The 136,213-nt window shown below is 57.2% G+C and overlaps 6 protein-coding genes and 1 long non-coding RNA gene across 26 annotated transcripts in view; 3 read left to right on the forward strand and 4 right to left on the reverse strand.

Annotated features, from left to right (window-relative positions):
* Nucleotides 1–1,323: 1,323 nt before the first annotated feature.
* On the forward strand, nt 1,324–18,118 carry SLC39A5 (solute carrier family 39 member 5). The gene is made up of 10 exons (XM_037884276.2): nt 1,324–1,853; nt 2,388–2,640; nt 2,968–3,142; nt 3,414–3,583; nt 3,902–4,039; nt 5,161–5,251; nt 5,532–5,756; nt 5,838–5,918; nt 5,997–6,187; nt 6,791–18,118. Exons 1-10 carry the CDS (start codon nt 1,438–1,440, stop codon nt 6,941–6,943), a joined length of 1,893 nt encoding a protein of 630 aa, XP_037740204.1. The 5' UTR covers nt 1,324–1,437; the 3' UTR covers nt 6,944–18,118.
* On the reverse strand, nt 8,094–59,330 carry ANKRD52 (ankyrin repeat domain 52). 2 transcript variants are annotated; one of them, XM_037883731.2, is made up of 28 exons: nt 59,189–59,330; nt 54,900–54,983; nt 51,852–51,930; nt 50,212–50,282; nt 45,310–45,510; nt 44,396–44,483; nt 42,694–42,836; nt 41,795–42,007; nt 41,516–41,594; nt 40,698–40,812; nt 39,788–39,870; nt 39,554–39,671; nt 38,431–38,499; nt 37,853–37,993; nt 37,106–37,183; nt 36,552–36,663; nt 35,638–35,709; nt 33,826–34,027; nt 32,036–32,123; nt 31,396–31,513; nt 30,718–30,937; nt 29,586–29,673; nt 28,970–29,053; nt 28,052–28,197; nt 27,607–27,689; nt 26,191–26,273; nt 25,189–25,280; nt 8,094–23,063 (listed from the first exon to the last, which is right to left on the reverse strand). In XM_037883731.2, exons 1-28 carry the CDS (start codon nt 59,213–59,215, stop codon nt 22,819–22,821), a joined length of 3,222 nt encoding a protein of 1,073 aa, XP_037739659.1. In that variant the 5' UTR covers nt 59,216–59,330; the 3' UTR covers nt 8,094–22,818. The 2 variants fall into 2 exon arrangements, with proteins under 2 accessions (XP_037739659.1, XP_043388522.1); XM_043532587.1 differs by having other exon boundaries at nt 22,514–23,063; nt 25,142–25,280.
* A 430-nt stretch (nt 59,331–59,760) lies between these two features.
* Nucleotides 59,761–71,401, forward strand: COQ10A (coenzyme Q10A). Of its 4 annotated transcripts, none has more exons than XM_037883719.2 (5): nt 59,761–59,900; nt 69,372–69,524; nt 69,927–70,119; nt 70,261–70,362; nt 70,959–71,401. In XM_037883719.2, exons 2-5 carry the CDS (start codon nt 69,412–69,414, stop codon nt 71,124–71,126), a joined length of 576 nt encoding a protein of 191 aa, XP_037739647.1. In that variant the 5' UTR covers nt 59,761–59,900; nt 69,372–69,411; the 3' UTR covers nt 71,127–71,401. The 4 variants fall into 4 exon arrangements, with proteins under 4 accessions (XP_037739647.1, XP_043388523.1, XP_037739646.1 ...); XM_043532588.1 differs by lacking the exon at nt 59,761–59,900 and adding an exon at nt 63,019–63,172; XM_037883718.2 differs by lacking the exon at nt 59,761–59,900 and adding an exon at nt 63,157–63,426.
* A 4,788-nt stretch (nt 71,402–76,189) lies between these two features.
* Nucleotides 76,190–93,074, reverse strand: CS (citrate synthase). Of its 3 annotated transcripts, none has more exons than XM_037883700.2 (11): nt 92,777–93,074; nt 82,211–82,261; nt 81,801–81,908; nt 80,842–80,907; nt 80,609–80,740; nt 80,239–80,427; nt 79,183–79,382; nt 78,379–78,508; nt 78,186–78,287; nt 77,863–78,072; nt 76,190–77,477 (listed from the first exon to the last, which is right to left on the reverse strand). In XM_037883700.2, the coding sequence occupies exons 1-11, from the start codon at nt 92,816–92,818 to the stop codon at nt 77,307–77,309; spliced, it is 1,401 nt and encodes a 466-aa protein (XP_037739628.1). In that variant the 5' UTR covers nt 92,819–93,074; the 3' UTR covers nt 76,190–77,306. The 3 variants fall into 3 exon arrangements, with proteins under 3 accessions (XP_037739628.1, XP_027683054.1, XP_037739627.1); XM_027827253.2 differs by lacking the exon at nt 92,777–93,074 and adding an exon at nt 91,385–91,411; XM_037883699.2 differs by lacking the exon at nt 92,777–93,074 and adding an exon at nt 83,019–83,566.
* LOC119564287 lies at nt 91,598–102,969 on the forward strand. The gene is made up of 3 exons (XR_005223082.2): nt 91,598–92,016; nt 100,822–100,949; nt 101,070–102,969. It is a non-coding gene; the product is annotated as an uncharacterized LOC119564287 (long non-coding RNA).
* On the reverse strand, nt 98,792–106,969 carry CNPY2 (canopy FGF signaling regulator 2). Of its 5 annotated transcripts, XR_006286655.1 has the most exons (7): nt 106,833–106,965; nt 105,129–105,330; nt 104,646–104,761; nt 103,759–103,956; nt 103,234–103,330; nt 99,432–99,787; nt 98,792–99,113 (listed from the first exon to the last, which is right to left on the reverse strand). XR_006286655.1 is itself a non-coding variant. In XM_037883726.2 (6 exons), exons 2-6 carry the CDS (start codon nt 105,226–105,228, stop codon nt 99,744–99,746), a joined length of 555 nt encoding a protein of 184 aa, XP_037739654.1. In that variant the 5' UTR covers nt 105,229–105,330; nt 106,833–106,965; the 3' UTR covers nt 98,792–99,743. The 5 variants fall into 5 exon arrangements, 4 of the variants coding, with proteins under 4 accessions (XP_037739654.1, XP_037739651.1, XP_043388525.1 ...); XM_037883726.2 differs by having other exon boundaries at nt 98,792–99,787; XM_037883723.2 differs by having other exon boundaries at nt 98,792–99,787; nt 105,129–105,253; nt 106,833–106,934.
* A 3,563-nt stretch (nt 106,970–110,532) lies between these two features.
* PAN2 (poly(A) specific ribonuclease subunit PAN2) overlaps nt 110,533–136,213 on the reverse strand; it is a 29,343-nt gene continuing 3,662 nt past the window's right edge. The window contains exons 2-28 of one of the 10 annotated variants that reach the window (XM_043532593.1): nt 132,028–132,142; nt 130,399–130,699; nt 127,621–127,790; nt 127,115–127,235; nt 126,500–126,577; nt 125,490–125,757; nt 124,876–125,218; nt 122,844–122,962; nt 122,563–122,564; nt 122,003–122,122; nt 121,331–121,450; nt 121,113–121,241; nt 120,629–120,828; nt 119,972–120,114; nt 119,373–119,476; nt 118,782–118,880; nt 118,017–118,093; nt 117,036–117,177; nt 116,411–116,548; nt 116,138–116,197; nt 115,056–115,146; nt 113,802–113,959; nt 113,469–113,612; nt 113,028–113,207; nt 112,632–112,725; nt 111,991–112,188; nt 110,533–111,663 (exon numbers count right to left, since the gene is read on the reverse strand). In XM_043532593.1, coding sequence (XP_043388528.1) covers nt 111,629–111,663; nt 111,991–112,188; nt 112,632–112,725; nt 113,028–113,207; nt 113,469–113,612; nt 113,802–113,959; nt 115,056–115,146; nt 116,138–116,197; nt 116,411–116,548; nt 117,036–117,177; nt 118,017–118,093; nt 118,782–118,880; nt 119,373–119,476; nt 119,972–120,114; nt 120,629–120,828; nt 121,113–121,241; nt 121,331–121,450; nt 122,003–122,122; nt 122,563–122,564; nt 122,844–122,962; nt 124,876–125,218; nt 125,490–125,757; nt 126,500–126,577; nt 127,115–127,235; nt 127,621–127,790; nt 130,399–130,680 — 3,615 coding nt within the window. In that variant the 5' untranslated portion in view covers nt 130,681–130,699; nt 132,028–132,142 and the 3' untranslated portion in view covers nt 110,533–111,628. Of the gene's footprint in view, nt 111,664–111,990; nt 112,189–112,546; nt 112,726–113,027; nt 113,208–113,468; nt 113,613–113,801; nt 113,960–115,055; nt 115,147–116,137; nt 116,198–116,410; nt 116,549–117,035; nt 117,178–118,016; nt 118,094–118,781; nt 118,881–119,372; nt 119,477–119,971; nt 120,115–120,628; nt 120,829–121,112; nt 121,242–121,330; nt 121,451–122,002; nt 122,123–122,562; nt 122,565–122,843; nt 122,963–124,875; nt 125,219–125,489; nt 125,758–126,499; nt 126,578–127,114; nt 127,236–127,620; nt 127,791–130,398; nt 130,700–132,027; nt 132,143–135,373; nt 135,380–136,213 lie in introns of those variants that run through there. The other 9 variants (XM_043532594.1, XM_037883682.2, XM_037883678.2 and 6 more) reach the window with 9 other exon arrangements.

The raw sequence follows: 136,213 nt of genomic DNA on the forward strand, positions 1-136,213 counted from the left end.
CCTGCTCTGGGGGCGGCGAGAGGCCCCGGCCCACGGTGCGAGGCGCTGTACAAACCTAGAAGGCGGGGCCGGGGGGAGCCTCGGGGAACAATGAGGTGCCAGTCGCAGCCGCGGGCGGATTGCGGGATCTGTTCGTACAGCCCTAGCGCAGTGGGGTCAGGACACACACATAATACAGCGGTGAGTTCCACAGGGCTGGCGCTGGGTTCCCTTCGGGGCAAGGGCAGCTCCCTGACTCGTTGGCCCCTCGGTCCAGCCGCGCACGGCAGAGGGGCCAGCTTTTGAGGGGCTTGAGTCCCAGCGCCGGTGGGGGCAGAGGGAGCGACCCTACGTGCTCACACACGTGTGGGGGGAGACGCACAGCTGGGCCCCTCGGATCCAGGCGCTCTGACCCGGCGTTTAACTCCGCCAGCGCGCACGCTCCTCATGCCCGCGTCAAATCCCCAGCCCAGCTGTGATCGCTCCCGCGGGCCTGTCCTCGCTGCGAGCCGGGCGAGGGAAGAGCCTGCCCCGGTAACCAGCGGCCCCGCCCCAGGGCAGACCCCGCAAGCAGCAGCTGGGTTTTGACCGACGCTGGTTCCAGGGCTGATTCCCCCTTTCCCTGGCACCGTCTCTGCTGGTTAGAGACCCCCCGGGACCCTCATCTTGGAGGGAGCGGCGGCGGCCCAGGTCTCTTCCTCAGTTTCCCCATCTGGAGCCCGGGGCTCACTCCCCGCGGGGCGGGTTCGACTCTCCCAGTCCAGTTAAAGCAGCGACCCCCCCCCCCTCCAGTGGAGCTGCCGTTCTCTCACTGGGGAGCGTAACACGCCATCCTGGTGCAAGGCCCCTTTACACGGGTACAGGCTTCTGCACGGCGGCTTCCCCGGTGGGACGCGGTAGCTCCAGAAGCGCTTCTGACCCCAGGCCTGATGTCTACAACCGCAGCCCGGGCCCGGACGCAGGGGGAGAGCGAGTCGCTGCCCCAAACAGCTCCCTAGGCAAAGCGCGGGAGGGGAAACTGAGGCATGGAACGAGGGCGGGACCTGTCCGCTGTCACCCAGCAGGCCAGAGCCCCACTCTCCTGGGTCCCGCTCCCTCAGGCAGACAAGGCGTTGACTGTCCGGCTCCCACAGTCTCTCCCCGCAGGAGCCGGGCCGTCCGGCCCCTCCACGCCCCCGGTTCTGAGCGGGGCGGCTGGAGGGACGGGGGCGTTGACGGGCGGGCGAGTGTTGCGAGCCGGGCGTTATTTGACCGTGTCTTTAACAGGCCCGAGGGCGGGCGGGCGCCTGCCTTAGGGTTCCTTTGTCTTGATTTGGTCCCTCTTCCCTCTTAGAACGGGCCAGCCCCCCCCGCCAACAGCTCTCCCGCGAGGGGGCGCCCCAGCCAGCCCACCTGGCCAGGTGCGACCCCCGCTGACGGCCCCTCCCCGGCCCGCTGGGCGCCAGGCTCACCCCGCTGATGGACCGGAGGAAGCCGCGGCTGCTGCTGGCCGGACTCTGGGTCGCCGCCCTCCTGCTGCCGGGCGGGTGCGGCCCCCCGCTGCCTGCCCCCTCGCCCGGCCTGCCCGCCTCGGCGCCGGCCCCGCTGGGGGAGGCGGAGCAGGAGCAGGGCTATTACCTGCAGCAGCTCTTCGGGCTGTACGGGGAGAACGGCACCTTGTCCTTCCACGGCCTCACCCGCCTGCTGCGGAGCCTGGGGCTGGGCCGGGTGCGGGTGGTGGAGATGGAGCACGAGGCGCTGGGCCACGGGCACGTCGCCCACCTGGACGTGCTGGAGCTGCAGGACAAGCAGCGCCGCCACTCGGCCCCGGAGCAGGCCGGCGCGGAGCCGCCCAGCCTGGGCCCCGAGCTGCAGGGAGAGAACGGCCCCTCCAGGTACCCGCCCGGCCCGCGGCCCCCTGCGCTCCCAGCCCTGGGCTCCCCCCACCCAGCCCCGCCGGCGCCCCTCACTCCCGGCCCGCGGCCCCCGGCTAGCCCAGGGCTCTGCCCCCCCAGCCCTGCCGGCGCCCCTCACTCCCGGCCCGCAGCCCCCTGCCAGACCAGCCCTGGGCTCCCCCCACCCAGCCCCGCCGGCGCCCCTCACTCCCGGCCCGCGGCCCCCGGCTAGCCCAGCCCCGGGCTCCCCCCACCCAGCCCCGCCAGTGCCCCTCACTCCCGGCCCGCGGCCCCCGGCTAGCCCAGCCCAGGGCTCTGCCCCCCCAGCCCTGCCGGTGCCCCTCACTCCCGACCCGCGGCCCCTGTCAACCCAGCCCTGGGCTCCCCCCACCCAGCCCCGCCGGTGCCCCTCACTCCCCACCCGCGGCCCCTTGACACTCCAGTCCTGCCCCTGCCCGTCATTCCCAGCCATCCCCTCCCGGCCCCCGGGCTGCAGCTGGGAACTGGGAATTCGTTTTTGTTCCTTCCTTTCAGGCCGGGATCCCCTGGAAGGAACCAGCCAGAGACTGTCCGGCCGTCCCAGGCTGACCCGACGCCCCAGCCGCCAGCTGCCTCCGAGGGCACCCGCCCGCCCTTGGACACGGAAGGGCCCAGCACCACCTGCGCCCCAGGGCACCCTGGGAGCCGAAGAGACCCTGTCCAGGCCCCCCCAGCCCTGCCCCACCTGACGCTGCTGGAGAGGGTGCTGGCCCTGGACCACTCCGTCATGGACCACCTGCACGAGGATGTGAGGGGGGGTCCGCCCTGCGGGTTCTCAGACCCTCTGGGCTCTAAAGGGGACGGGCTCTGAAGTGGGGGGCAGACATCCTCAGCCAGTGGGGTGGGGGGTCTCAGTGCTGACCAGCTCTAACCACTAGACCCCATGCCCCCCCCCCCAGCCCCGGGAACGGAACCCAGGAGTCCTGGCCCCCCAGCGCCCGGAACAGATCCCAGGGGCCCCGGCGAGTCACTCGGCAGCCCCTGCGCTCCAGCCGTCCGGGGCTTGGGAGGGCCGGTGGGTCACGCCCCTTCCCCGGGGGGGCCTCGCTCACCCGCGCTGTCCGTCCCCCCCCAGTGTCTCAACGTGACGCAGCTGCTGGTGAATTTCGGGCTGAACGCCGCCGCCAAGATCACGCCCGAGCAGTTCGCGCTGCTGTGCCCGGCCCTGCTATACCAGATCGACAGCCGGGTCTGCATCCGGCACCACGACCCGCTGGCGCCGGAGCCCCTGGGGCGGGCGCTGTGGCCAGGTACCACCCTCCCCCAGCCCAGCCCTGGGCCAGCGGGGGGCTCTGCCCTGCCCCACTATTCCCCAGAGCCTCGGGAAGGGGCCGCCCCCCCATGGGGAAACTGAGGCACAGAGCGGGGAGATGACGGGCGCGGCCCGCAGCCTCTCCTTCTGCCGAGGGATTTTCCTGCCCTCCGGCTTTGCCAACGCCCCAGGGTGTGTGGGCGGGCCGGGGGGGGGAAGGAATAGAGCCCAGGGCGCCCCCAGCCACCTCACCCTGCTTCCTCTTGCAGTTCTGGGCTGGGGCTTCCTGGCCATCACGCTGGTCAGCCTGCCCTCGGCGCTGGCCCTGCTGCTGGTGCCCTGGCTCGGCGGCGCCTGCGGCCGCCTCCTCCTGGCCTTCCTGGTGGCGCTGGCCGTGGGGACGCTGTGCGGGGACGCCCTGCTTCACCTGTGGCCGCATGTAAGTACGGGCTCGCCGGGCCCCCCAGCGCCCGAGCTGGGAGTCCCGGGGCGAGGGGGCCGCGGTCTGCTGCAGATCCATCCCGGGGCGCGTCTGCGCCGCAGCCAGGGCGCCCAGCGGGCCCCGACCCAGCCCAGCCCGGCACCTGGGCAGCGGCCCGGGCCCCCTGGCCCTCCCAGCGCCCACAGCGGGGGCCATCCCAGGCCCACCGACCCCCAGCTCGCGCCCCCATTGAATCCCCCCATTCCTCCCTGCCCCCCGCAGCGCTGGGAGCCCCCGAGGGGGACCCCCGGCTCCCCTCCCTCCTCCTGCCTTTAGGCCCAAGGGAGGCGCCAGGAGACGCCGCTGGAGCACCAGGACTCGGTGCTGAAGGGGCTGTCGGTCCTGGGGGGCATTTACCTCTTGTTCCTCATCGAGCACCTCCTGGGCACGCTGAAGCAGAGACGGAGGCAGCCGGTAAGAGCCGCCTGGGCCGGCCGGGAGCCCGCCCAGGGTAGGGGGCTGGAGGGGGGCAGGACGGCGGGGGGCACCCTTCCCGTCAGCGCCCTGGGGCAATGCCCGGGGCCCCCGGGCTGCTGGCTTCCAGACGGGCCCCGACGCCACCTGGGGCTGCGGAGTTCACCAGGGCTGGAGCGCTGGCCCCGGGGTCCTGGCCCCGGCCCCGTGGGGGTCAGGGGGCCGGGGGGTTTGGTGGCTCTGCCTGGCCGGAGTGGCTACGGGGTGACGGCACATCCTGGGTCCTGCTGCTGCAGCATCCCGGCGTCGGGTCCGTCCAGCCCCGTGTCCCGGCTGCCTGGGCCCCTGCAGGTCCCGGCGTCGGGTCCGTCCAGCCCCGTGTCCCGGCTCCCTGGGCCCCTGCAGTTCCCGGCGTCGGGTCCGTCCAGCCCCGTGTCCCGGCTCCCTGGGCCCCTGCAGGTCCCGGCGTCGGGTCCGTCCAGCCCCGTGTCCCGGCTGCCTAGGCCCGTGCAGGTCCCGGCGTCGGGTCCGTCCAGCCCCGTGTCCCGGCTCCCTGGGCCCGTGCAGGTCCCGGCGGTGGGTCTGTCCAGCCCCGTGTCCCGGCTGCCTGGGCCCCTGCAGGTCCCGGCGTCGGGTCCGTCCAGCCCCGTGTCCCGGCTGCCTGGGCCCCTGCAGTTCCCGGCGTCGGGTCCGTCCAGCCCCGTGTCCCGGCTCCCTGGGCCCCTGCAGGTCCCGGCGTCGGGTCCGTCCAGCCCCGTGTCCCGGCTGCCTGGGCCCCTGCAGTTCCCGGCGTCGGGTCCGTCCAGCCCCGTGTCCCGGCTCCCTGGGCCCCTGCAGGTCCCGGCGTCGGGTCCGTCCAGCCCCGTGTCCCGGCTGCCTGGGCCCGTGCAGGTCCCGGCGGTGGGTCTGTCCCGGCTCCCTGGCCGTTCCTACAGAGCCCATCTGTCCATATCGAAGGTGCCACCCGTCCCAGGAGCCCTTGGTTTGCACCTGTCTAGGATAATGCGGGTGGGACCCAGCCCGGGGGTTTCCCACACCCAGTGGCCGCGATGCCCCGAGCCAGCCGGGCCCCGGCCCCTCGGGTGGCTCTCAGCTCTCGCCGTTGGTTTCCCCCCCTTCAGAGCCGCGCCGCGGGAAGGAGCCCCAGGAGCCCCTCGCTGGATGCAGACGGGAGCCGCGGCTTGACCCTGCGGGCGTCGGCTCCTTCCCCAGGTGAGCCTGGCGCTGGCGCTCGCTCCTGCCCTGAGACTGGGGCTGGAGAAGCCAGAAGCTGCCCCCCCTGCCCCAGCCCGGGCGCTCCTGCCCCGCTCCCCACAGCCGCCCCTGCTGGGAGAGGCCAGCACAGAGGCAGCTGTCGGGGCCGCCCGACCTCCCCATTCCGGCCCCCTCAGCCCACGGCCCGGAGCGGGCGAGTCTTCCCGGCAGCCTGGTCCCCAGCCCCGGCCCCCCGCCGGCTCAGGGCTGCTACCAGCCTGCGGCTGCTCTTCCGAAGGCACCGAAGCCGAATTGCGGCGCCTGACGGCCCCGGGGCCGCGCAGCGACAGCCCCGGCTGGGGAGAGGAGGGGGCGAGGCAGCCCGCGCCGGGCGCGGACGGACCGACGGAGGAGCTGAGCCACCACGGACACTCGCACGGCCCGGCGGCTGGCGTAGCCGACATCGCCTGGATGGTGATCCTGGGCGACGGGATACACAACCTGACGGACGGGCTGGCCATCGGTAAGGGGGCGGGGGACAGGAGCCGCCCCGGGGCCGGGGCCCCAGTTTCCTGGGTGCCAATCGGCTTCTCTTTCCCCGCAGGGGCTGCGTTTTCCGAGGGCGTCTCCAGCGGGTTGAGCACCGCCCTGGCCGTCTTCTGCCACGAGCTGCCCCACGAGCTGGGTAAGTCCCCGGGCAGGGCGGGCCCCAGCCGCCTGGCATCCCACATGCTCTCACCTGCCGCTTCCCTCGCTCCCGCAGGTGACTTCGCCTTGCTGCTCCAGGCTGGCCTGCCAGTCAAGAGGGTGCTTCTCTCCAACCTCATGTCGGCCTCGCTGGCGTATCTGGGCATGGCGGTGGGCACGGCCCTCAGCCAGGGTGCCTCGCCCATCACCCCCTGGATCTTCTCCATCACAGCGGGCATCTTTCTCTACGTGGCGCTGGTGGACATGGTAAGGGGGGGCCTGGCTCTGGTACAGCCTCGCCAGGCCCTGTGCCGGTCACGGGCCGCTGCAGCTCGGCTGGGCTTGCCACGGATCCCGGTGCCAACCCAGCGAGGCTGCTGGAGGCTGGGCACCGCATGGCCCCTTTGCCCGGTGGTGCCTCGTCTCGCACTTACATCGGCAGCTCTTTGGCGCACGGGGTGTTTTGGCTCTGGGTTTGCCCAGCCCCTGATGCCACGGGGTCCTGTCCCTTGCCTGCCGCTCGGGGGCACAAATCATTCCTAGGAACGAGTGTGTGGCAGGCGCCGGCTGCTCCCGGTGGGAACGCTCTGAACGGGTTTTCCTGCGTCCAGAGAACAGCTCCCTCCCGGTGCAATCCTAGGGCCACCCCCCTTGCCCACGTCCAGGGCCCGTCTCTGCCTTGAACAGCCGCTTTAGGCTCCCCGGGCAGCCGGTGGCACCGGTGCCTCGACTGGCTAGCCAGCGGGCAGGCCGAGTGAGTCCGCGCCTGGCACGGGAATGCCCAGGGCTCTGGGGTTACCCCCTCCCTGTGCGGGAACGTCTGTCCTTTCCCGTATCGCCGGATCACAGGCTTCTCCGTTTCCCCTGCAGCTGCCCGAGATGCTGCGGCAAAGCTCCGGCGGGAGCCCGAAGGGGCCTGTGACGTATTTCGCCCTCCAGAACCTGGGCTTTCTCCTGGGAGCCGCCATCATGATGTGCATCGCCCTCTTCGAAGGGCAGATGAGCTTCCGTGTGGATCTGTAACCTGCGGGCACCCGCACTGCTTGCCAAACTCGGGTGGGACAGGGCCGAGGTTACGGGCACCCCCTGCTCCATGGCTGTTGGCTGCTTCGCAGAGAATTAGGACCTCTGGACGCTCTTCCTGCTGACAGCAGGTGCATGACACCCGGGGAGCCCCCCACTCTGCTCCACGTCTCCCGGGAGCAAGCACGGGTTGTAACTCGGTGGGACCCTGGGCTGACTAGTGCGGTTGAGGGGCAGCATTTTGCGTTCGGTACAGGGAGGAGAGCGTGTGGCCAGCACAGTCCCCTACCCCCGCTTTCCAAAATCCACCTTCCGTCAGGACACTTCCGTTCAGATTCTCAGCGTTTGCCCAACGTTTCGGGACGTTGAGTGCACAAGACCAGGCTGAAAACAGCCCAGCGGCCCTCAAGCCACCTGGCCTCCAAGTGACCTGAGCAAGTCTCAGCGTTTCGGAGAGGTAAACGCAGCCGATCTGTGGGCGATTTGGGGGTGGGGTACAGGAGACGTCGCTAAAGGGGCAGAACTGAGCATTTTGGAGACGGGGGAAGCGCTGGAGGCCGCTGGGAGGCCACAGCCCAGTGCCCCACGCGAAGCGTGTGTTCATCGCCGGGAGGAGACGTTCATCGGGGGAGCGGACACGGGAACTCTTACCTCCACCATCATCCGGGGACAAGCGGCAGCGCTCCTCACTCCTTCCGCTCCACTGCCTGGGAAGGAGCCTCCGAAATCCGCTGGGCAGCTAACGGTTTAACCGAATGGAACAAGAAGCCGCCCCCGCGCCTGCCCATTGAAGCTCTGGTCCTGCCCAGGTTAGATTCTGCTGAGAGTTACATTGGCAGACCAGTTTCCCCGCCTAGCCTCTGCCAACAGCTTCTGTAAGGACTAAATCCAGTGTCATTGGACTGGGGGGCAGGAGTTCTGTTCCCAGCTCTGCCACTGACTTGCTGGGTGAACCTGGGCAACTCACCCACCCTTGTGCCTCAGTTTCCCCATCTGTAAAACAGACATGATGATTCTGCCCTGCTTTGAGATCTAATCTACCGCTGAAAAGCACAGCAGGGGAGCCAGACCCCCCCCGCCCCCCCGGGCCCGATCCCGACGGCGCTAACCCCCAGGGGCAGGCGGTGGGAAAGGAGAACGGGAGAAGGAGTAGAAGCCATGGCATTTTAATAAACATAATTGATTCAAAGCCACAATATGAAGAACAGGACTTAGTTGCAGCATACACTGTATAAAATAGATCAAGTCTGAATGCTTTTATTTTTTTAGTTTTAGTCCGTCCCCCACCCCCCCAACTGATGCAGGATTTTTCAAAATACATACATGGAACATCTCAGACAAAAAGGAACCAGTCACTAGGCTCGAACGTGGGAGTGGGAACAAGGCAAACGGGTGGCATTCATGCTGTGGGGATGGATGGCTTCTTGGTTTGTTTCCTTATTTAATTTCACAGCCCCACGAGGGGGTTTAACAGCTTTGGGTTTCCCTTGAAGAATAGGATTTTTATTTTTTTTTAAATTTCCTCCACAGAGACAAGTGCTTTGTTGGTCAGGACTTGATTTTGGCACCCCCCTGGGTGCCAGGTTGTATGGGAGGGGAGAGAAACCAGCTGCTAAGATGAAACCGGCGTGGCTCAAATCTTGCCAAGCCAGGCACCTGCAGCCTCTCGCCCATGGGCTGCATATGGGGGTACCTAGGAGAGGGTTTCACACTTTTTTTCTTTTTAAATTTTAATTGCACATCAAAACTCTGCTGTGTTTCACGCCACGTCCCCGCAGGGTCCTGTGCACCTCTGCCAGGAAAGCAGAGCTGTCCTGATACTCCGCCCGCCCATCCATCAACATGAAGGGCAGGTTTTGTGCTTTAAACCAGCAGAGGAAGGAAGAATGAACTGGTTCAGGGGGCTGGGGGGAAGAAATACAGTTGGAGTCTCTTCCAAAGATTGGTCCAGGACTTGCCCATATACCTGCCCTCTGCTGATATTGCAGGGGGGAGAAGACGGCCGCAGCGTGTTTCACAGAGCGCTCCGGTGGGAATACTCTAGCGTCTCAGACATCTATAGTTCACGCACTCGCCTCTCCCCTATCTGCTGAAATTAAAAGGTGTTCCAATTAAGTTGCCCTGCAACGTGACCTCCAATTAAGGCCCCTGTCTATTAGGAACAACATCACCACCACACACTGGGTTTTGCTCGGCAGGTTCCAGATTCAGTGCTCTGAAGGGGAAAAATTCCAGGGAACAAAAAGTCCCTTTTATTTCAAACCCAAACCCAGCAGCTGTTAAATACAATAAGCAAACAGATCAATCGAGCAGAGGCCACCGCAAACCCCAGCACCGGCGGGTGTCAGTGCTTTCCAGGAAGAGTAACGTGACGCAGGGGGGCTGTGGCAAAGGAGAAAGTTCTTGGTGGAAATTTCCCCCTCAGCTCTTTGGCTGGATCTGCCCTGCCCCAGCAACGCAGCCAGCTGCTTGGCATGTCAGGAATTTGTCAGCCCTAGGATCTGGGGGGTGGGATTTCAGAGGCAAGAAAGCATTCTACACATCCGTGAGCCATTCTGTTTATTGCAAGAGGTAGGTGTGAACAGTGCAGTGAAGTCTAAAATTAAAAAGCTTTTTTGTATTTCCAACCATCTCAAACACACAATGCCCCCGCCCCCGATGACGTAAAATTCACACACAATGCAGCCACCTCACACAAACACACCCCAATCCCTCCGCAGTGACTGACCGGGTTCCCACTTGCTAAGTTCTAGCTCCAGTCCAGTTCAGACAGGTCCCAAATTTACCTGACTGAACTGAACTGAAAATGCTTGGGGGGGAAAACACATCCAAGCATCTGCCCTACGCTCACTCACGCTGGGGACACCTGTTTAAAGTGCACACACTCAGGGCAAGCCAGCTTCTGGGGGCCAGGTAGGGAGCCCCTCCTGGTACTCTCCATTTGGGAGGAGTGCTGAGCTAACTCCTCTGGGGGGGAGGGTTAAAGGGGAGCTGTAAGCCCCCCCTCACAATGAATAACCCTCTCCTCAGAGCTCCCCAGATGGATCTTCCAGCTGGGTCGGCCCAGCGCTCTGGCATCTGTGCAGCCGGAAATGGAAACCACAAGAACACGAGTGTGAAAGAGGCCAGGAAAAACACTCCCAAGCCTGAAATCTCAAAGCGCTGAGCCCCCCAAACCCCACCGCAGCCAACAAGCCCCGAAACTGGAATGGAACACACATGCTGCTAGAAATCACAGGGCTGCTTTCAGCCTATTGCCAGTAGGTCCCGTGGGTGCTGGCTCCCCTGGCCTCCTTCAGACTGCAGAGGGGAGCTTAGCGTCTGAGGTGACACCCCCCTGCCTGCTCAGCCAGCCCAGTACGAAATGGATTTGCCCCTGCCTGTAAACACAACAAGCCTGCACCATGCTGCTGCAACACCGCAAAGCCACGCCGATCTACTGACCTGGGCTGAGACACCTGCTCCCGCCTCCCCGCTTCTGCCTCGTCCGCACACGCTGCGGCAACCCTTGGCGCCTCGTCTCCCGCATGCGGCACTTATGGGTCAAGAAGTCGGCAAGTCAATTTCAGTCAGCGCCGTCTTTGTCCCCGCTGGGGGCTGGATCCGCCACTTGCCCTCTAGGTGAATTTGCTCCCTGAAGCTCAGAACAACTTCGGGTCTGGAACACGCATCTTCAAACAGCACGCAAGATCACCTGCCGGCGAACGGGCTCCTGAACGGCTGCCCCGGAGCACGACTTGCTGACTTCGGGGCCACGACAGGAGAAGCGGAGGCAAAGAAAGTCCGGGGTCCAGGGTGTAAGGATGAGTTCTCTCCCAGCTGCACTAAGCCAGTCAAAGTCAGGACGTGTTAAAAGCACCATCCTCCATGTTACCCGACCCCCTAAAGACAGAAACTCAATCGACGCAGGATGCACCTCTCGCGTTAAAGGCAACCATGGCGATGCTGCCTGTGGGCAAAATTTGGGGAAAAAAAATCCCCCGGCTGCCCATATTAATCAAACTGTATTGACTAGAAACTCACCGAGCACGGGTCTAAACATCCACGGACAACAACTACCAGGGAAGGGGAGAGGAATGAGAAATGGCTCTAGGGAGATGCCACGTTTCTGCTCTAGGACGTGAGGTGTGTCGGCAGAGAGAGAGGGGCCTGGGGAGTGCAGATCCACCCCTGGCGATGGACAGGCAAGTCATGCATCTCACACGACAGCACGTTCTAGGAAACGGATGCACACGACGCGTTTGTTACGGGACATAAACAACACACCTAAACACTGTGCATGCGGTCACAAACCACACGGGGTATTGTCGGGGGGCATCCGGAGAGTGATGCGTATTGTATTTATCTTGGTTTCAGCACGCCCTGAAGGGGCTGGTAAGAGACAGGAGACTCCAGCAGTGAAGGCTGAGGGAATTGGGACTGAAATTATCCGAGTTCTACAATGAACGTTACAGTTCCGACCGCAATTCCAACCGGGAGGCAGGCAGGCTCTTCCTTCCCAGCCTGCCTTCCTCTCCACCCAAATCCCCAGCCAGCACCTGCACTTTCAGAGAGAACTTTCATGAATCCCGCACTGCTGCCCCAATTAGAGCGCGGATCGAAGAACCCGCAAGGCTCATCCGATGTCTATTGCTTTAGCGAGAGAGACGCAGGAGGGGACAGTTCCGGCAGGCCGCCCCCTCCCCTCCCCAGTTTGGCACATCTGCGACAAACAGAACATAAGGAAATAAAGTTACTCCCATTTCTCTCCCCTGTTTTCAGATTCACTTATTTAGCAGGAGTAACTACAGCAACCAAGCTTGGAGAATTCCTTAAAAATCCAGTTCCTAACAGGCCTGCAACAGAGCAGCTACAGTGCAGCAAGCAGGGAAAGGGGCCAGGGGCTGGCCAGAGGGTTATTTAACTAATACTGAGGCTACAAGGCAAGATTTTTGGGTCGGGGCGGGGGAGGGACACACGGGACAGGAAAATACACAGAGATTGTCAAGACTGAACAGGTCCAAAAGGAGGAATTCTGAAGGTAGGTCGCTAGAAATCAACAAACCCAACGGGAGACGGGGTGTAATTCATTTTTCCTAAGCAGACAGACAATGATCGTAAACTTTAAAACTCTCCTCTCCAAGCAGGTACAAAAGGAAGAAAAGGATAACAAAAAACTAACTGCTTGATTTAAAGAGAGGTCTTGAAAGTGCTTTGATTTGGAATATTACTTTATACCTAAGCAAGTTACTGGCAAGATGCGCATGGGGCATGGATTCCAATCTTCAAGCAGATGGATTGGAGGATCCAGGGAATTCGGTTACCCCTGCTAAATAGCAAAGTTGGAGTCTTGTAAACAAAACACACCCCTCAACTCTCTGCCCTTTCCCCAGTCACACAGCAAAGCCTGGTGTCAAACCCAGTGCTAGCCATGTTAGAGGTTTCTCAGGCAAGTTTACAGGAACAGCTTTGCAGAGCGGTGTTAATCTTGCTAGAGGTCACTCATAAGAGCATGATTCTCTGACAAAATCCCCTTCTCTGCAGGCATGTCAGGGAAATGGTACCGTTAACAAGGAGCGGACTACAAATCTAGTCAATCTCAAACCAAAAATGTCAAGGAGTTTCACATCCCACAGCTGCCCCTGAGCTCCCACGGCAGGTTTTGTGGTCTGACCACCATATTTTCTCTCTTTAAAGAATGCTTTTCTCTCCTCCACACAAACAGAAGAAACCGACCAGACTCAACCAACTGGAACCAAAGAGAGAAATACAGTCTTCTTCTAATCTGCCTTCTAGTCATCATGGGTGAAATTGACTGAAGCAGCACAAAGACCTCCTACCGACTTTTGGCACAGGGTGAAACTCTGGAACAGAGCAAGCAAAGACAGCAGGTTAAGGACAGAAGCATGCTTTTTAAGTGGGCGCTGCCCCTCTAAACACTGGGTTCTGATTCCATGTGGACAGCAAATAGATAGATGCCCATCTATCTCCTACCAGCTCTTCTTGAGAGAGGAATTTAGTGGCATGGCTAAAGACGTCTCTAAGAGAGAACGCAGCTTGGGAGGAAACAAGATTCCTGCTACATATTGCTGGCTTTCATCTTTGATTTTTAAATACCTCCTTAAAGAAGGAAGCAGGAGAAAGCTATAAGGATCCCTAAGGCCAAAAATAAAATAGAAACTTGATAGATCTGTAGGGATGAGACAAACCCTAACATCCAGAACAGTTCTGGTAATCAGAAGTTTTCCTAGCATGCTGAGCGTGGGGTGGGGGTGGGGGGTGATGGAGAAGGTGCTGATCTGACGGAGTGGGAAGCTAAGCTGACGTAGGACAGAGAGACAGAGCACTTGACACATCCTCCAGGGACAGAGGAGCCTTTTAATTTTTGGTTTTAAGAGGAGGGAGGATACAGACTTAGAAAAAATCCACACCCAAATAAAAAACATTCTCAAAGGAGGGGAGATAGAAGCTGGCACATCGCTATTTTCAGTGCAATTTTCAATCTTGTATTTACACGATACAACTATTCTAATGCGTGACAACAAAAAGCAGCTACAGACTCCTAACACACTATGCTTCAATTAAGCCCACCTGCACACAGTCGCTTTCTGTAAGCAGCGACGGCCCTGCGTTCCAGTGCAAGCTGCCGATGCTGCACTGAATAAGGGGCAAACCCTGCCGAGCATGCATCGGCTTCGCCATTTAATCCAGGGCTGACAAGGTTTGACTCGATGCACCGCCTTGGATGGCAAAGCAGCGTGTTTGGAAACACAGCATGACTACAGACCACTTACACTACTGCAGCCCCTGCAAAAAAGCACGGTGGGGGAGAAGGGGCCCTTCAGGTTGGGGGTACGGACCTTCTCAGGGACATTTGCCCCTCAGAAGCATCCCAAAGTTGTGGGTTGGTTTTGGTTTTTTGCAGCGTCTAAATTCAGATGCAATCATGTCGCAAAGCCAGTTGTGCAGCCGATCTGTTAGCAATGCACCCCAAATCCCTGATGTTAAGGAGCCCTACGTTTCCTCAGGCCAATGACTTGGGGGAGCTGAGAGGCAATGCTAGGACCCCAAAGGGGTGAACACTGGTTGATCAGGCTGCAAAATCTGTTCCCTCTATCTTGTGTGTGTGTTGGGGGGACCATCTCACTATTCAACCCAATCTGCCAGAAACCCCTTTACATCCAGGTGGGGTTTTTGGTCTATCTTTGGCGCCTGCTTTTATTTGTGGGAGGCTAAAAGAGAAGGAAAGTCATTGTAGATTTCCACTCTCCATTTTTCCATATACCCTCCAAAACCTTCCACCTCCTCCAGGGGGAAGGGCTTTCCCACCCCCTTCCCCACCCCCATCCATTTATTTTACATCTACAGTGAACCATAATGAACCAAAAAAAAAAAAAAAAAAAAGCAAGAGTTCAAAGCGACCTTGGACTGTTGGGGCCAGAGACGGGGTTCTGCCCCCTCTATCGATAGAAGACTGACCTGGCTGTCCTTCCCTACCCTCGCCCGTGCTGCAAGGCATGTGGTGGCAAAAAGGTTTTGCAGGTTCTAGATCCCTGGAACTTTCGGGCTGCCGGATGCGGTTTTAAGAAAAGACCTTTGGGCCAAGCGGGGGCTTGCAGCGTAACATCGCCTGCTGTCTCCGAACTGCAGAAAGAAACAATGAGAGCGGGGAGAGGAGCGCGAGGGAGAATCCTACAGAGCAAGGAGGGGGCAAGTCGTCAGATTCAAATGCCGGCAGGCCCCTGTTCGGGGCCCACTGTGCTTCGGGCCATGGTTCTCCCCGAAAAGCCGAACCCCCCCTCACCTCCACCCCATCCACACACCAAGGGAATTGACAGTTCCAAACAACTTCCAAATACTCCCCCGCCCCCAGCAAAAAACTAAAAATGAAAAGAGCAGCCGTTTTGGTTAGTACCTTCAAGTAGATCAACAAGAAAAAGACTTTTCGAAATGTAGACAGATTTTGAAACAGAAATCCGGTTCCATTAGAATGCCTTCTTGCCCACCAGAACTGCAACGCTCACGTGGGGACGGGGTGAGGGGGCAGTTCCAAGGGACCCAGACCCCCCACTTCCTTCCCCCAAATATTGGATAAGGCGCACGGTATCACTCCAGAGGGATGCTCGAACTGAAGAACTGGGCTTTTTCTTTTGGTCATCTCCTAACGTTCCTTGCATGCATCACCGTAGGTCGCGTATTGCTTTTATGGGACACTTCTCTTCCGAACAAGCCGGATTTCACAGTAGTGCAAATTCAGACACAGGACACAAAAGGCAAAGCTACCGAAACTTCTACAGTGGTTTGGGGCACGTGGCTAACTCCCTTCTCCACTGCTGTGGGTTGTGCCTCTGGTGGGAGGGAGAGATGGGTGCTGGGATGGTACGTGGGAGTTTTCTCCAGCACTTTGCCCCAGTGACAGGGCTTGAAAATCCAAAAGCTAGTGGTGTATCCAGAGACTCCGTCTAGCAAAGAAACAGAGCCAGGTACGGCCGGGCTGACCACAATGCCTCAGAAACCGAGAACCCACTGGCACCCAGGAGATGCAGCCGCTTTCTCCTCTAACATTCAAAGGATGATAGGGAAACTGGTCAAACGTCCACACTCGGGTCCCGCAGTGCAAGAGAAGAAGGGCTGGGGTGGTTTCTGGACCCATTCCGTTCTCAGGGAGAAGTTCAACCCAGCTCCTAAGGAAGAGCTGCTCTCGGCTCCATGCAGAACACAAAGGTCTGCAGGGGCCACAAGCCCTTTGGTTGCCAGACTCCCCCCGACACCTTTACGCCAGGGTGCCCAGCTTTGCCAATCTGGTTTACTTTCCTGGCTGTTTGGCAGAGGACTCCAATGGGACCTTTCCTCTGAAAGGTCCACCTGCCTCCCAGGAGCTAAGGCACCAGAACACAACAGCCTCTCTCCTGGGAAGGGGAGAGGAGACATCTCTGCCAGGGAAGGTAAGCTGGATTTAAAGGTACCTCTCCTTTGTAAGCAGGCCAAGAAACCGCTTGTTCTCTCCCACTTTAAGCAGCTTCACTCTCTTGGCAGCATTTTTGCTACCTTGGCTCAATGAACAACCCACACCAGAGATTTCATCCTTGAGCTAGAATAGTCTTGTAGCACCTCACGGGAAGAGAAAGGAGCCCGAGGCACAAGAAGACAAGAAACACTACAGCCCACCCCTTTACAGCGTCCGGACGAGTACCGGGGGCCTCTGCCAACCACCGCTAACCACACCCAGACGGCCTACGCAGGCAGTGTGCCAGGAAAGCCCCCCATCCACCGAATGTGGATTCCAGAAACGCTGTGGCCCCACAGAGACCGAGTGCAGAGCACCAAAGAAACTGCAATTTGATCTACCCGTGCAGAGTGAGTGGTGTCCTCTGCTCTTTGAGAGCATAGATTGGAAGCAAGCTGGCATGGTAGCCTTAAACCAGCTCCTCCTGCTCCTGTCTGTACCCATATAACAGACAGAGCGTTACAGTTTGGTTCTGATCAAGTGCTTTATAAATGCCCAGCACAGGTGAAATTGCATACTGATTCTTAAAACCACTGTGGCCACTGGGGCTCATTTGCTTTCAAGCTGATGAACAATATTTAAGATTGGATTTAGTAAGGCTATTTCCCCCCCGCCCTTCTCCTTTGCATCGGAAGTGAACTGGAAAAGATGCACACGCACGCACAACACACACACACACGCACGCACCCAGACACACACACATGCGCTGGAAAACCAAGACACAGAAGAGGAAGAGTTGTTTATACCTGACTGGTGATGAGGTCTGTCCTATCTTATTCAAAGAAATGCTTTATGTGCATAATATACAGAGGTGCAGCATTTACACATAGGATATTGTAAAGACACTGAGAGCTTGCTACAGATGCCTTAAAAGTGTATTCCCCCAACCCGCTCCCTTTGGATTCTAGTTGGTTTGTTTCACATTGTATCTTTAAGGACTTTAAGTTTGACTAAATATTCATGATCCAAATGGAGCCATCACTCTAAATTTCAAAGAGTTCCTTTCCTCCCTGTTGTCTCCCCCTCTTGCTTCAGCTGAAAAGTTTTACATCACACACCCCCCCCCCACACCGCCACATATGCCCAGTTTTTATGTTCCTGCTGGCGGTTTCTGATTTTCAACACACCCCCAGTGGTGCTGAACCCAGACGAGTTCAGCCAGGAGAAGAGGTTCAAACAGCTTTTTGCGGCTGCAAACCCCCGAACCCGAACGGTCCACTTTTTCACGACCGTGATCTCAAATGGAGGGTTGGGTTTTTTCCTTTGGTTTCTTATTGAAGGCAAAGGTGAGAGCAGGGCTTACAGTGTGAATGGAACAGAAAAGACCACTGACATTCACAACTGGGGGTGTGTGTGGGGGGGAATCACACAAATTCCGCCCCCCCTTTCTGGTCCCTGTGGCATGGAGCCTTTTGGTGAGGAGGAAACACTCCTCCTAATTAGGGTTGAAGTGCAAGAGGAAATCTTGAGATGGAAGTTGATTTTTTTTTTTTTTGGATGTGGTGGGACAAGAGACTGGGATGATCTCAGCGCTGTTCCCCCACCCCCGCTGCTCCCACCTAACCAAAAAAAAAAAAAAAAAAAGAGGGTTGCTTTTTATTTTTTTAACGAATACTTATCATCTTATACGCTCAGAAAACGGACAAAGATCCGTTGTCCATACAGAAGTCACTTAAGCGCTTGAAACGCCCTGGGAAATAAAGCTTACTTGTTCCCTTTCTGAGCCATGTTTCTGCTTTTAGTGCTACTTTGATTAGCTCCAGATCTCAAAGCCGCTGGGATGTGCCAGCTCAGTTGGAATTCATCTCCGCCTTAGATCTGGGACTGAGTGCCCACTCTCCCTCCTTGTAGGACAAGGGGGAGAAAATCAGACCGTTACCGGGAGGGGGAAAAAACAACAACAACGGAGAAGCCTCTAATCTGCTGTGACTCAGAAACCAAAAGAAAACTGACGACGGCATCATCATCAGGTTATTTCTGAATTCATGGAAGTGCCCATCGAGAATAAAGCCAATTCCTAGCTTCCCAGGACTGCCCGGTTCAAGGCCGTTACATTCAGTGTTTGTCCGCAGTTATATGGCTCAGCTGAACTGCCGGTCGGGCAGCGTGTCTAACAATGGCAGTGCAAACACATCTATTGAGTTGAAATGCATTTGTGCTGTTTTTTTTTTTTTTTTTTTTTTTTAAAACACAACTTCCCTTTGTTCATTCATTCCCTAGAAACGGAAACTTTCAACGTTAAAATATAACCCCCCAGACACTCATCTCTCGCTCCCCCTCCCCCCGCTGCTCTCTATCCCCTGGGTCGCTAAAGAGAAACCAGACGCTCAGGTTTTAACAAAAGTGCTTGAAGCAAGTGCTGTGAAGCAAGGGCATGGAGAGAAACTTCCTTTTCTGGGAGGGGCAGGGGACAATCCCACACCCGTTTAGTTTTCAAAAATTAAGTGGCACTGGGGGAGCTGAAAAGGGTCACTCTACACCAAATCTATGCACGGAGCTGAACAGAACGATAAGCTGGAATGGTCTGACTTTGGCATAAAGATCTGTGCAGAGGAAGTTTTTAGATAAGGCCCCCCCACCGCCATACACAAAACACTTAACGTGCTTACGCCGATGCAAATGAGGTGTCGAGAGACACAAAGTTTTGGGGGGGGGAGGGGGCCCATGAGCGGAAGTTTCCCTCCGACCCTCTTTACAATGCACTAGGGAAACCATCACAAATCTCGTTTAGCAAAATAATGCATTATTACCAAACACTTTGATTATTACTTAAATTGTCAAGCTGTGCTGTCAAATGTATACATTACAGCGTTAAAGGAGAACAAGACTGGCGCCTGCGATAGAAACGGCCCCTGTCCCATCCCTGTCCCCAAACCCGCCCTTCCACCCCCCCAAAATGCCCAGCCCACGGATGCACTGCTGGAATTGTTTTCCACTCTGTTATTATTATTATTACTTTCATTATTTTTAAAGAAGACACAAGGGGAGGAGTAAAAATAATCCCAAAAAACTTACTAAGAGCAAATAAAATTAAATTAAAAAGTACAATGCAGCTGAGAGAAGAAATGCTGAAGCCCTTAGAGAGATCACATTGATTGTCTTGTCAGAGTTTAGTCTTTACCACGTCACGTGAAGAGGTAACGCATGACAGCATGAAAACAAGGCAAACCAAAGGCCATTTTTTTCCTCTTAATTACAAAAAAAAAAAAGAGCTTAATCCCACTATACTAAAAAAAAAGCACACCCCAAACACTATGCTAAAATATTCCCTTGCCCTTGTTTGAAATGATTTTGAAATCCTCCCCCTGCGATATTTAATTAAAATTAAAGCAAGATGGCATTAAAATTATCTTAGTGCCTGCAGGTACGGGCATCTTGCCCTCTGACGCACATACGCACAAGAGGCTGAAACCCTAGCCTTGGAGTCAATGGGCACTTTCCCATTTATTTCGACAGGGCGAGGATTTCACTCAAAAGTACTGAGCTGTTAAAGGAATTCTGCCCCTACCCCGGAATTCTCCCGTGTCCTAAATGTGCCACTGTCACTCACCCCAGGAATTCTGTCATTGTTCCTTCAAACCCCCAGGAAAAGGACAAAGATAAGGGAAGCCAGGGCTTCCAGACCTGCACAGATTTCTCAGTGTAGTGCTCTTGTATGCTTCTGAATGCTCAGGCCTGCTGTCGCACAGCAGGAGAAGGACATTTGCCCTTGAAGGGAAGGGGAAAAAAAAAAAAAAAAAAAAGACGACAAATCTTGACTTTGGACCCATACTCCTGCCCCGTAGGGGGCTTATTTGAAGGCTGAGAAATAGGCAGTGCCTGAATTCAGTATTTTAAAAATGAAAAGAGAAAGCGTTGCAAGAGGCAAGTACCCGAACTCAACAATAATGTAAACAAGTCTTTTTCCAGTTCTCCCTCTGCAGAATACTGAAAACGATCTTTCAAGAGGATCTTTCATTCAAGTTTTGTGTGGTTTGATTCCGAACTGAGGTATTCGGTGTAGAAAGGTAACACTTGCTATCAAGGTAGAGAACTTTAGCGTGGAGGGTGGAGGCGAGGAGAGACTTGATCTTGAGGCAACGTACCTAAGAACGGAGCCTTTCGTAACACGTTTCAGAAGGGGAAGGAAGGACTGGTTCAAACAGGCCAGGAGGCTACTTGGCCAAGAGCATCTTATACCGTGGCCTAAAACCCAAGTTGTTTATGCATCACAGAATGGGCCAGCATCCAGTGCGTGGAGAGAAATCCTCACTCTGCTTTTGTGCATTGGATTCCTAGACTATCAGACACACCAGCAAGGAAGGTTTGATTGAAGTGCCTTGAGGGAAACAGGCTGGCTTTCTGCCTTTTCTTCCTTCCCCATCTGGGGATTCTAGGCCTCTCTGAAGATTAGAACTGGCTACTTGGCTACACACTGAGTGTTCCCTTGGCAGCCCGTGTTTCAAGGGTTTTGCTGAGCTGGAGCGTCAGATGGTAACACTAAGGGAGACCAAGCTCAGCTGGTTGCAGTGAGGATAAAGAAGAGGAGGGAAAACAAACAGAAATGCCACCCAAGTCTTTGCTACTCTCCGGGTGAAACCCTTCCGTGAAATGAAAAGCAGCAGCACTGACCACCCGAAGGCCAAGGCTTTTGGTTCTAAGAGTTAAACTTTGGTAAAAGAAACTAACGGTGCAAAGGAGCTTCTCGCTATTCCACGCTCTGCTCCTGCCCGGATAAAGCACCTCTCTCTGCCGGCTGCCAGCACGCTAGCTCCAGCCAGCAGCCCAGCTCTCTGCTCCCTATTTGGCGCTCTTTTGGAAAAGGGGCGGGCTGTCATCACCTGAGGGAAACAGCAATTCGTTGCAATGCCCATTTCACATCATGTAAACGTCTGGCCAAAAAACAAAAAGAAAACCAGAATTCACCTTCCTTTAAAAATACACTATTTTGATCCAAGAAATGCTGACTTTTGTAATAGACGTAACTTTAGGCAGGGCAGCCAAAGCTTATGGCTCGTCCATTTCCTGTAACAGTCTTACTGACCAAAAAGAGAAAGTGACTAGCACCCATGGTCTGCAGATTGGAAAGGAGAGAGACCCTTTCCTGGATGTCCCCCCGGCCCCAACCCAAGGCTTGGTTCTCAAAATATTTCATTCAGTGAGCGCACACGTCACTGACTATCGTCTGAGAACCAGGATGTTACCCCACCTCCCAAGGCTGCAAAAGGAAAGAGAATCAGTGGAAAAGATCGTACATCGAATGTTTTTGCCCTGTCGACCCGCTCTGATCGCTACATCCCAGTCTTTGGCTTCGAACAGACTTGCGATATGGTGAAAGGTTTTTTGTGGGTTTTTGTTTTGTTTTTTTCACGATACTGTTACAGTAATTTTTTTTAAAAAAAAAGTAGTGCACATTCTTGAATGTTTAAAACATGCATTATAAATAGGATTTTTAAAATAAAAAAAAAACCAACACTGAAATGAACACACCAATCCCACATACACACACGCTAATAAAACCTGCCAAGATGCCACGTTAGAAAAATAAATACAGACTTAGGGTTGTGAATAAGGACTTTGAAGTGCATTTTTTTCCTTAAAAGGTTAAAACTTTCAGAAAATTATTATTTTTTTTTTTTAAAGGTAAAAGCTCATTTCATTATAAATAAATGTTTAAAAAGCAACAGACTGACTGACTCTCACATGGGAATGGCGCGCAATACGGAGAGGAACAAAACTTAAGAAGGAATCACCTCTCAGGATCCAACATTTTGCCAAAAGAAGAAAAAAATTCAAATCCCTAAAGTGCCTGGTGTGGGGAGGGAATATTCCAGCAGTGCAAATGCGGGGTTCAGAGCAGACCGCGGCAGATGGACAGTAGCACCCGTTTTGCATATGAAGGAGTGAGAGCTGCCAAAGGTTATCTCAATATCCTGGGTACAGTAGTTCGGGATTCAAGTGTTCTTATTGGAATCGAAGGATGAGCACGAAAACAAAACGATTCAGATGAAGGAGCAGTTACAGTGGCACTTGCCCAGGTGCTAATGCCCACCACTCAGCGGTCGCTCACTTGTCGAATTCCTGACCCCCCCTCCCCGCCTCCAAAGTTCAAGTTTCTGCTTTCTGGCTAGACTGTGCAACTGTGGAATGAACAGAGTCGGCATGCTGCCGCGTCGGGGGCACAGGAGGGGAACTGAAAGGAAAGCGGAGGGTTAGACAGGCAGGAAGGGAAGTTCCAGGTGGAGGATTTGAAACAAAACTGGCTCCAAAGTCAGTCCAACCTCAGGGCTGGGAGGGACCAAACGTTCTTCCCAGCTACTGGGTGAAAGAAATTTGCAATCCAATTCCTAATGGCGGAGCAGCCCTCTTATCAATGAGCAGCCCTGTAAGGCTGATTGATCACTGCCCCCTCAGAGCTGAGTGGTCACCAAGAGACTAAGCAAAGCGGCAGCCCTGGCCCTTGCGGGTGCGGTAGCGGGAGGAGTGCGTCGCAGAAGAACCAAGCAGGGCTGCCCTGCTGCTGTCCTAAGGAGCTTCCCAACGGGGAGAGGTTAGCTCTTGAAACAGGAAGTTAGAAATCAGAAAGTCCCTTTTTCAGAAAACCCAAAACATTCCCTGGCCCCTGCCTGGGACCAGCTGTACTAATGCAATGGGGCCGCTTTCCCCAGCCCTCGCTCCAGGAGGGGTTCGCCCGCACTGAACATGGGAAGGGGAAAGGCTCTTTGCCAACTGCTCGTTAAGTCAATTAGCTGCTGGCATATGAGTGAGGGCCTAGGCAGAAGAGGAAGCTCTAACGTCGGTTGCCAAGCCCTGTGTGAAGGCCTGTTCAGTCTTGTTCTCCTTTAAAGTGCCCTATATTTATAGAATTTCTAAATAAATAGAATAAGATATTAGATACCCATAGTTTAAGCTACTCCGAGTAACAGCCGTCTAAGCCGATAGCATTGTGCCGGTCCTTGGTGTACGGGCACGTGCTGCCGTTGGGCAGGGCCCCGCAAGCCGCTGTCTTGGCCGCGATGCCGCAGTTCTTGAGGAGGTTGAAGCTGAAAGGGCTGATGGCGTCTTTAGGTGGAAAAGGCTTCATGGTGGAGAGGATAAGTGCCAGGCAGTCTGCAACGTCCTTGTTGGGGGCACAAGCCAAGGCTGGGGTGTGACCTGGAACGAAGTCAAGAGGCACCGCTAGTGAAGCTGTCAAGCCAGCTGCATGCGTCAAAGGGGCCCTGGTACCTCGCCGCATTAAGCGGCAGGACAAGGCTCGCTGCTCACCCAACTTCACCACAGTGCAGAGGGGAAGTATTGTCCAGCGATAGGGCATTAGCCTGGGACTTGGGGGTCAATGCCGTGCTCCGCCACAGAATCCCTGGGAGACACCGCAGGCAAGTCACTTAACTTCTCTGTGCCACAGCTCCCCAGTGGGGATCCCTGCCCGGCCTCACAGGAGTGCACTCAGAGAAAGGCATTAAAAACTCTGGGGCGCTTAGATACCATGCGATGGGGCCCACGACATGCAGGTAAACGGACAGCACCTGATGCTGGAGCACTGCATGGGTGGCACCTTTTTACTCTCCCCATCCCAGACTAGGCAACCGGGACCAGTGCAGGGGTCGAACTGGACCCTGCTGGTTTAGAAAAGGGGTCTTTGCTCACTGGGTTTCACTCCCGCCCCTTGGCAGGAGCCTTCAGACCTTGTGCAAAACCCGTCACCTGTTTTCCTGGGCAGGGCCGCAGCTGGGCTAGTCATTTGTGGTCTCGGAGAAAGGCAACTGGCTCAACAGGTTTTTGACTGTTTTTTAAACATGTCCAGAACTGTGGATTCAATTTTTTCAACCAGGGCAATTTTTATTCTCTGAGCAGAGGAGCTAGGACTGGAGTGTGGGGCTTTAACGGAAAAATGGGATCCTAGAAATTCACGTTATTGCTCTGGGGCTCTGGCTGTTCTTGAGGCTTTTAGAATCATAGACTATCAGGGTTGGAAGGGACCTCAGGTGGTCATCTAGTCCAACCCCCTGCTCAAAGCAGGACCAATCCCCAGCTAAATCATCCCAGCCAGGGCTTTGTCAAGCCTGACCTTAAAAACCTCAAAGGAAGGAGATTCCACCACTGCCCTAGGTAACCCATTCCAGTGCTTCACCACCCTCCTAGTGAAAAAGTTTTTCCTAATATCCAACCTAAACCTCCCGCACTGCAACTTGAGACCATTACTCCTCGTTCTGTCATCTGCTACCACTGAGAACAGTCTAGATCCATCCTCTTTGGAACCCCTTTCAGGTAGTTGAAAGCAGCTATCAAATCCTCTCTCATTCTTCTCTTCTGTAGACTAAACAATCCCAGTTCCCTCAGCCTTTCCTCATAAGTCATGTGTTCCAGTCCCCTAATCATTTTTGTTGCCCTCCGCTGGACGCTTTCCAATTTTTCCACATCATTCTTGTAGTGTGGGGCCCAAAACTGGACACAGTACTCCAGATGAGGCCTCACCAGTGCTGAATAGAGGGGAATGATCACGTCCCTCGATCTGCTGGCAATGCTCCTACTTACACAGCCCAAAATTCTGTTCGCCTTCTGGCAACAAGGGCACACTGTTGACTCATATCCAGCTTCTCGTCCACTGTAACCCCTAGGTCCTTTTCTGCAGAACTGCTGCCTAGCCACTCAGTCCCTAGTCTGTAGCCGTGCATGGGATTCTTCCATCCTAAGTGCAGGACTCAGGCCTGCTAAAACCAGGCCAGAATTTAAGTGGGGGGAAAACAAAAGCAACTGGGTCCTATTTGCCAGGTCCAGAAACCCTTGCTCTGGTAGCAGGAAGGGCATGCTGTGAATATTTTCAGGATCAGACTTATCCAAGCAGAGAGAAAACTCACTGATCCCCCAATACACAGATTCTACGGAACATGAGAATGAGGAAATAGCTTCTTTATCCTTATCCCAGCTCTGGGCTTGCATGCATGGCCCCAGGTGACCCAGAGGATGACCCACGGGGCGAAAGCCACGTCAATAACACCTGTTGCCCCACTGGGATGTGGAGCTTGGATGTGTCTTCTCCAGGCTACAGGGATCATGGCATTACCACCACAAGGGCTGCTCCCGCGTCGCCGACAGCAAACTCAGTACACGAGCATAACAATGTTCAGTATAGGGGGTGAGGACATAATCCAAGTCAAGGTCCAGGTGGCTGTCTGAGAACCCCAACCAGCCACCCCTGCCCAAAAAGATGCCACGTAGAGACTACGTTGTACCTGACCCCGCCCATCCGCCAGAGATCCCAGCTGTGAGGCATACGCACCTTCTTCATCCACTGCAAGTACAGTGGCACCTCTGCTGAGCAAGGCCTGGACAACAGAGGCCAGCCCGTTCCGAGCTGCAATATGGAGCGGCCTGCAGGCAACAGAGAAAGGGAACACATTACTGAGCCCTGCCAGGGCAGACAACTCTGCTGCCTTTTCCACCTGGAGCTGTCTCCCTGACGCACTTCCAATCCAGCCAACCCGCATGCAGCTGCTGACACACAGACCCCTCAGCAGTAGCATGCGGCTTCCGCTCGGCACTGGCATGCCCCGGGAGAGCTTTCTGATCGGCTGGGGAGAAGGTGAACTAGCTCTGGACTGGAGAGCAACACAAACTCAACACACAAAAGGTATCACAACTGAAGCTAGGACCTAGGGAAGGCTGACCCCCAGGAGGATGCATTGAGACAAAGGCATTCTGCAGAAGTGTGGCCCATGGAGATTCCAAGTCCCAGCAGGCACTGCTCTGACCTTGCTGAGAGCAGTCCGGGCACAGCACATGCTGGGAATGGTCTCGGCGCGTCACACCTCTGTATGAAAGAGGCAGGTGGCTGTGATCTGTGCAACTTAGTGAAAGCCCTTGGACAGTTTCAAGACAGAGCAGCAGTTTACGGCCTAATCTACCTCCCTTGAACTACCAGGAAGCGAGAGGTTATTGCAAAGGACTGCAGGCTATGCAGATTGACAAAACCTAGGATATTCTCCCTTTGGACTGAGATTCTCCAGGGCTAAGAGAAGGTCAGAGGCTGCTTTGGGGGGAAAACATCCATATCCCAAAGGGCTCTTTATTGTGTGTGAACGTGTGATTCTTCCACCTAGAACTGCGGCCCAGGGATTGCCCCTCCTCCTGGGCTCACCCACAACCTCCTGGCTTCCCCTTTCCCTCACTCCTCCAAACGTTTACAGCCACCCAGAAAAAAAACAAAAACAAAAAAACCCAAATCAAAGCAAAACCCCCAATGTCCTTTTCCCCCATTCACACCAGCTGTTCACATACTCACATCTGCAGAGCACTGTTAGTTGCATTGATAAGGCCAAGGTCTTGGGTTTCCCCCAGGATCAACAAGGCACACTTTTCATGACCCTGGAAATAAAAAAAAATAGTTTAAGATTAAGGAGCATAAGGCGGGGAGGGAGAACCCAGGTGTCTCTGCAAATGGCGTTCTCACACCACCCGGGCATTGCAGAACGGTCCTGTTTCAATACGCTGCCATGCTGACTCATGTTTGCATGGAGAAATACACAGACTAGCGGGCTTTCCATTCTCTACTCCCTCCTCCTACCCAATTTCGCTGTTCAGGGGTCTGAAAATAACCACCCTGCTGTGTTACAAACTGTTCCCCTCTTTTGGTTTGTTTGCGTTCGACACACTGATTTGGAACCTCCTGTCCCCCCCAGGTTTCAAATCCAGCTGATGCTGATGGAACTCTCTAACTCCTCTTTCGCTCATGTGCCAGTATCACCCCGGTGGGAAGGACCCAAAGCCCATCCAAGAGGGGGTTTAACAGAACAATAAAGAACATCTGCGGCCCTATCCATCTTTTTGCTGACTCCACACATCCCCCATCCCCCCGGCGTAGGCAAGCATGATCCCTGTTTTAAAGCTAAGGAGATTGAGGCAGAGAGGGTAAGGCCGGGCACCCACGTCTCTTTAAAATTCCATGCAATTTGGGCACCTAACTCCTTCGGCTCCTCTGAAAATCCCAGCTGAAATGACCTGTCCAAGATTTCCCAGGCTCAGAGCCAGAGCGACAACTCAGGTGGGTTCAGTCTTGCAGTCTGGCACTCAGTTTCCCTAGACTCTGGCTCTCTCCTGCAGATCAAGGCAGACTTTGGCCCAACTATTCATGTAAACTCTGATTTTAAATTGATTTAGTTAAACCGGTGCCACAAAAGACTGGGTGGATGCTTATTTGGGTTTAAACTGGGTTTAGGGCTTGTCTACACATGAAATTTATTCTGAAATAAGGTAAAGTGTGAATTTAAAACAGATTAACTATTCCTGATTATCCGGATGTGTGGATGCTCTTATTCCGAAATAAAGTGCCTTATTCCAAATTAGCTTAATCCACTACCAAAGTGGATTAAACCTAATTTGTAATAAGGTACATTCATTCCAGAATAAGAGCGTCCCCACCTGGAGTTAATCAGTAATAACTCCCACTGTAGACAACCTTATTTCTGTTTAGGTTAAGTTGATTAAAAACAGATTTAAGATCAACCAAAATAAGCCACTGACATTCACACCAGAGCGTCCACACTGGGTTGACACTGGCTTAATTCAACCTGTGCAAATGCCTAGGGGTGCAATCTCTTCTCACCAGCAGGGCACAGATAAGCACATGCTGACGTTTTGAGGCTCCTGGACTGAAGGCCATGGTGGACATGACTGTTTAAGAGAAGGGTCCGTCCCGTACCTTGCTGCAGGCCAGGTGAAGAGCTGTGTTCTTGTTGACGTCCAGCACAGTTAAATCTGCTTTCGCTCTGTACAACAGGAACTCTACAACCAAGAGAGGCAAATGGGGTCAGGCCCACGCAGCCCAGACTCCCTTAGTTCAGGGATAAGGCAGCAGGAACCGCATGCCCAGCTGTGGAACGGCACAGTACCCAACTGGGTGTGTGTGAACACTCAGAACACTTCGGGTTTCTGGTTATAACACCCCAGCCTGCAACTGAGCAACTGCCAGGCCAGAGCCTCCCACCCGACTGTCAATTCCATCCCGTCACCATGGCCCAGCCTTGGATCTTAAAATTCCCTTGGAATTAAATGTCAGTCTGAGTGGGTGGAAAGGATCTACCAGGGTGACTCAAGGGGAGGAGCCAGACGCAGGGCGAGGAAGCAAGCGCTGGGTTGCTACGCACCGACTGCTGCGGTCTGCCCGTTCTCAGCAGCCATCATGAGAGGGGTCCTTCCCAGCTGGTCAGTCGTGTCTACCTCAGCGTGGTGGCGCAGCAGCAGCTGTAAACCGTGGATGTTGTCTGCAAAGGCAGCAGCGTGAAGGGGTGTCCTGGAAGGAGAGGGGAGGGCGTGAGGGGAGACACCACTGCATCCGCACTAGCAAAATTCTGCCAGGACTCCAGGGGGATGCTCCAACTAAAGAAGCCTGGTTGAGGACCCCGGTCAGATACTTACAGTGATGGGCAACGCTGGTGCCTTTCATTCCCAAGGACCCAGAAACACGTCAAAAACCTATGCCCTAGTACTGAATGGTGATCAATTGCTCTCCATGACCACCCAGGGTAGGACAATTTCCAGCCAGGGAGTCTGCCGCTGACTCGACGGTGCGGCCTTGGCGGGGAGGGGTGGGGGGAGGAGAAGAGAAGGAAGACACCGCGGCTGTTTTGCAGGCGCGCACTGCCACTCTGTGACCGGTTAGGACAGGAAGTAAAAACAAACATCGTATGCAGCTGAGATCACAGGGAATTAGATGTAGTTACCCAAGATGGAATTTGGGGTGAGTCTGACCCATACAGGGTGCCAGGGGACCCTTCTCTGATCACCCCAAGCTGCCAGGACCTTGCTGTCACATCTGCTCCAACCCACAGCTCCGGCAATGGCCCTACATCGGGGTCAGGAGTAACTCGCAGGGCACAGTGTCGTCACCACTGCGTGGGTGCCCCTGGGAGGTTTCCCAGTATGCACCTGGCTCAGCTAGTGAGAGCCAATGGGATTGGAGCTCAAAAGCGACCGAGCGGGAGCCTACATTGGCCTTTGGCTTCCCCCAGGCTCCACTGAACCCTGGGAGAGACTGAGCCACGAGATTAAAAGACGCCGCTCACCTTCCTTTGGCATCTCTGCTATTAACAATCTTGGCACCCAATGCTTCCACCAGCATTTCAGCAGTGCCTTCCTGGCTGTTAATTCTGCAGGGGCGACAAGAAGGAAAATGAAAACCAAGGCTGGGCTGAGCGGTCAATGCGCCAGGCAATGGCTTAGCTCAGTCCAAAGAGCCGCAGGCAGGGGAAGGAAGACCCCATGCCGTGGTGCAGCACGCCCCGCTGGCCAGCTGAATGGGCTCCAGGGTGATGCCTGCTTAGTCCAGCTGGCTACGAAGCGACAATCGCTGAACCACCCCCATGCTGATGGCAGGACCGTGGCTGCCTGGCTCCAATGCACCCTCCAGTGGTTCACACTGACCACAAAGCCCCTGAAGGGACCCGGAGGGGAAGAGTCCGGTTACTGGATTCCGAGGCCACCCCAGAACGGAGGGCGTGGTAGAACGGTCAATCTCTGCAGCCCCGTGGGGTTGAGAGCCCTTGGAATAACAAGGAGCTGGAGCCCAGCCTGTCATTCCAAGAGCACCCGTCCGTTCCTGCCCTGCTCTGCACGCGCTCCCGCACACTCTTCCAAACCAGGATGCAGAAGAAGCCGGCTCCGGGGCTGATGGCGACTTACACTGCACAGTGCAATGGAGTAAAGGGGTTTCCTTCTAGGTACACAAATGGATTGTGTTCAAGTAACAATTCAAGACAATCTTCATGTCCTGCAAAGAGGGAGAAAGGACAGTGGAGCGGTGAGCTGGACAGCATCCTGGCAATCATCTCTCACCCCTGGGAGACTGACACCGGAGGCGAGGAGACTTGCATGGAACTAACACCCGCCACCAGCCCTTCGATTCTTCCAAGGCCCAGGGAACCCATCAGGGGTGCAAGCAGGAAGAAGTTTCTTGCAGTCTCCCGTGGGGTGAGATCAAGCCGGCCAGGTTCCTTATTTAAAGGAGGGGAAGGCAAGCAAGCGCCATTCATCTGAAATGTGAAGTCTTGGCTGCTGGCAGTGGGATACCCGACTGGACACGAACAGCCTGGTGCAGTATGACAAGAGATGATACCAGTCCGGCTAGCAAGGCAAACTCTTGGCTTCTCCTCTCGGCCAGAGAGAGATTGGTCCCCTTTCTTGTTTAACGGTAAAACCCTGCTGCATTTTCAGACATTTCGAAGGCCTGGTCTATACTAGGTCAATCCAGCAATGTTGCTGCAGAGTGCGAGAAATTCACACCCCTGAGCAATGTAGGTAAGCTGACCTGGCCCTGGTGTAGACAGCCCCGTGTCTTCCGTCGGCCTCGCTACCACCTGTCGGGGAGGTGGGTTAACTACCCTCCTGGGGGCATAGGTAGGGTCTGCGCCGAAGCGCTACCACGGTGGCACTGTAGCATTTCAAGTGTAGACAAGCCCTAATTCTGCCCCAGTCATTGGCCTCCTGGGTGAGTTTGCCAACGCACAGGGGCCGGGGGACTCCACAAGGGGGTGGCCTGCATGTAGCAGATACTTGGCTGCTGACATCCAGGATTTCATCTCAAACCCTGAACAGCCAGATGGCAACGACATTCTGTCACTCCCAACCCAGAGGGGGGAGGCTCTGTGAGCCTCAGCATCTTATTTACAGTAGGGCCCCCAGAACAATACAGTCTTCTATCCATGGTGTCGTGAGTGCTGAATGAGGAAGGGCTGTTTTAGCCGAGCTCCCTCTTGGTCTGCAATAGGTATAAGGCAGAGAGGACGGAGGGGCGTCCTGGCTCTTGGGTTCTTACCGCTGTATGAAGCCCAGTGCATCGGTGAGTAGCCGCTGTAATCCACCACGGAGTCCAGAGGGTCAGTAGAGAGCGCTGCCTGCAGCAAGGTCCTCAGGATTTCTGAATGCCCACACGCCGACGCAAAATGGATAGGGGTTCGACCCTTGAAATCCCGACACAATACAAAGGCATCGTGGTCCAGCAGGGCTCCCAGGCAGTCCTCACACCCAGTCACCGCCTGTGCCGGGTAAAGAACAGTCATGGCTGTGAGGCGGTGCCTCCGGCCCAGCAGGAAACCGCTCCACACGCCAGGCGCAGGCAGAGTTACAGCGAACGTGGCTGGATTTGCACAGGAACAGCAAAAGGCACTGTGCTGAATTTCAACTCCTGGCTGTGGCGCCAGGGGGCGCTAGAGTTTCCTCAAAGAAAAAGGTTGCCGGAATTTTTAAAAATATTGTCCTTTGCCTCGTTCTCAGAGGTGGCTGAACCGTTTTGGCTGAAATTTGCCCCAAAAATTCAGCCTGAGGCAGACGCCTGGCATGCGAAATTTCAGCCCAAAGGATCAAAGTTGGGCAATGTTATAAGTAACTGAACACAGGGTCTTATAATGGAGCCCTTCCTAGGACAAAGCAACTAGCAGGAAACCCAGTGAGAGAAATCCCAGGGCCCACATTGAGCTCCGTCATGCTCACTCACCCCTCGGTGCAGCGCAGTCCTGCCTCTCCTGTCTGCTGCGTCTGCTGTGGATCCCTTCTCCAGCAACAGATGGACGCAGTCGACATGGCCGTTCATGATCGCCAGCATCAGTGGGGTTCTGCGGGATGATTGGGGGAGCACAGGAGAAGGATGTTGGCTTGGGAAGGGCAGTGAACATTTGCAAGTTTAAATCCCTATTTTACAGGACTCCTGGGTTCTACCCCAGCTCTGGGAGGTCAGTGCTGTCTAGGGATGAGAGCGCAGGGGTGCTGGGAGTCAGGACTCCTGGGTTCTATATGAGCTCTGGGAGGTCAGTGCTATCTAGGGCGAGAGCAGGAAAAGTGGGGCTTAGAGCAGGAGGACTGGGAGTCAGGGAGTCCTGAGCTTTATTCCCAGCACTGCCTCTGATTTGCTGCATGACCTTGAATGAATCCTTTTTCTTGCCTCAGTTTCCCCTTCTGTAAGATAGGCTGGAGGGGTGTTGGGAGGTTTAATTCTTTGCAAAGCACTTTGGGAAGATCCTCAGGGGACCCTCACTGATCGTTCTATTGGCCATTTGGCATGCCACGCACTGCTCTGGGTCAGGAAGGATATCCTCACGCAGACAACAGATATTACGGAGAAACCAGAATGGACTCACTGGCCATGGATGTCCATAACGTCGGTGATATCCGCCCTCTCCCCGTTGTCGATCAGAAGGTGTAGGGAATCTGTGTTCCCGTAGGCAGCTGTGAGGAGGGAGGGAGGAGTTACAGAGACATACACAGTGTTACTGGCCATGGGGAAGCAGTAGACGTGATATACCTTGATTTTAGTAGGGCTTTTGACAGAGTCTTGCATGACACTCTCATAAGCAAACTAGGGAGATATGGTCTAACTGAAACGACTATAAAGTGGGTGCCCATTCGGTTGAAAGACTGTTCTTGGAAAGCAGTTATCAATGGTTCGCTGTCAAACTACAAAGGCATCTTTAGTGGGTTCCCATCGGGGTCAGTCTTGGTCTGGTACTAGACAATATTTTCATTAATGGCTTGGACAATAGAGTGGAGAATATGCTTAGAAGATTTGTGGGTGACACCCAGCTGGGAGGGGTTGGAAGCACTTTGATGGACAGGATTAGAATTCAAAACAACATAAATTGGAGAATTTGTCTGAAATCAACAAGATGAAATTCAATAAAGACAAGGGGCGAAGTATTACACTTGGGAAGGAACAATCAGTTGCACAAGTACAAAATGGGAAATGACTGCCTAGGAAGGAGTACTGTGGAAAAATATTGGAGGGTTAGAGCGTATCACAAATTGAATACGAGTCAACAATGTGATGCAACTGAGAAAAAGGACTAATCTCATTCCAGGGTGTATTAACAGGAGTGTCTTAGGTCAGACACAAGAAGTAACTGTCCTGCTCTACTCGGCACCAGTGAGGTCTCAGCTGGACTGTGTCCTGCTCTGGGCGCCCCACTCTAAGAAAGATGTGGACAAGCTAGAGAGTCCAGAGGAGAGCAGCAAAAATGATTTAAGATTTAGAAAACCAGAACAGTGAGGAAAGGTTAAAACTGGGGATGTTTAGTTCTGAGAAAACTGAGGGCAAGTCTAAGATGCACTATGCTGACAGGAGAGTGCTCTCCCATTGGCATGACCACTCCACTTCATCGAGAAGAGTAAGCTGTGTCGGTGGGAGAGCATCTCCACCAGTGTGGACAGTGCAAAACTTGCGTCGCTCGGGGGGTCTTTTTCCTGCCCCGGAGTGATGTACGTTTAGTCGAAGTAAGCAATAGTGTAGACCTGCCCTTTGGGGGGAACCTGTTAACAGTCTACAGATATGCTGAAGGCTGTTCTAACGAGGACGGTGATCAATTGTTGTCCATGTCCACTGGAGGTAGGACAAGAAGCAATGGGCTTCATCTGCAGCAAGGGAGATTTAGGTTAGACGTTAGGAAAAACTTACTAACTCTAAAGGGAGTTAAGCTCTGGAGTGGGCTTCCAGGGGAGATTGTGAAATCCACATCACTGGGGCGGTTTTAAGCACAGGTGGGTCTTGCCTCAGCGCAGGGGGCTGGACTTTATGACCCCTTGAGGTCCCTTCCAGCTCAACATTTCTATGACTATGAGTCTATAGATCAGGCCACAGCTTCCTCTTTTAGAAGGCCCAGGTACTCCTGTAAGCCCTCCGGGGCAACAGATAATTGGTCACAGGACCCCGCTCCTGCTTGAAGGGGCCAGTCACCCTGCCACATCCCCTTTCATGACCTCAATAGGAGCCATGTTAAGTCACTCTGAGCCAAGCAGGCTGTCTGTGGCCCCGTTGTGGGTAAGGCAGGGGGAGGCCTGGGCTCTGAAGGGCTGACTCCGCAGCAAAGAGTCCTGCCTGAGATTTGTGGTGCTCAATCCACTGACCAACCCAGCAGAGATGCATTTCCACTCCCACCTGCAGCATGGAGCGGCGTCCACTTCTTCTTCTTCTCCTTCACAAGGGCGGAAGCACCGTGGCTGGTGAGCACCTCCACGCACTCCGTGGAGCCCCTCTCCGTGGCAAGGTACAGCGCCGTCCGCCCTTTGTGGTCCCGCACATCAAGGTTCACGAGGGTTTCGGCAAGTGTCTTTAGGGCTTCACAGTGACCGTTATAGGCCTGCAGGCAACATAGAGCACGTCCCCTTAGGAAAGGGAGCCAGACACACGCTGTCCAGGAGGAAGGGGCAGTAAAAATTCTCTACCACCGTTATAACGAAAGCTCGATACCACGCCGACCACGCTCCCACCACCCTGGCCACCGCCTAGGGAACTGCCAAGGTGCATGCTATGGAAGGGACAGTGAAATACCCCATTGTCCTCCTGCTGCTGTCCAGATTGCTTATGCCTCCCACTCTCGCCCTAGCGGCTGGCACAGTAGCATACGACTGCCCGACAGTTGCAATATGCTAATGTGTGCCCTTGTTTCCCTTGCGTGTAACTTGTCCACTGCTGCTGTGTAAATGCCACACATTACTAATTCGAAATAAGCTATTCTCGTTCGAAAACGATCAAAACGAATTCGTCCTGACAGCATGAATTATTGGGTTCAATACAGGGGTAATGGGATTAATTTCTGTGGCCCATGAGGGGCCAGACTAGATGATCTAATGGTTTCTTCTGGCCTAAAGCCCTGAATCTTTACGAAGAAACCTTGAAAAATTAGCCAAGCTTAAAAAAATCGAGACATTGCCCAGCTGCCCACAAGACAATGGAGAAGGGGATACAACCTGCTGACATCGGTCTAGACTGCAAACTCCCCTCCTTTCGTGTCTCAGGCGGCAGAGCACAATATCGGTGCTTAACCATGGGACAGCAGCCACTGTTTCAGAGCTTGACACCCCATGATCAGGCAGGAAGTCCTTTCCAGTGTGGTTAGCCCTACTGCGCACATGGCATCACTGACAGCAAAGCCAACCTTGTTTCTTCAGGAGCGATGTCAGGACAGTGTAGCCTTTAGTTTAATTTGGGGTGCAAAATGCACTAGGAGCAGGTGCGGTCTTTGGTGGCTACTTAGAGATTAATGGAGATCCTCTCCATTGGTATGACCCACAGGGACTTTACGAGTTTTATTAACACCGCAATCCGTGTAAGCCAAAAATCACAGACTAGGAAACAAGACAAGAATACTGGCAGACGCTGCGTCACTTCCACTCACCAACTCCCGGGCCTGTGGGTTCCCCTGAAGGTGAGATGAAGTGTGAAGGTTGTCACCATCCTGCCAACCCGAGATCCTACTGAGGGGCGGGTCTGATTCTCTCTTTAGGCACCTATTCTCTACACCCACCTATGTCCGAGACCGTATTTGATTAAGTCTTGGCCTCTTGTCCGTATTTGCCATTCCTGCTCCCCAGTTTGGAGATTGTGAGCCTTTGTGGAGACAGACTTTCTCTATACAGTGCAGTTAACGAGTCTGGCTAAATAAAACCTTTACAGCACAAGATATCTTCTAACCCAAGGTTACTTACTAATGCTAGCTTCTATTAGATCTAAGGTGGCCGTATGCAAACTATTATACCACCAGGCCTCAGATCCAGGCTGCAGGCTCACTACCAAGCCTATTTTCAAATAATCTTCAAGTTTCTTTGCTTATTCCTACTCGCAAGAGAGCTTTAGTTTCATTTACGCTAATTCAGGCGGCATGTGAACTCAGTCTAAGATACAGATGTTTATTTTCCTGATCACCTGAGCTGAGGTCATGGGTCAAAGGTCAACAATAGACAAACTTACAGCTAAGTGCAAAGGGCTGACTGGAATGGTGCTTTCCACGTCCTCCAGGCAGTTAAAAGACATTTCCAGGAGCTGCAACAAAACAAGCCACGGTAAACTTTTCAGGTTGTCCTGCTCCTCCATTCTGGCCTCCACGGACAACGCCACTAGTTGCTTGTGGGGAGCATCTGGGATGTTGGAAACCAGCCCCCGACTCCACCAAAGCCACATGCTGGGAACCCGGAATGGAGAAATTCCTTTAATGGGGTAGATCTCCCCATTGATTTCACTAACGAGGTTGGGATCGAGGGCACAGATATTTGAGTCTGATTCCTTTTAGAAGGGCGCTTGCCCTGTGCATTGGTGCACCCCAAATGGATTCCTTCGTCACGGGTGTTTAAAAATGGCCTTCCACTGCCGTCTTCCAGGAGAGCATCTCTGTGTGTTTTTGAGATGCCCAGCACCACAGCAGCCCAGTGCAGTTGCTCACTGGCCTGCGGCTCCTCGGCTGAGGTTACCATCCTGTCTTTGGCAGCTGGCCTGAAATCCATGCACTTCTGTGTGCACCAGCCACCAAGTCTCCTCTCTGCTCCCATCTCATCTTTTTTGGGGGAACTGGCAAGCTGGCAAGCACGGGTTTCCCTCCTCAGCCAGATCCGAGGGAGGGGAACTAGGAGCCCAAAGGGTTTTTAAACCTACAGCATAATCCCAGTTCCTTCCTCCCTCGTCACACAGCTCTGCCCCCGGCACATTTGGCTGCTGCGCTTGCCCCCGGCCACTCCCCGGAAGCCTTCTGCCAGACTCCCAGATTCGGCTACGGAGGCTGAGCAGAAACTTCCCCCCTATTTCTCCCTGGGAGGACTCCTCATTCGAGTCTCCTGTAAGTCAAAGGGCACCAGGCGGCTTCGACTGCCCCCCACCCCCGGCCTGCTTACCAGCTCGAGGTTCTGTCTGTTGCCATAGGCAGCTGCATAGTGGACAGCGGTGTATCCCTGCTTGTCCCGGAGTGACGCGTCCGCACCGTTATCCAGTAAGAACTCTAAACAACTGCAACAAGCACGGGGAGAAGAGGTGGTCAGACACGCGCTCCCATGGACGCGCCTGCCGGGCCAGCTCTAAGCAGCCAGCACAGATTCTGTGCAAATGCCAGATCCTTGCTGCCCAGCACACGGGGCATGAAAAGGACTCAGTGCCCCCCCGAAATTCCCTTTAACGGCAACGAGAGCGCCATGCCCTGGTACCCCAGCTAGTGAGAATTGGATCTGCCTCAAGGCACTTTTGATCCAAGGGCAGATCCTTATTAAAAGTCAGTCACTCCAATGCCTGCTGGAGATGCCCCCAGCTCGCTGGCTCGGAGGGTGCCACTCAGCTGAGAGCGGGTGGGGGAAATGACAGGGTTCCACCCATGCCATGGGACGGCAGCGGAACGGTGAGATGGGACAGACGACAAATGTTATCCTCGAGCAGGGGGTTGAGATCGGCCACTCACAAGAATGCCTCCTTCACTCTGGACTCCTTCAGTGGCTCCTCGTCAGTGTCATGGCTGTTTCCTGAATGAGTCTCCGCTCTGAAAGATCACAAGCCCGTGTCAGCTGGCTGAGACAAAGCAAGCGAGGGGGATGGGGAAGGTGGAGCGACCCCAGCCAGCTCGCAAACGCCCGGACGCTTTCCGCTCTTGGAAAGCCAGGTCCAGACCCACTCCCCGCACCGCCCTGGACGAGCCTCGGTTCTGCCCTCTCCCGCCGCCACGCTAGGGTGAACGTCGGTTCTTTTGGACCCGTTTCCTGCTGCCTTCGTAGCAGAACCGTATTCTGCAGCACACGGGCCCAGCAGCATAAGCAGGGGGCTTTGTTCTTCATCAGCGATTTGTTTCTACCATCTTAGGACCAAGAGCTGTTGTTCCTAAGTAACCCTCCTCCTCAGCGGCAAGTCAGCATCATCCTTATTTCATACGCCCAGAGGGGAAGTGACTTGCTAACATCCCACAGCAGAGCTGGGAGTAGACCCCAGGAGTCCACAGATAGCCACTGGCCTATTCTTCCTTTCCCTTACACTCTGTGCAACACTCCTCCTCTTTAGAAGCCACCAGGCACCCCCTTCCACCAGCTGGCGGGAGCCAGGCAACGGCCGGGTACCCGTTCCAATCAGGAAGTACCACGGACCATCCTGGTTAGGCCCTGCCCTCTGGTATCCAGCAACAGCTGCTACAGGAGGCAAGTCCCTGGGGCTTTCCTACCTCCTGTACGTGTCCGAAGCAGCAGCATAGTGTAAGGGAGTGCAGCCTTTACAGTCCATCTCGTTAATACTGGCTCCGGCGGTGACCAGCGTCACCGTACACTGATAGCTGCCGTTGGCAGCCGCGTAGTGCAATGGAGTCCTGGGGAGGAGAGCAGAAAACGGGGTGAGGAACACCGGCTGCTAGGCAGAGCGGCTACAAACCCAAGGAGACAGCGGCCTCACAATGCAGGACTCTGCAGAGACAGCTGCCCCTGGGCAGCAGCCAGGCCCAACTGACACACACACAAGGCACAGCAATATGCAACCCCCCCAAGCTAAACAGCTCCCCCTTGGGTCAGCAGCAACTCCCCAAGAAGCAGAGCTGGGCTCCCATAGTGGGGGGAGGAGGGGACATGAATACGGGCGACTTCTGCTCTGCGAGCACCTTCAGCGCAGATCTTCCCAGCCAAAGGGGCTCGGCCGAAGACAGATTCGCCCCCAACGCCTGGCTCTCTGTCCCCCAGCCCTGGGGGCGCAATTGTTCACAAAGCGCTTCTCTCTGCACCCTCACACGGGTGTGCTGCCATCAGGACTTACCTTCCAAATTTATCTCTCCTCCTCAAGTCAGCACCGCTGCTCAACAGCAAATTAAGACATTCAACGTTCCTGCAGAGGGACCAGAGAGGACAACTGCTGAGAGGGGCCCGGGGTGAACCACGCCGAACCTGAACGCCGTCCCTCTTACCGTCAGCGTCGCCCCTCTGGGACTGCTCTGCCTAAACTCTGCCGACAGCCCACTTTCACATTTGTAAGAGGAGAGAGCACAATCGAGCGCCCTGCCTGTCCCTACTGGCATGGTGCCTAGATGACCCACTGTACTGAGGGCTGCCCGTATCACTAGCAACTCTCTAGCTCTCCACGGAACAAGCTCGTGCCTCAATTTCTCTCTTCTTGCTGCTCTGCAGCTACTGGGAATTGTATCTAGGTATTCCAGTGATGGGTAATAAAACTTGACTTCTGCCGCTAGCATGATCTAGGCATTGGATTTCTAGGCATTGGATTTCTGCGACTCCTGACTGCTGTTCCCTGCTTAGCCCGACTTGCTGATTGAGCAGAGGAAAAGCACCACTCCCATGAGCCCCTCCTTCCCCGCTGAGATGAGAGCTGTGCAATCCGCTCTGCAGTGCTAAGCGTTCTCCTTCAGCTCTGTGATATCACTCTGCAATGGCATGAAGTCGAACTGTAGTGGGACACGCGAACTAAACACACCGAGGAAATACAATTCGTTAGTTACTAATATTTCGCATTGACACTCTTCAGAGTGCTTTACAAACATGACCTGATTCCCCCTTACAGTATCCCCGGGAGACAGGGAACCATTTTAAACATGGGGAAACTGAGGAACAAAGGTAAGTGACTTGCCCAGAGGCATGGCACGTTCACAGCAGAACCAGGAATCAAAAGGCTCAGCTCCCAGGCCCTGCTTTGGACACTAGCCCGCATTTCCCTCCCAGAGCTGGGAACGGAACCCAGATGAGCTGACCCCCAATCGTGTCCTGACCACTAGATCACACCGCCTACATTACACACTGTGATACGCAGAGGGGCTAATGAACTTTATGTCCCTGTGACAGGGCAAAAGCAGCTGGTCGCCTCTCCCTAGAGGGCTGGCCGGTCAGCCCGGCGCGATGCCCGGCCATGCCCCGTGGCAGGGACTCACCCTCCGGAAGCAGCAGCGTGGAGGCACGTCCTCCCAAGGTTGTCAGGTGTGTTGATATCGAAACCCGCGGACAGCACGTGCTCGTTGCTCAGCGAGGAGACGATGCTGTACAGCTGACCTGCGGGTCAGGAGGCGGCGGGTCAGGAGAGGACTCGCCAGGCCCCTCCCCACCCAACACGCCCCAGCCTAGGCTACCCCCTCTCCTCTCCCCAAGCCACTGCAGGCTTTGCTCACCTGAGGAAAGTAGCTTACGACAACAGTCTGAAAATCCAAAGAGAACAGCTAAGTGCAGAGGGAACATGTCGTGGATTCCACGCCTGCCGAGGGGGAGAGAGGGCAGATAGGAAAGGAAAGGTCACAGCTCGCTGCCCTCTGAAGCCATAGCCCCAGCGAGCGGACAGTCCTTCCTCCTGGCCCCCTGACGGTGGCCAGGAGCGCAGCGTGCACGGAGAAGGAATCCTACCCCACACCAGCCTGCAGGGTCTCCCGGTCAGTCCTCCCTACGCTCAGCAAATTTCCTCCCGCACAGCAGCAGAGCCCAAAGCTAGACAGGACCATGAGATGACCTAGTCTGAGCTTCTGTCTAAACGCAGGCCATGCAGGTCCACCCACAGAGCCCTACATCAAGCCCAGTGACTATAGTTAGATCAAAACATTTCAGTCCTCAGGAAAATCAACCAGTGTCTCCAGTTCTCTGCCTGTGGCACAAAGGGCTACCCACGCCCAAGGCCCATAGGGGAGACATGAGTGATGATCCAGCAAGCAAGCCGGGTGCCATGCTGCAGAGGAAGGCGAAAACGCTCCAAAGTCCCTGCCAATCTGACCTGGGGGGAAATTACTCCCCTGCCCCAAATCTGGCGATTGGTTTGACCCTGGGCACATGAGCAAGATCCACCAGCCGGCAGCTAAGAAGGCTTCTCTGCTCTGCCTCTGAACACAGGCCTAACTGCTCCCGTCTCCAGCCATGGAGAATCGCTGATGCTTCAGAGAAAGGCAAAAAAACCCAGAATCCCTCACGTCAATTGCACATCAGGGGGAAAACTGCCTCCCACCGGATGAGCCCGCCCCCTGCTCTCTGCCCGAGCGCACCTCCCTCATCGTCAGGCCCCGGCGAGAGGGGGGTTCAGCCTGGAGGCCTCCTCACCTTGCAGTGTCAGCACCATTCGTCATCAAAGTACTAATTAGCAGCTCGTGGCCATATCTAGCAGCAACGTGGAGGGGGGTATTGCCATATTTGTCAGCACAGTCTATCTCGCTGCCTAGAAAAGAAAGCAAGAGGCAGCCGGCTCAGTGGGGAGTTTCTGGCCCAGGCAGCCCAAGACTTGCTCCCCGCGGAGGGCTGTGGAGCACTGCACCGAGACGGCGTCACGCTGCCGTTCTCCAGGCAGAAGGCCCAATGTAACTGCTGCCGTAACCTTCGGATGAGTGTGTGTAACAGCCCCTGCTCCCCACACCCACGCACACCTCCGATGCCTGATCTGCAAAGTGTCTGAGTCCATTGCAGCCCCGGCTAGGGAGCCCGGGCTCTTTAGCTCAAGCTGTAGCAGCTCCTGCATTTGGCTCGGGCGGTCCCCGGTTCAGCCCTGGCCACAGCAGCCAAGACAGCAGCTGGCACTGGACTCAGAGGTTGCCTCTTGTGGCAGGATCTAGAAGCACTGACAGTTCTTTGGCTCTGAGCTTCCATGCGGCTGGAATTTCAGCTTGGTGCTCCATGAGATCTAAGATCTAGACCTAACATACGTCTCCCCGTGCTGCCGACCGGAGAGGGGTACGGCTGTTCAGCTGGGGAACAGAGCTGATTTTGTCGGGGAGGCAGGGCACTTCATTCCCCTGGAAGATGCTGTTAAACACTGACAAAGGAGAGAGGGACGGGGTGCCCGGGAGGCACCGGTTGGTGAGAGAGCTGGAGTGAAACACATGGTAGGAGAAGAACATTAGCTCAGCGTCCAGCAAGACACTTACCGTTCTGTATGAGGATCTGAGAACGCGTAAACCGTCCGTGAATGGCAGCCATGTGCAAAGGGCTCTTCCCTTCCTTACTCTGCAGAGAGAGAGAGAGAGGGGGAAACTAGCCAGCTGGTGACAAACTGTCCCCGAACTCGGCAATCGAGGGGTGAAAGTTCCATCCGCCCCTGGAAGATCCCATGTGTCTGGGTTCTGAACTCCTCACACCCCACTGCGTTCATCCCGCCTGCCACCCCTGCACATCTTGTCTGCATGGTCCGGCCCCAGCCGGCGTACCTGAAAGTTCACGTCGGCTCCATTGTTCACGAGGAGCTCCAGGCAAAGGGCCCCATTGGTGGAGACGGCAGCAAAGTGCAGAGGGGTGAAGCCCTTCTCGTTGGGCTGATTGACGTTGGCGCCGTAGTTGACCAGCTCATTGGCCACGGCGTCCTGGCCCATGTAACAGGCGATGTGAAGTGCAGTGTTCCCAAGGCAATTGGGTTCATCGATCTGCAGGAACGAACAGAGCCAAGAGACTTCAGGGGATCTTGGGTAAGGATGCACTGGGACTGGCCAAGAAAAGGGAGGGGGGAGGGAAGCCCACTCTACAGAGAACCAGAAGCCATCAATCCCTGCTCTCCTCCACACATTCCCCATTCATGCCCAACAAGTCACCCACCCACCGTTCCCATCAGTGCCTGGGGACCCCCTCAAGTCATCACAGGAACAGGAGCAAACGCCGACTGCTCAGCACAGGAGGTGAAGAAAAGTCCCAAATCCAACTGAAACAAGGGCCAAACGCTATTCATTCCAGGGGGAGTTTGCGTTAGGACAATGGCGTTAACTCCCCTAACTCCTGGGGAAAGCACAAGTGACCAGAGCCTCAGTTTTCCCTCTCTAGCTTCACGTCCAGCAGCATCCCGCTGGGATCTGCGCCACCTCAGCGGGTGAGAATGCCCACTCACTACCCCCACGACAGCCAGAGAGTTTCCAGCACCCCCACAGATTTCCTTGGCAGTCACCCATCCAAGTACTAACACGGCTGGAGACGCTGCACGCTCTCCTGGGACACCTCCCAGCGTCTGCCTACACCCAGTGCCTTCCTTAGAGTCCGCAGAGCAAGTGGAGCCCAAGTCACGCAGTGGCGCTGGACTGGAATTGGCCACGTTCGTTTGCCAAGCTGCCGTTGGCCTCACCTCGACTCCCAGCCTCAGCAGATGCTTCACGACCTCGACCTGGCCACTGGCTGCCGCGGTGTGGAGCAAGGTGTAACCCTTCTTATCCTTGCACGTGACGTCAGCTCCCCGGGCCACCAGCAGCTTCAGAACTTCCAAATGCCCTGAGCCAAGGAAACCGGAACTCAGGGCTGCAGCACCTCAGCGGCCGGCGAGTCCCAACCACCGCGACCGAGTCGGTGGCGATGGGGGTTCGGGGTCGATACACAGCCACCAGACTGGGACCCGCCATCGCGTTCCACAGGTGACCCAGAGGGGGAAAGATTCCCCGTCCCCCAACCATGCCCTGAAGCTTGCGAGTAAGGCGATTCAGATAGAAATGTCTTAGCTTGACTTCACTTGCTCCACGTGGGATAGGCAGGGGCATTGATAAGTGGATCGAGAGCTTTGTCTAGCCTCCATATCCCCCACTGAAATGCTGTAACTCCCTGCAGTTCAGTCCTCCTGCCAGGCAATCCCACGGGCTGTACCTTTGACACCAGCCATGGGAAGGGACCGGCTTTCCCCCCTCTGCGCAGCACTGGCGTCGTATGAGCACCGTCCCCCCGTGCAGCGCCCTGTCCCTGGCCATGGCCTGCTAATGGGAGCAGGACCGGGGCCTGACGGCAGCCTAACAAGTGGCACAAGGCTTCCCCCTGACTGTCACTGCCCAGACTTTGGTCCCCCATAAGTTACAGGGGAGAGAAGAGGTGTTATGTCACAGGGCGTACCTGCCCTGTAGCGCCCCCTGCCTCAGCTTCCCATCACTCCTCTGGGCTGCCTTTCAGGGCTAGAGTCTTGACGCCCAGGCTGCTTCCCTGGAGTCCTCCTAGCCCCTAATTCAGGGCTTTCCCCAGAAGCCCAGCTTGCTCCCTGTGGTCTTCCCCACCAGCTTGAGTTCTCTGCCCTTTCATGAGGCCCGGGGCGTAACAGGCCATCACCTGACCCCAGGGAGTCCTGTTCCTGAGGCCAGGAGATAGCTATGTGTGGCACAAGCGGCCTGACCAATCAAGGCTGGCTGCCCCCCCCGGGGCAGGCCATCCCGTTACACCTTCATAATGTTTTTTGCATCCAAAAGGTGCTACGTGCCCTCCCAAGTCCAGCATCTCCCCCACCCCCCTGCAACCACACGCTGATGGGAGAGTCCAGAAGAGGGTTCTCCTCCCACCGTGCCTGCCAGATCTCAGCTGGCTTTGTCCTTCTCATAGAATCATAGAATATCAGGGTTGGAAGGGACCTCAGGAGGTCATCTAGTCCAACCCCCTGCTCAAAGCAGGACCAATCCCCAATTAAATCATCCCAAGCCACATGGCAAGCCATGTGATGCCGAACGCACCCAGGCCCGGGACAAGAGCGATCTGGAGCCCTGGCTGCCGAACGAACAGTCACATGGCACACGGAGACAGGCCAGAGTATGCCAGCCCAGGTGCTGAATGACACCCGAAGAGCTCGCAGCTGCAGGAGGAGGGAACAGTTTTGGGGTACTATGTGCAGAATTGGTGAGACGGGGGGAAGGGGAGAACATCCACAGCTGTGAGCCCCCCCCCACCGACTCATTGCCCGTGTCACTAGCTGTACCTGCAGGAGAGTCCAAAAAGGGGATGCTGGGGAACTGGGAAGTACCTGTATCAGAACAGGGCCAGCTAACAAAGGGAGAGAGGGGCAAGGCAAGAGGGAGATGTACCTAGGAAGGCTGCCCAATGGATGGGCTGACGCTCCTTCTTGTCACACGTGCTCAGGCTGGCCCCCTTGTTTAAGAGCAAGTTCACCATCTGGAGGAAAGAGGAAGCAGTTAGAGGAACGGCTCCCACCAAATTCCACCACCCCCACCCTGGCACCCATGAGAGCCTTGCGCTTTCTGCAGCACCTGGAGTGATGGGGCCCAGCTGGCCTCCAGGCGCTGCCGCAATTTAAACGTTTCCTAGGAGTAACGGCAGCCCCCGCCTGGCTGGCTGAACATGCCCAGCCGGGGATGTGGCCAGAGGAGGTCAGTCATACCAGAGAGGGCTCCCTCCAGACGGGCGTGCTGGCATGACGGGTGGGTTCGGAGGGCAGGGAATAGATGCTGCATGTTGCGTGTCCATGGTAGATGATTTCTCTCCCTGCCAACCCCCGGCTCCTCACTGCCCCGGCTGAGGATCCTGCCCATAGAGCGCATGCATCTAAGGACGAAGCACTTCCCCCCCTCTGGCCTGCAGCTTAGCAAGGCTTCATGGCTCCCCTTGTCTGTATTCTGGTAACGCCTCCAGGCTCTGATCAGCCGCAGGGCCCCACTGTGCCAGGCGCTGCGCACACAGCGTGGAACACAGGCCCTGCTCCAAAGAGCTCCCAAGCCAAAAGGCGGACAGACGGCTGCAAACAAAGCAACTTGGCCAGAGTCCCGAGCTTGTCGGTCACTGCGTCAGTTCCACATAGTCTCTTCCCTCGAGAGATCACCCTCACTTCACAGACGAGGAGGCCGAGATGCCAAGGTCACAGAACCAGACTGAGAACCCCCAAGTCCCGAGCGACTCCTCCCTCCGGACCACCCGCCCGCACCCCCTCAGGGAGGAAGACGCACGTGCGCACCGGGAGTGATGCTCCCAGCACCCCGCTCACCTCAATGTGGCCGCTGTGCACGGCGTGGTGCAGCGCCGTGCGGCCTGTGCGATCCGCCACGTTGACGCTGCTCAGCAGGGGGATGATGGCCTCCGCGCACTTGGTGGCCCTGTTGGCAGCGGCAATGTGGAGCGGCGTTTGCCAGTACTTATCGCGGGCGTTGACGTCCGCCGAGTGCTTCAGGAGGAGGTTAAGTGCCTTCTGCCAGGACAGAGAAAGGGTGGCTGTACCCCACGCCGGTGGGGGCAGACAAAGCCTCGGGAGCTAAGCAGCACCATTCGGTCTTGAAATTAAACCAAGCAGGCAGGGGTGAAGGGGCAGGTTCATCACTAGCAACGAGGCTGGTTACCCTACCCGCCTCTTAGATCAGTACCGGCAGCCCACAGCTCGCCCAGGGACTACAACTCCCAGCATGCAATGCGTCATCTTGATCACAGCTGTTGGATATTGGTGCCCAGGGCTGTAGCCCGAGCGGGCCAAGCTGGTGTGGGAAGGCTGTGATGTGGTTGGTTTTGTGCACTGCACTCATCACCATGGCTGACAGTTTGGGCAGCTCCTTGCCCGTCATCTTCCCCTTTCAATGCCACCCTGCTGAGATGTAGCCTGCTGCAGAAGGGTGGCTCTGTCGGGGAGTGAGACTGACTCTCCGGCCCTGTCTCCCGTAGGACAATAAGGCATGGCAGCGTTTTAAAACTGGTTGTAACGATCACACGTTAGCTAGGATGGTACAAAATCCTAGTGCAGACAGGGCAAGTTGTAGCTTAACACGTGTTACCTGGCTGACACCCAGAAAGCTACCATGTGCCTTTTCTCCACAAGGATGTTAAGTGTGCTGGCTATCACATGTGAAACACACCCGTTTTCCTAGCGTAGCTGGGGCCGAAGCAGCTGAGCAGCCTATGATGGGCTCATCTCCAGGGCGAATTCTATCCGCACCTCCAAGAACACTGCCCTGACAATTCAGCCCAATTGCGCCTACCCAGAAGCAGCCTGGGACCGGAAGGCTGTGAGTCAAGGTTTGCCCTTCAGGACTGGGGTGCTAGCTGGCAGACTTGGCTGGGCAGTGGGAGCCGTACCAGGCACTAGCTGTCAATACTCGTATTAGTTCCTCATTTCTTTGCGTGATTTTTCTTTTATAAAACCACTGAAATCTAGACAAAGCCACGGGCAGTCACCAATGATAGCCAAGATCCCACAAACAGAACACTGAGGGGGCCCAGGCTGGGGTCTTCAAAGGCCCCTACCCGCCCCCCACCAGATGGAATTTCAATGTGTGCTGTGTGCCTAAGTCCCTTTGGCTTACCAGGACATCTGAGCCTTACACTGTGGTCAGCCAGACCTTCACAAGACTGTGCCTATCTCACCCTAGAGCAACTCCGACTGGTCAGACAAACCTCAAAGGGAGAGGTAACTTATTGTCACTAAGCCATTCCAGTAAGAGGAAAGGATGCTGCCCCTGACCCAAAGCCCCTGCTGAGAAAGGAAGATATACGTCCTTGAAAAAGCATCTCAGACAGCTGGCTAAACCACTGAACCAACCTACTGGACCCAGACAGTGGGACATGTGAATGATCAAGGCCCTGAAATCAGGCGGGGAAGCTACAAAATGTGATGCTTTTTAAAGCTCCATTTTCCAGCCAAGCCCCTTGGGGAATCTGAAGCCAGATACATCCGCCTTCATGCAGGGAGCAGCTGGCATGTTCCTCTAGAGACCCCCTCTGCCCACCACAAGGGATGGCACTGAATGGTTCCACTTCAGCTTTGCTTCTCCAAACCGTAAGCATGCAAGAGGGATGCATCTAGAACGGAGAGCATGTTCCTCTTCAGCAGGGAACAGCGGAGACCTCTCCATGCCTCCAATTCCAACCTGAGTCCCTGGCCCGGACGAGATCCACTCGTTCTTCCTCATCCCGGGGCTGGCGGCTCCCAGGAGCCTTGGGAGCACGCAAACGGAGCACGCGTCCCAGAATGCTGCTTTGTGCCCTCACGTGGGCACTGGCCAAGGAAAAAACACTCCTTTGCACTAGGCTTTTGATTGTGGAATTGTGCTGGGGGGCTGGCGGGCTCAGGGTGGGCCACAGACTGTCTAGGTGGCAGGTTCGAATCCAGCCCAGCTCAGGAGCGACCAAAAAGCTCTTGAACTGTTTGGTGGCCCTTGCATGGAGCGTCTCGGTGTAGTTCCCAGAGGGCAACCAGCCACCTTCCAACATCACAGCAGCAGCTGCCCTCCTGGGGACCGAACTCCCCTCTCACCCCTTAAGAAGGCCCCTCCAAAAAGTCACATGGGGGAGTACGTGGCGCATGGGGGAACCTGCCCTGCTGTTGCCTGTACGGCCCATTCGAAGGCTAAAGACAGGCCTGATCTGACACCCCTTCCCAGCGCGAAATCCCCGGCACTGAGCCCTGTGATCTTGCAGTTAATGAGCGTTCTCTAGTGACTCATGAGGTGTGAGGCTCGCAGGCGCAGACCCATGTGACCCACTGACCTACATTTTATCCTCATTCCCCCCCCTTTCCAAGGACAATACACCACAACCCCATCTCCCATGGGGCCAGCTGATCTTGAGCAGGAATGCAACACTTCCTAAGTGTGTGGGGGTAAGGAAGGGGACAAAGGCAAGGGAGGTGGCTTAGATTAGGCTGCTCAGCTGCTGGAAATGGCTTAAAGCCATGGGGATAGCAGAGAAAAGCCATTACACAAGTTAACTGGCTCTAGGGGAGAACAAAGAAGTTAAACACTTTTCCGGGCAGATTCCCTCCAGGGAGCACTGGTGTGCAAAGCAGAAAGGCCCCTTCCAAGGGGCCTGATTGAGAACAGAGAGCGAGGCACTCCAACGGAGCAATGGTGGGGACAAGAGAGACCCCAGCACACCCATAACATGCACTGCAGCCCTCAAATCCAAAGCCAGGACCCAGAACAGGGTTGCTATTGCCTGCATGGAAATATCCCCCCCAGCGCTGGGATAGATTCCGGGGGGGATCTTCAAAAGCACTTAAGAGATTTAGATGCTCAAGTTCCATTGAGGGCCAGTGGGATGTGCGCTCCTAAATGCCTTTGGTGCCTTTGAGACACTCCCCACTCCTCCTCTGTTCTAATACGATTAACAGGAATTGTCCTGCTGCCCAGGACTCGTGGGGTTCTTCCTCTTTGCCGTGGAGTTCTGCCTTTCTCTAGCTCATCTCAAAGGGCTTTGGACCCCACATCCCCCCCGAAAGGTAGGCTGGCTACTATCCCTATTCCAAATGCAGCCAAGACAAGGACACAGAGGGACAAAGCAGCTTGCCCAAGTTCACGTAGCATGGTAGTGACAAGGTTCAGCTTTCCAGTCCCCTGCTCCAGCCGCTTGACCACAACACTCCGCTCTCCCTCAAGGTGTCCATATGTCAACTGGCTTCCACTGCACCAAGGAAGGTTTAGGCTGGACACTAGGAAAAACTTCCTGTCAGGGTGGTTAAGCACAGGAATAAATTGCCCAGGGAGGTTGTAGAATCTCCATCACTGGAAATTTTTAAGAGCAGGTAGGACAAACACTTGTCCAGGATGGTCTAGATAATATGTAGTTCTGCCACGAGTGCAGGCTACTGGACTAGACGACCTCTCGAGGTCCCTTCCTGTTCTACGATCCTATGATTCTATATTTGTTTAGCCAACCTCTGCCATCCATGTCACAACCCGGTGACCAAAACAAAAGCCCCCATTTCAGTGCATCTCTGCCCAGAACTGGACCGAACTGGCTCGCGATGAAGCAGCTCTGATGTTTCACTCCAGGTACAGATCTCTTGGGGACCAGCACCGAAAGGAACTGAGAATAAAGTGGCAATTTCATGATGTTTCGGTTCAAAGTTTTAAATCTTTGCTTAAGTTTCGCAGGGGACATTTGAGTGGGGAAGGCAAGTGCTCGACAACACTTGCTCACGGAACTGCAGAAAGGATGGGGCACAGAGGAAGTAGGAAGAAGAAATTTCTGAGACACCTAATTGCTATTCCTGGCATACAAGAGAAACTCCCATCAGCAGCTAGCATGTGGGATGCCAGGGAGTATTTGCCTGGTACAAAAGCCCCTTTTTTAGCACTCAGGAGTCACTGTATAGCCTGGCACCTCCAGCCTGTTCTGCTGCCCATGATGTCAGCTGCCACCTTTCTGTACTGTGCACGCTGACAGATTCATTTCTGTTCATCCACGGGGGAATTGTGCTTGACCTTAATCATTGTCACAGGAACACGCTGGAAATCGATGCAGAGAGCTGCACGTGAGGAAAGATTTAACTATGCATACCTTGGCTAAACAACATTATTGTGGGCCCGCCCCACGGGCCTGCTGCACACAGAACTGCCACTGCCTGCAAAGAAACTTACGTGCCCAGACGTGACTGCAGAAGTGAGCCCTCAGAGGGGGCGGACGTGATACTAGTTGAAAGGTGTAAGCATCACGGTGGGAGGGGAATTGGCTAGGGTGGTCCCAGGAGTATTATTACAATTAATAAAGTGAAGTTAAGCCCAGGAAAGGCTGAATATCAGGAAATACTTCCTGACAGTGAGATCCATTAGGCTGCGGCATCATCTCCTAAAAGAAAGGGGTGGGAGCCCCATCACTTGGGGCATTTAAAACGAGACAAAGCCCTAACGGGAAGATACTGCAGGGAGAACCCATGTATTGGGGGTGGGGTGTAAAGGGAATATTACGGGTCTTTCCCAGTTCTGTTTTCTATTTTTCAAATTATTATGGGGTCTGAATGGTCCTTTAACTGCATTGAAAGAGAACATCCACACGCCCCGCCCCCGGGCTCTCAGCCAGAATCCGAGCAGGCATGCAGAAAGCATGGGAAAGAAAATGGTTACTCAAAAAGGAGCCCAGAGGAGACGGACCGATTCATTACTGCAAGGCTCGCAAGGGCACCTACCTCATTGCGAGAAGCTGCGGCCCGATGCAGCGGGGTTAGCCAAACAGTGTCCTTCGCATTTACGTTAGCACCTGAGGAGACGGAGCAGAAAGGGGAGGTGAACACACCTGCGCAAGGGGCACTGCCAGGGTACAAGGCACCGTCCCTGTTTTTAAACACCCACTGCCGTATCTGCTTGGGGAGACAGGACGCCAATTTCTGCTGTTAAAGAAGGAATCGTATTGAGCTTTAGGGCCGGTCTACACTTAAAAGTTAGGTCGACATAGCTACAGTGCTCAGGGGTGTGAAAAATTCACATCTCTGAGCCAGTAGTTAAGCCCATCGAAACCGCGCTGTAGACACAACGGGGCCGATAGAAGAATTCTACCTACGTCCGCAAACCCCGTCTGTCACTGCAGGAAAGGTCTAGACAGTGATGCTGTGAAGGCTCAGCTGCCGTTCTGTAGTCATGCTGCTGTAGTGTGGCTCCAGCCTTAGCTTAGATGCTACAAGGCACGCCCTCCGGCACCAGGGGCATAAGCTAGCCCGGCAGAGGGACGGCAGCGCTGAGCTAGATGGAAAAAACTACATTTCCCAGCACACACTGCTCCACCTTGAGCTCAGTGGCCACAAGACTACCAGTCCCAGAATGCAGTTCGTCATCTTGATCTAAAAGGAGGCTGCTCAGACAAAGATGGTGCATTTTGTACTGGAATCTGTAGGTCTTTGTCAGCCGTGCCTCTGTGTACAGGTGAAGGAGACCAGAGCCGCACTGCAGGAGTCCCTGCCCTGCTGGCTCTGTGCCAGCCTAGGACCAGCAAAACCCAGCTGCCCCAGCTCTGCTGCACAGAGCTGCCCTGCCCTGAAAGCCACGTGAAACACGTCTGTCAGGGCTGGTCTAGGATCACTAGGGGCTCTTCCACGCCACCAGCAAACTGCTGACAAGTCAAGGGCATCTAGAGGGAGCAATGACAATGAATTCCAGATTAGGGGCCTTTTTTCGCCCATCTGTGGTGTGTGGAGAGCGAGCCTGGATGTAGATTTGAGCGGTTTCAGAGGAAAATGGAGGGGCTGGTAACTTGGGTTAGAGCCAAGTACGCAGCAGGCAGATGCTGAGCAAAATTCTCCAGTCCTCATCCCACACCCGTCAAATGATCCAGATCTGCGGCTCCCCACTCCACTCCTGCAGTTCGAGGTTCCGTCACTACCCTTCACTCCTGATCCCCAGTCCCTGCTATCCCAGCTCTGGGCTCCCCACATAGAACTCTGTCAATGCCCCCCAATCCTAACCCACAGCCCCCCATTATTACCGCCGTAGGCTCCCCCGAACTCTGCCGTTGCCCCTCAATCCCAATTCACTGCTCCCCCCACCAGGTCTGCTGGTGCCCCTCAATCCCAATCTGCAGCCCCCTAACCCCCAATATTTCAGTTCCAGGTTGTTTTAAGATTTGCACAAACCTCCTCTTGGGATCTGGGTGATAGCAACTAATGACATTTCCCTTGTGACTCAAGCACCAACTCTCCTGTGGATGAAAAACCCTTGTACCCTATGCCTTGAGCAGCAGCCCTTCTGCGTTAGACCCACAGGAGGGCCAGGCCAGCTAAACCTGAGGACATCCATGCAGCCGGCAGTACTGGGCAGAGACAGCTGCAGGTCTTACCTGACAGTATTAGGAGCTCAATGATTGGGACATCTCCTAAGTAGGCAGCAGCATGCAGTGGGGTTCGTCGTTCTTGGTCCTGCACAGGGAGATAAGAAAAGGCCGTAATGCAACTATCCACACAGCAAACACAGCTGCTTCCCCATCCAACTTCCCGCACCCGAAAGACCAAAATGTTGCTTCCTGCCCTGAGTACATCTGGGTAAGTCTGAGTGGATGGAGGCGTCTGCTTAGGACCAGCAATAACAGACAGCCTGGTAGGGAAGCAATGGACTACCTTTCACACCTTAGTCCACTTCAGGGTGCACTGAAGTGTATCTATCAGGTAGAGTAGGGGCTTGGAGCCAGGAATCCAGGGTTCTAGTCCCAGTTTGGGAAGGTAAATGGGGTCTAGTGGTTAGAGCCGGGGGCTGGGAGCCAGGACACTCAGGTGGCTAATTTCTAGCTCTGTCACTAACTCGCTCTGTGACCTTGGACAAGTCACTTCACTTCCTCCCTGCTCCAGCTTCCCTAAAGAGAGATGGTATCTAGCTCGCAGGGTTGTAAAGCTTAATGAAGGTTTGCAAAGCACTTGGAGATCCCTACATGAAAGGTTTATAAAACCACCAAGCACTATTACCCCAAGGTGCTCCGCATGCCCTTCACACACCCCGTCATTCTATGTCAAATACCAACAACAATAAAAGCTTGCAGGAGCAACTCCCAAAATGCACCAAGCCCAAATGACTGGGAGAGGCTAGAAAGGTGCAGGAAGCACAGCTTAGATAGGATCAGTTTTCTTCACTTGATGCTGGGCCCTGGGTAACCTCTGCCTTGAGGCATTTGGCTCAGTCTCAGCAAACAGCAAGTGGGTTAGATTGGCACAGAAGAGAGTTTTAAGTCCCACATTTTAGTTGCATTTAATGAAAGTTGTATTTTTTTCCCCATTAATTAAAAAAAAAAAAAGAGAGAGAGAGAATCAAGAAAACAACTGGTAGGACTGGCACAAACAACCTGGAGAAGCAGAAAGTGAAACCGGCCAATCGCATTCTGAAGTGAAATCAGCACGCAAAGAGATATGTGCGTTAAGGGTTAATCACACTCTCATTTTTCAAGCAACAGAGCAAAGGCATTTTAGAGAAAGGATGAGCGTGATCAACTCCCTTTAAAGAGAAGGAGACTACAGAATTATCACGTCCCTGAACGAGGCAGCCACGGAACAAAGTCTCCTGATCCCTTTGTAACATGTCAAGATACGATCTAATCATTAGTCCCAGTGGCTGGCACCAAAACCAGTGCTGGGCCTCCCCTCTGAGCCAGCACAGAGTCCACGATACTCAACCCAGACCGATGCTGCTCTGTGCACTATTCTTTCAGGGTACACAGCAGTGCTAACCCTGTGCATGCTGCAGCATGGACAGAAGGAGGCTGAGGCATTAAATGCAAAGGCCAAGAGCATGCAGGGAAAACAACACTAGGCCAGAGCACAGCTTGGAGCAGCATGCAGGGAAACCTCATTAATGCCCCAGAGCCTATCAGAGAGTAAGATGCTGAACCAGACTCAGCCACTTACACAGAACCCATGACACTGACCTAGACAAACAGCCTAAAAGAGCAACTAGTCACTGACCTAGTGCCAATCTCCCAGTGCCACACACTGACAGACCGCTAGGCTGACCCAGTCATTGTTTGGTAACAGGGAGGGTCATCACGGGGATAATTTACTAAGGGTCGTGGTGGACTCTTTGTCAGTGGCAGTTTTTAAATCGAGGTTGGATCCACTCTAGACCAAGCGGTAAGTGTTTCAGGGCAGCTCTCTGGCCTGTGTTATTCAGGAGGTCAGACCAGATGATGGCAGTGGTCCCCCTTTCCGGCCTTGGAATCTATTCACCAGCCTACCGGACAGTCGGAGACACCTCTCTCAGCCATGCACCTGCCACCGGTTTGTTCGGAGGAATCTTGCAAGCCAGATTAAGGGAGCGTTTGCATCCAAGTCTGACTGGAACATTTGCATGCGGATTTTACACTCTTTCTCAGAGCTGACTATTCAGGTTACATCACGGGTCACGATCAACCCAGGAGGCCTCTGAAGCAAGGGCACCCAAAATAAGCGTTACCAGGAGCTAGAAGGATGCATCTAACTTGCAAGAGAGTGAACAAACTGGCAGCTACTATTCGTCCTGAAGACAGGGTGTGGTCTGAAGACTGCAGGCTGCAGCATTCAATGTGGCATCTTCATCCACAGGGCCAACGCTGCCGAACAACTCAATCTGGACCACAGCATTCTGGGCCTGGCAAGCCACACCTCCTTATCCAAGGTGAGAACAGCCAGGTGGTAGCATCTGCAAGGCTGCATTTCGTCCATCCCCACCCTGCTCAGGTGTACTCTGCAGCCAAATTTAAAAGAGGGGCAGTGAAAGTGCATCTGTATTCCTTGGGACATTAGCTCTGCTCCACCAATCAGGCCAGCCTCAACACAGACAGCTGAGCCATGCTCTCATCAGACTATACTGGACCTCTGTTCCATAGGACAGCAAGGGATGCTGGGGATGCAACCAAGCTAGTCCCAATTCACTGCCCTTCGTTTACCTGCAGCCTTCGAATGAAGAGCAGAAAACCGACAAGACGCTGCACTGTCCAAACACTTTATAAATAGCAGGTAAGTCTCCCAGTGACTAGGATATACCATTAACCCCATTTTACAGATGGGGAGAGGGAGGCCAGGGGACAAAGGCCCAGATTCTTAAAGATATTTGGGCCTCCCAAGGCCTGCCTTCGAAGCCTAAGTCAGTTAGGTGTTGCAACCCCTAAATACCTTTAAAAATCTGAGCCAAAGTTGCAAAGCCAGGAACAGAATCCAGAAGCCTTGCCTCCAAGCTGCCTACTCTAATCACTGGATCACGCTGCAGAAAAGATTCTTGCCCGCTTACCAGAAGCATAACAGTTCAGCCCTCTCTGCTTTGAAAACACAAGCATATTTCAGAGGCAAAACAGAGAAGGACAGTTCAGTTTGAGACAGGAGCATCAGTGTGCCAAGCTAGGCCAGGCAGCTGCTGCTCCAGCACTCACCAATATATTGATATTCTCTTTCTGGTTCAGTAATGACCGCACCTCCTCTATATCGCGGTTGAAGATGGCTTGGACCAGAGGCGGCTGCAAAGAGAAAGACAATCAAGCTGTGAAGCAGGTAAAATGAATGTGCAAGGACAGGGACAGGAAGATGGCTGGCAACATCATTCATATACCCCAAGACCAGCCCGACAAGTTAGTCACCTCATGCCACCTGTGTTTGTTTGGGTCTCCTGCTTCTATAGCAAATGCAACATCTACTGAGCCATTCTAGTGAACTGGAGCTGTGGAGACAGGCCCAGCTGTAGCCTCTGACAGGAATTCTTCCCCACTCCTTGCAGCTGAAGGCTTTTAATATTTATACAAGTCAATCTCCATTTAAAAAAATAAAAAAGAGAGATACTGCTCTGCTTCTGCAAGGATTAAAAAACTGAAGCGAAGTGAATGTTGATGCAAACTGCCAGGTTATCCACCCTAGGGAATAAAGCCACGAGATGAAGTTTTGCACCCCACCCATGGGCCTGGAAAGACTACATGGTGGGGGGGGGGGGGGCACCCATTCAGTCCCTGATCCTGGCCAGATATCAGTGGGAATCTTAGCTTCTCGGCCAAGAAGAGGACCAACTGCTGCCCGCTGTGGTGGTTTTCCTGATGTGGACACTTGCCCACTGGGAACTGGACCGGGACCCAAACCCATTTCACACAGGGGCCACGCTCAACAGCTGGCAACAGCTTTTGATTGCTTTGTTGTGGAGGCCAAAGACTTTGTAAGACTCAAAGAGGGATTGGCCGTTTATAAGAAGTTATAATGACAACAAAACTCGTTTAGGAAGGGATATAAACCTTCAAGCTTCATGGCTTAAACCACTCTCTAATTATTGGGATGAGACCTTCATCGGGGGTAGATTATCCCACATCTGCCTTCCCCAGGGCTTCTTGCAACTTCCTTTGAAGCGGCCGGTGCTGGCCACTGTCTGAGACAAAATACTGGCTCGATGGATGACAGGGTCTGGTCCAGTCTGGCAATTCCTACACTTCTTACCTAGCCTGAATGTTAACAAGTGCTTAGCGGGGAAAGACACTGCATCCCTCTCCCAAATCCCCTGAGCCATCCGCTCCCAACAGGATAAAGCACCCTACGAGCAAATACTCAGGAAAGCTAGAGCTCGGGGCTCACTCAGCGAGAGGGGCAGGCCCTGAACCCATAGACACTCTCTTTTCAGAACCCACGTACGGATTGTCTTCAATAGCAAGAGGGTGAACACGGCCTAGAGCGGGTCTCTCCTCTCAAATCTTACACTGCACGGTAACAGCCAAACCCTCTTCACCTCTCCCGGCACAACTTCTGGGTCTACCTTCAGCTGCCATAAGATTTGGCTATAGCAAGAAAATGCCGATACGCCCCTACTACCCAGCTCACTCCAGATTCCCTCTCCCCCCTCCGTCCGAACATGTGAACGAAAGCAGCGAAAGGTAGAGGAACACATCCCCGGTCAGAGGGAATGAGCGAGTCATTCGTGTGGAATGCAGTGGACTCCGCATCCAATGTTAGACATTTTCAAAAAAAAAAAAAAAAAAAGAGATGCACAGACCGATAATTATGCCCTGCACGAACTTCAGCGGAGCTTGCAAGCAATGCTGGGACTGACACACCCACCCACCATTCACAAGGGAAGCTGAATGTTTTGGTTACCCCCCAAAAAAAAAAAAAGTTACTCCCCTGTTCCCTTCTCTCCCCACCACGAGAGGCTTTAAACACCAAGCCTATCAGTGAGATTGCAACAGCGCAAGGGACCACAGGAGGGGTAAATATTTGGCTTGGAGGAGTCAGCAGCCCGGATCTCAGAAATCATTACTGTCGGTAGGAACCTAGAGGGCTCATGTCAAATCAGGGGGTTAAAGATGAGATGTTTGCGGGCCAGTGGGGTATTTGAGGGAGTAGAGGGAGGTGCTGGGCGTCATCCAGGGAGTAATGGGGCTGACAAGCGAAGAACAACTGTGTCTCAATAATACTCTGCCTTAGGAAAGTGAAGTCCATACATGACAGGGAGGGGAAAATAGAACCAGGCTCCTTGGGGCTGGGAGGTTTCATTCATACCCCTCCCAAAACGGAGATGGTTGAAACGTGACCCTTTTACGGAAATTGTATGTGGCGATGGCCATCTGAATAGCCACTCTTCCTTCCCCCCGGCTCCCGTGGGGGAGTTGGGGTACCTACAGGGATCAAACAGGCAGCCCTGCTGATTTGGGGGTTGTGACAAGTCAACTGGGGTGCAGACAGGACTGACTCACATCCATGCCCAAGGAAAGTGGGGTACAACCCCATCCCCCCATATGTAGGGAAGCTGAATCACATAATACCTCCGGTGACAACAGGGTGCATGGGAAAAGCCTCATCACACCCAGGGAAATGGCAGGGCATAAAACAGCGCAGGGCATAAAACAGCACGGGGCAGCCCCCCCCCCCAAGTGATGAAAGTGGGGTGTGAGATGAATCACCCCCTAACTTGTGAGAGTGGGGTCCACACTGTGGGTGGTGCCAAATCAAGCCCTCCCCTCTGGCCCGACGGGGGCTGAAAGGGAGATGAGGGGATGTCGAGGGAGAAAGGCAGGGAATGAAGATGGGGAGGCTCAAATCCTATCCAGGCTTCGGGGGGATAAAGAGGTTGATGGGGTAGTAAGGGGGTAGGAAGGAGATGGGAACAGGGAAGCCAGGAGGCAGGGAGAAGATGGGGGACACCAATATGTGGGGGGGGGCCCCAAAGATGCGGGCAGGCCAAGCTGGGCAGAGAGGGGGGCAGAGCTTGGGGGCAAAGAGAGGCTGGTGCTAGGGAAATAGGGAAGTGGGTTGAAAAGGGGTAAAAAATGGGTGCAGGGAAGGTGGGGGGCAAAAAGCGTGGGGGCAGACATGGGGGCAAGCTGCAGAGATGGGGGCAGGAGCAGATAGGGACCCGGGGGGGGGGGGGGGGGGGGGGCAAAGGCAGAGGAATGGGGACCGGGGGGGGCGGGGTTGGATCGGGGGCGGGGGGGCCGAAGGCAGACATGGGGGCCGGGTTTGGATGGGGGGCAGAAATGGAGGTTGGATGGGGGCCCCAAAGGTAGAGATGGGGGCCCCAGGGGCTGACGGCAGAGATGGGGAGTGGGGAGCAGAGACAGGGGCCAGAGATGGGGGGCAGGTTTAGGTGGGGGGGGCAGCGGTGGGAGGGTGGATGGGGGCCGGGAGGGTGGGTTTGGATGGGGGAAAAGGCGGGGGGCTGAAGGCAGAGATGGGGGGCAGAGACGGGGGGGGCGGGTTTGGATGGGGGGAAAAGGGGAGGGCCGAAGGCAGAGATGGGGGACGGGGGGTGGATGGGGGCCCCAGGGGCTGAAGGCAAAGATGGGGGCTGGGGGGAGTTTGGGGGGGGCAGAGGTGGGGGGGCTGATGGGGGCCCCAGGGGCAGAGATGGGGGTTGGGGGGAGCAGGTTTAGGGGGGACAGATGTGGGGGGGTGGATGGGGGCCCCGGGGGCAGAGACGGGGGGCGGGTTTGGGGGGGTCAGAGGCGGGGGGTGGATGGGGGCCTCGGGGGCAGAGACAGGGGGCGGGTTTGGGGGAGCAGAGGCGGGGGGTGGATGGGGGTCCCGGGGGCAGAGACGGGGGCCGGGTTTGGGGGGGCAGAGGCGGGGGGTGGATGGGGGCCCCGGGGGCAGAGATGGGGGGCAGGTTTGGGGGGGCAGAGACGGGGGGCGGGTCTGGGGGCCCAGGGGGCAGAGACGGGGGGCGGGTCTGGGGGCCCCGGAGGCAGAGACGGGGGGGCGGGTTTGGGGGGGTGCAGAGGCGGGGGGGTGGATGGGGGCCCCGGGGGCAGAGACGGGGGGCGGGTCTGGGGGGGGGCAGAGGCGGGGGGCGGATGGGGGCCCCGGGGGCAGAGGCGGGGGGCGGATGGGGGCCCCGGGGCGGGTCTGGGGGGGGCAGAGGCGGGGGGCGGGTCTGGGGGGGGCAGAGGCGGGGGGCGGATGGGGGCCCCGGGGGCGGGCGGCGGGGCCGGGCTCCGTCTCCTCGGGCGGGAAGCTGGCAGCGCGGAGCCCGGCCCGGCCCGGCTCGGGCCCCTCCCCGGGCTGGGCGGCGGGGGGGGGCCCGGGGGGGCCGGGCCGGGCCGGAGCCGGGGGGGGGGGAGGGGCGCGGCCGGCCCGGAGCGGGGGGGGGGGGCGGCCGGGCCCCGGGGGGCGGCTCCGCACTAGGCCGCAGATCCCCGGGCTCGCGTAGCGGGCCGGGCCGGGCGGGGCGAGGCGGCGGCGGCGGCCCCGGTACCTGCTCCGTGATGCTGAGAATCCCCATCTCCGGGCCCGGGCCCCCCGCCTCAGCGCCGAGCTCCCGGCATCAGGCTCCGGCCGCGGCGGCTCCGGCTCCGGCGGCTGCGGGGCGGGGAGGGACTGAGCCCGCCCAGCGCGGGAGGGAGGGAGGGAGGCCGCCGCCGCAGCGACCCCTGCCGGGGAGCCCCGGCCACGGCCCCGGGCAGCGCCCGGGGCGGGGGAGCCGGGCCCGAGGGAGCTCCCTGAACGGGGGGGCCCTCGGGTCCCCGCGGGGTGGGAGACCGGGGCCCCCTGGAGCTCCCCAGTGGGTCTGGGCCCCACGTTCCCCCCTCACAAGGGGTGGGGAGCTGGGGGCCGGGGCCTCCTGGAGACCCTCCCTGAGACGGGGGTGTAGGGGGGCAGCCCCTGAGGGCCACCCCCCTCCCTGCCGGCTGTGCCTGGCCCCCCCTGGCCGGCCCAGCGCCGCCGCCCCCCCCCCCCCCCCGGGCCTGCTCACCCTGGGGTGCGGGCCCTCGCCGTCGCCCTCATGCTCGGGGCAGGGCAGGCGAGAGCCACTTTCCCACCTGGGCCCGGGAGTTTCCCTCCGGCCGATTCCATCCACCGACCCCGCCGGCATCGGGTCCGGGCTGAGACGGGTGAGCAAACCGCTAGATCCCCTCGGCGGGGCTCGGTGCCTCGACGTTCTCCAAGGGCCGGCGGAAGAGAATCAGGTGAGGGACTGCGCTGCCCACCCATGATAGCAACCGTGTGGCTCTACCGTCATTTACTGATGGCTTTGTGGCCCACGTGGCCACTGTAAATCAAATAATCAGAAGAATGAATAGTTGATCGAGTTGTTACATTACTTCTTTGTGCTTCTAAAACACCCATTAGCCAAGGATCCACCAACTTGTACCTAGTGCTCAGACTAAACAAATCAGTTTGTTGTAAGGGTGGTCTCAGAGTCTTTTGTTGTTGTGACGCGGAAGCCCCAGCTGAGATCTCATTGTGCTAGTTACTGGACAAACACCGGGTAAGAGACAATCCCTGCTCCAAAGAGTTCGAGTCGGGACAAGGCAGATAAAGGATAGAAGGGAAATGGAGAGATGAAACATCTCGCACAAGGTCATGCAGGGAGTTAGGATGGCCGGGAACAGAATCCAGGTCTCCCTCGCTAGCCCAGTGTCTGATCTTCTGGACCAAGCTGCCTCTCAGGCCTTGTCTACACTTAAAACGTTTGCTGATACAGATATACTGGCACCCCCTGGTGGAGATACAGCTGATTCCGGCAGAAGAGTTCTTCCAACCGTCCTCCAAATGGAATATTTTTTGTTGCTGCTATAACTGTGTCACATTAGAGCTTTTGCCAGCACAGGCATATCGGCTAGCGGTGTGATTTTTTTCATCCTCCTAACCAACATAGCTATGCCAGTACTATTTTCTAGTGTAGACCAGGCCTCGGAGAGGGAAGGTTGCTCCTTTCTGGCTAACGCACAGGTCTGGGAATCAGGAGATCTGTGTTCTACATGGACTTGGCTCTCTGCTGAGACAGAGAGAGAGGGTCGCACAGTGAAGTGAATCTCATAGACTTCAGGGCCAGAAAGGACCATTATGATTATGTAGTGTAGAACTCAGATCTCTTCATTCAGGTGCCTCCTAAAATCCCATTGCTTCCATCATGCCCACAAGAAATTAACTGTTAAACAAAACTAAAATCCATTCCCTCCTCTGGGCTATGCAGTTAGTGGCTGCTCTCATTTCTGTGCCTGTCTTTTAGGTCCCGATCCTGCAAACACACACTCCCAGGTGCAAATGCTTCCACCTATGCACTCAGTGGGTCTGCTCATGGAAGCAAGCATTGCCCCTGAAGATGTTTTCAGGATTGGGTTGTTATATCGTAGGCTCGTCAGGCTAGGGATTATTTTGAGACCTGTATTTTATACAGCTCCTAGCACATTGTCTTTGCTTAACAAATAATGAATCATAATAACAAAAGGGTGCTGCATGGAACCTCACATAAGCATTTCTGGATGACTCTGATAGCGACCTCATGTGCATCCGAAACCCGCCAGAACCAAGGCCCCCAAAGAGGCTCACAAATCTTTACCACTTGACCTTGGGGACACTACAGGTTCCAGTGGGCCTTGTGGCTATGAGGCTTAGCTTGATGTGGAGCACTGCATGTTGGGATCTGTAGTCTCCACCAGCCAGCTAAAGATCAGGATGGATTTAAGAAGCTGCTAATCTGGCTTTTGTCGGGGCAACTTTTGGGAGCCCCTTTAAGAAAAGGACTTGTTTAAACAAAGAAATGATCGGTGCAACAAGATGAGCTGAATAATTGTTTTCTGCAATTACGAGGTGTTTATATTTAATTTTCCTGTCTGTCACTGTTTGGGAGGGACAACAGGGCACCGCTTTAAATTGCTACCTCCATGTCTTGAAATAACATCCAGAGACATATTTACCTTGACTGCTATGGAGTGTGGAGGGGACGTAGGCTGGGGGCTAATGTGGCAGCTTCACTACGGGCTCTACTTTTGATCCCTGGTTGAACTGAGTTCAGAGCAGGAGCCAGGAGACTGTGTTTGTGCTGTTGATACTGTAGCAGGGCTATTTTTATCATGGCTTTGGACCTGCAATTAGCCAAGTGTTACCTAACAGTGAAATCAAGGTGAAATCATAGAGCTGAAAAGCCATAAAGAGCAGCTGTTGACATTTTCGCCAGTGAAATATTTACCTGAAGGAGGAAGCAATGGAACTAGACCTTTCATGGCAGCACAAGATCACTGGACTTGTGTTTTACAGTGTACTACTCACAACCCTTTGCCAGTCGTTTGTACAGTATAGGCTTTGTGGGGTAGCCTCTACTCCTCTCACCTTGTCCGCCAAGGAAGCAAAACTGGGGGGGTTCCTAGCACAATTCTCTGAGAGCTGGGATTTGAGGAGTTTTTTGTAACTGGCTTCCCCAAAAGAAGATGGAATTAGGGAGATGATTCATAGATTCCAAGATCAAAAGGGACCATTGTGATGATGAAAATAGAGGGACAGCTGGAACTGTTTAGACAATAACTGCCAATCAGTCCCATGATATATTGCATAAGCTTGTGGCTAAGGCATAGATTTAGGAATCAGGACTCCTGGGTTCTGTTCATGGCGGTGACACAGGCTTACTTTGGGCAGGTTACTTAACTTTTCTGTGCCCCAATTTCCCCATCTATCAAATGGGCATCATAATTTGAACCCTCTCAAGAGGGCTCTGAGACTTTGATTTCAGTATTAGTCTGTAAAACACTTTGAGATTCATGGTGCAAAACCAGAGTCCAACAGTAAGTGTATTTTACTATGATTTTAGTCAAAGAAAGATCAAACATGGATAAGTAGTTTGACAGGGCCACTTTTTTAGGGTGATTTCTAGGATCCTGCAAGAAAGCCCCTGGGTCCAAAACTCACTTTGGGGAAAAGAAAAGGAGTACTTGTGGCACCTTAGAGACTAACCAATTTATTTGAGCATGAGCTTTCGTGAGCTACAGCTGAGCCCTAGGGCAGTGAGGCGTGATGTCGGGTTGCAGCACGACGATGTCACGGTGTGAGGTCAGGACGACGTATGAGCATGTGCTGCTGTGTCCCGGCAGGGCACGGGGCGGTGACGTGTGGGGGCATGGCGCAGCGGGGCCACGAGGCCCTGTTGCCATGGGATGATGCGGCAGGGTGACGCATCCTGGGGTGATGATGTGAATGTGTCGTGCTATGACGTGATGCATGAGGTCACTTTGCAGCCCATCAGCCTATTGGCCCCGGGCTGCTGGCTGCCTTGATCACAGGACCCGCCCTGCCTGCCAGTTGGACTACAATTCCCATCAGGCACCTGGGCCGTCGCGACAACGCCAATGGCGCTTCAGGGCGGCGGGACTACAATTCCCATGAAGCCCCGGGCGGCAGAGCGCAAGCGCCCAGACCGTAAAAAAGCCGGAAACTACAACCCCCATGACGCACCACGGCACCGGTACGCACCGCCCTCCCGGTTCCCGCCCAGCTCCCTGTGCCGTCTCGCCCCGCCCCCTGGCTGTGACGCGGTGGGCTCTATAGTGACGCGGTGACGTTGTGGGGGAGGGGGGAGTCCAGCGCGGCGGAGCCGGTGTCTGCGGCGGACGGAGCGCGGAGCCCAGACCCCTCCCCCATGGCGGCCAGGCGGCTGCGCGCGCTGCTGCGGCTGGGGGCGCGCCAGGGGCTGCGGCCGGGAGCGCCCCCGCCTGGCAGGTGAGCGGGCCGCCGGGGGGAGGGGCCCAGAGTGGGGGTTCATGGAGGGAGCCTCTGGGGGGAGGGGCTAGGGGGGAAGAGGGGGGGCTGTGGGGAGGGGCCCAGAGTGGGAGGGGCCATGGGGGCCAGGGCCCTAAGAGGGGGGTCTCTGGGGGAGGGGCCATGGGGGTGGAGAGGGGGTCTCTGGGGGGAGGGGCTAGGGCCCTAAGAGGGGGTTTCTGGGGGGATGGGCCATGGGGGCGGAGAGGGGGGCCAGGGCCCTAAGAGGGGGTTTCTGGAGGGAGGGGCCGTGGGGGCGGAGAGGGGGGTCTCTGGAGGGAGGAGCCCAGAGTGGGGGTTTCTGGGGGGAGGGACCCAGAGAGGGGGTCTTTTATGCTGCATTGGGTGCGCTGGAAGAGGCAGTGGGGACCCGGCCAGGGCCGCTCACGTCCTGGGGGGCTTGGGCTGGGTTGGATAGAGAAGCTGGTGTTTTAAGTTCGGGGGACCCGGCCCACACCCTGGGGCACCTGTTGCCAGAGAGATGGTCTTGTGGACGGCTCCCCTCCCAGCGTCTCTACGGCAACTTCAGTGGTTGTCCGTAGGAAGCAGTGACGCGAGGGGAATTCTTCCCGGACACTTCGCTTCTTTTAATGGAATTTAGCATCTGGAACCAAAGAGCCAGATGTGAGCAGCTAGCTGGCTGCAGACCCTTGGCAACACCCCAGTAAATCGCCTTAGCTGGCTGAAGACTAGCTGCAAGGGCTTGATAGGCCGCGGGTAATCTATGGACCATGCACCACGCACAGGCAACCACTGGCTTAGTAAAACTTGCTGGGTCTAAATGGGATCTAGCATCACTAAAGCAAGGATGGGTCCAGCCCTAGCCCCTGGGGTTTGCTGGATGGCACCAGGCCTTTAGGTTTACCCTTCAGGGTAGGGGAGGTTGATGCTGTTTTTTTTTAGCAATGGAAGATGTTATGATAACTTGTAATGAGCCTTCCAGAGAGTGTCCTGCTTTGCAGGAAGAGGAAATAGGATCCAGATTCAGCAGCTGGCCTCCTTTGCAAGTTTCTAATCGCATGGCTGCAGCCCTGTGATCAGGTGCTAGTTAATGGGCGATTGCCAGAGATGGCAGTTTGTAAAAGTCTCTCTTCAGTCGGAAAACGTGATGTTAACTTGACTTGATGGTCTGAATTCAATGTCACCTCTTGCCCAGGCTTTGCAAATGAATGTCCTCCCTTTCAAAAGGCCTGGAAGTCTTGAGGGCGTGCACCTCCTCCAGCGATGACCTCTGGTGGGAGGTGCCGTGCCAGGAAGTTGCTACAGTGCATTGGTCCGTCAGCAATGCCTGGGGCTGGCAGAGCAGTCCTGCTTCTTGGCAGGTGGGAGCTGGGGTATAAGTGTAGGTGCTTTTCAAGTTCAGATCCCTCCGTTAGCACAGGGGACGCTCCAAGAGCTTGGAGTGGAGAGAGTTTAAGTGGCGTTGTGCACAGCTTTGAAATGGAGCCAGGGCGGCTGCTCGTCACTGGCGTGTTGGGTATAAGAGATGCCGTGTTCCTCGGGGCAGCAGCCCTCCCCTATGCATCTGCACAGAATAAATAACAGGAGGTGGCACCTTGCAGGCAATTTTTGAGTGTGTTTGCTTTGAGACACAATATGGGAAGGCTGGCAAAGCACAAATAGCTGACGGCTGTGCTCTTTGCTGCATGAATTCTTCTTGTCCTCTGCTGCACAGTGTCAGGCATAGATATGGCTCTGAGCTTGGAGTCTGTCCCCTGGAGAGTCTGTCCATCCACTCAGGCAGGGCTGAGGGGGCCCAGGCGATCTCTAGGCTCATGTAGATCTCAGATGTGATACCGAATCCAAACCACCAGCAACGTCCATTGCACTTTCCTCTGCCCTGGAAGGAGAGGGGGCATCGGGCTATCTGAGCCTGGAGTGGCCCTAGAACACTGGAAAAGAAAGACCTTTCCCCTCTGCTGGTGCCTCTGGGGAAGAGGGTGAGTGACCCGTTTTCGGACACATATATTTATAGATCCAAGTGAACAGCCTGAGTGGAAAGTTTCCAGTGACGATGGAATGTGACCTGATTGTTCTGAGTGGAAGCTGCCGGGGTGTTGGAAAGAAGTTCCTGAAGGCAGGATTGAATCTCATTCCTATTGTCTTTATAATGTCCAATTGCCACACTTCCAGCCGATTCGGAAGCTTGCTGGGGGGTTGTGAACTTCAGGACTTTTTGTTTGTTGGCATTTAACCAATGGGATAAAACCCGACCAGTCTGAACTGTGGGCTGGGAGTCAGGAACTCCTGGGTTCTATTCCTGGTCCTGGGCGAGTCGCATTGCCGCCCTGTGCCTCAGTCTCCCCAGCTGGGTATAGCCACCTCCTGCGCAGAAGGGGCAGTGACGACCAGCGAGTGTTTGTAAAGCACTGAGTGGTCTGTTGCTGGCTCCAGCACCAGTGTCAAGTGGGGAAGAAGGGGGAGTGTTCACAGTCTCACTCTGGATCGTCAACGCTGACTTGGGGGTTTTGGGAAATCAACTGTCTGTCCAGGCTGTTGCGGGAGGCCAACCACGCCACCAGTGCAGCTCAAAGCGGGACCCTGCTGAGGGTGGGTCTGATCCCCAGCCTGCCAAGGAAACGAGCCGGAAGCCTGCTCCTGGTGTGCACAAACATTCCAATGGCAAGGGTGCGAGGGCTGTTCACTGCCTCTGGACTGTTTGCGGGAGAGAGGTCACATGTTGCTGGCTTCCCGTCTGTGTTTGTGATTCTCTTGTCTCTGGTTGGCGTGCCAGGCTGTGGGGATCAAGGAACAAAAGCACCAGCTGAAATTTCATCAGGGGGCGAGGTCCAGAGGATAAACTCCGAATGGGATACAAGGGAATTAGAGGCATGACCTGGGTAGTGAGCTATTCCTCTGACAGGCTGCGTGACATTGGCAGATAAGTCCTGTTTTCAGTCAGTACCTTAGTTTCCCCATCTATCAATCGGAGATAACACTGACCCGCCTTGCAAGGGTCATGGAGAAGAACCCAAAGAACCCAGCATAAATAGGTCCTAACCAACCCACAGTTACTGTCAATGACCCAGTTTTTCCAGAGCGCCTTTCATCCAAAGATACCAGAGCGGCCGAAGACTGCTGAAAGGCGGCCATGCTGGGGAAGCAGCAGCCAGGGCTGTGGATCCAAGAGGAAATCTTGGCCAATCGCTGCTCTTTCAGAAAATGCCAGGCATTGCTAACGTCCAGACAGGGCAGGGCAAACCAAGCCTCTGGGCCTTGTGACATCCTGCCAGGGTTTAGAAAGCTGGCTACCGCTCCTCCTCCTGAAATCTCTGCTTGGCAGCATAGCCGGCGGGTATGGTTACGCAGCGATGGGTCACTGGTGCCAGAAGGGTGATATTACAGGGCCTGCGGGAGAGCAGAGGAAACCTGCCAGGGTGGCATGTTGCTTCCCCTGCCACCCTCCTTCTCAAGAAATCCAGATACCCTCTGCCCCCACATCGGTGCCAGTGTTCGCAGCGCCGCCGCTCCATATTGACGCGGAGGAGGGCAGAGCTCAGCAGGGTGCCCTGTGTTTCACCAGCCACCCTGACTAAGGAGATGGGCAAGCGTGGTCCCTGTGCCTCATAGCGGGCCCTTCCCAGTGGCACCCGCCCCCCATGTCCCATCTAGTTCCAGGCTCCAAGGGCTTGCCACTCCTTACTGGCTTTCAGCCAGCTCAGCTGAGTGCTGTTCCTGTGAATGAATCTCTCCTCCTCCTCCTGCTCTGAGCTGCCCTCTTGATGGGCAGGTTAATGGCAGCTGTTGCATAAGGCCGGCTGGGCACAGGGGAGGGGCCGCCTGCCTCTTGACTCAGCAGCAGGTGATCTGCAGCAGGGAGGAGAAGGTCAGGGTCTCTCTGGTGGGAGCCCTTGGAGCCCTCCCCAGCTGCCTCCACAAAGATCTGAGCGAGCACAAGCAGGAGATGAAGTAAATTGCCACTGTGTCTGAGCGTAGAGGCCTGCAGGAGAGCCAGGCCTGCCCTCCAGCCGCTCGCCCTGTCCGCCAGCCGCTCGCCCTGCCCTACCATGGGGGGCTTGTTTGAGGCCATGAACTGCTGGCTGGGAGCAGGGCAAGTGAGCTAGTGGGAGCAAGCTCTCGTCTGAGCCAGGGCTGATCCCGCTCCGGTGCTGTGCTGCAGGGAGCTGGGTGAGTGATGGAGCAGGGGACGCTCTCCCCTCGGGGACAGTGCTGATCCCAGAGCTCCCGCCCAATGCAGTCTGTCAGATGATCAGACTTCAAAGCTCAGGTCTGGGTCATTTGTGCTCATTACTCCTGAGGGCATTCTGCACCAAAAAATTAAAAATTATGCACCAAAAAAATAACAATGCTGCCCACAATATTTTAAAATTCTGCAAAATTCTGCAAATTTTATTTGTCAAATAAATGTGGAGGCTCCAGCATGGCATTGGGGAGCACAGGCCACTAGCTGCACAGAGGTGGGAGATCACTCTGCAGCTCTCCCGAGACACAGACTCAGCGGTGAGGCTGCACTCGACCCTGACACAGCGCAAGGACTGGGCCTGCCCCAGAAACATCCAGGGCCCTGCTCCTCCATGCCAAGTGCTCCAGGTGTGCGCAGGCAGGCTCAGCAAGGCAGGATCCAAGTGTGGAGGGGCTTAGTGTGGGGGGGATCCAGGTGTGGACTGAGAAGGTTCTGTGTGGGGCAATCTGGGTGCATGTGGCTCATTGGGGGATCCAAGTGCGGGAGGATCTGGATGCACAGGGGCTTGTTGGGGGACTCTGGGTGCAACGGTAATGGAACTCTGCCGGGAGGGTCCAGGTGAAGGTGGTTGGGGCTCGGGGTGGGGGGGTCTGGCTGTGGGGGGATAGAGCTTGGCAGGGGGGTCTGGGTGTGGGGGGCTCAGTGGTGGGGTCCACATGCTGAGGGAGTGGGGTTGGTACAGTGGGGATCTAGGTGTGGGTGGCTTGTTGGGGTGGTCCAGGTGCAGGGGGAGTGGGGCTTGTTGTCGGGGGGGGGGTTCTGGGTGTGAGGGGGGTGAGGCTCGGCAAGAGGGTCTGGGTATGAGGGGGTCTGGATACACAGGAGTTGGACAGATGCGGGAGCAGTTCCCTGTACAGAGATCCCTCCCCCTGCAGCTCAAGAGTGATGGGTGCAGGAAGTGTGGTGAGGGAGGGGGGAGTTTGCAGCGTTTCCTATAGCTGGGGGAGAAATCTGGGGGTGGGTCTGACATGGCCCTGGATGGTGGACAGAGGAAGTCCCATCCTCCCCAGCCCAGCTGGGACTAGCAGCTGAGCCCGGTGCAGGGTAGGAGCCACACAGCTGGGTCCCCCCCCCCCCCACACACACACAGTGATTTACCTCTCTGCCGGCTGCCCTGGGCACCCAAAACATACTGATGAGGCAGGTCGCATGACCGTTTTTGTGGCTTCCCTTTGCTTCCCCATCAGAAAGTCATTTTTCTGCAGGGAAGCAAAGAAATCTGCGGGGGACATAAATTCTGCGCATGAGCAGTGGCGCATAATTCCCCCAGGAGTAGCTCATTAAACAGCCCCTTGGTGGGAGCAGGCGGAATCTTCACTGTGATACGGGAGTCGGCGTCGCTCCTTGCCACAAACTAGTTGGCAGAGTTGCTGTGTCGCTAAACCGCTGCCAGGTCCCAACCCAGCGGTGGCTGCATGGGAGCGGTGAAAAGATCGCAGCATGCAGCTTGGCCGTGCAGCGCTTAGGGGCCGATAGATCCCCAGGGGAATGGGATTGGCATGCGAGAGGGAATTCCCTTGCCCTGGCTGGGGAGGGTGTTTCGTCTCCTTCGTCTCCCTCAGCCGCACTCATTGTTTAGTGGCCTTGGGCTTAGCTAGTCTCAGCATCAGGTGACCTCTCCAAAGGGAGTAGCCCTCACTCCTTTCCTCTGCCTGGCCAAGCGAGCTCCGGTCGGTCTCTGCTAATCCCGACCCGTTTCCAGTTGCAGGGCCGTGTCTCTCTGTGGGATTCTGCTGAGCCGGATGCCTTGGGCACTAAACAGCCTGGACTGGACCCAGCACAGCCGGACGTTCATCAATCTCACGGGTCCTTTCACCAACAAAAGGAAGGAGTATTCGGAGCGGAGGATTATAGGGTAATTGGCACTGGCTGTGTTCCCCCAGAGGGGGATGGGGTGGAGGCGGGGCTGGAATGAGTGTGCTAGGGGCTTGCCCTGCACACTCCAGCATGCTGTGTCCTTCACCTGCTTGCCCAGCGCTGGTGGCAAAAGGGGAGTTTGGTCTCCAGGCCTCAGTCAACCCTTGACCTGTCTGTGACGTGACGCGTGCACCGCGAACCGGATTGAGACCCATGAAACTCATTTCACATTGTGGGGGGGGCCATGGATGGCACCAGCTGCTGGGGGCAGTGGAGTTGAGCCGGCTTTCAACCGGTGCCGCAGAGGCAAATGGTTCCCCAGCCCATCCCCGAGCCCCCGCGCTGCCCTGTGCCTGCAGGATGGCAGCTCGGAGTCAGCCCAGACGTCTCCCCCCGGCAGGTACTCCATGCAGGAAATGTACGAGGTGGTGTCCAACGTGGATGACTACAAGCACTTTGTCCCCTGGTGCAAGAAGTCGGTGGTGGTCTCCAAGCGCACGGGCCACGTGAAGGCTCAGCTGGAAGTGGGCTTCCCGCCCGTCCTGGAGCGATACACCTCCATTGTCACCCTGGTGCGCCCACACCTTGTCAAGGTGAGGCTGCCGGGGAGCGCCCAGGGATTCTCGGCGTGAGGGGTGTGCGGGGTTGGGGGCGCTCAGCCCCCCAGGGAGCCTGGCTTCCCAGTGCTCTGGTAGCAAAGCCCCTCGACTGACGCTCCTGCTGTCCCTTCTCAGGCCATCTGTACTGACGGGAGGCTCTTCAACCATCTGGAGACCAGCTGGCGCTTCAGCCCTGGCATCCCAGGCTACCCCCGCACCTGCACGGTGGATTTCTCGGTAAGCCCCACCCCCGGCCTGCCCCGTCCAGGGGGTCCTCCCACATCCCCCGCCCCGTCGCCATGCGGGGCCGTCTCTACAGTGAATCCACTGGGGATGGACCAGAGAGGTGGCTGCCGGCCAGCCCATGCTGTGTAATGGACGGGTTAGAAGCACCTGTCCCCAGGTCATTAGCCTCCAGGAGGAGACCGAGCCGGGAGGTAAGCAGGGCGCGAAATGCTGCCGTCAGCCACCGAGCGAGCGATTGCTCTTTGTGTCTCGAGGGAGAGAGAAGCAAGAGCAAATGTTCCACTTGGGCACATTTGTCTGAGAGGCAGGGCCTGGTGGAGCGGGGAGTCAGGACTCCTGGGTTCTCCTCCTGGCTCTGTCAGTGACTTGCTGTGTGAGCCTCTCGGCCTCAGTTTCCCCACCTGGGCCGCGGGGTTTGTGTGGAGGCGACTATTCGCTGCGTGCTGCCGATGATGGCAGGTTCCCCCCTGGGTGTTGCAGAACATGGGCAGCCCGGCAGCCCCTGTCCCCCAGCCCTTTGTTTCAGGGGAGGGCTCTGTCCTGGCCTGACCTGCTCTGCCAGCCCCTCGTCTCTCTCTCCTCCCCAGATCTCCTTCGAGTTCCGCTCCCTGCTGCACTCGCAGCTCGCCACGGTCTTCTTCGACGAGGTGGTCAAGCAGATGGTGGCCGCTTTCGAGCGGCGGGCGGCCAAGAACTTCGGGCCGGAGACGCGCATCCCCCGGGAGCTCATGTTTCACGAAGTTCACCAAACGTGAGGGGGTCGGGGCCGCACGTGCAGACTCTGTCGAGGTGGTGGGCAGGGCGTCCAAGCGCCTCCCGCCGCCTTTTTAACTATTTATTTAATTTCACCTCTCCTGACGGTCTCTCTAATTTATCTGCTGTGCCGAGAATGGGGACGTACCCAGAGTGGCTGGGTCTAGCTGCCCCGGAGCGTCCCCCAGGCCTGCCATCTTGCACAGAAGAACCACACCTGCCCGCCGGGCTCCATATTTTTGTAGCTAACTTTATTTTAAATTTATTTTATTTTGGGGATGGGGGTCTTGTTTAAAATCCCTCCGAGCAGGGAAGAGCGATCCCTTCCCCTTGCTGATCTGCAGGAATCCTCGTCCTTCCCTCTGCGCAGCCCTCGCAGCACAAACCAGCAGGGCTGCCTGTGCCAGCCCCCCCTTGGTCGGACTGCCTTTCCCCCAGGCCTTGGGGAGAGGGGCGGGGCCCTGGCGCGGCGCACGTGGACTGGACGATCAGGGTCTTGGCTCGCCTGCCTGCGGTCGGTAGCTGTGCCTTTGCGGGGTGGGGTGTGTGAAACGGATCAGAAACTTCTCCCCATCCCAGGGGGTGCTGAGCACAGACAAAGGGTCGAGCAAACATTACAGTAGCTGCGTGCCAACTCTTAGGAAAGTGGGAGCAAGAGGGGAGTTACATTTGGTCTGGAAGCGAGTGCTGAGAGCAAGTGTTGCATTATCCGGGGCCTGCGGAAGGGGGCGGGGGCGTGGACGCGGCCTGGTTGGCGCCCCGGCAGAGAGCGGGAATGGGCAATCCAGCCAGGGCAGGGCAAGGGACAAGTGCCAGAAGGGCAGCGTGGGAGTCAGCTGGCAGCTGCTCCACAAGCCTGGCAGGTGGGATCCCGCTGAGCTCGCCCTGTACGGCGGGAGCGCTCCCTGGGTAGGGAGATGGCACGGCTACACCTGGCCCCCATAGCGCTGCCCCAGCTCTTGCCCAAGAGGGAGGCCTCGGTGGCTGCTCGGACTCCTGGCCGCCATCTCCCTTGGGAGAGCCGCGCGGGCGGGAAATAAGGACTGAGGGACCCAGGCTGGAGCAAGCTTGGAGGCTTCGTGGGATAGGGGGCAGAGGCGATGCCCACTGGGCACCCGGCCCTGGGTAAGCCCTGGCAATGCAAGGCTAGAGGCTGATTTTGTGTCCACCCACTGACGCAGAGTCCCAGATGCCGGAGCCTCCCCTTCTGCTTCTGGGTGGGGGGGGGCACCTCCTCACTCTCCTCCCAAGCTCCCAGAAGCCCATGGGGCATCATCAGGAGCTGGAGATGTGTGCAGGGGGGGTTCCCCTCCGGCTGGCAGTGGAAGGCTTTAGGCAGGGGGAGCAGGGCCCCAGTTCCCAGGGGCTGCGGCCCCACAGCGGAGCCGTCCTTGGCCAGCACTGCTCCTCTGGCTGTGCCCCAGCCATGCGGTGAACAGGGCAGGGAGGGGGTGAGAATACCACTGTTTCCCCCCTCCCCCCCCCGCCCAGGCACACAGCAGCTCTGTCTGGGGAGCGTGCCCCGTGGCTGGTGCGGGAGGTAAGTGAACAGAGCCCCATTGTCCTCCGCCAGTGGAGGAAGGTCACGGAGCGTGCAGAGTGCTGGGGCGGGGAGAGGATCCTGCCTAGAAAGGGCCCTGTCACCTTGAGAAGCAGCTGCAGCTTACCTCAAAGTGTGGCCCAAGACACAGCCAGCTCATGCGGCCACCTCTGTCCCTATGGGAGCTGCCGGCTAGTGGGGAGCAGAGCCTGGCTCCTTCCCCTCGCCCCAGGCCCAGCACCGCGAGGCCTCCTTTGCCGCAGACTCTGCGCCCCGGCCCCCCTGCTGTGCAAAGGAGCCGGCGTTACATACAAGACACGCTTTGCACACGCGGGTGGGGGAGGAGGGCAGAATCACTGGCCCCAGGGCCCTGCGTGGGTCCTGCCGCATTGGGCTGGCACAGCAGTAACTGTGCACGGAGTGGGGGAAGGATCCCGGCTGCTGCACGTTGGCCTCGCACGAGGGGCCAGGCGCAGAGTGCTTTCAGAGCTTCCCCCTCAGGTTCTGGGGGGAGCTGGCACCGGGGCCCATGCCCTGAGCGTGGCAACGGGTGGGTCACGGCAGTGATGGAAGGGGGAGGAGCCCAGGGGACGGTTGGGACCCGCTTCTTGTTCAGCCCGAACGCCCTCGGCACAGGATTCATTACCACAGTGAGGGCTTGAATGGCCTCTGAGGGGACCTGCCTGTCTCCAGAACTGGGGGGTAGCCAGCCCCTCGCTCTCTGAGCCAGGAACCTCCTCCTCTGCCCCCTGAGACCCTGCACCCATTGCAGCAGAACCACCTCCTCCCCTCCAGGTGCCAACCTGCCCTGGGGTGTGTGCTGCCCCATGAGGGGCCCTGGCCCCCGGAGGGGCTGACTGCATGGGCGGAGGGGGCCAGCAGCAGCCCTGGGGCCTGCCCACATGCGAATGTCTCATCTGCTCCAGGCCTCTTGCCTGAATCCCTGCCCCACCCTTAACCCTTTGCTTCCAGCTGGGCTCCCCCACCCGCTTCCCCCGTCTCCAAATCGCTCCCTGGGGCCAGGAGATGTTGATCAAGGGCTGCAGCTGAGCCGTGCCTTCTGCCCTGCTACCTTATCAGCCTGACCCCCAGGCTGCCCTCTGCCCCTCATGGCCTCAGCTGGCTCACGAGAGAAACGCACATGGGGGGTGTATCAATCTGATGCAGGGGTGAGGGGGAAACGCCCCCCCCCCCCCAGCCTCCATCTGGGGCTGGGCCGCAGCCGCCCCCTCTGCGTGCTGCGTGTGGGACTTTGGTCTCCATCCAAGAGACTGTAGAAATGTTCTGCCCAGAGAAGTGGGTTTTTTAGGCCAATAAAAAGCATTTGGCAAGCGGGATCGCCGCCTCCTTTGGGGTGTCTGCGGTGGCTCCGGGGCTGGGTTCTGCACCCGAGAGGTTGTCTCCTGTGGGCCACCTGGGCTGGACTCCGGGCAGGGGGTAAGTGGAGCCCGCCCTGTGGGCCCGCTGCTGGCCGGGCCCTGTCTGCTCAGCATGGCTGCACCTGGCTTTGCCCCTCATCTGCCCTTGTGCCCAGCACTCCCTGGCCCCGGGCACCCACTGCACAGTGGGGCACAGCAGGCCACGTCCCAGACTCTCCAGCAGCTGCCCAGGCCCTCACCAGCTGGAGATGCTCCCTAAGGGCTGCCTGCAGCAAAGCAGGCTGGGGGAAGGAGCGTGCCTGGCAGGGCAGCCCCCCAGCAGGGAGTGAGGAGGGGGCTGGATTGCATCGCTCGACACCTACCAGCAGGGCTCAGCCCTGGGGGCAAATCCAACTCTTGGGGTGGTGCCTTCTGTGGTGTGGGTCTCCCCAGCCCCCATCTCCAGGCAGGACTCCTCCCCTCCCCCCTCAGCACAGGGGGTCTCGACCTCGCCCAGGCTCATTCTGCGTTGGCGCCAGCAGGCTGCTCCCCAGCCCCACTGGGGTCCGAGCGCGATGGGGACAGCACCAACATGAGCAATGGATCCTCTGCTGTTGCATCCTGGCCGTCTGCCACGAGACGGAGCCATGGCACGGGGGCTCCTGCTGCCAGGGAAAGCTGAGCCCATGTGCGGGGCCTGCCGCAGCCGGGGGGGTCCTTGGCCCACCTTAGCCATGAGGGGAGACAGAGACAAGCCGGCAGACAGGAAACATTTTGGGCCGGGACAAATGCAACAGCCCTGCTGTGTGCAATTCCCCCAGCTCAGCCCCCGCCTGATGCACACGCCCCCAGCCCTAATGCCGCAACTCAGGCTGCGTTAAATCCCAGCCAAAGGCCAGCTGCTGAGCTGGGTTTGGGTGAAGGGCATGGTGCCTCCCTCCAAGCTGGGATGGTGGGGGGCAAGGCATGCGGGGAGTGGGGGCTGCTCCTGGGCCCTTCCTGCCCCAGCGCTCAGGCTCTGCCCTCTGAAATGCCGGCCATGGCAGCAGCTGCAGGGCTGACACCTCGCCCTGGCACTGGGGTTGGCTCTTCTGGCATCACCTGGCCCCAGCTCACCCTTGCCCCCGTAGGCACCTTCTGGGAGCATCGTTCCCCCAGTGCCCATCGGGGCATGGAGCAGGGACTGGGGAAAGCACCGGCCCCTGGCAGCGCAGCAGGCCCAGGCCCAGCCCAATGAGAGCTGGAACCGGCTGCTCGTGTTCTGCCCCATGCTGGGCGAGACGCGCCTCTTTCACGTGGGGAGCCTCGTTCAGCCTGCACAGCTGCCCCGGCACAGCTTCACGGGGGGTGGGGGGTGTGTGTGTGTGGAAAAGGCGGCTTTGCTTGGACCCTGGGACGAGTCATGACCCCTGGAAGCAGGGAACGGGGGAGTTGTGGGGACCCCCTTAGGGGCTTAGCAGCTGTGGAAAGATGGCTGGGGGCCCCTGGGCCACAGAAGCCCCCCCCCTTCCTGCAGGACTGGGGGGTGGCACCAGCTCCCCCTGCCCCCAGCACACAACTGGCTGTTGGAACTGGCCCCAAGCTGCCCTGTGGGGCAGGCCGGGAAAGCCTTGGGGTGGAGCAAGGACCTCTGCTCAGGCAGGGGGCAGCTCTGCTAACCCTAGGCTGGGCTGGTGGACGGTCAGTTACATCCTGCCCCCCCACCCAGGTTAGCAACCAGCCCTGGCTGCTGGGGGCAGTATTTGAGCTCCTAACTTCCAGGCCCTAATGCCAGGCCCACGCTGTTCTCGGCCAGGGCCAGCTGCCAGGCAAGGCGGCCCACCCAGGCCCAGGGCTGCCAGGGGAAGGAGGCTCCTTCCACGCAGCCTTGGGAAGGATAATGGCGCCCTCGTGTGGACATGAGGGACATGGCCCCTGGACCAGCACTGCTCATTTCCAGAGGCTGCCCCAGCCCCCCTTTCCCTGGGGTTGCAGGTGCGAGGGGGGGCACGCCGCGCTGCTCAGGGCCTGGCTGGTGGCATAAGGCACAGAACCACTCGGGGAAATCACACCTAAGCTGAGGATCCTAACCCCAGGGCCCCTCCCCAGCAGTGGGGCACCCCCCCGCCCTGTGGGCAGCCCAGGCTGCATCCCACCCGCTGGCGCCTCTGACACACCGGGGAAGCAGTTTTGGTAATAAAAACATTTATTTTGCATTTTGTACAGAGCCACCCGCAGGCCGCGCCAGGCCACGGCCGGAGCCCACCCAGCGCCCTGGGGGCGGTTAGGGGACACGAGAATTCACACAAAACACACAGAGAACTGGGGCAGGGGAGGAGTGTATCGCGTCCTTCCTCGGGAGAAAGGACAGGAGCCAGGTTCACTTTTGCACTGCAACTGCTCAAAAGAAGGTGGCTAGCAACACTGCCCCATGGCTACTGATGGCTGCTCAGAAAATCACGTCCTCGCTTGGCCAGGCTAAGCCCCACGGCCCTGGCATGGACGCAACCCAGAGGGAAACCCACTCGCAGACTTTCCCAGGGAAGCCTTTCCCCTGCCCCACTCTCCCCCTAGGCAGCCGTGGGGCTCACGGGAAGACCTGCCCCCTGCTAGGAGCAAGGAGACAGTCTCAGCCAGCAATGCCAGTGCGGCAGGATCCAACCCCCAGTGTACATCAAGGATGCCCCTGCCCCCGCCCCTTGGAGGAGGAAAAGTCCAGAGATGCCCCAGATGGAGCCTGCAGATTTGGGCCCAAGACTCAAGGTGGTAGGAGGAGGAGGAGGACCAAAGGTAAAGGAAGTGATTCAAGCATTCACATGCCAACCCCACACCCCACAGCTGGCCCTGGGTCAGGGACTAAGCAAGCAGAAGGAAGCTGGTTTGATCTGGGCCTAGGAGCTCGTCTGCGCCACGGACAAGGCAGCGCTCAGTATGGTGCAACATGATTGGGAAAGGACTCTCCTCTCCTGGCCGGGGAATAGCGCGGGCTGGCCTAGAAAGCCATGCGGGTCTCCAACCCGTGCCGGGGGGCGGGGGTTCCCAGGGGAGCTGCTGGGCTCTGGTTGGATCCGGAGTTTAACAGAGGAGCCGCTAATGGCGGTGGGGGGAGAGGGGATGGGAAGGGGGCTGATTGTTTTAATCTTAAATTTACACCATAAATAACCTGAAACTTACGGTCAGCGCCTCAGAGAAAGGTTTAATTCTAGTGTCTGGCCGAGGCCCTTGGAAGGGAAAAGGTGTACTGTCTCTTTAAACGGCCCCGGACAACTGGCAAGCGCGGGCTCCCCCTCCCCCCATCCCTTTCTTTAACCCGATTTGACGCCCACGAGCTGCATGACGCCGTCCGTGCTCATGGACTTGGGTCTCTCCAGCGGGAAGCCGAGCGCCCGGCTCCAGACGAGCTGGGCCAGGACGCCCAGGGCCCGCGAGATGCCGAACAGCACGGTGTAGTACTTCATCTCCTTCATGCCGTAATACTGCAGAGGGGAGAGGAGCGGAGCAGGGTGTTCAGGCCAGTGCCGAGCAGCCCAGCCTCTGGGCCTGGGAGATGCTCGGGGGATGTGGTCCCTGGGGAGTGATGGCCAGGGGGGCAGGGCTGCCCTCTGAGTGGCTGAGCCCGGCAGGAGCAGAGCTGGTGGGTCCTGGGCGGTCAGAGCCCCAGTGCCAGGCTGTGTCTGGGGAGGAGCAGGAAGTTCAGCCCGGACACCATGCCACGGGGGGCTCAGAGTCTCGGCTGTGGAGCCCGGGGAGGGCGTGCTGGAGGGGCCGGGTCAGAGCAGGGCTCTGGGCGGGGTGCCCAGCCAGACCCGGCTTGGTGGGGAGTCCCGTCCCCCACTAGCAGCCCCCAGGCCAGCGCCTTACCTGGAGCAGCACCCCGCTGTGCGCGTCCACATTGGGCCAGGGGTTCTTGGCCTTGCCCTGCTCCAGGAGCACGTTGGGGACAATCTTGTAGAGCTGCGCCACTAGTTTGAACATGGGGTCCTTGGGGAGGTGCTTGAGGGCGAACTCCCTCTGGCAGGTGTAGCGGGGGTCCGTCTTCCTCAGCACGGCATGGCCATAGCCAGGGACCACCTGCAGCGACAGGAGGGCCTGGGGTGAGACTGACTGGGGGGGCCCTGACCCACGTTCCCAGTGCGGGCAGCCACCCAGACTCAGCACTGCTCCCGCAGCCCAGGGGGACTCACCCGGCCGGAGTTCAGCGTGTTCCAGATGAAATCTCGCAGCTTCTCGTCAGACACGTCCGGGCCCAGCTCCTTCTGCAGGTTCGTCAGCCACCCCAGGACCTCCTGCGAGACACGCCGAGAGAGAGGGCACGGGGATAAGGCCGGGACCGTGTGCCCCTCTCCCTTTCCCGCCCCCAGCCGATGCGACCCCTACCTGATTGGCGAGGCCGTGCAGCGGCCCAGCCAGGCCGTTCATGGCTGCAGCAAAAGCGAGGTATGGGTCGGAGAGGGCGCTGCCCACGAGGTGGCTGGTGTGGGCGCTGACGTTCCCGCCCTCGTGATCGCTGCAGATAGGAGACCGTTAGCAGAGGGCAGCAGCCGACCTACTGCCTGACCCGGGGGGCTGCCAGCCCACCCGGCCCACTGAGCAGATCCAACTTCCCAACCAGCAGGGGGCAGCAGCGGCCCTAGGACAGTGCAGGTGGCTCTGAGCCATGGTCAGTGGGGACGGCTGCTTCCCTGACCCGGCCCCTTCTGCTCTAAGGAACACCCGTCTCCAGACCCTGCCTCTCTGTGCCAAGCTGGGCAGAGACGCTAGCAGGGATGGTGGCTCAGAGGGGCCCAAACTGCCTGGCACAGCCCCTGCGCGCCCAGTGCGCTGACACCCTGCCCCCTCCGTGGGGGAGGGATCCCTGGGCCAGAGCTCCGGCCCGGTAGCGGCTGTTCTCGGGGGGGGAGGGGGGGTTTGCTGTGGGATGGAGAGGCTGGATCCAGCCCCCCTGGAAAGCAGTTGCAGCCTTCAGAGCCCCACCCCAGTTCAACCCCTGCCTGCTTGGAGCCTGGCCCGTCCGAGCTCTGCTGAGCCGGGCAGGGGCTCCCCTCTGCGTTGTTTGCAGGGCTCTGGAGTTTGGCCTCCTCCTCCCACGCGGGGACGCTCCTGCCTCTCTCCAGGGCGTCCCCACGCAGCGTCCGCCGCGCCAGTCTCGCTCCCAGCCGCAGCCCCCCGGACGGGTCTCACCTGTGGATGGTGAGGTAGAGCCGCATGAGCTCGATGAACTGGGGGTCGGTGTAGCCCAGCATGTTGGTGAAGTTATGGGACCAGTCCAGGCTGGGGTCGATGGCCCCGATGCTGCTGCCCTCGCGGTACAGGTTGCGGTAGATCTTGGCGGCGATGCAAGGCAGCTTGGCGATCAGGTCCATGGCGTCCTCGTAGATGAACTGCAGGGAGGGGAGAAGGCGGGCTGCTCACTGAGCCCAGCGGCGCAGCGTCCTTGGGCCGTTCACAGCCACGCGCGCTGTCCCGGCTCAGCGCAGGGTTTGCTGTTTGAAGGCTGCCTTGTCCCACCCCAGAGGTGGCTGCATTTCAGTGACGTGGCAGCCCGTGTCTATAGCTGGGGGTTTAAAATCGCACCTTTGTAAATCCCGACACGTCCCAGTGCTCTGAGCAGGAAATGGAGAGCCAGGCCCCTGACGGCGCCACCCTGGGCGAGCAGATCGCTTCACCCAGCCATAGGCGGGGGAGGGGAGGTGCCAACCGTGCCAGGTGCAGGGGAAATTGGGTAGTTCGGACGGATGGTAAAGGGCAGGGACAGCTGCTGGAGGGCAGTGAGAAGGAGCAGCCATGGGAATTACAGGGAGTAGGAGACTCACCCGCCCAGACAGGCCAGCCAGTACACCGGTACACAGCCAGAGACTCTCGGCTCGGATGCCATGGGGTGGGGGTTGGGCCGAGAGGAAACCAGCTCGGCTGCCTTACAGGGACAAGTGCAGCCGGCCCTGTGCAAACGTCGCTCCATCCTCCAGCCCAGCACTAGCCCCATTGTACAGGTGGGCAAACTGAGGCAGAGGGGAAACTAACTCGGGCAAGGCCCCAGAGGGAGTCAGCGGCACAGCCCGCTGTGCCCTGGCCCCAGACCCACCCACGCCGCCCCTCGAGCTTCCAGCCACTGGTGTCGGGAGGTTGGCTCTCGCCGGCTGCAGGCCAGACGCCACCCTGGGAACTGCAGCCTGGACGCTCTCTGTGGCCCAAACGTGGGCAGCAGGGAGCCCAGCTGGGCCTGGCCTAGCCCCCTACCTCCCAGTACTTGGCCCGGCTGATGCCCTCGGAGTAGGCCCGGGCGAAGTTGCTCTCGCTGTTGAGGGCCGTGATGGCGGCGCTGAGCTGGGACATGGGGTGCAGGTTGGTGGGGAAGTTGTCCAGCATGGTCACCACGTGGGAGGGCAGAGCCGCCCGCTTGGCCCACTCTTGGGAGACCCAGCTCACCTGCGGGAGGAAACGCGCCACGGGGTTAGCCGGGGATCCGCCGCCTGGCGCAGCACAGAGGGGTTGCCGGGCCAGGCCAGGCGTGGCGCAGAGAACAGGCTGCAGCAGCACTGGCGAGGCCTCGAGAGTTTGGGGCTTAAGTCACGGACCCCAAAGCCACGGCCAGAGCCCCCCACCTCACCTGTTCTGCAGTGGGGATGTCTCCGGTAAGCAGCAGCCAGAAGAGGCCCTCAGGCAGGGGTTCCTCCCCTCCCGGGGCTTTGGGCAGCAGCTTCTGGCACTCGGGGATGCTGTACCCGCGGAAGCGGATGCCCTGGAGAGAAGGGTGGAGAAGGGAATCAGTCTCCGAGGACAGGGGGCGGCCTGTGGGGGTGGCGGGGGGGGGGGGGGGGGGGGGGGCGGTGAAGGCCTTACCTCATCGGGGTCCAGGACAGAGGTTTCGTATATTAGCCCCTTCATGCCTCTCATCCCGCCGTAGATCTGGAAGGGACAGAGCCAGGAGGCAGTTAGCGGGGTTCAGCGGAGCAACGCTCCCTCTCCCGCAGCCAGGCCACCTTTAACCTGGCGCTAATGGCCGGAGTTTGCTCCCCGCTGCCGGGGAGCAGAGCAGCCCCTCTCGGCACCAGCGCTGATTTCACCCAGTCGGCTGCCTGAAGCCGGGGCTCTGTTCTCCCCTCAGCCCCGCTCCCCTGCTGGCCTGGGCACCGGCCCGGTGGGAGGCTGCTGGCAGAAACGCTGCTGGACAGCTCACTCTGCTTCACACGGATCCCAGGGCTGCTCTGAACAGCCTGGCGGGGTCTCCGGCAGCCCCGATGGTTGGAGCTAAACGCCCCAAGCGTCTCCTGCCCGAGCTAAAGGCCCAGCTGTGCTGGTGCAACAGCCCCAGCCACCTCTGCGGTGCCGCCAGACTGTGCCCTATGAACCAGGGGAGGCCTCTGGGCAACCACGGTCCCTATGTCCACACCGTGCCTGGGTAACTCCCATCTCACACTGTGCTTGCCAAGGGCGCCTCCATTTCCAGGCACCAAGCGATGGGCAGGAGAGAGTGCCCAGCCCAGAGCAGTGCGAACCAAGGAGTCTTCCACACTGCTTCGAAGCAGCAGCGACTGGCCGCTGCCAGGGCGGAGCACCAGATTACACACCCCGGGGGCCCATCCAGGAAGAAAGGGAGCCTGCAGAACTGACCCAGCGAGGTAGGGAGGGGGCGACACCGGGCGAGGCTGGCAGCCTGACGCAGGGGTTTGTGGGTATAGGTCACTCCCTTGATGGGGAGCGAGATCAAGGAGGTGCCCACACCGCCCAGCGCCAGCCCCAACTGAGCTGGCACTGCATGAGCCATCCCGCCAGCGCCGGCCTGTGCCAGCCACACTCACCATCTCCACAGTGACTTGCCCGATGACCGTGTTGCCGTATTGTTGCCTGAAGCTCTTGATTCTTGACTGCTCCTTGGGAACCAAGTTGGAAAGGACGTCCTTCAGGTTCTGGCGGTTGGGGGGAGAAGCAAGAAAGCTGGTGAGGGCAGCACTACGCCATGGCGGAGCTGAGCATCGCTAACCCTGGCACCTCGGAGCCGGTTAGGATCTCTGGTTTGTGTTGCACAGAAATCCCTCCAAAGGAGGCCAGACAGCGACCTGTAAGCGACGGGATTTGAACTGCGGCTCTGGGATGGTTTCCCTCTGGGGCGAGGACGTGAGCAGCGCTGCAGCCGCTGAACTGGAGAAGCCAAGGACAGTTCTCCCCAGACGTGCACCCCCCGAGGCGAGAGGCAGAGGTCTCTACTTACCGTGGAAGTAGAGCTGGCGTGTCGGGCAGCGAAGAATATACATGGTGCATTCTGCAGAGAGAGAGAGGCCTCTTATGCGTTAGCCTGGCAGTGACATGGAGCGTCAGACCCACAGCCTACATCAGTGTTGCGCCAGGCAGGTCAATATCACCTGGCTGACACCAGCAGGGAAACAATCATACCAGGGTGTCCTCATGGCTCCATCCCCCCCCACGCCCCCCCCCCCGCCATCCCAATATTTCCCTCTGCACTCTCTGCTGCAAGCAGGAGAATCAGAAAGCTCAGCTCTGAGCAGGTCACTGATTGGGAGCCAAGGAAGAGCCGGAGTCAGAGTGGGAATGTGGAAGCAGAGCTCCAGTCAGGGAGTTACTGGAGCCAGAGCAGTTTGTCCAGGAGGCGGGTGCACCGGGCAAAGAAAACACATTTAAATTCCACCGCCTCCTCTCTGGATCAGCGACGCCAGGCCAGGAGGAAACGGGGCATTTCGTTTTGCTTTGTACGGATCACACACCAGGAAAGCCGCTTCCACCTCTCGCTCCATCTGGAGCGAGTGAATGAATCCACCACGCTCCCGTTACGGGCATGCCCTCACCACACCCCCAGGAGTGCGTCAGCAGCATCCGCACAATGCTTGGCAAGAGCTGGCAGGGGAGGGAGCGGGATCATTGCTGTCAGTTACAGCTGCACTCCCTCAGGTCCCTGAGAGAGCAGCATGAGTCACTCCTGGCTTGGCGTAGGCATGGGTGGGGGGAGGGCACCACACGGGTTCAGAACCAGCCAATCCTGCTGGGTGAGCAGCCCTGAATACCTGCAGGCTGCATCCGGAGCAATCGGAGCAGGGAGAGAGAGACCGGCTGGGCCCTTCAACACTGCAGGGTAACAGCTGAGCACCAGAGATCAGGGCTGCCCATTGCCCATGTAGGGACCAGTTAGCAGAACATCGCCTGGGTTTAGTAAAATGCGGACACATGCTTATGGAGAAAAATTAAAATCTTTCCGGAAGCTGCCGTTTACCCTCGGAGCACATCACTCAGGGACTGAAATGCTGCCTTTAAATGACACAAAGTGGCCCCCAACACAAGGCTAGTTACGTTCAGGAGCTGGCTAATGAGATGCAGGTTCCTTCACTTATTCTAGCACACTGAGTCACTAGTAACGCCCCTCCCTTCGGGGGGGCCGAGGGGGGAGAGAAAGGGGCAGTTTTCAGCCACTTTCCTACGCAGATTCTTGCTGAGCCAGGAGTTGGGGACCGAGTGGGGCTCCGTCACAGTTAATGGGTATCTCCCACTGTACATGACGGAGGAACATGCCTAGCCATGGACGCAACCCAGTTGTGCCTTCCACGCGCCTGCAGCACTTGGTACGAAGCTGTGCAGACCCAGCCACGGGGCTATACAGCCATGGGTTTGTGCTGCAGCTATGGGGAGAGCATGCCTAGGGAAGGAGGAGCCCTTTTCTCTGGGATCTCCCCCACAGCAGGTTTTCCAGAAGTGACTTGCAGTTTGAAGGCAGAGACCCGCTGACAGAAAGTCAATCAGGGCCTTTGTTCCACTCGATTCAGAGGGTTGGTTCTTAGACCCAGCTCAGCTGGAGAATCCAGCTCTTCTCCCAGAAGGGCCAGGCCGCTTTCACTGACAAAATGTTCACTTCACACTCATCCGGGAAGCGCTAAGCAGACAGGTTTGCTGCCTGCTCCCGTGAGCTTGGGGCTGCTGCTGGAGTCAGAGTTCTTGTTGCAAATCCAGAACTTCAGTGCAGCACCCGCACAAGCAAGAGCGTTTCGAGTTGGCCAGGCAATGCCAAAATCCTGGCACAAGCTTTGTTCTCGGCGCAAGCGGCTGGGAAAAAAACAAAAAACAAACCCTGGTTATTTGTTCAGTACACAGTGGGCTAGTTTGGGATGCTGCTCAGGACGGCTTCTGCTGTTCCCTCCTTCAATGGCTTGGAACATCCTGCTCGCCTCAAGCAGCGCAAGGAAAACCGCCAGGAGCAGCTAGTCAGGGAATCTGTTTAGCTGCAGGGAACAGTGGAATAATCCCAGCTATGCAAACATCGCGACATGCATGTCGCGCCTTGTGTGTGAACGGGGCCAAGGGCTTTAGAAAGTGACACTGGGATAACATCAGCAGCCACTTAGATCTGGTCTACGCTACAGACGTGTAACTTCGTCACTCGGGGCGGGGATCCACACCCCGAGCAATGTCACTATACCGACGTACCCCCCGCCCCGTGTAGCCAGCACTAGGTCGGCAGGAGAGCTTCTCCTATTGCCATAGCTACCGAGCCCTCGCCTGTCGGCGTAGAGTGTCTACAGCTGCGCCGATGCGGCGTTTTAGGGTAGACTTGCCCTAAGAGGGAGCCACTTCTGGGGTGGAAAACAGCAGCTGGGTCACAGCGCACAGGAACTTTCACACAGCGGTGAGAGTAACAATATGGAAAACTGGAACCACCTGGGATCCAGGGAGGTGGAAGGTAAATTCCCAGGAGGAGCCAGGTCGGAGTCCTCGATTCCAAGACCAGAAGGGACCACGGATCGCGAGCTCCTGCCCCACAGTAACTCCTAGGGCAGAGCTTTCAGAAGCTCCAGTCTTGTTGCCTGGACTCAACGCTCCTGCTCTGGTGCGGAGTGTCCGGGGACGGCTTCTGAGCCCAGGAAGCCAGGCCTCATAGCTGGCCTGCACGGGAGAAGTGGCATTTTCCCCGCCTAACTAGTCTAGCATGTTTTCCCTTGTAGCCAGCCCAGCAGTTCCTGCATGTGAAAGAGACTGCCCTGGGCCCGTGAGTGCCCCTTAGGGAGTCACACATTCTGTGGACGTCTCCCAGCCCAAGCATTAACCTCTCCCAGCCCCAGACCGAGCACCGGGAGATGCTTTGCAACATGGGGGGCGGACAAATCAGCCATTCCCGAAACAAGTTCAGAGCAGCAGGCAGGGGCTTATGCTGACCGTTCAGAACAGATGGGACCAAGGTTTGTCCTCTCCAAGGCAAGAGAGGGTGGGAACCTGCCTCAGGAGCTTATCTGCTCCAGGTCCAAGAGAACACCAGGGAAGATAAGCAGCGCTTTGGGACACTTCCAGAGACCCAATGCTAAAGCAGATATTGAGACCATGTGGTGGGTCAAGTCACCCTAGGCTCTAGGCCAGCGGGTCCCAAAACGTGGGTCAGGACCCCAAAGCGGGTCACGACTGCATTATAATGGGGTCACCAGGGCCAGCATTAGACTTGCTGGGGCCCGGGGCTGAAGCCAAAGCCCGAGGGCCCCCCCCACGTCATGTAGTGATGTTTGCTGTCCGAAGGGGGTTGTGGGGCACTGAAGTTTGAGTACCACTGCTCTAGGCGGGGAGAGGTACAGAGAGTCCAGCCTCCGCTGGGCTGTAAATGGAGAGGGAGGATGGAAGCTGCAAGTTTCACTCTGTGCCCGTCTCCTCTCCCCACTGTAGACAGGTTAGGCCTGGCCTAACATGCTGCTTTTCCACCAGGGTAGGTCTGTCAGTACAACCCAAGTGGTGGTGAGGGGAGGGGGCAACCGGTATCGCTTATCTCCTTCTGCGCCAATCTATCTGCACCCACATTGCGGGGAGACCAAGAAGCAAACCTCAGCTTGGATGGAGGCAGCTCTTAACTCGGCTGCCCAAAGGAGGAATCACTTTTGGCCAGTTAGTATCTAGAAACCCAGGACTCAATATCCAGCCGCTGTCAGAGCGGACCAGAAGGGTCTGACGCCAGACTACTGCGAGTTGCCAAGAGGGACACAACACCGAGACGTGGCAGTATTCCCACCGGGCTGCTCCGATCTACTGGCTGAACAGGAGAACTCAGGTGGAATAACTTAGCCTGGTTTCCTCTTGGAATGGGAGCAGCTGGTCCCAGATCAGATGCCCAAGTTCAGGGAGGTTGTTCTGAGCAAACCGAAAATGCTTTCAAACCAGTGGCGTGGGTCCCAGAACAGGCCGCACAGGGTGTATGGAAGCAGCAAACATCCCGCCCCGGACCCGGAGGCGCTCTGACCTATGCACAAGGGAGCTGGTACGGGTTATATTTGCAGACAGCGGGTGCATAGAAGCAGCCGTGCCCCAGATATTCCCTTCGCTATGAGAAGCAATCTCCAACTTCTCTCCTTGACGACGTTCGTAGCAACACCATCCTCACGTCTAACCTTACAACAGCCGTCGAGTGCGCTCTCTCTCCTTACAGACGGGGTGACTGACGCAGAGGTGACGCGGCAGTGTGGGGAACAGAGCCTGGAGTCTGGCTCCTAGCCCGGAGCTCACCCTCTTATGCAAACAGGTGCTTTTATTTAAAGGATCGAGGCTCTGCGCTGGTCTAGCTCAGCCTGAAAGGCGACCCACTGAAACACACCAAGAGGCTGGAACTGACAAGCTTTGCAGGGGGTCACAAAGCCAGGAGATTGGACGCATCTGCAGGCTACGCTAGTCGCCCCTTTGTGCCGTGCTCGGGGCCTCTTGGGTTTACATCTCGTTCAGTCCCCGCAGCAAGACCAACCCCGGCTGTGCTCCACGCTAAGGAGTGGATGGTTCCACCGGCAGCCCCAGGGAACTCCAGATATCGTCCCTCACACCCAGCCTACGCTTGGCCTTGCAAAACAGCCCAACAGACACGACCCCAGCTCAGCACGAACGCAAGCGTGTTTAGCCTTGGGAGAGGGCTGCCATCCGGCCCTGTCAACACTGGCGGGGCAAGAGGTCCGGAGGGCCCTGCAATCTCACCTGAGGATCAAACGCAAACAGCCAGAGAGGGGGCAGCCGCCGGCTTCCCTCCATCCAGTGTTGTGCAGTTGTTGGTGAACACTGGGACAAAGAGCCACGTCCCAGTCTGAGCCCAGCCCTCCCTGCTGGCCCGGAACAGGTCCCCGTCAGTGATTCACCCGCCAGGCATAGTGCAAAGTCTTGCACTGCAGATACACCACAGGCCACGCCAGTGTCAAGCACAATGTTAGCCTGGAGACAGCTTCCTCCTTGGGTGTCTCCTCCAGCAAGAAAGCGGGAGGGTGACCCTTGGGCTCAAGCCACCGGAGTGGGGGGCACACCACATTGGCACAGCTGGTTTTAAACAGCTTGCAGCTAGCTCCATCCCGGGGCTCTCAGGATGGGGGGGGGGGGGGGGGGGGGGGTGTAATATCCACCCACATCACAGCCAGGAAGGGCCTGGTCTGAAGTCACATTTCCAGTCAGGGCAGAGCAGGGAATAGAAGCTTGGCTCTGACTCAATGCCCTGCTTTAGCAATTAGACAAAGCTGCCTCCTACTCTGGGTCAGCTGCTGCCGTTGGCCCAGCTACTCAGCCATGCTGCAGTTTGATGGGACAGACCTGCGTCCCCACGTGCTGTGACTCGGTCCCCCCCACACCAGAGTGGATTCTGTGACACACACAAGGTCCCTGAGGGATGGCGCTGGCAGAGCTATGAAGTGACTCATTTTTCGCCCTGCTCGGTCCTGCTGGCTGGGAAGATTCGGCAGTTTCAGAGCCCTGCTGCAAAGGCTGTGTGAGCTGAGCAGATGGCACAAAGCGACAGACCCACAAAACCCAGATTGAACTAGGAATGAAACTCCGTTCTCGCCGTCAACCACAGCAGCTAATGGCACTGAGCTTTGCACCGGTTTCCTAGTTCTCTTTCCAACCAGCTGAGCGGCACAAGAAGCCGAAAGAGTCACAGATGTCTCTCATTATGGGGGAGCCAGAATTAGCCGAATAGGAAAGTGTTCTGGGCCAACTCCCCCACGTCCAGCATCCCCCCCACCCCCAAAGGCCTCCACCCAGAGGCTGCTTTATTGCTAAGACTTAGCCCGCGGCACGACGCACTCCGACTGACCTCCTTTGTGGGCAGTCGCTGCCGAGACGCCAAGACCTGAATGGACCAGCCCACTCCTCGCTCCTCCCCAGGATGGGCACAGGGGATGACACACCTGGAGCAAGCAGCAGCTGCAGGGCTGCGCATTGTATGGAGCAATCCATCAGCGCAGCAGGGCAACGAAAGGACAGGGCAGCAGCCGTCACCGTCCGAGGAGTTAAGCAGGGAAATCCAGGGCAGTGGTAAAACAAGCAAGTCCGCGGCCTGTTTTGGTCAGTCCACCCTGCAAGGGGCAGGTTCCCAGAGGAACGGGTAGAGAAGCAGGAGGGGAAACCCGTTTCCAACCCTCTCCAATTAAGGGATTTATCGTTATTCAGGGTTTCAGACAGTTCCAGAGCAGCACAGTGCTTCAGAGATTAGCGACTGAGTTGGGAACAGAATTCAGGTTTCCAGACTCCTAGTCTGGTGCCCTACCCACTAGCCCAGGCTGTTTCTCGGACATCAGTCAAATCCACACAACAAGAACCACGTTGCAGGTGGATCTCAGAAGCTCTGATAGCGTCACTGGACAGGGAGATAGTGCAGGCGTAGAAGGCCGCAAGGGACAGAGTGGGGTGTGTGAAATGGGACCACTTGCAGCCTACAGAGGAGTCTTTTCAGGCCCAGGGCGTGGTTCGCTAAGAGGATTAAAGTGATCACATCAGCAGGAAACACTCAGGGCTGTTACGGTTACCACTGATAATTAGTTTCTGGTTCCAGTTAAAAGGCAAAGAGGAATTGTAAGTATATCTGAGCTCAGTCCCCTTCCGTGTGAATGCTGACAGTACAATAGGACAGTTAGAACAGAGCCTGCTCCCCCAACAAGGATAGGAGACGGACATCTCCTAGGGCCACAGGAGCGTTCTTTGTACGCCCACCTCGCACGTAGCCTGGCCACGCGTTGCTAGTCTGCATATGGCAGGGCAAGCCACATAGTTTAGAGCGAGGGGACTAGGAGCCGGCACTCCTGGGTTCCATCCCAAGCTCTGCTGGGAATCCCAAGGTCAAATTACATAAGGCAGCATGGCAGACAGTGTCAGTACACAGCTGGAACCTGCGACCCAACAGCTGCAGACAGCCCTCCGGCAGGGCACCGCCTTCCTAATGCAGGGCGCACGTCTTCTGCCAAGGCCATGGAGCTTTAGGTCCAAACCTCTTCGCAGAGCCCTGCTGGAGTCCTGCGACCTCCAATCCCATAGAGTCTGACCCCACGTCATTACCCTAGTCCAGACCCCCAGGAAGGATCATTGCGCTGTTGGCCATGGCTTCATTTTCACCCCCTTTCCTTGTACAGATGTTTAAAGTGTCAGAGGCTGCCTTTGAATTTGAGTCCCTGGACTGGTAACTCTGAATTGCTTGTTGGAAACACCACTCTCCTCTTCCAGAGCCTGACCTTTAGCCCAACACTCCCAGTCCAATGGGAGATCACAAGGCTAAAGCAGCCAAGCCTGCCAAGTGTCACTTTAACCTTTTCCTGGTGAAGGAACCCCACTATTGCAATTCCAGGGGAGGAATGATTGGTGGAGAGGTGGCAACATCAGATTACGGTCAGAAGGCCCACAGGGGGGTCTGACTGTGCATAATTCAGTGGGTAGAGATCTCACACACACCACAGGCTAGCTGGCAAGGTTCTTAGCTTTCCCAGCTTCAGTTTGACTCCTGCCCAGTCCTCTTATTCATCCCCTCCTACGCTCCCCCCCAAGCGTCTCATCCCTCCTCCCAATGGACTTCCACATTGCCAGGCCGCATGAGGACCAGCCATGACAATGCACGCTCCGACCCAAGGAGCTCACAGGTGGAGAGGTCGAGCCCAGTTCCCAGTTGTGCAGCCCTGGGTGCTAAATAGTGCTGTTATCTCACCGCTTTCCAGCTCCTCGGGTGACCGCCACAGAGGGACCTGGCACGCTCCGGAGAACATTCCCCAGGGAAGGTTAGGGTGATCTATTTGTAGTGCTGAGAGGCCTGTTGGCTCTTACAGCACAATCTAGACAGATATGGGTGGGAAGGGGAAAAAAGCCAAGGCACTGAAAGGGGAAGTGACTTGCTCAAGGTCACACAGCAAGTCAGTGGCAAAGCCAGGGCCCTTGGCTCCCACCCCAGCGTCCTATTCACTGGGCGAAACTGCAACTCCTGAGTACAAACCTGCCCCAGAGGTTAATTTCCAGGAATTATGTAACTATTCAAGGACTTGCCTAAGTGGGGAAGGAGAGCGGGGAGGGTAAAGCCACAAAGCTGTGTTAGCAAAGCAGAGCAAATTCAGACCCAGGAGGTGCTGGGCAGGTGTCTCAGGCCTACAAGTGTTTAGTTGCTCAAGAACAGGTGGGGTTTTTACAACGGGGGTCATAGCTCAGTGGTTTGAGCATTGGCCTGCTAAACCCAGGGTTGTGAGTTCAATCCTTGAGGGGGCCATTTAGGGATCTGGGGCAAAAATTGGGGACTGGTCCTGCTTTGAGCAGGGGGTCGGACTAGATAACCTCCTGAGGTCCCTTCCAACCCTGATATTCTATGAACAATTACTCAACTGCAGACATGTTTTTTTTTTATCTCCCCCTCCCACATTCTGTTTGGCATTTAAAAGCTGCCAGCTCCTAATCAGGCCATACAGGAGTTGTCCGCACAGAACACAAGCTAATGAGGAATGAGATCCTGAGCCATTTCTGCTGGTGCCTGACGTTGTGGGATACGCACGACTGGTCGCTAGCAAATCTCATCCAAGTTCTTGCTTTCCTCACCTCTGAGGTCTTAGTAGGCCAGGGCAGCCAAAGTATCCCAGGCTTCTACACTGCGGCCTCCTCCATCTTTGAGAGAGAGAGAGCCCAAAACTATGGCTCCCAGCATGCAATGCAGCCAGGCCACTTGGATCAAGATGGAGCACTGCAGGCCTGGGCCTTCCTTCCAGAGGTCACACCTCTGTATTAAAGACAGGCAGCTGCAATGGGTGACTGTCAGGGAGGGCGGAGAGTCTCCTGGCATGATGTTAATGTGGCCCTCAGATGGGCAAAATCCAGGCACCTGTAGACAGAAACTATGAACATACGCCACATCTTAAACAGCTGGATACAACTGCTGCTTCCAGCGTTTTTCCAGTCACATCCCCACGCCGATCACGCTTGATATTCTGTTCTCATGCTCAGCATTCAGGTATTACATTAAATCACCCGACACAGACGTAACACAATTAGCGGCGAGGAAGGTGCAATTACTCCCAAGGAGTGCAGGGACACCCCTGTACATTAACAAAGGCGGTATTTCCCCCTCCTTTTGCAACCAACTGAAAGCAAGACCCAAGGAGAGACAGGATTAGAAGAATAAAGCCGAAGGGTTTACCCCGGTCACCATAAGCTTGGCTCATTTGGCTTTTGTTTCAAAGACTGAAGAATGTGCTAATTTTAGCCTTCTAGGACTGGTCGCTCTGCTTCCTCTGCTCACTTGCCTGGCTGTGCAGACGAAACTTCCGATCCCACCCCCCCGCAGCAGCCAGGCCCCAAGCAGCTCCCCGCTTGGCATTTTTGATCCTCAGCGATTAAACACCGCGAAGGAGCCAAGCAGAACACCCTCCGAAACGCTGGAAGCAAGTCAAACTAATCCAAACATAAAAGTGTTACTCAATAAGCTGCTCAAGTGGATTGTGATGAAACTCAACTGGCTGGGAGGCCAAGTCACACTGGCTGAATTTGACCTGAAGAAGGGCTCCGTGCGGCTCAGAAGCTGGTCTCTCTCACCAACAGAAGTTGGTCCAATAACAGATACTGCCTCACCCCCCTTGCCCCTCTCCCGTCAGAGAGCCTTCCTCCCGCTCCGCTACCGCGAGCAATGATCCGCTTCTGCGGAGCCCAAGGAACCCCAGCACACGACCGGGCCCGCAGAAGACGGCGGCTGAGTGTTCGTGCCTTCGTTCGGCTCACAGGGAACGCTGCGGGTACCATTTAGCACCTCTTCCGGGCGCCCCACCGAATGCGGTGCGAGAAACGGAACTTTTCCAACAGGGCCAGGTCGCTCAGCAGTTACCGGGCCCGTGGAGATCGGCTTCCCCCCACGGACCCTACACCCCGCTGGGGCCGACCGGGCTGCACGGAGCTAGTGTGACCAGATGTCCCGATTTTGGGGGGCTTTTTTCTTATATAGGCACCTATTACCCCCACCCCCGTCCCGACTTTTTACATGTGCGGTCACCCTACGGCCCCTTGGAAAGCCCAGCCTAGCCCCTAAGGTCCCCGACCCCGAACTCCCAGTCAGCCCTTCGGCCTCAGTGGCGCTGCGCCAGCCGGGGGGGACGGGGCGCAGAGCCCGTTGGCACGGCCAGTGCCCGGTCCCGGGGAGGCACAGAGCTTGGGGGGGCGGGGGGGCTCCATGGCCCTTTACGCCCCTCAAAGCCGGAGCAGGGAGGGGAGAGCTCAGCCCTTCGGGGGTGGGGCCCCCCCCCAGCCGGCTCCCCAGAGATGGGGGCAGCAAAGCGGCCATGCGGTGTGTGCAGGGCCCCCCCCCCGACACACCCCAGGGGGGAGGGGTGCGTGGCTGCAGCCGGGGGGGGGGGGAAATCACCCACAAACCCCGTGGGGGGGGCAGCCTGGAGCATGGCTGAGCCCCCCCTCCCATGCACGCGGGGGCCCCTGGGAACTCAGGGTGCGGCCCAACCCCTCCCCCTTTCCGGGCCCCCCCGCCCGAAGGCCTGTCACAGCCCCCCCCCCGAGGTCACGGCCCCCCCGCGCGCGAGCCCACCTTGGCGCCCAGCAGGCGCGCGGCCGCCCGCAGTAAGGTCATGGCGAGCGGAGCCGGGGTCCGGGCGCGGCGGGGAGCCGGGTGCTGCAGCCGCCGGGCGCGGGGGGCCTGGGCCGGCGGGGACCAAGGTTGAAGAAGGAGGCCGAGGAGGGAGCGGCGCCCACGGGGTGGGGGGGGGGAGGAGGGGTCCTCGCGAGCGCGACAGCGTGTGGGGGGTGGGGGGGAGCGAGAGTGGAGCGCGCTGGCGGCTACGGCGGCCGCCCCGGCGGGGAGGTCATTAGCATAGCCACGCCCCCGCGCGGCCGCGCCGCGCTCGGCTATTGGGCGGGGTGGCGAGACGGGCGGGGCCTTCACGGGGGTGGGCGGGGGGAGGGGACTGGGTATAGGTGGCCAAAGCAAATGCCTGAAAACTCAGTGTAACCCAATGGGACTTGCCCCCTCCCCTCCCCCACCCCACCCGGGCTAGGCTGGAGGGTGGAAGGGGCAACGTATATTCAGTTCAGCCCGGAATGGGCTGAGTCATATGGCCTGGCTGTGGGGCGGCCAACGGCACGGCGTGGCCTCGGGGCCTGGCCACGCGGCAGCCAACGGCACGGCGTGGCCTCGGAGCCTGGCCACGGGGCGGCCAACGGCACGGCGTGGCCTCGGAGCCTGGCCGTGGGGCGGCCAACGGTGCGGCGTGGCTTCGGGGCCTGGCCGTGGGGTGGCCAACGGCACAGCGTGGCCTCGGAGCCTGGCCACGGGGCGGCCAACGGCACGGCGTGGCCTCGGGGCCTGGCTGTGGGGCGGCCAACGGCGCGGCGTGGCCTCGGGGCCTGGCTGTGGGGCGGCCAACGGCGCGGCGTGGCCTCGGGGCCTGGCCGTGGGGCGGCCAACGGCGCGACGTGGCCTCGGAGCCTGGCCACGGGGCGGCCAATGGCACAGCGTGGCCTTGCACCCTGGCCGTGGGGCGGCCAATGGCACGGCGTGGCCTTGGAGCCTGGCCACGGGGCGGCCAACGGCATGGCGTGGCCTTGCACCCTGGCCGTGGGGCGGCCAACGGCACGGCGTGGCTTCGGGGCCTGGCCACAGGGCGGCCAACGGCATGGCGTGGCCTTGCACCCTGGCCGTGGGGCGGCCAACGGCACGGCGTGGCCTCGGAGCCTGGCCGTGTCTCAGTGAATGACATGGCATCGCCTCAGGGCATCACGACATCAAGACGAAGTATCAAGGTGGAGCCTCAGAGCCTCGCTGTGGCCCGGCAGATGACACGGTGTCGCCTCAGAGCCTCGCTGTGGCACGGCGAATGACACGGCGTCCTCTCGGAGCCTCGCTGTGGCATGGCGAATGACACGGCGTCACCTCAAGCCTCACTCTGGCACGGCGAATGACACGGCATCCCCTCAGAGCCTCGCTGTGGCGCGGAGACGCACAATGGCGTCATGTGAGGATATGGTGACAAAGCATTATGGGAGACACAGCGAGATGCCAGGGGGCAGCACCTGCGGATATCACTCGATCGTGGTGCTGAAATGCCTGTCGTGTCAAAATGCAAGATGTTGTGTCACATGATGTCCTTGTGTGGTGATGTCATCACGCCACGCCTCAACCCCCTCTGACAGAGAATTTCTCACATCACTTGGGGATAATCCCTTTCCTCCTGCGCCTCCCACCAATGCCCTGCAAAACTTGGAGCACACTGATTGAATCAAGGCCAAATCTGGAAAAAAACCAGGACAGGTAACGACGCTCCTTACAATGCTGTCTAGAGGCAGCCTCTGAGTAACCTTCAGGTAATGCTCTCCAAGGTGGCCAGTTAATCACTAGCAGCGTGGGAAACAGAATTCACAGCCTTTGTCTCTAAAAATATAGGCCCATATTTGGGGAGCTAAAGTCAGACCTGCACTAGCTCCGTATCCCAGCAACAGGGACTTATATGAGAGTAGGCCCGCTGTGTCACATAGTCCTAAAATGCAGCCAAGATTCGCCCTTTGGCCCGTAACCGCTGGAGTTGGATAAAGTGGAATAACTGCAATGGAAAATCAGCCAAGATACAAAGATGAGAAAGAACTAAGTTTGAAGACATTTAATTCTGGAGCACGCAGTTTTGTCTGGCTTCTGGTAAGTTATCAATATGGTCCTTACGGCTCAGACTCCTGCTGCCCCAGCTGTGGAAGGCAACAACAGTGCATTTCCTGCTCAGGACGTCAGGGTAATACCAGCCACTCTACAAATGGAACTGGTGCCTGTTCCTCCCTGCATCTTCAGTGCCACGTGTGCCCAGCTTACGGACTGAAAGGTGCAGCCCTCAGAGCCAGCACAGCTTTGGGAGAACAGGCTGGAGTCCAAGCGGTCTCCTTTCCATGCACACATGACTCCTGAGTCACATGCTTGCCTGGAGAACAGAGCGCGAAGCCCCATTTCTGGGGTCCCAAGTGCAAGTCCCCATCTGAGGCTGGAAAAATCACAGCTTGATTTTCAGCAACTCACCTGAGCTCGGAGTCATTCGGGGATTCTCCTCCCCTGGACCGATGCAGCTGGGACTGGGGTTTCCTGAGTGCATTGTCCTTAGTGGTGCCGAGCAGCGTCTGCATCAGCCAGTGAGCACGCTGCGGCTCAGTGCTAAGCTGGGCAATGCACTGAGATGACACCAAGGGCACTGCCCATATGGTCTGATACGCTGCATGTGGCAGACACATGACAGGACAGGGGGTTGGTGGGGAGGGGAAATGGGGTATCATAAATCGTTAAGTCTCCTGCAGTTACAGATCTGACTGCTGGCCTCTGTCTAGCCCAGTGGACTCCACTGCTGTCCTGGATCAAACCATCAGGTCTGGTATTCCACTTGCTGCAAGGCTACTTCACCTCTGCTGCACCCACCTACTGATCTCCCACTCCAGCAGGACCCTTCCAAGTGTCCTCTCCCCCAGGGAATGTTTGTAGCACCCTTCTGTGCAGAGGCTTTTTATTGTGGCCTCTGACCACAGCTGAGAGCGTCTGACGCCGAGGGCCTGGGGAGACAAAGGGACAGGACAACTGCTCTTTCTGGGCCTACCTAGATTGTGGATGATCTGGTCTCCAACCCCTAGGACTCCATAAGGACCCGCCCTGGGTTTTCCCAGCACTCACTGAGTAAAGCAGGGTGGGGCGTGGGCTTGATCCTGATGTGAGTCTGAGCCCTCTCTCACGATCGGATTTATAGCCAGGAGTGGGGTCTAGAGAGCCAGGACTCAGCTTCTGTCCCTAACTCTGCTGTTGCCTTTGCTACTGGTTTGTCTCTCTGTGCCTCAGTTTCCTCCTCTGCATAAGAGGGGTAATTCCCCGAGCTGGCGGGGATCTGCGTTCCCCCAAGACGGCGATTTCAGTGCCGGCTACTAGCACATTCTATAAGACATGCTGAACCCCCTGCCGCGCTGGGGTTGCTGGATTAGCGGGCTAAATAGTTGGAGCTACGAAGTTTTCTCTATGAATTTCTCCGTCCATCCTGGGCCGGCAAAGCCTGCTGGTGTATTTGGGCAAGGAGCTCCTGAAAAGGGGAGAGGCCAAAAAAGAACTTGGGTCACTGATCACGAGACAATGGAAGCGGGGCAGGGTGGGAGGTTCAGCAAAAGGCTGCTGGAGTGGGAGGTGATTGGCAACCTTGGAACCGTGGGCAGAGGAAGGGCAGGCTACACACACAAGCTGGGGGCTGGAACGACCCGACTGCTGGAGGTGGGTGGGGAGAGTTAAGTCCCCATGGCCCATTCAGACCTTATCCTCTCTGCCAGCCAGGGGAAGGTTTCTGTGACAGCGAGACCTGCCCCATTAGGACCTTGGCTGAGAGCCACCAGATCCATGCCCAGAGCTCCCATCAGCTGATCTTGACTTTCAAACCCTGGTGCCCTGGCCTGATGACCTTGCCGTGAAACATGCGGCAACCTACTCCTTGTCTCCCGAGTCACACGCTCTCTCAGGAAAAGGGTCGTTTCTGGTGTGTGGAAGGGTCAATATTTGTTCATGTCTCAAATATTTGCTTAAACTTGGCAGTTGAGACAGCAGGACAGGAGCCATTGACAAGAGACAGGGGGCAGGCCCCTGTGGCGAGGTCAGGGAGCATTGGACGTGCTGCTGGTAGAAGTCATCTTCCCCCGCATCCATCAGCAGGCATAGAAAAGTGGTAGAGCCCACAATCACAGCTGACGCTACGGCAGCAAACCAGCAAGGAAGAGAGCTGCTCAGGGACCATAGCGACCTGCTGTCAGTCCAGAGAGGAAAAAGGCTCTCAGGGGAACTGGGGTGTTGAATGGTAACACTAAACTATTGTTTTATGGGTGCAAAGTGCTAAACTACTGTGCATCTGGCACTGGCTAAGCTCTCTGGGGAAATGAGGGCATAAACAGCCTTGGAAGGGTCACTGAGCCTGCATGGGTGGGCGAGCCTCACTCCATGCCCAGATGTGATTGCAGACAGACACTTGGCTCGGGTGCGAGTCAGGCCAGCACCTCTGGAGAGCAGAGCTGCTGAACACCACCACCCCTTCCGCAAGCAGGTCAAAGCGACCCGAGCTGGGGCTGCTCAGATCTAGTGCTAACCCTCAGGCAGGCAGGCAGGCAGGCAAATGTGCACAACAGCTGCGTAGACAACCTTGGCTATTGTTCAAGGTTAATAGCAAGAGAGCTCCTCCCAGGACTGGCCTCTGGAAGGACTTTTTCCTTTGCTCAACCCTTCCCTGAACAGCCAGGAACTGAAGGCACCAGCCCAGAGGCCATTCAGAGCCGCTCCAAATTGTGGCTGATGGTGCAGCCACAACCCTGAGCCAGCACAGGGCTGTGCAGTGCCCCTGGGAGTCCTGTCATTTCCAAGGGCCCAAGGGGTTTGTGGTGCCCCTACTCTGGCAGGCAATTACCCCACACTGAGCAGCCAAGCATTGAGAAGCCTATTGCTTCAAATGATTCAGGGCAGCCACTGGCCACGGTGAAAAGCTCATTGCCTTTATGTGCGTTGCTGACAAAGGGGGAGGCCCAGCAAGGAACATGAGGTAGTTAAACTCCTTGTGGAGCCCACACACCTCGTCAGCCCAGCAAGCCCCTCCAGCAGGGGAGGGTCAAGTTAACGCCAACATGAGCTGGAGCAGTGAGCAAAGGGGCGGGGACAGGGAGGAAGTGGGACTGGGGGGTCAGGGCCTGCATTCCCCCACTCCAGGAACAATGCATAAACGGAAGGTCCGGCTGGTGCAGTAGGTCCCAAAGGCAAAAAAACCCAACCCCAAGCTCCTTATGCTTCAGCCATGTTCACTTCCAGTGAAAACTGGACCAAGGGACCCTTGTTACCTGCCCTGGTGAACGTGACCCTGGGCATCTGCCCCACTGGCCAGGGAAAGGTCGTATGTGCCTAAGTTCCTCCATGTTCATCACAGGCCCCTGGTCAGAGCTGGTCCTTTGGGGGCCCATTAGCAGCAGCTTTCACTCGGTCACCCCCAGCAAGGATGGGGTGGCGGGGCACCCCCTCCTCAGCCTGGGCACCAGGGGTGTGTGTGTGTGTGTGTGTGTCACTTAACAGCCACTAAAGCAGCTGATTGCCAGTAAAGCTGCAGAAGCCCTGCACCCCCCCAACCCCTTTAAGAAACATTCCACACAGCCAGCACCTTTGCCCTGGGACTTAGCCACTCCTGCGTGTGCGACGTCCCCTACTGCACAGAGGATTCGGGTCTCAGCTGCCATGCCTGCCTCTTTAGCTCAAGCTGCAGAGGCTTCTGGCTCTGGAGGGCCCTGGTTTAAGCCCCGCTGTTGCCCAAGATGGCAGCTGTCGCCCATGCCTGGAGCGGGAGCAAATCGCTGGTCTGTGGCATTGCCTAACACTGGTACCACCCTTGCCTCGGTATTCGCTACGCTGCCACAGGATAGCTGAAGCTGCTAACAGCTTCCCGCTGGCGTGGACAGGGATACAGTGCTGAAAACTGTCCCATGGACTAAGCGCCATAGGGCCCTTCAGAACCCACTGCTCAGACTAATCACCCCTACCCCTCATTGCACAGGGAAACAGGACCATTGCGAGCAGTTCCAACTGCAGCGTGGCCAGAGGTTTATTCTACTGCCCTCCGACGGAGATCACAGCAATCTGCAGCCTAGAAAGAGGTCCTCAGGAAACAGACCTGAGACATTTAAAAACAAGCCCTTCAAAGTAGCACGACTCCCCCTGGAAAACTGGATCCCTCCACCCTGCGTGTGCAGACGTTCCTAGCAGAGCGCCGACTCGGCCGTGTCTTCGCCGGCTGTCATTTGAGCTCAATACTCATTGCTCCTGCTGCTGGTGGCTGGAAGTGTCCCCTTTGGACGGATGATGGTGGAGAAGTCTCTGTGCGGTCCCCTTCCCCTGGGCCCTTCAGAAAAGCCACAGAGAAGTGAGTTGCCCGAGGTCACGGTGAGACAGTGGCAGAGCCAGACCAGAACCAGAGTCCTGACTCCAGCTCTTGCACTGTAGCCACTGGAACACACTGCTGCTCAGAATAAAACCCGGGAGGTCTCACTCCACCAGCCCTTCTACAACTCGAAGTCCTGATGCCCATGCCTGGCTCTGCCCCCCGGAGAGCATCTCCTCTCAGAGCTGGAACAGAACCCGGTTCCTGGCCCCCTTTCCTCTTCCCATCAGCTGACACTCCCACCCCAAGACAACCAAAATAAATAAGACGTAAAAGCACCAGTGTAGGTGGGCGGGGGGAGGAGGGGTCAGATCCAGACTCAGGACTCTACAGGCACATCGGTCCATCTCCTCGGGGAAGGGATGAGGGAGGAAACATCGACAGCCTAAAAGCAGATGGAAAATCAAGCGATCCCGAGGGGCAGGAGAAGGACAACGTCTTTCCCTCTGAAGGAAGTTTCTGTCCTGCTTTCCTCCCCAGGCGAAGTTTGGGGTTTCCAGGTGACACCCAGTGAGGTTCCCAGGGCAATGCCGGCAGGTAGGGGAGGAGTCCACTGCAGGGGATGTCCAGTTTGATCCGGGCCTTCGCACTTCACAGCTCATCGTGGGGGATGTTCAGGGCATGGTCGCACAGATCTACGCATACGAGCACAAGCCGTTAGAACAAGGGACTTACCAGACTGGATCAGAGCCGAGGTCCAGAGAAAGGATAAGAACCCTGCAGGAGACAGTTGTGGGACAATCTCCTCCTGACCCCCCTGCCCCACCCCCCGCGAGTTAGAGGTTGGTTTGTGCAGTGAAGCAGCAAGGCTCACGTTCCTTACGGAACTGGCTCTAACTTCTCTCTGGCTGGTCTCTGTAGCATGTCAAATGTCTAATCCCTTTCGGAATCTTGTTTTTGGCCTCAGTCAGATCTTGTGACAGTGAGTTCCACCAGCTAACTGTGCCGTGTGTACTTCCTTTTCTCAGCTAGGAATTTGTACCTTTCGATCTCACTGAATGTCCCTGTATTATTTACATTACGGTAGCACCTGGAAGCAGGGATCAGGTCCCTTTGTGATAGTTTCCTACACCTGCAGACAACTGGCTCTGCCCCAGAGTTTACAGTCTAAGTATTTTGCTGCCAGTCCTCAAGCTGATTCGGTTTCCAAATCAGATCTTCAGTAACATTTCTATCCAACTGTAGGAAACAGAGAGCAGCTACCACAAGCATGTCCCTTTCGAAATGGCTTAGCAGCTCATGGCCTGGGAAGTCTGCAGCTTCCTTGTCCCTTTTAACGTGTGAGATGATTCCCACATGCTCCTCAGTCTGTATTATTCCAAACACCGCAGACCCGCTCACAGCCACTTTGTTGACCACAGCATTTCTAGCATCTTTCACACCAAAGCACTTAATCTACCTGGAGGATAATTTCATCCTCACTGAAATGCAGCCACCTCTAGGGTGGGATGTAGCAGCTGTTCAACACAGTACAGTATCACACAGTGGCCTCGGTCTTGAAAGGAAAGCAGCAGTCTGTATGTGAATGAAACGGAGCGGTAGGTCAGTGGAAAATAATTGCCTAGTTGGGAGGGGGCCAGGACACCGGGTTAACATCCTGACGCTTGTAAAAGGGGCCATGGGGTCAACAATTTAAGACCCGGAGTTTAACTCTTGTTCATTTTTCCAGAGGCAGATCATCCCTCCTAGAGGTGGAGGGCACAGGAGACCAACCTCCGACTCTCAGCCATTTACTGAAGCACAGAGCAGTCAAGGGGCCGGCTGGATGTGCTGCCCAAGGACAAGGCTGTTGCTCAGGTGAGGACTGAAAGATCTGGCTGCCAGCAGTGACTGGCGGAGGGACCACTTCTCTCTCTCTCTCTCTCTCACACACACACTTTAGTTAGTGGCTAATGAAAAATGCGGCTGTTTGAACAGAGCTGTTGAGATCGGCCTGTGACCCAGACAGCGCAGATGGCAGGCGCTCTCTGCTGAAGACTGACACATCGCTGTGGCATGCAGAGCGATCAGGTGTGCAGGTCCAGGGAGATCAGAGGACAGAGGTGTAAAGCCAGAGTCCCTTTCCAACAGCTTGGACAAGAACAAACAAAGGTCAGCGGCACCCAGGGCTGCCATCCAAAAATAACTTAGCGGGATGGGGAGACCAGTCCCTGAATAGCACCCAGCAATTGGCTGCTCCAATCCCGTTACTGCTTTTGGCAGCCAATGAGAATCCCCGGCGCAAAGGAGGAAGGGCTGGTTGTGGGAGGAGCCGCTGTCCCTTGGCCCTGCCTCAGGAACGCTTGGCACAAGCTGGAGTTTCCCAAAAAAGCTGCAGGCAGTTAGAAAAGGCAGCATGAAATTCTGACTTGCTGCCCTGGGTGGGAGCAGCGAGCCCACGGAGCCGGGACACTCCTGCAGAGCACTCGCACCAGATGCCCAACAGGTCTCTGGAGGGGGTTTGACACCCCAAGGGCGAGGAGAGGCCAGGGGATGGGAGGGCAAGTTACTGACAAATGCATAAGACAGTGGAAGTTAGACTCAGATCCCATCAGTGGACCAGTCGCAGCCTACCTGAAACGGCTTCCTGACAGAAAGCGACCCAGCGGCTGCAGGATAAGAGCCTGGAGCAGCAGGGTCCAGTGGGTAGGGCACTACACTGGGAATCAGGAGACCTCAGCTCTATTCCCAGCCCAGCCGCTGATCTGCTGGGGGACCCTGGGCAAGTCAACGTAACTCTGCCTCAGTTTCCTCATCTATAAAATGGGCTAATCGCCCTGGCTGTCCTTTGTGAAGGGCTTTGAAGTCTACGCACGAAGCGCGCTGGGTAACAGCTAAGTATTATTATCTCCTTTCTTACTTTCCTTCTGGTTTATGAATAGTTTTTTGTAATGGCTTCTCTACAGCGCTCAATAGAGTATCTGGGGAGTTAGCCAGCACTCTACGACAGAGAGGTGGTATCCCTGTGTTACAGATGGGGAAACCGAGGCACAGAGTCGGGAAGTGACTCAACCAAGGTTGCACAGGGTCTACAGCAGAGCCAGGAATTGAACCCACGTCTCCTGAGTCCCAGCCCAGCACCTCGTTCATGTGATCATCAATCAGAACAGACCTGCAAGCCCCACAGCTTTCAGCAGTCACCGCAGCTCAGCGGCATGCTTCTTGTTTTGGCTGTTTAATGAACTCACTGATTCCGAGAACCAGCATAAAACGGGAGGCTGTCCAAATTAAACAAAAAACAAAAACGCCTAAGGGGGGTGCCTTAAATCGACATCTTGGGGGGAAAAGAACTGGCCAAGGAAGGTGCAGTTGTGGGAAGGTGACGCAGATGAGTCCAACACCACGCTGCCTTCCCAGGCCTCAGGAGTGGGTGATTCCACGACTCAGTGAAGCTTATGGACCCTGGTGCAGAGGGAACACTTTCCCCATCGCTGGAAGACAGCTTCCTCTGGGCTGGAGCACAGCAGTCACCCTGTTCCAGCAATGCTGCAGCACTGGTGCATGATGGGAAGTGGGGAACAACACTGATTGAGTACAGGGGACCAGCCATGGTATCCGGGCTAAATACTTTATGTGGCAGCACCCCGCTTCCCTGCGCCCTGCCAATGGCTTCTGCCCTGTTCAAGGGTGTATTTCGCTCCTAGAGTGGTGACTGCTGACTGGGCTTGACCTCCAGGCAGCCATCTAGAGGTGAACGAAAGCCTCCAGGCTCCGTTTGTTTACAACGAACAAAAAGAGGTATTTCTTCACCCAACGCACAGTCAACCTGTGGAACTCCTTGCCAGAGGATGTTGTGAAGGCCAGTATACCAGGCTTAAAAAAAGATAAGTTCATGGAGAATAGGTCCATCAATGGCTATTAGCAAAACTATGCTCTGAAGTGTCCCTAGCCTCTGTTTGCCAGAAGCTGGGAATGGGCGAGCAGGGATGGATCACTTGAGGATTCCCTGTTCTGTTCATTCCTTCTGGGGCACCTGGCATGAGCCACTGTCGGTAGACAGGATACTGGGCTGGATGGACCATTGGTCTAACCCAGTCTGGCTGTTCTTATGTTCCCTGGCTGACTAGCCCCCCGCCCCAAGCAGCAGGGGACCCTCACTTACCGGTCCGTTTGCTGCAGAGCCGATCCTTGACGTTGTCACTCTCATGGGAGAAGAATTCAATGAGCTCATCTTCATACTCCTCGGCGATGCTCTCGCACTGCAACAGGGTCCGGAGAGGGTCAGAAAACCTGCATCCTGCCTCCCCTAGCACTGAGGGGGGTCACACGGGGCAGCCACAGCAACAGTGACAGAGAGGAGACACCACGGCTGGGCCCTGCTCGACACAGCCCCAGCCACAGAAACAGCAGCCCCACCAGTCCATGGCCTGCTCTGCGGTGGCAAAGCACAGTGGTCAGGCTGCGGGGGGGGTCAGCGCTCTGCAGTCCAGGAAGAGGGGTCAGGGTTAAGCACTAGGGTGTTGCTAGCGAGAGCAGCCTGGTGTCTCCCACTCATCCACCGGTGCCCAGCACCAGCAGGGCGGGGGCTACTGCAGCTGAGAGTCAAAAGTCATCAAGGTCCCCCCTTCAACTGGCAGCTGAGCTCTGTCAGGGGAGCCCCACGTACGCCCAGCGCCTCTGCACTCACCGCAAACTTCAGGCGGGACGTCACGTCCCCGTCCATTTTGGTCTCAGAAAGGTCCATCTTGGTCCCGTCATGGGAGATCACGCGGACGTAGCTTTTCCGGTGGGTGGCGGGATCCACCTTCTCCCCATACTCTTTCATCTTCTCACAGACCCGCTCCAGCAGCTCCGTCAGGTGAGCTTCGGATCTGGCGTAGGGCACCTGGGCAGAACCACAGCGATCTGACAGGCTAGGCCAAGTGCATTCACCGTGCCACTCGCCCAAGAGACAGCCGCAGCACCTGAGCCCCAGCACGGTCATAACCGTGCTTTGCAAGCGTTGGCCGAGCCGCCCTGGGAGCGGCGACAGTGCTATCCGCTCTCTACACAGAGGCAAAACGACTCGGCCGAGGTGACGCAGCGAGCCAGGGGGGCAGGTCTGCACAGAACCCAGGAGTCCCCACTCCCAGTCCCACCCCCTGCCCACAAATTCTCCAGAGACAGAAAAGCCCAGGGGTCCTGGGTGCCAGCCCCCTGCTACATCAGCCAACGCTGCTTCTCTAGGGCATGAGCCGCTACTACAGAGAAGCCATTCTCAGCCCTCACAAACTGGCTTCATATTCCAGTGCCGCCAATCAGAAGAGGAACCCCCCCTTCCGCGGTTAACAGCACCCAGTGGGTGCCTCAGCCCCCCTTGGAGTCTTTCTGGGGGAGGAAAATTAATGAAGTGGGATCTTCAGGACCCACTCCCTTCTCCATCCCTCTCCCCACAACACATGGCTGCTACTTCCAGTAGGGCTTTATTGTCAATTTACCATCCACCCTTCCCCTCTCAAACCTGATTTTTCAGAGACTCCTGCCGCCCCAGGGCAGGAGAGAGGTACCCGGCTGGGCAAGTGCAAGACACCCTACCTCCACGACCGACTGGCTGCCGTCTGGGTTGATACGGAACGACCCCATCTGGATGGTTTTCTTGGGATCCACCTGGGAGATCTCCCACTCCAGCTCGTCCACCAGGGCCCGACAAGCTAGAGAGGAGAGAGAGAACTCAGTTGCATTAGTCAACATGGTGAATCAGAGGGAGAGAAGCAAACGGCTGTTACCCAGCCTGCCTCCTGCAGCCCTAGGCAGGTCAGAAACAACAGTTCAACAGTGCACCGTCCGTCTGGGAGCAGCAACTAACCCTGGTACAGTCACTAACGAGATGGTCTCCTTCTCAGGGTCTGCACTGTGGCTAGCCCAATGGGAGTCAGAGCCTGAGAGAGGATCTGCTGCTCTAACAATAATCTGCACTTACTTAGCGTTAACTAACCCGATCCCCATTTGGCTGATAGGGAAACTGAGGCATGGGGCGCAACTGTCACACAGCGACCGAGCTGGAAATGCTCCCTTTACCTCCACAATGGAGATCCTGACTACTCCAAGCAAGGACACTGTTCAACAGGGACACCAGGATGACGGACAGGCAGAGCGTGTGAGAAACCCAGCCATTCATCTTCCCCGCAGGCTGGCACAGTGACCTGCAGAGAGGCGGAAAGGATTCAGTGCTTCCAGATCACAGCTCCTCCTCTCAGCCACGAGGGGTCCAGCAGGCGCTCTGTGGAAACCCAAAGCAAACTCTGCTTCTGCTACAGCGAATCCCTCCCGGTTCCGACAGCAGCCCCTTTAGGGGCTTGTCTACCTGGGAGCCGTGTCGAACACTGGTCTGATTTTACTGGTATACCATTATAACCTCCATGCTTACGCCAGCCTGAGAATGGCTCTCTTTGATTTAGCTTAAACCAGAAAAGACCCTGCTACAGCAGAGTAACAGAGAACGTACCCTGGTATAACTACAGCATTTCAAATTCCCACCCTATCAGATCCTGTTTAACCCCCCCGGCAGATTTGCCCTAGGAATTGCTCTTTCCTGCCCCAACAGCCCAACCCATCATGCCGGGCCAGCATTTACAGTGCCAAGGGCTCTGTGGCACAATCGTTCCCTGTTTCAAAGCGGTCCTCCAAGGAGCAGCCGTTTGTCTGCTGGGCTCAGGTTGTGAGCACAAAACAGGGACTGTGCGGCGGGCCGGAGGCCACAGGGTTTGGCAGTTTGTAGCTGCTCTTTGCTGGTTACTGGGATCGGTCAGTGGCCTTTCCGCCGGGGCATCCCTACAGAACCTAGCGAGATGGAGAAAGTGCCCTGGGGCTGATGGGCACCGGGGAGTCACAGCATCCCCCCAGGACAGAAGGGAACAGCAGCCCATCACAGAGCCTTGGGGGGCCAGCTGACATCCTCTTTCCATGGTTCTGTAACCTGCTCCCCAGTGTGCCCCACTTCCTGCCAGCGCCCCCCACACTCTGCCCTCTCAGTATCCCCCAGAGGTCCCCAAAGAGACCTCTCTAGCTCCCTGTTATGTCCGTAGATACCCCCTATGCCCAGGACCCCCATACACCCTACAGAGATCCCTATAGGGACTCCCCAACCCAGATGCCCCTATATACCCTATAGAACCCTGTATAAAGACCCGCGCTCCCCTATAGAGCCCCCCCTCACACACCCCCTTAGAGCACCCTGGACTCAGGTCCCCCCATACACCCTACAGGGACCCCTCTCCCCTCTAGAGCCCCCCATACACCCTATAGGCCCCCCCCACACCCTACAGGAACCCCTCTCCCCTCTAGAGCCCCCCCACCCCGAGCCCCCCATACACCCTACAGGGACCCCTCTCCCCTCTAGAGCCCCCCCACCCCGGGCCCCCCATACACCCTACAGGGACCCCTCTCCCCTCTAGAGCCCCCCCACCCCGGGCCCCCCATACACCCTACAGGAACCCCTCTCCCCTCTAGAGCCCCCCCACCCCGGGCCCCCCATACACCGTACAGGGACCCCTCCCCTCTAGAGCCCCCCCACCCCGAGCCCCCCATACACCCTACAGGGACCCCTCTCCCCTCTAGAGCCCCCCCACCCCGGGCCCCCCATACACCCTACAGGGACCCCTCCCCTCTAGAGCCCCCCCACCCCGAGCCCCCCATACACCCTACAGGGACCCCTCTCCCCTCTAGAGCCCCCCCACCCCGAGCCCCCCATACACCCTACAGGGACCCCTTAGGGCCCCGCACCTGAGACCTGTCCCGGCCCCGCCGCTCCTCCGGCGGGCGCTGAGTCCGCCCGCTCCCGAGCCCCGCCCCCCGGGGCTGCCCCGCCGCCCGCCTGACCCGCCGCGCTCCCGCCACCGCCGCCGCCCCAGTCCGGGGATCCGGTGAGGTGAGGGGCGGGGCGGGGCGGGGCCGGCTCCGGCTCCGGCTCCGGCTCCGGCTCCGGCAGCGGCTGCCAGGGCCTCTCCGGCGGGGCGGCCGGGCACAGGCACGGCTTAGGGCAGCTAAGGCGGCGGCAGGACCCCGGGCGCACAGCGAGGCCCCAGCTCGCGTGGCGTTGGGTTCCACGCGAGCAGCAGCCCGGCAAGGGGCGGGGCCTGCGCGGATGGGCGGGGCAGGGAAGTTACACAGCTGGGCGGAGGGACCGACCCCCAGGGGGGCTAGGGAGGGGGGTGTGGGGGTTGCGGGGGTTGCAGCTGGGGGAAGGGTATCGGGGGGCGTGGGGGTTGCAGCTGGGGGGAAGGTATAGTGGGTGTGCGGGTTGCAGCTGAGGGGAGGGCATCGGGGGTCGTGGGGCTGAGGGGGGTGTGCGGGTTGCAGCTGAGGGGAGGGCATAGGGGGGCGTGGGGCTGAGGGGGGCGTGGGGGTTGCAGCTGGGGGAAGGGTATCGGGGGGCGTGGGGCTGAGGGGGGCGTGGGGGTTGCAGCTGGGGGAAGGGTATCGGGGGTCGTGGGGCTGAGGGGGGCGTGGGGGTTGCAGCTGGGGGAAGGGTATCGGGGGTCGTGGGGGTTGCAGCTGGGGGGAGGGTATAGTGGGTGTGCGGGTTGCAGCTGAGGGGAGGGCATAGGGGGGCGTGGGGCTGAGGGGGGCGTGGGGGTTGCAGCTGGGGGAAGGGTATCGGGGGTCGTGGGGGTTGCAGCTGGGGGGAGGGTATAGGGGGGCGTGGGGCTGGGAGGGGGCGTGGGGGTTGCAGCTGGGGGGAGGGTATAGGGGGGCGTGGGGCTGGGAGGGGGCGTGGGGGTTGCAGCTGGGGCTAGGGAGGGGGGCGTGGGGGTTGCAGCTGGGGGAAGGGTATCGGGGGTTGTGGGGGTTGCAGCTGGGGGAAGGGTATCGGGGGTTGTGGGGCTGAGGGGGGCGTGGGGGTTGCAGCTGGGGGAAGGGTATAGGGGGGCGTGGGGCTGGGGGGGCTTGGTTGCAGCTGGGGGGAGGGTATAGGGGGGCGTGGGGCTGGGAGGGGGCGTGGGGGTTGCAGCTGGGGGGAGGGTATAGTGGGTGTGCGGGTTGCAGCTGAGGGGAGGGCATAGGGGGGTGTGGGGCTAGGAAGGGAGGTGTGGGGGTTGCAGCTGGGGGGAGGGTATAGGGGGGCGTGGGGCTGGGAGGCGGCGTGGGGGTTGCAGTTGAAGGGAGGGTACGGGGGGGTGGGGTTGCAGATGGGGGGACATGGGGGCACAGCCCTGCTCTGAGGTCATGGGGAAGGAAGTGGGCTCCTCCTGGCAGAAGCTCAGGCCGGATCGCTGAACTCTGGCTCCCAGCCCCTCTGCTCTAACCACTAGACCCCACTCCCCGCCCTGAGCCACCACCAAAACCCAGGAGTCCTGCCTCTCAGCCACTCTGCGCCAATGACTAGACTTCCTCCTTTTCCTTGGTCCCTGTTGTCTGTGCCCACTCGTCTCCACGATGCTCCATGGCTAGCGAGTGGCCACACAGCAGGAGAGGGGACTAGGGAGCCCTGGCAATGACTCTGCCCTAGCTGTGCTGGAGTCGATCATCCCGACAGGCACTTTGCCTCCTCTGCATTGAGAGCAGCCAGTTTTCGGGGGGACATGCTCCCCCCTGGGAGCCCTGGGCTATAGCCGCTCCTGAATCTCCGGGCAGGGCAGCCAGGTGCTGTTGCTCGCCGGCTTATACACCAACCGGGGCACTGGGCTCCCCATGCAGGGTTAGATCACGTAGCCCCAATGCACTGGAGACAGGGGCCCCCCCAGGAACTAAAACTGGGGGGGTTCTTGAGTCCCCATTTTTAAGGGGCTTTAATTCAGGAGACAGGCCAGAGACTCACCTGGACGGCTGCCATGTTCTGATGCAGTGATCCGGGATGCTCGAGGCAGGTTGACTCTCCTGCTGTCAGGTGGATCTGCAGCGTCTCTGTCCTGGGAGAGAGACAGAGCGTTCCGCCGCGCTCGGCCGCCCCCTGCCCATGTCAGAGTGACTGCATTAACCAAGGTGACAGACACAAAACCTCGCTGTCTCAGCAAAAAACTTCCTGCCAACAATCCCCAGCCACGTGCCCAGAGCCACCTTAGTTCGTTAGGGACCAAGCAATGACCGTAGCAGCTCCAGCTGGAGCAGGGGGTCTGGAGCCATCCATGCCCCCAGCCCCCCCAACAGAGCTGGTGGCTGTCCCAGCTCGGGAGCTAACCGGGGAGGGGAGACCAGTGGGGAAAACCCAGGGATGGTGGGAAGCTGCTGAGTCAGTAGGTGATTCCTTGCCTCCCTTTGAGTCATGCCCCAGGATGCTGTGAGGTGGCGTGTTTCCAGGGAAATGCAAAAACCCAACCGGGCTGCTGGGCTTTCCACAGGCGCTAACCCTGCTGGCCTGGCCAAAGTCCAGCGCTGGTGACAACATTCTGAACTCGTTGCCCCCCCTCCAATTTTAATTGCATGCAGGAGTCTTGTTCTCCTTGCTTCTGCGCTGGACGCTGTTCAAGATCTGTCCCCCCCGAGGTGGCTGCATCACCTCCCAGCCAGCTCAGCCCTGCTTCCTGGTTCTTAAAGTCTGGGAGATTTGCACCAGCTCCCTCTCCTTGCCCCCCCTGCCTATGAGGGGGGGCCTCCTGCTCTGCAGACCGTGAGGTCTGGAAGAGCCTCCCCTAACCTCAGACTCACTGGCTCACCTGTAAACATCTCCCCACTCCTTCCTCTGCGCTTCAGTTCCCCCCCCCCCGCCCTAAGGGGGGCTTCACTCCTCGTGCTGGGGAGCATCTCGTCCCATTGACCTTAAAGGCACCGGTCGCCCAGTTGGGGGTGGTGGGGACAGGGACTGTCACCTCGGGGAAGCACTGTGGGCTGTTTGTGGGGATGGATCCTTTCTCAGCTGGGAGCTGGCAGGCTGGCTCCCTGTGCGCTGCGCTGAATGTCCGCGGAGACGGGGGCTGTTTTGAGCAGGAATTCCCATCCCCTTGTTCGCTCTGCAGAACCTGGGTTTGCAGCGTGAGCCACGGAGGGCCCCAGACCCAAGCCGTTACTCTCCCGGCCATGGCAGGAGCAGGACTCGCCCGACCGGGATGTCTTCAAAGCAGGAATGCCAAGGGCTCCTCCGCACAGGGGCCACTGGCACCAATGCAGCCACATGGAGCACAGAGCCAGGCATTCTTCACACCCGTGCACATTCTCCACACGAGGGGTCTGCACAACCCCCCCAGCGCAGACAAACACAGAGGCGTGGGGGTGAACACAGATGTAGCCACTCATTACACGCCCCCTTACGTTGTTCTGGCTGCTACAGCAGAGGCAGCGTGGTCAAGTGGCTGGAGCAGGATTCTGAGTTCAATTTCTGACTCACAGCATGACCTAGGGGGATAAGTGACTCCCCCAGCCTCTTCTGTCCAAGCCGAGGGTAACATCAGGGAGGAGGAGCCCGGTAAAGCACTTTGGGATCAGCAGTGGGCAAAGGCCAGGGCAGAACCACCAACCAACGAGAAAGGAGGAGACAGGTCCACAGGCAGATGCTGAAGGCACCGGCTGGCCACTTTATGTATTCGGTACATGCCAGAGATCGCTGAGCGCACCTCAGACCTCGCAGAATACAAGGGGAGGGGGAGTTAAAAAGACCAGAGGGTACGAAGGGGACAGAGCCAGCCCTGGGGCGAAGCAGGGGCCACTCCGCTGATCCCAGGGCCAAGTCCCAGCTGGGATCGACGTGTGATCCTGCCAGCCCAGCGTGGATGGAGCAGATCCTCACGCTGCTGCTCTGACTGGCATCCCTGTACAGCCCGGCATCCCTACACACCAGTGCCTCTTGGTGCTGATGGCGGGACAATGCGAGTTCAGGGCTTCTTCGTCCTGCCACTCATCCACTTGACATTATCACCGGAGCGGGCACTGGGCTGGGGCCAGTCTCAGTCTGGGAGGTGCTCAGGGAACTCGCTGAGCAGCTCCGGTCCTGCTGGCATTAACGCTCCAGGAGTTTATCCAGCCAGTCTTCAAGGAGGTGGCAACCAGGCCTGCCTCAACAGTCGACCCCTCAGCAAAGCAACAGGCTGGTAACGAGACGACACAGCAACACGCCCAATGGGGGGCCCTCTAGCAAAGCAAATTCTGGATGCCAATCCCCACCCCTCCCTGCTTCACACAGCTTTTATATAAAACACCCTAAAAGCCCAGGGGCCTGGCCGCAGCACCGAGGGAGATGGGCCCATCGCCCCGGACGGCAGGGCCTGAGCGTGCTTGTGGAAGTGGTGTGTGCACGTGCGATAGTGCGTCAGCTGTCCCTGCTTGGAAGGGCGATGGGGCAGCTGGCCGGAGATTTGGAGGCAGATGTGGCCCTCTGGAGCCATCCCAGCAGTGGCGGTCTGTGAAGGGGGATCCTGGCCAGCAGGTAGCCCGTGGTGACCCCGCAGCAAGGGCTGGGGCAGGAGCAGGTGTCAGGCTCCCTGGTGAGCGCCTGGCTGCCAGCTGAAAATCAGCCTCGTCCCTTGTTTTGAAATCCACATTTGTTTTCTGTGTGATCTGCGGTCACAGACCGGTCAGGGCCCAGGGCTGAGTGGTGGAGGGTCCTTCCTGGGAGAACGCACAGCAGGACAGAGCGGGGTCTCACCGGGTCAGAGTGTTAGCACGGCCGGGAACACCGCAGCATCTGCCAGAAACACAAATATGTGCGGGTAACCAAGGGGCTCGCGCCAGGCCCCATGCCCTAGTGCAGCGGGAGGGGCGCACAGGAGCGGGGAGCTGCCCAGAGTCACCGCCCCGTGTTCGGACAGAATCCAGGACTCTGGAGGCGCCTAGCACGGAGCTGCAGCGAGAGGAGCAGAGCGGGCGGACACTTGCTCCTGCCTGCCGCTGTGGGATCTCACCCCGCTGAGCGCTGCAGGTTCGGTCTCCGCTCCGCAATGGAGGGAGACCTGCGAGCGCAGGCGCTCCGGGGGGTGCGCTCCGTGCACACAGAGGAGGGGCGGCACCTTACTTTTGGGGCTGCTCTGGCTGTCTTGCTCTGGCACCTTCCAGTCCATCTTGCGGCCCTTCTCGTAGAGGCCCTTGAGCACCTTGCGGAAGTCGTCCGGGTCCGTGGCGTTCTTGCTCAGCTCCAGGTACTTCCTGTAGAGCTGCAGGGCCGTCCGAGCGTCCTCAATGCTGTCGTGAGTCTCGCCCTGGATCTTCAGGTCTGGGGATGCAGGGAGGGTTTGTCAGAGAGGGCACTACAGCCCCCGCCCCGATTCCCAACCCACACAAGGGGATTTCCTCCCCCTCCTGCTGATGAATACAGGGGGTCAGTCCTCAGTCCTGACTGGGAGCCCCCTGCTCCCATCCCCATCCAGCTCTGCTGATGGGCCGAATCCCAACCCCAGCACCTCCTGTCCTGCCCTCCGCACACACAGCTCTACTGATGCCCCTCAATCCTGACCCACAGCAGCAGTCCCCGTCCCCAGTTCCAGAGCAGCTCAGAGTTCCGGAAGCAGGGTGGGGCTGGAGGTGCCCTTCGTCTCTGAGCGACACCACAAGCAGCCAGTGCTGCCCTGTACCCGGGCCATGGGGCCGGCGTCCGTTTGGGGCTCCGGTGCAGCCCTGCCTGGCTGGGCCAGTCGCGATCTAGGCGTTTCCACTAACCCAGGAAGTACCAGGCAAGGAAGCGCAGAGAAATCATCCTCTTCCTCGGCATGTGGAACAGATACACGGTATCAATCACCTGGTCCTTGGGCACCTGGCAGAGCAGAGAGAATCTGACCACCTAGGTTACGCAGGGTTAGTTCCCCCATCCCACCCACCGCCTACACAGCCCACCCCCAACTTGTCCCCCACACACCATCATCACCCCTACCCCAGACACAACTCCACCTCCCCTGGCAATCACACTGCTCAGTCCTTCACCCGTATCCCCCTTCCCCGGGTTCTGCGAGCACGCCCCCAGTGGGAGAGAGGACAGTTCCACTTAGGAAGGGAATTGAAGGCGCGTTTGTTGCAGGGGCTGGGAAATGTCCCGGGCTTTTACACAGGGAAAGTCACCATGAGGTTGATGACCCGGAAGTCCTTCTGCAGCCCGTGGCCCACGAATTTCACCCCAACATCGATGAGGAACCGCAGTTTCAGGTAGGTGGACTTAAGTGTGGTGAGGTGCTTGGAGGAGATCTTGGCATCCAGGTCGCCCGGCTTGATTCCTGAGTACTGGGTCAGGTAATCCACCACCTGCAAGGTGAGGGGCTGGTGATCACAGGGCGTGTGTGGGGGTGTGTGCTGATGACTGCAGGGCAAGGAGAGGCTGGTGACTTGGCAGGTGGGTAGAGGGCCGGGGACCACCTGGTGACTGCAGTGGGGGGGGGGGAAAGCAGTGACTTCCTGGTGGGGGGCAGGCAGCGTCAGGGGAGCCCCCCACAGCCAGGAAGCCCATGGTGAGGCAGGTGGCTGCCCCCCACTTGGAGTGGGGCGGGGCAGGGCAGGGGCAGGTACCTGCTCCTGGGTGGAGATGTAGTCATCGATGAAGGGAATGCCCTCATTGGGGCCCTGGCCTCGCACGCACGTGATCCTAGCCACGGACATCTGGCTGGGCTTGATGGTGGATTTGGTGCCGTCACTGCGCAGCTCTGCCTCTTCCTGCACAGGGTCAAAGGAGCCGTTGGCAGGGGAAGCCCCCCAGCCCTCGCTGCCCCATCCCCTGGGAGCCAGGCCTCAGCCATCAGGAATTCCCGTGGCCCTTTGTTCTGGCCACTGCTAGACCCCAGCAGAATGGCTCCAGACCCGGCTCCTTCCCGACCCAGCGTCCGTCCCGGCTGCGGCCTCTACCTCGTTAAGCGTGACGAACTCGGCGTCCAGCCCCACCAGGTCGCCCACCTGGGGCATCTCATTCAGCATGAGCGGGATGAAGGTGGCGTGGCACTTGCGTTGCTTGCGAGCCAGGGACGCCTCGGCCAGCAGCACGCTAGCCTCGATCGGGTTCTTGACTTGGAGGCAGCAGGGGGAAGGGTGGAGAAGAGAGAACGCTCCGTCAGACGGGGCGCTTGGCTGCTGGATTCACAGCAGAAAAGGCCAGGCTGGGATCCCATGTGCTGCCTGGCACGCAGAGCAGCCGGAGCACGTGAAGGAGACGATGCCCTCCAGAGGGAAAGGGCCAGAGACCCTCGTCCTCCATCCAAAAACCAGCACCTGTTTCTAAGGGGTCACACACAAGCTTCTGAGGGTGCTGAGGATACAGCCCTACCAGAGGGGGTGTGGAGCTGGGGCCTAGATGGACACAGACATTCCAGCCGCCTTGCCTGTATGTCCCCGGCCGGGTCTCCTGCCCTCGACCAGCCACGTACCAGGGCTGGGAGAACCAGGTGCACAGACGGAAAAGGCATCAATGTCTATGGTAGCGAACCCAGCACGCAGGGCTTCGTGCCCAACTGAGGGGGCCCAGCCCACGTGGACAGGACAAGCGAGGCTCTCGGTGGCGTGGCTCCCCCCTGCAGCCAACAGACCTGCCCCGCTCTGGGGGCCTTTAGAGACCATTCTTTGTCTCTTGGCAGAAGCCGTTCTAGGGGATCGTTGAACACAGGAGAGAATGTGAAAACGACGTAGGTCCTCTGAAGTCAACGATGCTGATTTGCACCAGCAGGGGTCTGGCCCCCTTCCCACCGTACAGGCTGCTTTGTTTGCTCCCTGTGCGGCATCTCACTGGGAGGGTGGAGCTGGACTGGTCAGTTTCACTTCCTGGTTCTGGGCTACCCCTAATGTCCTCTCGCTAGGGGCTTGTCCTTCACATGAATGACCCAGGGGTTGCCCCTAACCCAACTCCCCTCCACACACAAATCTCTAGCTCGAGGGAAGTGGTGCTTTAAACCGGATCTGGCTGGTCAGGCAGGGCAGAGCTCGTTAGACAGCAGGGACGCACTTACAGGCTATCACCTTAACACAACCTCTCAGCTGCTGCTCCACTCTGTGGCTGCTCTCACCCCAGTGGGGTAACCCGAGCTGAATGGGGCAGCGAAGGCAAGCCCCAGGGCTCCACACACGCGGCCCAGACGCGTAACCCCGCCCTGTGCCCGCACGGACACTCACTGGTCAGGTTGTACTTGGCGTGGAGGTTCCTTCGGGCGTAGTACAGGATGGCAGGCACCTTCCAGCTCATGTCAAACTGCACCGCCTCACACTGCAACAGAGGGAGGGACGTGTGTACGGACAACTCGGGGGGGCCTTGGCCCGGCAGGGGCTGAGCTCCGAGAAGGGCTTCCTCCCCCCAAAACCCACAAAGCAGGACAGAGCAGAACGTAACAAGGTTTAAGTGCCCACATGCTACAGAGGATTCTATGAAGGGGGGCGGGAGGGAGGGGAGGGTTAAATCCAGTCCTCCCGCCAGCAGAATCACAACAGGGGGCGCTCTCCATCCCTGTCCCGGACCCATCTCCCCCCCCCCCCCCCTGCAATTCAGACCCCCAACCCTCTGCTGCATAGAAACACACGGTCCCACCACAGGCGTCACGCACCGCCCCCACCACCCACGTGGGCTACACAGGGGTCTAGGTTTCCTTTTGGCTCTCTCCCTGGTACCCTTCGATGAGGAGCGCGAGCATCGTCTCTGTGGCCAGCTGGGAATGGGCAGGTCTCACGCTGGGCAGCTGGAGACAGGACAACTTACAGCCACGGGGGCTGATGGCTGGTGGAAGCCCAAGTCTATGCCTTTCCCCTCCCCCTTCACGTCCCAGCAGCAGCATTCGGTAAAACACACAACCAGCAGCGCTGAGCAGCAGCAGCAGCCTCTCCCCCGGCCGCTGTGGGCTGATCCCGCTGCCTCTTTGGCAGCGGGAGCAGGAGAGCCAGGACTGAGCCTGAACCAGGATCTCCCGAGCGCTACACCTGGCTTGGCCTAACTACAACTCCTAGCTCTTCTCCTCAGCAGATCTGAAAGTGGAGGTCAGGAGCGTTATTCCTGCTTCACAGATGCGGAAATTGAGGCACGGAGCAGGGACGTGACTTGCCCAAGGTCACCCAGCAAGTTAGTGGCAGAGCTGGGAAGAGAACCCAGGCACCCTGAGCCCCAGACCAGTGAACTGCACACTAGGCCACGCTGCCTCCCTGGCCAGGTCGGTCGCACAGTGCTACAATTCTGATTCTCGGGCTGCCCCCGGAATGAGGCTCCTTACCTTGTCCACCGGCTCGATGAGGAAATCATTGAAGAGATACCACTGCTGGTGCGTGACCCCCTGGGGGTGAGAGAGAGGCAGGGTTGGTCTGTAACCTTGGGTCAAGCACTGTATTTCTTAGCTGTTACCCAGGGACCCAGGCACTATCTCCTCTGGAACACGTCCCCCTTCCTGAGACACTCATGGGAAAGAACCCAGCCAAGAGGAGGTTCCCCCAGGGTGGGGCTGGGGTCTGAGTGAGCGGCTGGGAGAGAGGTGGGCTCGCCTGCTCACCTCTTTCCTTTGGTGATACGTCTCCCCTACTTTGATGTGCCCCACCAGGCTGCCCCCGGTGCGGGAGTCCAGAATGTGGACAACGGTGGCCATCAGATCGTACGTGTAGGTTGAGTCCTGGTCATCGGATGAGCTGAGCTGCAAGGAAGAACCCACCCCCGGCGGTTATGTGAATCTGCTGAGAACTGGCTGACCTGGGCCAGGATGGACGCAGCTCAGGACAGGGGAAGCCTGTGCAATGGGTCAAGGGAAATCACCTTGGCAGAGGCAGCTCCCACGGCTGCAACACAAATCCGCAGAGCCTGGCAAAGCCAGAGCCGCTCCCAACCGTGCCCAAGTTCTGCCATCAGGCCAGTGGGGGCAAAGTGGTCCCGTGGCACCAGCGAAAGGTGACTCAGGCCTCCACAGCTCTGCTCCCCAGCACGCAGGCCCCTGGCTAAGGGGGACCCACTTCGGAGTTCCATCTCCACTCCATCCTCAACCTTCCAGGCACTCCAACCCCCTTGTGCTGGGGGGAGCCCGCTGGCTCCCCATACAAGCGTGGCCACGGTCAGCAGTTCCCTCTCTCTGCCCTTGACCTTGCCTGATGGACTTTCGACCCCAGCAGAGCCAGGGAACGCATTACCTCGTCGCTTTCGTTCCAGTTGCAGACATCCAGCTCCTTGTTCTTGGTCAGTTTCATCCGGATGGAATGGGGAATCCAGATGTTCTTCAGCTCTTCGATGGAGGTGTACGAGTGCCCCGCCTCGGCGTTCCCCAGGTCCTTCCTGCCAGGAAAGGACAACAGGGAATTCCAGACCTTGAACACAGGAGGGAGGGGAGAGGTTCTGGGAGTTTCGGACACTGAGGGCCGGATCCCCAGCTGGGGTAAACCGGCATGGTGCCAGTGAAGTCCACAGAGCTGCACTGATTTACACCAGCTAAGGATCCGGTCCTGACCTCTTGGGAGAGAGGCTAGATGGTGCCAATCGAAGATGGTCAAAGCAGTGGAGGAGGGTGATCACCAGGAAATCTAGTCTGCCCTGCCTAGTCTGCAAGAGACCGAGGGAGTGGAACAGGCAGCAGGAGCTCTGCCTCTGGGCCAAATTCACCCCTGGTGTAACTCCACTGATGCCAGAGGATGACTTCAGGCTGCTGAAGGTTATGGGGCCCTCACAGGGGAGATGTAAAGCAAGGTCCCGATGCTAATGGTCAGAAAGGATCGCAGGGCACTTTTCCCTCGGTGTCTGGGCAGTCCAGTGGAGGTAAATGTTAACAACACAGCGTTACACAGGGCTTAAGCCTGCAAACATGAATTACATTCTGCTCCCACAATTTCCTTGGGCAGATTCCTCACTTCATGCATTTCCCATACTGTTGGGTGGTGCTGCTCAGTGCTGTTAAGCAGCTGCTGCATCTCAGCCCAGAGGTGGCTGCATTTCAGTGTGCATTGTTTGTGGTTCAGTTTAAAAAGCGCTTTGGGATGTAAGGTGCTGTAGACAGGCAAGACGAAATCACTGTCAAATGAGAAACAGCACTAAGTTCTCTGAGGCCATGGGAAGGATCCAGATGGCAAAACTTCTAAGATGGACAAAAGCCCATCTGTCCTCTGCCAGCAAATACCTACCATTCTCCAAGAGAGATCTCTTTGCTCTTAGGGATTTCGAGGCCTCCTTTCTTCATCACTGTTTTTTTAAAGGCATACTGCCAACAAAATACAGAGCAAAAGCATCAGCACAGGAGCCAGGAGACACGCTTCTGAAACGAATGTGTAGCTGGTGACAGCTGGCCTTTGGAAAAGGACAGAGCCCCCGACATTAGTGGCATGGAGAAACAAAACATGGGAAATCATTTCAGTGGACAAAATGCAGACAGCCTCACGGCAGAGTAAAGATACGTTTAGAAGGTGTGGGAACCGTGTTTGGAATTTGAGTACACAGATAATGCTCAGAGGCTGATCACCCACAAGCGGATCTTTCAAAGGTAACGAGGACAGGTTAGGAATAAGATTTATGGATCCTTGGAAAGTTCACGTTGCTGAATAACGATCAAAGAAAATCCCTCTAAGGGTATATCTGTCCTACAGCCACGGGAAACGACGGCAGCTCGTGTCGACGGAGCCGCACTAGCAAAGAAGGTGCTGCAGGGGACGCTGCAGCGCAGGCTGTACCAGTTGGCCAAGGCCCTGGGCAATTAGTCGGGCCACCAGTCCGCGCTGCTACTTTGCTACTCCAGCCCCTGAGCTAGCTAGATGAAGGCTCCTGCAGTCGCACCCAGCGACCGCACTGTGGACAAACTGCCAGCAGATCCTGCACCAAGCTGGGCACAGAGTGACCTGCGGCTGTCAAGAGAACAGACCGGCCTGCACTCAACCAAACAACATTTCCCCTACCTCCGCCTGTGTCTTCCAGAAATCGGCCTCCTTGGAGCTGTTCACTTCGCAGTTAATGACTAAGACATCGGGCAAGCAGCGGATGTTCCGTGTTTGGACCTTTATTAGGACAGACAGAAAGAGGGCGGGTGGGTGAGGGGCACTGCCAGTGGCCCTGAAGGGAAGATGGGAAACAGACTAGTACTGCGCACCTGCCTGTCAATTTCCTCTGCCAAAGGCTCCGCCCACTAAGCTTCCTACTCCCCTTGCAGGTGGGTCAGCATTAGCCATGTTCACAGAGATGGAAACTGAGGCATGGAGCAGGGAAGTGGCTTGCCTGAAGCTGCAGTGCCAGTGTCGGGCTTGGTGCTAGGCTCAGAACTCAGCACCCAGTCTAGCCCCTCCGGACTGCTCCCATCTAGTCCCTCCGACGCTGGATTGTTCTCTGCACTGTCCAGTCTGAGACAGGGCTTTCCCCGCTTCCCTTGGGAGATTATCGCCCAGGCTAATGCAGCAGGGACCTTTTGCCAGCTCCACCCCTCCACCCCTGCCCAGCTGATGCCCGCAATGAAGGGGATATGCAGGCAGCGAGTGGCCACCTCCCAAACTCACCGTGGGCTGGTACTTCTCACAGTTCTCGCACCAGGCCTGGGTGTTCTGCTCCAGACAGATGCTCCTCTTTAAGATCTGGGCAAACTCATAATCTTTGGTTTTATCTGAGGGCAGATGTGGAGGGGGGGGGGAAAACAATTTCATTTAATCAAAAGAGGAATCCCTAGAGATTGAGTCCAGATGTAAATTCGACCTGCCAGACTCCGGACAAGGGCTCTGGCCCATTCCTCAGGAGCACCCAAGAACAGGCAAACTCTGTCCCCAGAGCTGGAAGTGATTCATGGGTGACCGGACAGCTGGAGTGGGATCACTGCAGGACGGAGCACGCTGGGCCCCAGCTGCCTGTGCTGATAAAGGCTGGTGCAGCAGGTGGTGAGTGTTTTCATTGGCCAGAGGTGTCTGTACAGTGGGGACAGCAATCTGCTAAAGGTGGGGCCCACCAGGATGGGGGTTAAAAGTCCCCCTCGGCCTCCTGAACCCAAGGAAGATCGAGCCAGCCTCAGCTGCGCCCTGGTTTACAAGACGTAAGGTAGCCACCATCCACTCCTGGTCCCGCTCCCCCCAGCCCTCTCCACGTACCCCTCGCCCCTCAAGGTTACCGTTGCTCTCGGGGTAGGAAAGCGTGAAGAGCAGCGTGGAGGAGACTCGCACCGTCTCCTTCCCACAGCGGCACATGCTGGAGTTCTCCACCTCGCAGCTGCAGAGCTGTCCGATCACCGAGTCCCCCGATGACCCAAAGCTGCTGGAGCAAACGAAGCACGTCCGGGTCAGCGGGGGTGGGGGCTGATAATTCAGGAGTCTTTCGAGGCCCAGCAGGGCGAGAGCGCGGCATTAAGCCCTTACATGCCCTTCCTGGGCCAGGCACTTGAAGGTGGCAGCTGCCAACAGGATCCTGGGAAACCCAAAGGAGTGGGCGTGGGTTTGGAGCCGACTCAGTGGTAGCTCTCAGTGGTGACACGGCCAGTCACCCCCCTGGGCAGCCACGGAGGGGTGACAAGAGGTCAGGGGTTAGTGAATAGGATGGGTCAGACCCACGGTGGCCTGGGTCCACCTCTGGCTGTGTGCCCGGGATCGGATCAGCACGGGCTGTGGGAGAGCCAGCACTGTGCCCAGCTCCCGCAGCCTGTTCCACACCAGACTCTGGCTGACTGGGCCCCCCCCGATACAGCCTCTAAGGAAGGAGACAGACCCCAGCCCCGGGCGGTGTGCCCCGACTCCTAGCCCAGCAAGCAGCGGGTGCAGGGGGAAGGGGTTACCTGCTGCCAACACCCCGATAGGCCTGCGGTGCCTCCTGCTCCTGGGTCTCCTGGTGAAGCTGCGTCAGGATGAAGCGGTTCCAGCTCTGGATCAACCGGCCCAGGTTCACTTTGCCCGTGGCCTCATCGGAGTCGGCCAGGATCAGGCCCAAGGCGGACGCCTCTGGGATGGTGCGGAAGGCACGCAGGAAGTTGCTTCCCTGGGGGAGGGGAAGGATTGGAGCATTGGGGCGGGTGGGGGGGACGAGAGAGATGGCATTACCCAAATTCCTTAATGTGGTCCCTTCCGCATGGTGCCAAGTGCCCTCCCTCTCCGCTCCTAAACCCCTGGGGATCTCATCCGCCAGCAAAGCGAGACGCTGCCGGCTGCTTTCCCCGAGTCCCTGCCGGTGCAGCCCCAAGTCACAGACTTCCAAGACCCTGTTCAAGAAGCACCCTCCCCTTCCCCAACAGCCCTGCTGCTTGGCATCTGCTCCCCACGTACCTGGCACGGGTCCCCACGGGACAAGTCCAGCATGTGGAAGAGAAAGCCCAGTTCACAGCCCAGGCAGAACTCCTTCTGGCACAGGTGGTTCTGGACCAGGCAGCGGACGGGCTCCAGGAAATACAGGACCTGGGGAGGCGGCAGCAGGGCGAGTGAGGGGGGTGCGCTGGAGGGCCGCAGCAAGCCCTGGCCGGGGAGGGGCTGGGTGCCAGTCTCACCTGGATCATGCAGTTGCAGTAGGCATTGGGAATGTGGGGCTCCAGGCCAGCAAACAGGGTCTTGTTGTAATGCTTGAAGTCGAAGTCCTCCAGGCCCAGCTTGGAGTATTTGATTGTGACCTGGACAGAGAAGGGAATCCTCAGAAACAAGGGAAAACCTTGGCCCTGAGCTGGTCAATTGCACCAACACACAATCACCTGCACAAGCACTTGTGTGTGTGGGAGCATTCAGTGAATACACAAGCGTTGACACGAGCACACCCCAATACACAAGCACTCACAATCAGAAGCGATGCTAACACATCACGAGTCAGACCCCCGGGATGGTCAATGCGAACCTCCCCCGGGCACCCAGCACCACTCAGGATCAAACCACGAGTGAGAAATGCTGACTCCAGCCCACTCTTCTACCCTCCTGCCTGGTGGGGGACCCGCTGTCTGTATAGGCACCTTGGGACAGCAAGGGATCTTGCGGGTCGAGAGCTGGGCCACCCCACTGAGCCGCATGGGCTGGAGGCTGCCTTTCTGGGCTGTTCACACATGACCCTTGGGGCACTAGCTCTGTTCTACCCAAATCTGGCTGATCCTTCCTGTGACAGCTCATTACATCTTCACCTGCCCCTCCACTCCCTCGTAGCCCCAAGCCCCTCTGGCAGATGTTGCGAGTCAGACCTTCCTGTATTTCTTTGCCACCATGTACAGGTGAGGTTCCTCTTCCCGGCCAATTGGGGATTCAGGGACCTGGCTGAAACTGTCAAACTCGTTGTCCAGCTCTTTCAGCCGATACGGGATCTGAGGGAGGCAGGAAGGGAAAGGGACAAAGCAGCTTAATGCTGAGGACGAGTCTGTCTGGAGCAAGCATCCAGCGAAACAAACAACGCATAACCTTGCCCGGCCCTCCAGCTGGGTCCGGGGCCCAGATCAACCAACGGAGCGAAGGACTAAAGCAAAAGAGGGAAAGGACACTTCCCTTCACCTCGACAAAGCTCCTCATTCCTCCTCTGATTCGTTAAAATGCTTGGTGTTGTTCTGGAACTGCTGATGCAAACAACACAGATCAGTGGTCTGCCAAGGGTTGGTTTAGGGAACCCCTGGCATTGGGGTCCTCAGACCTTTTCATAGTATGGAGCACATACTAACTGCGCCCAGAACCCCCTTGTGCTGGCCTGCCCCTCGGTATTCTCTCCCGTCCCTTAGAGGCCAGGTCACGCTGTTACATTGCAGAAGAAAACATCTGTGACTGGTACATGATGGTTAAGGCCAGAAAGGACCTTAGATTATCTCGTCAGAGCCCCTGTATAGCCCGGGATGCAGAACTTCCCTCACCTACCCCAGCATCGAGACCAGTAACTTGTTTCGAATCCCATTCCACATTAACACACAGAGCTGACCTCACCCGCCACTGAAACGCAGCCCCCTCTGGGGTGAAACACAGCAGCTGTTCAAACAATGCTCAGCAACACGAGATCACGGCAGTCTCCCAAGCTGGCAGAGAGAGGCTGAGCACTCAAACCCCCACGCGCACGCACGCACACCTGGTTCCGGAGCTTGGTCCTTGGGTTTGGTGCATAGCCGATGAAGCCCACTTTCTTCATGGTGCGCAGGATCTCGGGGTCTACAGGTGGGGCCCGCCTACAAAACACAGCACAACTCAAAGACCAGCCAGAGGTGCTGGGTTGACAGCCCTGGTCACTCGAGTCCTGTATTTGTTCACGGAACAGAGAGAGCAGGTGTACAAACTTCCACCCCAGACACTGGCTCCCACCTTCCCACCCAAAGTGATCACAGGACTGTTCCCTGGAATGCATTCAACCCTTGGCTTCTCTATAGCCAAGGCCAGCAAGGGGGCTAATGGGTCAGGGGTTCGGTGTCATGGCAAATCGCCACCAGACCACCAAGTGGAGCATGGCGTTTCACTTACTGCAGCATCCATTCAGCTGCCTCTGGGGTGGAACGCAGCAGCTGCACTGTACAGCAATTTAGGACAGGGCCAAAGAAGAATACTAAAGCCGGTCAAATGGGGAAGGGGATATTTAGATACACAGAATGTAATTACACAAATTGGAATTTGACCAGGAAGCCCAGGGCACCACCCTGATTCTTGAGGAAGTGCCATGGGATTTCCCATGACCACAAGCAACCAGGACCTCAGAATTACAACTCATCAACGCAGCAGCAGCCCCTACCACAACACTGGGGCACTGGTTCGGTATTGACTCCAGAGGGAATGTCTCCTGTTGGATCGTCAATATGAGGGTGGATAAAAATCAATGATTTGTTTTATTTAAATCAGATTTTTTTGATAAAAAATTCTTTTTGAGGGAAAAACCTGTCTAAAGATCGTTTTAATTAAGATACATTATAGCTCAAAGATCTCTCATCATGGAATAGGGATTATAAATTCTAATTCTATAGTATGAGACAATATAGTCATGTAATGTTTAAGAAAAGTTTTGTAAACGAGTTCCAATAATTCACGGATTAGGGACCCAATCTTATGGGGTTCCACAGGCTTCTGTATAGATTATTTAGGTTAATCTTTCTATCTACCCAATGGGACTCAGTGCTCAGTCTAGAAGATACCATCAGAGATTCTCAAACTATGGATTTGTGTCTCCAGAGGTAACATGCCTGTTAACAGCAAAAATGTTTTAAAATAAAATAAATAAATAGAGAGAGGGGTGAGAAATAACAGACCTCAACTTTATTGTCCCTCTGCCAAATTTGTGTACACAGAGTCAATCCCTTACCTCTCTCTAAAAGCGCAAAGTTTCAAAAAGTTCAACTAATAGAAGATTGTTGGGGGCGGAATAGACCTGGACAGGAGAAGAAGTCTGGAGATAAAATGTGAGACATGAGGGACATATGCTTGTTTTGTTATAATATTATATGTTTGCTATTGAAGAAAAAAAATCCAGAACACTTAACGTTGTTGTTTTAGTTAAATAAAACAATTTAAATATCTGTCTGGTGATGTTCTCCTCCTAATCCAGCATGGCAAGAAAATCCTCCAAATATTAATGATTAACCTGTTGAAATGGAGACAGTTCATCTCCCAATGACTTCATAAATATCTGCTTCAATTACCTTTGGTAAATGAAATAACCAAACAATCCTTCATTTTCTGATATAGCTGTAAAACTAATCTGAAAAGTTTTCAAAATAAATATCTGTTTCAAAATGTATAGTGTGTACCTTCTAAAATGAATCCTACTTCTTTCTCTGAGTTGTGAAGAATATGTATTAAGGTTATAACAACCAATGAGAATGCACTTTTATGTAGAAAACGATGATTAAATCAAGCCTTCCTGACTAGTGATTTAAATCATGATTTAAATCAATTTGATTTCAATCAAATCCACCCTGGTCAATACCACTTCCTGAAGCCCCCTACTCTTTCCCCTTCAATACCTAACCTGGCCCAATCCTGCCTGGCTCAGGAGAGCTAAAGGGAACCAAGTCTGAAGTGACAGGGCTGCCATCTCGGGAAGCTCTGCGCTGTACAGGCTAGTTACATGCTCTTTGCGAGAGCCCTGATGAGTTACCTGGGCGCAGGGGCAGAGTTGGCAGCAGGCCAGTCTGACAGCAGTGTATCGCTGGTCAGTGGCACGGGGATCAGAGAAAGGGGCATGAGGTCCTGGTTCCAGTCCAGGTGAGGCAGGGTGTCTACCATGCAGGGCAGGGCAAAGTCAGTCTCCCGGGAGTAGGCATTGAAGGTGACCTCGGGCGAATCGGCCCAGAGGTGGACGCAGCCCTCCGAGTCGCCGAACACCATGGCCTGCTTGCTGGCTGACACATCAAAGGTCATGATCAGCTGCCCCACCGTGTTGACGTGGAAGATGTCAGCAGGGTTGGCAAGGCCTGTGGGCTCGCAGAACTGGCACTGACCTGACGGGAAGAGCAGAGAGGCTTCAGGGAGGGGGCACAGCACAGAACTCCCAGCAAACCTCACACCGATAAGGCCCTATACCGGCTTCCATCCAGAGATCCCACCTCACTTTACAGACCAGACACACAAGGATCCCTTCTCTGAGCTCTGCAAGACACTCCGCTGAGCTGCCAGACAAGGGCTGAGACGGACCTTGCTGGATTCGAACCTGTGGTTCCCCAGGATCCAGATTAAACCCGAGGGCTAGGGAGCCCAAGGTGAACCGCCTACCTGTCTGGGAGATGATGGCCAGCCGGGAGGTGTAGGTGGGGATGAACTTGAGGAAGAGGGGGTCCACGTGGACCTGCAGCGGGGTGATGGCCCGCATCATGCGCAGGTCGTACACCTTCAGGAAGCGGTCGCAGGCCAGGCCGTTCATGCGACTGGAGAAGCCGCATGTCACCAGCAGGTTGCCGTGGACGTCAAAATCCGACAGGCTGCCCGAGTAGGCGTCGAACTCATGCTCCGCCGCAAAGGTGCGCAGGTCCCGCAGGGACACCTAGGGGGTGGCACAAAGGAAGCACCGGTAACAGGAACAGAGGCAGGGGGGCCCTTGGGGGCTGTTTAGCCCCAGGAGATCACAGGGGGAAAAAACAGGAGAGGAAGGAAGGGCCAGTGGTTAGAGCACTAGCATAGGACTTGGGAGACTGGGGTTCAAGGCCCTGATCCACCCCAGACTTCCTGGGCCTTTGTGACCATGGGCAAGTCCCTTAGCATCTCTGTGTCCATCTGCACCTCAGGGGTAAGAGCCCTGTGAGGACACAGTACCCATGGTGAGGTGCTGACATTACGGCGATGGGGGCAGATCAGCAGCCAAGACAGACTGAATACATGGGAACTTCCATGATTGCCTGGCACGGGAGCAGGGCTCGGACTCAGCATCTCAGCCCTCTCTCCACCATCAGCTGCTGCCCCCTGCCAGAGGTTGCGGGAAGGCCACTGTGTGAAGTGCTTTGGTGCCCTTCGGGGGGAGCGGTGCCATAGCAACATACACTCCTCTCACTTCAGTCTCCTGGTGACCCAGATTGAGCCGCCTGCCCCGAGCAGCTGAGAGGAGACAGCGCTTTGTTATGCCAGAGCTGGACACGCAGCCCTGGAAGGGAACTCCGGGGTCAGCAAGTCCGGTCTCTCCTATGGCAGGCAGCCGCGTTCCATCATCCTGTTCACGGACGGCTCGAGCTCCTCGGTCAGAGGCCCTGGCTGGGAGAAGACTCAACAGGCAGGAGCAGGGCTGCGGGTACCTTCCCCGTCGTGTGTCCGCAGAAGAAGAAGCGGTTGGACTGCCTCAGGATGGTGACGCCGGGCACCTCCACAGTGTACTGGAAAGGAAAGGGTGAAGAGAGGAGGAGATACTCACCCTCAGAGGAGACGGCAGCTGGCCTCCGGGGCTGTGAACCTGGCAGCACAGAAACCAGAGCCTGATCACAGCCCAGGGGGAAGGCAGCGTGAACTAGTGGTTAGGTTCTAACCCTAACTAGGTTCTAACCCTCCCTCTGTACCTCAGTTTCCCCTGCTGTTTAGTGGGGCTAGCACTCCTTATTCGTTAACCAGCCTGCACACAGGGGTCAGGGATCTGCCGACAAAGGGTCGTTGAGAGGTTCTTGCCCAGCAGCAGCCTCTGCATTAGCAGGAGGCATGTGGAACCTCTCCCTGCTGCCCTTCTGGGACAAGCTGAATATGTCAGAATAGGAGTCAGAGAGATCTCTCCCTGCTATACCCCCCCAAACCCAGCGGGGCCTGACTCCCAAGGGGCGCCAGGCACCTGCCTCTCCCATGCATGCCAATGGGAGGCCAGGGTGCTCAGTACCCCTCAGGATCAGGCCCACAAACAGAGGCCGACCCAAGGCCGTTGGTACCTTCTGGGTCTCCTGGACGGTGTTGAGGTCGATCTCGATCACGTGGTTCTGCAGCCCCCCGATCAGCAGGGTGCTGCTGTTTGTCAGCAGCAGGCTGTGCACATCCTCGCTCTCGTCCATGCTGACGGAAAGGAAGAGAACAAAACCTCATTCTCCTGCTCGGCTCGGGGCACCCCAGGCCTCCCTCCTGCCCTCAGACACACACTGCTTCATGCACCTCCCCCCAGCAGGGCCACGTGCAAAGGGGGGGGCACGACTCCCCGCACAGCACAGACTCGGTCCGAGTTCGTTCGGCTCCGGACCGGGTCAGTGTTGGTATGGGAGCTTTTCCCCTTCCCCTGTGCAAAGGGAGCTGCAGGAGTTCCTAGTGCCCATGTCACATCACCGTTAGGCCAAGGACTGAATGGGGCTCCCTCCTCGGCCTAAAGAGGATCCCTATGGGGCCAGCATGAGGCTTTCCTTCTCTGTCAGCACAGCCAGGCTGTCGCCCTGTGGAGGAAACTCACAGGTAGTCGAAGATGGTCAGGCCTCCCCGGGACATGTACTTGAGGTTCGTCTTGGTCAGGAAGAGGACGCCGTTCTCCAGGCTCTGGATCTGACGGATGTCATCGCTGCTGCTCACCTGGAAGGAGGAATAGCGCTCCAGGGCCGGGCCGAAGAACGAGGTGGCGTGACCCTGAAATGAAGCAGAGAGGAAAGGCCGGCCTGGGGTGGACTCTTCAACACGCAACACCTCATCATCCTCACGCTAACACAATGCAGTTTGATGCCACCGATGCACGGATTCCAAGGCCAGACGGGCCCACTGTGATCATCGAGTCTGAGCTCCCAGCTAGCACAGGCCACAGGACTGCCCTGAACTCATTCCTCTCTGAACCAGAGCATGCGTTTTAGAACAACATCCAACCTGGATTTCAAAATTGTCAGGGATGGAGATTCCATCACGACCCTTGGCGAGTTGTTCCAGTGGATAATTACCCTCACTGTTCAGAATGTGTGCATTCCTATCCTATTCAACCTATTCATAAATGATCTGGAGAAAGGGGTAAACAGCGAAGGGGCAAAGTTTGCAGATGATACTAACTGCTCAAGATAGTTAAGACCAAAGCAGACTGTGAAGAATTTCAAAAAGATCTCACAAAACTAAGTGATTAGGCAACAAAATGGCAAATGAAATTTAATGTGGATAAATTTAAAGTAATACATATCGGAAAAAATATCCCCAATTACACATACAATATGACGGGGGCTAATTTAGCTACAACTAATCAGGAGAAAGATCTTGGAGTCATCGTGGATAGTTCTCTGAAGATGTCCACGCAGTGTGCAGCGGCAGTCAAAAAAGTAAATGGGATGTTAGGAATCATTAAAAAAGGGATAGAGAATAAGACGGAGAATATCTTATTGCCTTTATATAAATCCATGGTACGCCCACATCTTGAATACTCCGTACAGATATGGTCTCCTCATCTCATAAAAGATATACTGGCATTAGAAAAGGTTCAGAAAAGGGCAACTAAAATGATTAGGGGTTTGGAACAGGTCCCATATGAGGAGAGATTAAAGAGGCCAGGACTTTACAGCTTGGAAAAGAGGAGACTAAGAAGGGATATGATAGAGGTCTATAAAATCATGAGTGGTGTGGAGAAAGTGAATAAGAAAAAGTGATTTACTTGTTCCCATAATATAAGAACTAGGGGCCACCAAATGAAATTAACGGGCAGCAGGTTTAAAACAAATAAAAGGAAGTTCTTCTTCACTCAGCGCACAGTCAACCTGTGGAACTCCTTGCCCGAGGAGGTTGTGAAGGCTAGGTCTATAACAGGGTTTAAAAGAGAACTGGGTAAATTCATGGAGGTTAAGTCGATTAATGGCTATTAGCCAGGACGGGTAAGGAATGGTGTCCCTAGCCTCTGTTTGTCAGAGGGTGGAGATGGATGGCAGAAGAGAGATCACTAGATCATTATCTTCATGTGTCAGTATATTTATGTCTGCATCTGTAATTTTCACTCCATGCATCTGAAGAAGTGGGGTTTTTACCCATGAAATCTTATGCTCAAATAAATCTGTTAGTCTTTAAGGTGCCACCGGACTCCTTGTTGTTTTTGTGGATATAGACTAACATGGCTACCCCCGATACTAGATCGTTACCTGTTAGGTTCACTCCCTCTGGGGCACCTGGCATTGGCCACTGTCTGTAGACAGGATACTGGGCTGGATGGACCTTTGGTCTGACCCAGTGTGGCCATTCTGATGTTCTTACGTTCCTGTCTAGCTGCAGCATCCAGATGCTGGCTTGCCTTAACCTCTGTCTGCCCACCTGAAGAGCCCATCATCAAATATTTTTTCCCCACCTAGGTACTTACAGACTGTGATCAAGTCACCCCTTTACACAACACGCCCGACCCTCAGCTGCTGCAGCAGCAGGAACGTTACAATGAGAAAGCGGGCAGAGGAAGTGTGAACCGTGGGTACCGGAGGGGTGCCAGGGAAAGGGAGAAGGAATGGGACTCTCCGGTAGAAGAATGCGTACAAGGATGGGCACTCAGCCACATTCTAATAAAGGGGGATGAAGAATCAGTGAGGCAGGCGGACCAGCCCAGACTGCTGCTGCCACACTGGGGAAAAGTAACCCTTCTGGAGAGGAGGGTGGCTGGAGTCAGCAGGGCAGAGGGAATGAGTGGGGGATGGCATGCAGATGGGGTCAAGGCTATAAATCAGGTACTGAAATGACCAGGGGCACCACAGGAAGTCAGACAACATGACAGAACGGGGGTGAAGGACAGAGGGAGGATAAAATGGTCTGTTGCACTACAGCAGGGAGGTGGAATGGACCAATGCTGTGTCGTGGTACGGCAGGGAGGAAGGGCTACCAGACTAGACAGAGCGTTGGTCTATTCTGGTGCAAAGACTCTTACAATGGGGTAGCCTGTGACAGCAGGGGACTGGATTCAGTAAGGTCCCTTCCAGCCCTACATCCCACATTCTACTCCAGTATCCAGAGAGGGATTCTCATCTGTCTCACCGGTTCATCCACTCACCGCCCGACAAACATAGGGAGAAGAGATCAGCCCCTCTGTTTTGAGTCTCACACCCTCGCCTTTATCCCCACATCCCAGAAGAATCCTTCAGTCATTTTCCTCGTTGGAAAATGGCCCAAGACACATGGAGGAAACAAAAACCTTACAGCCCATAAAATCAGAGCAGACAAGTGACTAATCCAAACCACAGCAACCCCCTTCCCCAAGGCGGCTGTGCCACAGGGAACCCCAAGCGCCACCTACCCCATGGTTCCCCACCCAGAGCATCTCTTCGTGCAGATCGAAATGGGAGACGGAGACGGGTACCCCCACCTCGGAGACCACGGTGTGCAGCTCCGAGTACATGCCCTCCATGATGTGCACCGACTCTGGCACCGGGATGCCCTCCAATGGCACCCCCTCCGGATCCAGCTCCACATTCTGCAGCAGGGCGGGGTTGAGGTGAGGGTCCAAGACTGGATCCAGGGCTGGGTGGAGAGCAGGTGCATACTCCGCAAGGGCAGGGTCGAGACCTTCAAAATTCATGGTGAAATTGGATGTCTCCCTTTAAAACAACAGGCAAATCAGAAACACAAAGGCCCCTGTGGTCTTAGCAACTAATATCTACCCCTGAGGGCATTCTGTGCCAAAAAATTAAGAATTCTGCACCAAAAAAATAAAAATTCTGCACACAGTATTTTAAGATTCTGCAAAATTCTGCAAATTTTATTTGTCAAATAAATGTGGAGGCTCCAGCATGGCATTGGGGAGCACAGGCCACTGGCTGCACAGAGGTGGGAGATCACCGTGCAGCTCCTCCCCATCCCCAAGACACGGACTCAGCGGTGAGGCTCCACCCGACCCTGACAAAGGGCAAGGACTGGGCTTGCCCCAGAAACACCCAAGGGCCCTGCCCCTCCGTGCCAGGTGCACCAGGTCTAAGCAGGCAGGCTCACAAAGCAGGATCCAAGTGTGGAGGGGCTTAGTGTAGGGGGATCCAGGTGTGGGTTGAGAGGGTTCTGTGTGGGGCAATCTGGGTGCAACAGTAATGGGACTCTGCATGGGGGGGGGGGGGGGAGGCAGGTGAAGGTGGTTGGTGCTCAGCGGGGGGGTCTGGGTGTGTGGGGGATAGAGCTCGGCAGGGGGGTTTGGGTGTGGGGAGCTCAGTGGGGGGTCCAGATGCTGGAGGAGTGGGGCTCAGTGGGGTGGGGATCCAGGTGCAGCTGGTCAGGGCTCAGTAGTGTGGGGATCCGGGTGCCAGTGGCTCATCAGGGTGGTCCTGGTGCAGGGAGAGTCGGGGGGGGGGGGGTGGTTTCTGGGTGCAAATGGGCTGAGGCTTGGTGGGAGGGTCTAGGTATCAGGGGGTCTGGATGCACAGGGGTTGGGTGGATGTGGGAGCAGTTCCCTGTACAGGGATCCCTCCCCCTCCAGCTCAGGAGCAATGGGTGCAGGAAGCTTGGGGGAGGGGGAGTTTGCAGAGATTCCTACAGCCGGGGGAGAAATCTGAGGGTGGGTCTGATAAACCCTGGATGCTGTGTAGGGGAATAGGAAGTTCTGTCCTCTCCAGCCCAGCCGGGACTAGCAGCTGAGCCCGGTGCAGGGTAAGAGCTTCCCCAGTCCTGCCCCCTCCCCCACAGTGATTTACCTCTCTGCCGGCTGCCCTGGGCACCCAAAACATACTGCTGGGGAGGGTCGCATGACTGCTTTTGTGGCTTCCCTTTGCTTCCCCATCAGAAAGTCATTTTTCTGCAGGGAAGCAAAGAAATCTGCGGGGCGCATAAATTCTGCGCATGTGCAGTAGCGCAGAATTCCCCCAGGAATAAATATAGCCTTATGGGCATCAGAATGGAAAAGGCCTATGAGGTCTCTAGGAAGGGTAAGTATTTAGCTCACCTCTAATATGAAATCTATGAGCGACAGACGATGACAAGTCCTTTAGTGAGGGGTTCTTTGCCCTTCTGTCATTAAGGACCCAGAGTGCTCTGGGAAAGGTGTATTTAGCTCTGCACTGAGGTGGAGGAGAGGCAGCTAGGCCCTTGGCACAATCAAGGGTAACCTGCACTCCTGTTGGGCCCATTCCACCCCAGCCATGACTCCTCCTCCCCACCACATCCCCTGCCTCCTCCGGCCTAAATCCACTCCACAGCGGCCCCTGGACCCAGCCTGCTGCAGAGATAGTGCCACGGTTGGTTTGTGCCTGGCACAGATGCTGTCTGTGCCAGGGGTATCGCCAAGATGCCTTTGTACCAGTGGGCCATAGCACAGTACTGAATCTGGCTCTTTGACAGACACCAGAGGACCTTGGTTAGACGATGGCAGACCTTGTAACAATAAAGAGTCGCTGCATCGAACTGAGGGCAGCCTAGTAACTGCAGCAGGGGAGTGGGATTCAGCTGGGCAAGGCTGGACAGCAGAGGTGGGTAGCGATTGCTTCCTGACCCTGGAGAGGGAGTGGATCAGATCCTGAAGCATGTGACCTGATTCCCCTTACTGGAGCACAAGCAGCTGGCAATGCTGCTCCAGCCACACACAAGCCCCTTCTGCAAAGGTCCATTTGGTTCCCAGCCTCGTTAGTACTTGGTCCCTCCGCTGAGGCTGGCAGCGAGGATACAAGGTAACTAGAACATGGCCACCTGCCTGCTGAGAACCAACGACACCCTGCTCATTACATGTCAGCTCCCCTACCCTTCTGCAACAAGCCACAGACCTGCCAGGCTCAACCCTACCTTTGGACGCTGAAAGGGGCTTATAACCCAGTGCTGAAATCTCAGTTACAAATGTGGAGATAGAAAAAATTGATTCTTACCCAGAAGCCTCTGCTCATTTACCCAGAATCCTGCTTCTGCTGCCAGGTTACCCACAACCCACTGCCCGGGGGGGGGGGGGGGGTATGTTACCCAGAATCCTCTGCGGCCAAATAACCCACAGCCCTCTGCCTGGGGAGTACGTTACCCAGAATCGTCTGCTCTGCAGCCAAATTACCCACAGCCCTCTGCCCGGGGGGTGCGTTACCCAGAATCCTCCTCTGCGCTGCAGCCAAATTACCCACAGCCCTCTGCCCGGGGGGTGCGTTACCCAGAATCCTCCTCTGCTCTGCAGCCAAATTACCCACAGCCCTCTGCCCGGGGGTTCGTTACCCAGAATCCTCCTCTGCTCTGCAGCCAAACTGCCCACAGCCCTCTGCCCGGGGGTGCGTTACCCAGAATCCTCCTCTGCTCTGCAGCCAAATTACCCACAGCCCTCTGCCCGGGGGGTGCATTACCCAGAATCCTCTGCTCTGCAGCCAAATTACCCACAGTCCTCTGCCCAGAGGGTGCGTTACCCAGAATCCTCTTCTGCTCTGCAGCCAAATTGCCCACAGCCCTCTGCCCGGGGGTGCGTTACCCAGAATCCTCCTCTGCTCTGCAGCCAAATTACCCACAGCCCTCTGCCCGGGGGTGCGTTACCCAGAATCCTCTTCTGCTCTGCAGCCAAATTACCCACAGCCCTCTGCCCGGGGGTACGTTACCCAGAATCCTCTGCTCTGCAGCCAAATTACCCACAGCCCTCTGCCCGGGGGGTACGTTACCCAGAATCCTCCTCTGCTCTGCAGCCACATTACCCACAGCCCTCTGCCCGGGGGTGCGTTACCCAGAATCCTCCTCTGCTCTGCAGCCAAATTACCCACAGCCCTCTGCCCGGGGGTGCGTTACCCAGAATCCTCCTCTGCGCTGCAGCCAAATTACCCACAGCCCTCTGCCCGGGGGGGTGCGTTACCCAGAATCCTCCTCTGCTCTGCAGCCACATTACCCACAGCCCTCTGCCCGGGGGGTGCGTTACCCAGAATCCTCCTCTGCTCTGCAGCCACATTACCCACAACCCTCTGCCCGGGGGTGCGTTACCCAGAATCCTCCTCTGCTCTGCAGCCACATTACCCACAGCCCTCTGCCCGGGGGTGCGTTACCCAGAATCCTCTTCTGCTCTGCAGCCAAATTACCCACAGCCCTCTGCCCGGGGGGTACGTTACCCAGAATCCTCTGCTCTGCAGCCAAATTACCCACAGCCCTCTGCCCGGGGGGTACGTTACCCAGAATCCTCCTCTGCTCTGCAGCCACATTACCCACAGCCCTCTGCCCGGGGGTGCGTTACCCAGAATCCTCCTCTGCTCTGCAGCCAAATTACCCACAGCCCTCTGCCCGGGGATGCGTTACCCAGAATCCTCCTCTGCGCTGCAGCCAAATTACCCACAGCCCTCTGCCCAGGGGGTGCGTTACCCAGAATCCTCCTCTGCTCTGCAGCCACATTACCCACAACCCTCTGCCCGGGGGTGCGTTACCCAGAATCCTCCTCTGCTCTGCAGCCAAATTACCCACAGCCCTCTGCCCGGGGGGTGCGTTACCCAGAATCCTCTGCTCTGCAGCCACATTACCCACAGCCCTCTGCCCGGGGGGTGCGTTACCCAGAATCCTCCTCTGCTCTGCAGCCAAACTGCCCACAGCCCTCTGCCCGGGGGTGCGTTACCCAGAATCCTCTTCTGCTCTGCAGCCACATTACCCACAGCCCTCTGCCCGGGGAGTGCGTTACCCAGAATCCTCTGCTCTGCAGCCAAATTACCCACAGCCCTCTGCCCGGGGGTGCGTTACCCAGAATCCTCCTCTGCGCTGCAGCCAAATTACCCACAGCCCTCTGCCCGGGGGGTGCGTTACCCAGAATCCTCTGCTCTGCAGCCACATTACCCACAGCCCTCTGCCCGGGGGGTGCGTTACCCAGAATCCTCCTCTGCTCTGCAGCCAAACTGCCCACAGCCCTCTGCCCGGGGGTGCGTTACCCAGAATCCTCTTCTGCTCTGCAGCCACATTACCCACAGCCCTCTGCCCGGGGAGTGCGTTACCCAGAATCCTCTGCTCTGCAGCCAAATTTCCCACAGTCCTCTGCCCGGGGGATGCGTTACCCAGAATCCTCCTCTGCTCTGCAGCCAAATTACCCACAGCCCTCTGCCCGGGGGGTACGTTACCCAGAATCCTCTGGTCTGCAGCCAAATTACCTACAGCCCTCTGCCCGGGGGGTGCGTTACCCAGAATCCTCCTCTGCTCTGCAGCCACATTACCCACAGCCCTCTGCCCGGGGGTGCGTTACCCAGAATCCTCCTCTGCTCTGCAGCCAAACTGCCCACAGCCCTCTGCCCGGGGGTGCGTTACCCAGAATCCTCCTCTGCTCTGCAGCCAAATTACCCACAGCCCTCTGCCCGGGGGTGCGTTACCCAGAATCCTCCTCTGCTCTGCAGCCACATTACCCTCAGCCCTCTGCCCGGGGGGTGCGTTACCCAGAATCCTCTGCTCTGCAGCCACATTACCCACAGCCCTCTGCCCGGGCGGTGCGTTACCCAGAATCCTCCTCTGCTCTGCAGCCACATTACCCACAGCCCTCTGCCCGGGGGTGCGTTACCCAGAATCCTCCTCTGCTCTGCAGCCACATTACCCACAGCCCTCTGCCCGGGGGTGCGTTACCCAGAATCCTCTGCTCTGCAGCCACATTACCCACAGCCCTCTGCCCGGGGGGTGCGTTACCCAGAATCCTCCTCTGCTCTGCAGCCAAATTACCCACAGCCCTCTGCCCGGGGGTGCGTTACCCAGAATCCTCCTCTGCGCTGCAGCCACATTACCCACAGCCCTCTGCCCGGGGGGTGCGTTACCCAGAATCCTCCTCTGCTCTGCAGCCAAATTACCCACAGCCCTCTGCCCGGGGGGTACGTTACCCAGAATCCTCTGGTCTGCAGCCAAATTACCTACAGCCCTCTGCCCGGGGGGTGCGTTACCCAGAATCCTCCTCTGCTCTGCAGCCACATTACCCACAGCCCTCTGCCCGGGGGTGCGTTACCCAGAATCCTCCTCTGCTCTGCAGCCAAACTGCCCACAGCCCTCTGCCCGGGGGTGCGTTACCCAGAATCCTCCTCTGCTCTGCAGCCAAATTACCCACAGCCCTCTGCCCGGGGGTGCGTTACCCAGAATCCTCCTCTGCTCTGCAGCCACATTACCCTCAGCCCTCTGCCCGGGGGGTGCGTTACCCAGAATCCTCTGCTCTGCAGCCACATTACCCACAG

The sequence above is a fragment of the Chelonia mydas genome, chromosome 20 (genome assembly GCF_015237465.2).
Source record: "Chelonia mydas isolate rCheMyd1 chromosome 20, rCheMyd1.pri.v2, whole genome shotgun sequence".
NCBI lineage: Eukaryota > Metazoa > Chordata > Testudines > Cheloniidae > Chelonia > Chelonia mydas.

Bases quoted from the DNA above. Each gene is read 5' to 3' on its own strand.
- COQ10A (XM_043532588.1), top strand. From the start codon at position 63,057: ATGGCGCTTCAGGGCGGCGGGACTACAATTCCCATGAAGCCCCGGGCG. The intron at 69,525-69,926 runs GTAATTGGCACT...TCCCCCCGGCAG, and splicing joins TCGGAGCGGAGGATTATAGG to GTACTCCATGCAGGAAATGT. The intron at 70,363-70,958 runs GTAAGCCCCACC...TCTCCTCCCCAG, and splicing joins CCTGCACGGTGGATTTCTCG to ATCTCCTTCGAGTTCCGCTC.
- ANKRD52 (XM_037883731.2), bottom strand. From the start codon at position 59,215: ATGGGGATTCTCAGCATCACGGAGCAG. The intron at 42,008-42,693 runs GTGAGGCCAACG...TCGTTCCTGCAG, and splicing joins TGCTGAGGCTGGGAGTCGAG to ATCGATGAACCCAATTGCCT. The intron at 35,710-36,551 runs GTAAGCAGGCCG...GTTTTGTTGCAG, and splicing joins ACAGACAGAACCTCGAGCTG to CTCCTGGAAATGTCTTTTAA.
- CS (XM_037883699.2), bottom strand. From the start codon at position 83,180: ATGTGTCCGCATTTTACTAAACCCAGGCGATGTTCTGCTAACTGGTCC. The intron at 82,262-83,018 runs GTATTCAGGGCT...CTCTCTCTGCAG, and splicing joins GCTCCGGATGCAGCCTGCAG to AATGCACCATGTATATTCTT. The intron at 80,741-80,841 runs GTAAGGCCTTCA...CCTTCTCTCCAG, and splicing joins CTGTCCTGGACCCCGATGAG to GGCATCCGCTTCCGCGGGTA.
- SLC39A5 (XM_037884276.2), top strand. From the start codon at position 1,438: ATGGACCGGAGGAAGCCGCGGCTGCTGCTGGCCGGACTCTGGGTCGCC. The intron at 1,854-2,387 runs GTACCCGCCCGG...CCTTCCTTTCAG, and splicing joins GGAGAGAACGGCCCCTCCAG to GCCGGGATCCCCTGGAAGGA. The intron at 3,584-3,901 runs GTAAGTACGGGC...TCCTGCCTTTAG, and splicing joins TGCTTCACCTGTGGCCGCAT to GCCCAAGGGAGGCGCCAGGA.
- CNPY2 (XM_037883726.2), bottom strand. From the start codon at position 105,228: ATGAATGGCTGGGTTTCTCACACGCTCTGCCTGTCCGTCATCCTGGTG. The intron at 103,331-103,758 runs GTGAGTGCAGAG...ACCCTGTTGCAG, and splicing joins CGTCCCGCCTGAAGTTTGCG to TGCGAGAGCATCGCCGAGGA. The intron at 99,788-103,233 runs GTAAGTGAGGGT...TCGTATGCGTAG, and splicing joins GCTCTGCAGCAAACGGACCG to ATCTGTGCGACCATGCCCTG.